This window comes from Sceloporus undulatus, chromosome 3 (assembly GCF_019175285.1).
Source record: "Sceloporus undulatus isolate JIND9_A2432 ecotype Alabama chromosome 3, SceUnd_v1.1, whole genome shotgun sequence".
NCBI classification, from domain to species: Eukaryota; Metazoa; Chordata; class Lepidosauria; order Squamata; family Phrynosomatidae; genus Sceloporus; species Sceloporus undulatus.
The window spans coordinates 165,031,388-165,165,979 of NC_056524.1; the positions used below are offsets into that span (position 1 = coordinate 165,031,388).

General features: G+C 40.9%; 1 protein-coding gene and 1 long non-coding RNA gene across 3 annotated transcripts; one reads left to right on the plus strand and one right to left on the minus strand.

The window, feature by feature from the left end:
* Positions 1–33,054: 33,054 nt before the first annotated feature.
* LOC121926310 lies at positions 33,055–62,333 on the plus strand. Its single transcript, XR_006102997.1, has 3 exons — positions 33,055–33,279; positions 60,751–60,816; positions 61,682–62,333. It is a non-coding gene; the product is annotated as an uncharacterized LOC121926310 (long non-coding RNA).
* Positions 62,334–65,382: 3,049 nt separating this feature from the next.
* On the minus strand, positions 65,383–98,287 carry TMEM26 (transmembrane protein 26). Of its 2 annotated transcripts, XM_042459180.1 has the most exons (6): positions 97,908–98,287; positions 82,095–82,173; positions 75,120–75,209; positions 72,186–72,406; positions 69,422–69,498; positions 65,383–67,473 (listed from the first exon to the last, which is right to left on the minus strand). In XM_042459180.1, exons 1-6 carry the CDS (start codon positions 98,096–98,098, stop codon positions 67,061–67,063), a joined length of 1,071 nt encoding a protein of 356 aa, XP_042315114.1. In that variant the 5' UTR covers positions 98,099–98,287; the 3' UTR covers positions 65,383–67,060. The 2 variants fall into 2 exon arrangements, with proteins under 2 accessions (XP_042315114.1, XP_042315115.1); XM_042459181.1 differs by lacking the exon at positions 75,120–75,209.
* Positions 98,288–134,592: the final 36,305 nt, after the last annotated feature.

The window sequence follows — 134,592 nt, forward strand, 5'->3', positions numbered from 1 at the left end:
AGGTCCCCCGGATCCAGAAACAGATGCAGCTGGCGTATCAGCTGAAGCTGATAACAAGCACTCCTGACCGTCACATTTACCTGATTTGTCATCTGGAGCAACGAGTCAAGGAAGACCCCCAGACTGCAAACACAGTGCTTAGAGGGGAGTGTGACCCTATCCAGGACTGGTGGTTGTATCGCAATACCTGGATTAGGGGCCCCTACTGTGAGTACCTCCATTTTGTCTGGATTTAGTTTTAATTTGTTTTTCCTCATATAGACCATTACTGCTTCGATTAGCGAGAGAGTTGCTGCAGACACCTGCTGGAACTGCTGTGCCATGTTTGTCTTCCTGTCAGAGGATACAGTTAGCTATGCCTGCTCCAAGTTGAAGTTGGTAGCCCTGTTGGAAGAGAAGGTCCAGCAGCTTGAGGCCTGGGTATGTACACTTCGGGACATTAGGAAGCAAGAGGTTTCCTGGGCAGAGAGGAATGGACTGTCCTGGAAGGGGCACACACAGAGGAATTTTCTGGAGAGGAGGACATTTTTCATACACCGGAGGTAAACACTTTCACAAATTTGACACACTGAAGTAGCAAGACCAGGGATCTGCTTGTGAGCCTGCAGCTATAGAATTTATTTGAAGCTCTCTCCCTTATCAGTGATGTCCAGAAGATGATGACCAAAATGTGAAAGGTCTGGAAACCATGCCTTATGAGGAGTGACTGTGGTAGCTGGGTATGTTTATCCTGGAGATAAACTAGCCCTGTTTAAAAGGATGCCATACTGAAGACGTTTGTTTTCTGCTGTTCCAGAGAATAGGACACGGTGCAATGGATACAAACTACAGGAAAACAGATTCTACCTTGACATTAGGAAGAATGCCCTGATAGAAGAGCTATTCAATTGTGGAATTGTTGTCTGGGAATGTGGTGGAGTCTCCTACTTTGGAGTTTTTAAAACAGAGGCTGGATGGCCATTTGTCAGGGGTGCTCTGAGTGTGTATTCCTGCATGGCAAGAAGTTTGACTTGGTGGCCACTGAGGTTTCTTTCAACTCTATGATTTTATGATGAGAAGAGCAGCCGGTCCAATCTTCAGGGAATATGGAGACCTTGATAAAATTGGCAGAAGGAATGACCATTGCCAAGCATGGAAGGTGGTGCATGGCAGTGGTGGTGGTGGACTTTCTGAAGGGTACAGAAGCAGTGGTTTGTAGGCCTGAGAAAATGTCTCGGGAAGTGTGTTGTCTCCCTGGGGCAAAGATCCATGATGTGACAGAGAGGCTGACAAGACTTGTCAAGCCTACTGACCATTACCTCTTCCTTTTGGTCCATGTGGGAACCAATGGTACTGCAAGACACAGCCTTCAGAAGGGATTGTGAGGCTCTGGGTAGGAAGCTGAAAAAGCTGGATGCACAGATAATCCGTTGAAGGGCATGATCCAGGAAAGGAAAGCAAAATAGGGAAGGGAATAACTGGCTCCGCAGATGATGCCACGGAGAACAATTTTGATCCCTGGACCATGGCCTGCAGTTTCAGACATGGGGACTTCTGGCAAGGGATGGGTTGCACCTCACAACGGTTACCAGAAATGTTTGTGCCAACCGTCTCAAAAATGTGATTAGGAGGACTTTAAACTGAGTTACGAGGGGAACAGAGACAGTATTCTGGAGGACGCAAGTTCATCAAGAGATAACAGTCAAAGTGTTATAGAGAGAACAAGGCAATAGTGCAAGGATCCAACAATGGGAGAGAAAATCTTTACACAGGCAGCTAAGGAGAAAGTTCTATGTTGCATTAGTCTCTAAACTAAGGCACAGAGCATGGGAGATAAATAAGGAGAACTTGAACTCCTAGCACAGCACAGCAAATGCGTTATAATAGCCCTCACTGAAGCCTTATGGAATTAGTCCCATGATTGGAATGTAGTAATAGAGAGGTGTAACGTTTTAAAAAGAAATAGGCCAAACTAAATGTTAGGAGGAGCAGCATTATATGTCAAGGATGTGAAGAGACCCAGGACTTAAATCCTGGAAGGCAAGTGGAGAGCTTCTGGATAAAAAAATTAGAAAGGGAAACAACAGGAATGTTACTGTGGAATTCCACAGTCTGAGGAACTGAATGATGCCTTTCTGGAACAGATGACCAAATACTGAAGGAACAATTTCAAACAGTTCCAATGAGAAGGAAAAAATTACAGGCATCTAAAGTAACCAGGATGGCTATCTAAAGAACTTTCACCTGAACTTTCAAATAGAAAAGGTGGGAAATCACCAAAGAGGAATTCAGACAAATAGCTAGCATGTGTCGGGGTAAAGTCAGAAAAGCGAAAGCGCGAAATGGAGCAAAAGACGCAATAGAGGAAATGCAGCACAGAAGAAGCAGAGAAGTAGTAGAGGAATACCTGGCTACTCAAAATGAATGCAAGTCTCCAGGGCTAGATGAACTCGAGTTATTAACATTAAAAGTATTCATATCAAAAGAATTAGTTTAAAAAGTATTAAAGGAATGGCAGAAGTAACCTCAGAGCGACTGTCAATAATCTTTGAGAATTTCTGGAGAACAGGAAAAGTCCCAGCAGAATGGAGGAGGGCAGATGTTGTCCCCATCTTCAAAAAGGATCCAGTTGCCGCCCAGTTAGCATGACATCAGGACCAAGAAAGATTTGGGAGCAGCTCATTGAACAGACTACCTGCAAGCATTTCAAAAGGAATGTCAACATGGATTTCTCAAATACAGGTCATGCCAGACCAGTCTTAGCTTTCTCTTTTTTGGATAAAATTACCAGCATAGTAGAAGAAAGGAATGCTGCGGATGTAGCCTATCTCGATTCCCCGCAATAATCTTTGAAACAAATTAGTAAAATGTGGGCTAGACAATACAACTTACATGGATTTGTAATTGGTTGACCAGCCAAATCCAAAGAGTGCTCAGCAATGGCTCCTATTCATCCAGGAGAGAAGTGACCAGTGGGATCCCACAGGGCTCTGTCCTGGGCCCAGTGCTATTCAACATCTTTATCTGCGACTTAGAAGATGGAATGCAGAGTATATGATTTGATAGCCCTGTTTAAATATTTGAAAGGATGCCACGTTGAAGATGGACTGAGTGTATTCTCCATAGCTCCAGAAAACAGGACCCAGGACAACGGATTTAGACTCCAGGAAAACATTAGGGAGAAGTTCCTGAGGGTGCTTTTTGTGTCTTCCTACATGGCAGGGAATTGGGTCTCTTCCCATTCAATGACTCTAAGGCTGGCCATGGCTCCTGGAGATGTCCTCTTTGCTGCATGGCCAGAGCATCCTCAGAAAACCAGAAGAAGGTGGCAGCCACAGAAATTCCTAAACATCCTGGTGGAGAAGAGCCCTGAAAGCAAGGGATTTGCCAACATGCCCAGCAGTGGGAACGGCCGGTTGCACCTCCTTGTCCTGCTTCACAAGGCTTGCTTTCTTTTGTCTTTGGATTGCAGCCAGGGGTTTCCTCTCATGTGGCCGTGGCCAGGGGAAGAGGCTGCCCTTCGTTCAGGTGGCATTGCTGAGCAAAGAGACCTTCAGCGGATCCCGCTCGCGTGTGCTGGCTCTGGGCGGCCAGCTTCTGCCCGTGTGGCTGGGTCAGTCCACCAAAGGACTCCAGGTTCCCCAAGGCTTGGCCTGGTCTGGGCTCCCAGAGGCGGAAGGCGCCCTCTTTCCCTGGGTGGCCAGAGGGTCCAGAAGAAGCTGGCAGCCAGAGAGGTTCCCAAACATCCTCCTGGAGAAGAGCCCTGAGAGCCCCTTTTTGGGGAGGAATGGAGGAAGGATTTACCCTCCTTGCCCTTGCTCAAAAGGCCTTTCTTTCTCTCTGTGGATGGGCCCGTGACTTCCTGGGCTCCGGCTGTGTCCGTGTTGCAGGGCTGTGGCCCAGCCCTCCTTCGAACCACCTGTGCTGCCCCTCTCAGGTCCACCTCTCCATGCTCCCGACGTCTGCCACACCTCTCCCTGGCCACCTTTCCCTTTCTCCTTATACTGTAACCTCTTCACCCCACCCTCCTCAGGCCTCGTCATTTCCTCCCCCTTCTGGTTGCTTTTTGGCTGTTTCCCTTCTTCTGGCTCTTTTCGTTAGCCCGTCCACACACTCCTCTTCATCTGGTCCTTCTTCCTCTCCTCCAGCAAGCCTCCCTGTCCTCCCCACCTGGTTACACTCTCCTTTTTGCCCCATACTCACTGGAGATCCCTCCCTCATAGTTGTGGCCCTCATTCAGGTGCGCCAAAGACTCTCAGGAATGGCAGATATCTTGATGTTTGGCAGATATCATCCATGTGTATTGGCTTTGGGATGGCTTGCTTTTGTCTGTGTGTCCCTCCACTAATTTATACTCAAATATTTGTTTATGGAAATATTAAAATTACATTATTACTTTATTGTTTTGTTGCATATCCTCTGACAAGATTGTAATAAATTTGCAGTAAAAACAGTTCTTGTTCTAATGCAAGGCTACCTGATTGATAAGTGTATCACAGTAACTAAGTTCAAAGTATTCCTACATGTGTTTGTGTTCTGGCCCTAGAGTCACACAGATGTGGGGAAAACCCACCATGGATCAAATGGCATTGAAGGAACGTCTCTCAGGGGCCATGTTGCTCATACCCATAACCTACCAGGAGGGAGGGAGTCATTGCCCAGATGGATCTTCTGTTTCCAATGACCTCATCCACCCAAATCCTTTTACTATTTACTATTATAGAGGGCATTTTTCATCCATGCTCCCCTCCCTGAGTGCCTCTCCATTCTGTTCTGAAGTGAGCGCCCCAGCTATCCATGCCTCAGAGGAAGACTGTGACTCCCAGAAATCCCTGCGCCATGCTCGTTAGAGTCCATCCATGTGTTTAGCCTGATGACAAGAAGGTCTAGAGGGGACATGATCTAAAGAGATGTCATGTCAAAGAGGGAAGAGGCTTGTTTCCCACAGCTCCAGAGACTAGGACAAGGAGCAACAGATACAAACTACAGGAGAAATTATTCCACCGAAATCTCAGGGGACTTCCTGATGGTCAGAGCTGTTCGAAGTTGGAGGACACAGCCTCGGAGGGCGACAGAGTCCCCTTCTTTAGAGGTTTTTAAACAGAGGCTGAATGGCCATCTTTTGTTGGTGCTTTGATTCTGTGTTCTTGCACAGCACAAAGGGGGTGGGTTGGATGGCCCTTGAGGTCTCTTCCAACGCTAGGATTCTAACATCACAGGGCCACAGGACCCTCTTGCCCCAGATTCGCACATGCAGAGCAGGCAACACTGCTGGCAGACCTGGCATGCCTCCCTACCCCCCGAGAACCTGGAGGCTCAGCTTGGCCTCTAGCCCACTCACCCTCAATGGCGATGTGGCCAGCCAAAGGCTACAAATGGGCAGTCTGGGCTGCCCATTTGTAGACTAGCCCTGGTGTCACAGTGGCACTGCAGCCATTGACAGCCACAAAGTTGTGTGAGTTTGATCCCAGGGACTCGAAGGTCATAGAATCATAGAATCCTAGCACATTATCACACGGAAGTTTAAAGTGGGGACAAGGCAGTGCCATCCAGGGCTTAGGGACAAATTCGCAGCTGCTTTTCACATGACGCTGCAGACAATCAGAAGAGTTCCATACTCAAACCTCTATAACATGATAATTTGCCTAATATGTGTAATTCACTACTTGATACATAATTTTGTGAGCATTTCTGGTTCAGAGAAATGCACTGAAAAATTTGAAGAACTGTGACTACCAAAGGAGAACTGCATTCTGATCTGCATATTGTCTCAATACCAATTTGTACCAATTTTCCAACCAAAGTTATTTGCCATCTCTGAATATCACACAACAGACTCCCATGATACAATTTCAGTGTTGGAATGACCAGTTTACATAGAAGGTGATATTGTATCTTATCTCAGGGGGAGTCCCTGAATTCACACATGGATATCATGCCTTTGCTAACTAGACCAGAGATCATGGAAAAGTTTGTTCTTTGGACAACAACTAGATCCCCTAGTCAATTCTGGGAGTTGTAGTCAAAACATAATTTTGTGGAAAAAAATGTGCTGCGCCTGGGTCACAGTGCTTAAATGTCACATAGTGCTCCTAATAACCAGTGGAGCATCCTATATATTTTGATATAAAATGCATTTTCCTCCCCAAGCCATGAAATACACAAGTATGGAAACATTTTCAGTAATTAGGGTTCAGTCATCCAGTCTGACTCTTCAAGAAATAAAATCAGTGGGGAGCTGACCTCTTTCTTATCTTCACCTTTGTTACTCAGTCAGCCTCTGTACATTTTCAACACTATTTTCAAAAGATTTCATAAACTTGGTGCAAAGGTGGAAGGATGAATGGGCTAAATGATAGTTTTTCATTCTGCAGGAGTCCACATGAAGATTTACTGCTGGCATCTTAGAGGGATCTGTCAGGTTGTTATTTCCATGAGAAAATCGTTTGCCACTTGCCAAATATAAAAGTAAAACATGTCAATGTGACAGTGATATGGAGCATGGTTTTGAAAGATTGGCAGACTCAAGAAGAGGATCACAGAGACACAAGTCATTTATCTTCTCGGGAATTGACTTGCTTCAGTACTTTGGCATTACAAACCAGATAAGGGCAGAGAAGACTCTGAATCCAAAGAGATTTGAAATCCAGAAGAAAAAGCTAGCATGGTGCCAGAAGAAAATGTCCAAGGGTGTCAAGGCTCATGAGCCAGCCAGGTTGTAGGTGGTGCAACTGATAATGGATGAAAGCAAAGGACAGAAGAGGAAGAGGCTCATGAAGGGTCAAGTCGAAGCAAAGTAAAAGCATTTCAGCAAGCTAGAAGCACAAACAGATGATTTAGAACAGAAATGGTTTCCAGAACATTAGTTGTCTCTTCCTCCTCTGAGGATTATGAAGGAGAGCAGTGACACCAAGGGGAAGGGGGGGGCAGTAAAAGTGTGGTTTGGGTTGAGGAAGAAGTAGGAGGGATGAGAAAGCAAATCAGAAAACTACAAATGAAAGGGCTTGTTGCTAGTAAAACACAATTTTAAGCATTTGTTTTGCTCAGAGTTCCATAAGTGTATTGCTAACCAACAAGGCATTTTAACAAAGTTCATCAGAAAAAAACAGCTGAGGACATAATATCATATAGTATATGTAATATAGGTATAAATAAGCCATATAAATTGCATTTATATTTATATAAGTGTTTTTAGCTGTTTATTTTCTAATGTCCTACATTTTTCTTGAATGTTCTACATTTTGTAGTGTCTAGTCCTCCTTTGCAGTTATGACATCTGGTCACTTTGTGCCATGGCAACATTCTGTGGAATTCTGTCAACTACAATTCTGTAGTTTAGTGAGGCCCAAGAGTTCTTTGGATGAAAATTCTAAATGTCCCTCCATAAATGCTGAACTGTAACTCTTTAATTCCCAGCTTGCCCAGGAAACCCACTGGGTGGCCTTGGGCAAGTTCCACACTCACAGCCCAGAAACCCCGTAATTGGTTCCACCTTAGGTTGTCATAAGTCGGAAATGACTTCAAGGTACACACCACCACCACCACTACCACCACCACCAAAAACAACTGCATATCCCAGGATCCCACAGGATGTTGCCATGACAGTTAAAGTGGAATACAGCACTGTAGCAGTGTAGTGTGATAAGGATCTTAAAGAATCACTGAGCGATTGACATTTGCAGCATTTTGTTTGTAATACTCTTCATTTAGAAATGTATGAGGTAACTCAGAAGTTATAGGGCTGTGATCTCATCACTTAATGGCACTGAAACAATCACTGCTCCAAAAAGGAATTATTTGATGGAGATTTTCTGCTCAGCCAATGTCCAGAAAAATCATATTCCTTATGCCCATACTACCAAATTCACTGTCAAGCAGGAATTGATTATTCTAATAATGCGGATTTGAACGATGACACTAACTGATTGAGTAATTGATTTCTGCCCTTCTCTGCAGCCCCAAAGGGCTCTTGGAACAATTTTTCTACAAAATTAATTATTTGAAATAACATCTCTCCATATTTAAAATATATGAAATAAGAATATGTTAGAACTGGGATAGACGTTAAAACCAAACGCTGCCAAATATGACTAAAACAAAGCACATAACAACAGCTTGAAATGTATGACTGATATAGCAGAATGTAACCCTCCAGTTATGTGTTGTGGCCTGACAGAGTGTGGATAGAGTTTGAGAAGTATAGTTTTGGACTACAATGTCCAAGCCAGCATAGCCAGTTTCTTTTTTTTAATTTCTTTTTTTAAATTAAATATAGCCACTTTCCTAAAAAAGAGAGAGAAAAGACCTTTTCTCAATTCTGATGAAAAATATAATCTACAGGTATTAGATTCCAGTTTGAAACAGAAACAGAATATTATTTAATGGAATAGATCACAATTCCAGAGTGGAAGATATGACTATCCCTTCACCACATCAGAGGAATCCATATTGGAGCAGCAGGTAGGCACAATATAGTTGTGAATGGCCTGGACATAGGAGCCAGTGTGGCGTAAAGATTTAAGCACTGGATTACGACTCTGGCGGCCAGGGTTCAAATACCTGCTCAGCTATGGAAACCCACTTGGTGATCTTGGGCATGTCACACACTCTGGTGTGAAATGGGAGGAGGCCAATGGTGTGTGTGTGTGTGTGTGTGTGTGTGTGTGTGTGTGAGAGAGAGAGAGAGAGAGAGAGACACTATGAGTTACTGCACTGGGTGATACCAACCCTAGCGATGCCACTGCTAACACCCCCTGAAAGAAGCAAGTCTGATAGTTTTGTTTTTTGTGCATTTCTCAAAATCCCATCACCATTCTTCTCCTGTCTAAGTTTCATACTGAGTTACAATATTTCCCTGCCCACATAGAAATTCACCTATATTTTAATATACACTTCCCACCATACCAATTTTAAAATGTATGCATTTTTACACATTTTCCTTATTGGCTATGTAAGTTTATATACATTTATTAAATATATTACTTTTTGTGTTGTGTGCCTTTACTTGCTTATAATTTTAAAAAACCATGCACATGTTTCTTCTGATAACAAGAGACCAAACAATGTGTGAACATTTTTGTTAAAAGATTAATAGACTATCAACTTGATAGTCTAAATAAAAATTCTTTCCCATCTCTAAGAGCTAAAGTTTCATTGAGAATTTCAGCCATGAGTAGTAGGGCAAAGTGCAGAAGCTTTTCCTGAGAAATGTGACTCATCAAGAGTTAAAGGAAGGATGGAAGATGTGGTCATGACTCATCACATGGGAAGACAAACTGTGATTATGTCTGCCTTGTGGGAAGAAAGATCCCCACTCATCAGCTCTGGGATAAGAGAGCAATTGGTGACCTTGCAGCCTTCAGAGAAAATCCTTGGCTAAGAGCTTTATCATGTTTTTCAGTCTCAGCTGCCAAGAGACACATTTTATAAACTCAGCTTACCCTATAGTAAACATATCTTCTTCACAGTCTAGTATATGGACCATCTGTAGCCATCAGTGTGTCTGTGTGGGAAACACATGTTCAATTATTACAAACCACAGCGTGGAGCCAAATTAGGTTTATTCTGGTGTCCTCACTTAAATGTATTCCTCCACCTTTGCCACACTACATTTCTTCCAGTTTTTAATTTATTGTGGACTATCGGTCCCCAATGACCAGGTCGCCTCTTGTTTTTGCTGACTCTTGTGATCCACCTGCTCTGAATGGTTCCTGAATGCCAGGAAACCAAGACATCATGGTTTGAGGAGACTGAAATGATCCAAAGAGTGTATTCTTAGATGGGAAAAGAATCCATTGTCTAGGATCAATGGAGTTTCACATCCAAAGAATTGACTCTTCCAGTGGGGAAAAAGGATGAAAGGTCATTGATATATCAGAGCTCACAGAGTCTAAGCATCAGGCTTTCTTGGCAACTGGGAATGATAGCATCATCTGCCACCTCTGCTCCAAAGGCAGCTTAGCCTCAACAGTTGAGGAAAAATATGTTTTCACAGCAACAGGGTATTATGAAAAACTCCTCTTGTTATGCAAATTATTTTAGGATTATCAGTATTCAAAGGGATTTTGTAGCACGTTTGAGACTAACTGCGCAAAAGAAATTGTATCACAAGCTTTCGTAGATGCATCTTATTTGCATACCGATATTCCAGGCTGACATGGTTATGTCTCTGTATTTTCGGATTAGTTGGTCTTGATGGGCAATCCAGGCCTATTAGCTCTCTCACACTTGGAAGAGATGGAAACATGTAGCTATCTGGATTTTTCTATTTTCCTTTGGGGCCTAGTTATGGGAATTGTCAAGAGGAGTGCCTGCACTTAAAAAATCACTGTTATACCACTGCTTGGGGTTAAACATGTGCTGTTGAGTCTGCTTCAGAGGACAGATATTCCTCAAGGCCCCTCTGCTTTTGTGGAAAGGATTGTGGAATAGCAGGAAGGGCTAGGTCATTTGGAGCTGTCTCAAGTGATTTTTCTTCTTGAGTTGGAACAACCCCTCCACAAAAACACACACACACACCTACCAAACCACAGTACTGTGCACCCAAAACAAGCCAAATCACTTTGCTTCCTAAGGGGGAAATTACATTCTTCAAATGCTTCTCTCTGAGACTTTCAATCCAATAATAATCAATCAAACAACTGCTGCCCTTTCATGTCACACAAAACCAACTGTTTGTGGTTTGTGAGCATCTCACCCTGTCTAATGGTCATGGGCAGCTAGGAGCTATTCAAGGCACTGAACCTATTTTGGCAAATCACTCTCTTCTCTGGCCTTCCTAAATGATGGCCCTGCTTACTGTGTCAAAGCAGCGCTTTACAATGCCTCTCATCTTTCTCACACTCTAGTACACTTTGAAAGTTCATCTCAGTACTTTGGTCAGAATATTTTGTAGTCTGCATAGAATGCAGAATAAGAGAGGGGCAAGGGGAGAGCTGGGATGACTCTTCTTTATTATCATTTAACCAGAATCCTCAAACCTTCTTGGAAGTGATGAGCCTTGCTAATGCTACGGATTTTTAAAAGTAATTTCCAAAGCACTACTATACATATTAAGAATTAAATGCTTCAGCTGAATTTTACTGCTTTGAGGTTTATGACATTTTCTGCATGATGTAAGGGTCAATGTCCTTTCACTTAGAAAGGGAGAGTGTGTTAATGCCCTGATATTAAAACCATCTGTACCTAAAGTATGGAGAGGGGGATTATATTAGTGCAATAACTTATCCACAATGTTTTAGTAATCTATGGAAAAGCTGACTGTTCTCTTTTCATTAGTAATACTAATAATAACAAAACTGTATTTAAACTTGCTTGTTCTATCAAAGGGTTGTCCAGATGTGCCTCCATGGTGGTTTCCAACTCATCACTGAAAATTAAAGTAGATTTACTGTATTTTAGCTGAGAATTCTCATTATATCAAGATTCCTTGAGCTAGGCCTTAAGAGCCAGGAGATTTCCTGTGGAGCCACCACTGTTTCCTTTCTCAGATCATTCCCTGCCAGAGAAAAAGAGGAAACACATGTCTTCATCCACAGGTTTGTGTACTGATATCAATAATGAGATTTCAAAGAAAGGGGCCATGAATAGTAACAAATCATGGTGCATCATGGTTGGTGTCAGGATTCAGCAGAGTTGGGCATTTGATGGGGTCTGTGCACAGTTTTATGGGGCCCATCTACCCAGAGACAGGCCCACAATAGTGGTCTAATCTGCACTGCATAAATAATGCAGTTTGGCACTGCTTTAACGGTCATGGCTCCATCCTAGAGAATCCTGGGATTTGTAGTTTGTTGTGGCACCAGACTGCTCTGACAGAGAAGACTGAACTTCTCACAAAACTACAAATCCCAGAATTCCATAGCATTGGGCCATGGCAGTTAAATCAGTGTCATACAGCATTTTATTTTATTTCTGCAGTGCAGAATAAACCACTGATTCTTACCTGGTATGAGAATCAGTGAGGGGATCTGGTCACACTGAATGGAGCTGACATTATCTTTGATTTGAACAAATCAGATCTCCTCACATAGTGCTTTGCAATGACATTTCACATAGGCACTGCTGCATCAGATCAGGTCAGAGCTTGGCCTGTGTAGCTCTTCAGAAAGTAATTTGTTCGAAATAGAGTTTCAAGGCCCTCCAAGTAATTATCTACCACTGCTGTCATCCCAAGCGCCTGGTGGGTGCCAGGTTTTGGATAATCAGACAAACGTGGGGTTGTTTGATTTCGCAGATCCTGACCTCATGCTTGGTGCCAACCCTTACCAATTGCTTGCTAATAAAGTTGTGGCCTTTCTTCCAACTTGTTGTTGTGTGGTTATTTGCAGCAGCATCTGAGGCAATATTTATTTTTATGCTTTACCTAGGTTAGTTTTTTTATTTTATTGTTTGTTAATTTGCCAGATTTTAGACTGAGGCTGAGATCTTGTTGGCTTTACTCGTGGTCGAACTATTACTTGTATCGGAGGAGGCAAAGTAGTTGTAGGGAGAGAGAAGACTACAGCGAAGGAAGGAGAAGATAGGAGACAGTGATAAGAGAAGGCTTCTAGCTTTATGTTGACTCTTTCCTGAAGGCCTGGCAAAAGTGATTATTCAAGCCAGCCCTTCTATTTTTAGTTACTTTGAAAAATCATCAGAATAGTGTGAGGCAAAACCAGACAAAATGGCTCTGGAACCATCTCCTACTGTCAAACAGATATCCTGCTGTTCCAATGGGATCCCCTTATGTTAAGTTTCACTTTGGGTCTTCAATAGCTCAAGTGGAAGCTAAGACATGTTAAGAATCTTGGGAAATTGCCTTTTCCCATGTCAGAGGACTGTCTTACTAGTCCAATATTGTTTATTTTGTCTGGCAGTTGCTTTATTCCATGGTCTCAGGCAAATATTCCTTTACACTGTTTGTTACTAGAGCCTTTTAACGGGTAGTGTCAGGAATAGAACCTGAGACATTTTTAACTCCGGGCTCCCCAATTCATGAAAATCAATGATTTTTTTTTTGCGGGGGGAGATTTCACTTGATGGCCCCCCTGATTTAAAATCTTTGAGGTCTGCTCACTACTGGAGGCCTCCAGGAGCATCAGTTTTGTGTTACAACAGGGTGAAGGGACTCCCAAACACCTGAAAGTAAAAGCAGAACAAACGCAGGAATTGGTTTCTGGCAACATGCTTGTTAATTTGATATTATTTGAGAGTATTTCTGGGTGCTGTGCAGGCACCTCATATAAATATTGTTAAATCTTTAAGTATGGCGGGATACAGACAGGCAGGGGAAGACGTCTTGGAGGTGTATTCTGCTGAATACGGAGCCTCCAGACCGCCCGCCCCGGGGGCGTGGCTAAGGTGTATGGGGCTTCCACATGGGGGGCAGTGAAGACGCCTCACCGGGGGCCGTTTCTGACCCGTAGCTTCCATACCGCCGCCTCGCAGGACGCTGCAAAGAGAGAGGCAGCTTCCTCATGGGCAGCCAAAAACGGGGCTTTTTTTTTTCTTTTGCCGGCTGGCGGATGCGCAGCTGCACAGCTGCGGCGCTCAGCACCGGCAGCAGAAAGCATATGTGCACATTTAAAGCGCCCAAGCCTCTTTAAACTTTCCCCCCCACCCTGCCCAAGAACAATGGTGGTCTCCTGTCAGCTGGTGATCAGCTGGTGTTGGCATCCTTGTCCGCTTGCATGTTGCCAGTGTCACCAGCATCATGGATGCCTCCTCTCCTTTGGTCCCCGCGCTCTTGCTGAATCTGCAATGCACAGCCACAGCTGTCACTGCTGCCACCGCTGTCCCCCTGCCATCTCCCATCACCTCCCTTGTACATATGTAAATATTTAAAGTTTTAGTGGTTTTTTTATTGTTAGGTGAAAATGGCGCAGGAATGTGTGTAGGGGTTCACTTTAAATTCCAAACTTTCCACGATTCTAGCAGCGCATGCGTACATGCAGCTCTAGGGTTAGGGTTAGGGTTACGAGTCTTAAAATGCGCTGCAGCTGTGCCGCAGCTTCCACACCTGCATGGCATCTGACGCTGCAATTAAAGCCTGACTGCAAACTGTGCATGTTCCAGGACCCCGACTCATTATGCGACGCAGCAGACACGGAGCTTTTAAATGGGCAACTTAAATTAGCGGTGTCGCAATTCTGGCGTACCGGTGCAGCAGCTTATAGACGGAGATGCGCAGCTGCGCACTATATAGAAAAGAAGCGGGGGGAAAGCGGCACCTTTTTAATGCCACTTCTTCCCGCTTGGGGCGTGCGGGCGGCGTGTTCATGGCGGCATTCAGGTAAGGGCCGTCTGAAGCTATACCTTCATGACGTCATGAACACACCCCTTTTTGCCCGTCTGTATCCCGCCTATATTTACTTTTACATTAAGACATACCAACAAATTTTGCATTTCCATGGTTATTCATACAGTTCATAAAGGTCCTTCTTGGATATCAAGTTACTCAATGTATCTGAGGAAGTAGACCAAATCTAGAAAAGTTCATACTATAACATCTTTCATGCAGTTAGTCTCAAAGATACTGCAAGATCCCTTTCCATACAAACAAACAATAGTTTTCCCCAGCCTACATACCGAGTGACTAAGTTTTTAAAATTCAGTCCAAAATAGAAATGGTATTTATTTCACTTTCCCATTTCATGCAGACAGCTGCGTAAGCATTTGAAGAATGTAGGTGAAATAATCCACAATCCATGTAACTAATATAAAACCTGCTATTTCTTGACTGAGCAAAGGTAGACTTGCAGCAATACAAATCAAGAATGCCAATATGGAGGTGGAGTAAAGCTCTTCGTGACAAAGTTTTGCTTGCTTGTGCATTGGAAATGGATCGTCTTATCTTTTTTTAAAAAAAAACTGTCTCAGCGCCTGACATGCATGTAAAGGAAAATCATTTTCAAAGGATTAACACTGACTTAAAATTTGGTTAGCTGCATTCCAGCAAAAAACTCTTTCAGTTCTTTCGCTTTTACAAGGAGGTTCATGTTCCAAAGGAGATTTCAAGCAGTCTAACAGTGTATTCTATTTCAATGTTGACTTTTTATATATATACAGTATTGTAATTATATTATCATCATTTTAATTTGTAAGCCATCTTGAGTCCCAGTCTAAGGAAAATGGCAGGATGATGATGATGATGATGATGATAATTTGGTTGCTATATTACTGATGGTTTTCACCTGTGGAGGTTTCAAATGATTGAAATGTCACTCAGCAGGACCTCAGCCTATTTGTAACCAGTCTGTGTTCTCACTTCTGCAATCCAAGAAAAAAGCCTTTTCTTCCAAAATAGTTTTGAGAGAAAACCTATCTCCACAGGGTGGAGGCTCAAACTGAAGGCTAAGGCAAGCGCTGCCTGATGCCTCCAATTTTCCTTATGGACAGCCATGGGGGTGCCACTTGGGGGTGTCATTTTTCTCCCTAGCAGGTTTCTAATAGGTGTGGGATGGGGTGGCAGGAAAGGAAAGGAAGGTTCTTTTAAAAGGATGCTAGATCTGAACATTAGTTAAAAGGGAAGCCAAAAGGGGAGAGGTGAAAGCTTACTCAGGGAAGCTGAGCATTTTCACACTATACAATTATGATTCTACTTGAGCTGCTATAGGTACATACTATAAAACCCTAAGATTTGTAGTTTGGTCAGGCACTGGGACAATCTCCCTTAATTGCAAATCCCAGGATCCCATAGGATAGAACTGTGGCAAGTAAAATGGAATAATAGCTCTATAACCAGTGCAGTGTAATGGTTTGAGTGTTGGACTATGATTCTGGAGATGAGGGTTCAATTTCCAGATTGGCTATGAAACCCACTGGGAGACCTTGGGCAGGTCACATGCTCTCAGCTTCAGAGGAAGGCAATGGCAAACCTCTTCTGAACAAATCTTGCCAAGAGAACCATGTGGTAGGTTTGCCTTAGGGTTGTCATAGGTTAGAAATGACTTGAAAAGGCGCACAACAACAACAACTCTGTAAAAGTGTGAAAAGGCCCTTGAGGAGTTTATCACACGGGCTAATTTCGGCATTAAAGAGAGAATAAAGTGCATTTAAAGCATCCCGCAAATAAAGTGAAAATGGCGAGTAATTGTGTGAATGATTATGACACACAATTTTGCAAATAAAGTAATATTGGAAATGCAATGTCATTGAAATCCCGAAAGTAAAAAGATGTGCGTTAATGGTTCTTTGGCAGGTTACAGATCGCCAAAAAGCGGCGGCCTGCACCCGCCCCTTTCCCTGCTGGATCGGGGGCCCAGTGTCCAGAGCAGCAGCCGCTGAGGCCCCAATCCGCTGCTTTCCAGGATGCTTCCCCACGGCCTGGAAAGGTGTGTCCTTGGGGCTTCAAGCCCCAAGGACACCCCACGAGGGCGAGGAGGAGGAGTTGCCGTCTGAAGGCTGCGCCCAGTGACGCAAAGCCAGGAAGGAGCTCCATTTCGGAGCTCCTTCCGGGGCCGCGGAAAGGGCGCCCTAGGCACCCTGGCGCGGCCCCACTACGTCACAACCGCGCTGCCTCGTTTGGAGGCGGCACGGTCGTGATGTAGTGATGGCGGCGGCCATGTGGAACGGCCACCGCCATTTTCTACGTGCGGAGTGCGTACTAGGGTTAGGGGCGTCCAGAAAGGATGCCCCTTTCTAACCCTAGTATGCGCTCATTGCGTACTTTAAGGCCCGTTTGTAACGGGCCTTTGTGACCATTTTAATGGCGGGTTTTGTGTGACGTCATGTGGAATCGTATCACGTAATTATGCAATTTCCCCAGGATATTCATGGGATAAACTCCTGATCTCCTTCGTATGATAAACTCCTAAGTGAGCTCCTGGAATGGGTTGGGTAAACAGCTTGTGGAGTGTGCAGGAAACTTTCCTATAATGGTCCTGCTGGCTTCTTTGTGACATAGAGGGGGGCACACTTTGTGACACAAGCACTTGCCATGTTGAATAGTGGGAAGTTTTGTTCCCAGCCATCATCCCAATTTTTTATAGCAAACTTTTGATACTGATTTTTAAAATACAGGCTTTCCATCTCAATTTTTTTCCCAACGGGCTAGCTCTGTTATTCTTCAGCAGCAAAACTAGACAGACTAACTGATGAGACCTTCTCTGAAACCTTAGGTTATCTTTACCACTTATCCAAAGATGGCCCCATGTCACTGACACTTTCCTTGCTTTTACCCAGCAACTCTGTCACACTAGCCAACTGATTATAGCATATCATTTTCTTGGACTACAGTCAAGTGCAGTCAGCTCCAGCTGATCAAGCTGACTCCTACTCCAGATGACCTTATGCCATAATACCTTTAGTCTTTATGGTACTGCAAGTCCCATGTGCTAAGGAAAAGACCTTGAATCTAACATATATACATATTGATATGCATGTGGAGACATACATTCAAAATTTTACACACGTGAATAATTTTTCTTTGCCATAGTTACTGAATTCTTCAAACAAGAGCTGGATAATATTACCAGAGTAAAAGATGTACACAGGACATTAAAAAGGGCTTAAACCAGTGGAGGATGCTAGTGAAATGACAGTCCCGTTTTTTATAAGAGCAAAATCTGAGCCAAATGGCTTCAAGTGAAAGAGTTACAATGACTGTAGTCAACAGACATCAGTGCCATCTTGTGGTTGTTATTACTGGACAAAGAAGAACCAGAAAGTACACAAATGCCACACTGTTTAGAATATATAATAGTTATCTCAAACATGGATGCTGCAGCTAATACACAGAACATCCTGTGAAAGCTTACATTTTTTATGATGAAAGAGAGAAGTGACAGATTTTTTAGCTCAGGCTGTCCATGCCTTCCCACAGAATAAGAGATGCCTGTCTCCTGGATTGACAGCGCAAGTAAACTGATTCTAGTTATTCAAACATTTTAATAAAACCTCCTTAGTTCAAAAAATATTAACATATTCATAGAGTGCTATTTCTCTTTTTGTATGTTTAATTTTTTTTTTAGCATGAGTGAGTTTTGTTTTTATAGACTCTCCTTCCTGAGAACAACAGCCTGTTACTTTGTATAAATTTCAGGGAGTCAGCAGCTTGATTTTCCTAATCTTTTCACTTTTATGTGAACCTTGCATTGGCAGTTTTTCTGGCTTTGTTTTAACAGAATTCTTTAAACATTAAATTCTTTAAAACCATTCTTGCCTGCTTGAATGCTTATCGCTTAATTATTTTATTTCGTGTTTAATTTGATAGACTTTTGCCCTGATCTATCAATAGCATATTAACAAGTGCAAGAACATTTACACACACACACACACACGCACACACACAGTTAGACTGGGATGGGATGCTGCATGTAGAATCATAAGACCTTATCACACGTGGTCCAAATGTCATCAAAACGTTCCAGAAACATTGCAGAAGCACCAGGATATGATCATCCGTGGGGCTTCTAAAGTGTAATTGAGGCTTCCCTCTATGTTCCTGTCATGGAATTGTTCACAGGGAAGCCCTTATATGAATAACGGGATATCCCATTATTCAGAAAATGGCTCCTCCTGGCTTCCCTGCAAATGATTCAGTGATGGGAACATAGTGAAAAGCCTCAATTACACAGAAGCTCCAAGGACGATAACATCCCTGGCGCTTCTGCAAAGTTTCCATGATGTTTGGATGACGTTTCGCCCTGCATGTGATAAGATCCACAGAGCTGGAAGAAACTACAAGGGCCATACAGTCTCAAACCACCACAATCAAAGCACTCCCAGTCCCAACAGACAGCCATTCAGTCTCTGTTTAACAGAATCAAAGAATCATATGGCTGAAAGAGACCATAAGGCCCATCCTTGTGTGTGGAGCTGCTTCAGAGCTGAATCTCTACCACAATAATTTGGACTTGTATGGGGAGAACATGCCATTCATTTGAGAACCATGAGCAGTTGCACAATGAGGCAACCACTGTGCATCCCGTGTAACAAAAAGACAGATTAGCCTGGGATAGCAACAGTCAATCACAAGCCAGCTGATCAATCAATAGGATGATGGCTGGGGAAGGTTGAAAATTTCATTGTGGCTGTTGGAATTTCAGTTAGGGTTTAGACTCCAGAGAGATAGGGTTCTGCTGAGTCCAGAGAAGGACGTAGGTTTTAGGAGTTCCAGAAGGGAACTGTGGTTAAGGTCAAGAGTGAGGGACTTTTAACCAATTAGTTACCCCAAGTGAGAAAGTTAAAATAGTCAGCCTGAGTGGCAATACAATTAGCTTGTAGGCTAGTAATATAAGCAGGAAAGGACAGTGTGAGTGTCCTTGAGAATTAATAACATTGATACTCTGTGGAGTGTTGAAGGTTTGTAACAAAGGGGAGATACAGACTGGCAGAAAGGGGCGGCGAGATGCCCAAATGAAGACTGTGCCAACCAAATGGAGTGGCCTCCGGGAAGCCTAAAAAGAACCTGCTCATAGCCGGTTCTTTTTAAGTCACACACAGCGCACCATTGGCACGCTTGCTTGCGATCATGACATCCATGTGGTGCACTGCTGTTTGGGCGCTTTGCCGTGTGGGCATCATCATCACACACCCCGTGTGTCTCCAGTTTAAATAACGTCCATATTACCATCATTATACAGTATTTTAAAACAAAGAGTTTAAAAGGGTCTGCTTCAGTTTGGGGACCCAATGTCACATTATTATTTTGGTGGCAGTCATATTAAGGAGAGGGTGCATTTCACATCTATGTGACACCAGCACTGTCCTGCTAGTTTCCCTGTCCTTGGTGTTGAGGATGACAGTAGAAGGCCTGGCTGGCTGGCTAGTTTACCCACTGGTAATAGCACTGGATTTGGATGGGAACACCTTGAGTGGCTGGTTGACTCCTACTAGAGTTGGTTATGCACCATTCTTATGCCTTACAATGCAACTCCTAATACCAGTTTTACCCATCTTGACACTGGCTGGACTAGAATTACTGTGTTGAATGACAATGTTCAGAATTTCCCCAGTCAGCATAGGATGTGGGATGCAAAAACTGGAATCACATTGGACAAATGCTGCCACTGGATCAACTAGTCATCCAGACCTGAGGAGGAAGAGGAGAGGAGGCTGGCAGCAGCATGGAAGACAACAGAGGCTACTAGTGAGAAGAAGGTGGTGGCCAGCCCATCAGCAATAGCGTATCGAGCACCCACCCAAATCTGGCATCAGCTGTGATCATGGCGTAGTGATGAAAGGGGATTATCAGCAGTGTTGATTTTGGTACAGCCTACTATTCATTTGAATAGGGAAGAGAAGAGTTAGTCTAATTTGGACTTTTCATTTCCGCACAGTTGGTGGTATCAAAAGAGATAACACCAGCCATCTATTTTTATACAAATATGGACAGATACTGCTACATGCATATATTTCTCAACCAGAATGCACTTGCACAACATGTTGTCAATGGAGACAGACAAAAGAATGCCAATTCCACTTCAGAAGTGTCTCATCTAATGCACTATTAGTCTGCTGCATTGTGCTACCTAATTAAACAGAGAAGATCCTTCCATCATTTCCTTTGTTATACCATTGGTTTCTGCATCTGGAACATATTTGCTTCTCACAACTCTCCTCTGATAGTTCTGCTATTGACTAGTCCCCAGATATTTTCTAAATATGCAAATATTTGCTGAATACTTGATATCTGTACTTGATATTCCATGACATTTGCATCCAGTTTCTGACAGCTGATATTTCACAATATTCTGAAGTTGACATTTAATGCTATTCACTCAGTATTTGACAGTTTTCAATAATTGTATGCAGTAGTGTTTAATCTCTGACAGCATCCGATAAACATGCCATTCTATTTACTATTTGACAGCATATGAAATTTCCTGCCAGGAAATGCCATGAGTTCTACAGCACCTACATTCCAAGGGAAAGTTTTACATGGGAAATTGTGAATTTTAAATTGCATAATCAAAATTTGAATAGCAAAACTGGAAATGCTGGTGAATTTAAAATAGTCATGACAATTTCCATCAACTTGTTGTGTGTACCTTCTCTATTAATTTTCCCTGAGATCATTCTGAAACATTGCACATTGTGGGAGAAATTATGGCTTTTTATTTTGTTTTTAATTTTTAGAGTTCCCATCTATATTTTTTAGAGGTCTAGTATTTGGTGTACAAGACACCCTCCCTTCTTCCTATACAGAAGACTTCAGCAATGTACATGCATAAACAAGTTATGTGAAGTTTACATTGCTTTCTTTTTAAAACAGCTCCTAAGACATGGGAATATCAGGGCCAAGTCAAGATATTCTGGTGCCTAAAAAAAAGAAACAAAAACACTTTCTCCAGTAATGTTGAATCTGAGGTCATTCCAGTTATTTCGGATAAAACAATAGAGAAGACAATAAATTTGCTGTCTCTTCGTGTAATTCAATTCCTTCAATTTCTGGATTCACATACACATACATGTTTTGCACCTGTCATTTTTGTTGAATTAAAGCAGTTCCTCTCCCTCCCTCTTAATTTGACATTTGGGAAGGTGGTGTATTAGACTCCAGTTTTCTTAGAGGTTCCAATAACTTCCACACAAAGCCAGAACTCTGAAAAATTATTATTTTTTAACTGCAACTTCCAGAATCCTGCAGCCACTCTACTCAGAGTTGTTTAAAAAGTTACTTTTTAAAGCTCTGAAGAGGATTGTCCCATGCCCTAAAAACACAAGAGTACAGTCTAATACAGCCTGAGGTTATTTATCTTGGACTATACTTTTCTGAAAGTAAAATAGGGCTGTGCATAGATTCACCATTGCAAAAGGAGGATGGGAGCACAAAAAAAAATGTAAGCACATAAAATGGAATATTCCCTATGGCTTCCCTGAAGCATCTCCCCTTTGCAAATGCAGAAAGGTAGTCAGAACACCAGAGGTCTCGCTCGGTGCATCGCTGATCATAGCAATTGCTGTCTATGAATATAAATATTGAAAGATGTTGCAAAAGAAGATTGCCAGCTTCCATTTTTCTTGGAAATATATAAAACCTCGGCTGGAATTAATACACAGTCAGGTTATAAAAATTGCTTGTACATGGAGGGACTGAAATGGAATGGAAAATTGCAAGCAAAGCTTCTCAATGCAGCCATGATTTTTCAATCATGTTAATACACAGCTCTACAAGTGAATAATGGGAAGGACAATGGGAGTTGAAAAAAACATATGTGAGAAAATAAACACATGGCAAAGGGACCCTCTCTCTCTTCCAACAGTGGTGCGGTCCAAAAGATTCAGCTATGGGAAAAGTATTAGGAGATAGCTTAAAGTATCTAAACAGAACCAAGCTCACTGATGTAATATAGCAGGCAGATGCAGATAGCAAAGACCAAGGTTCAAATTCTAATCAGCCATGTTTCTGGCCAGATTAATAAGGGCCAACTGCTTTCTCTTGGTTTAGCTGTAACCCACCTGTGAGAATAACATGTATACAGCCCTCAGCTTCTTAGGGGAAAGGCAAGTCATGGATGTGACAAATGAGGTTACTACATGGTCCTGCCACCTTCTGGCTATTCAGTACTGGATTTATACATCAGCTAATTAAGATAATGTTTTGGGCAAGCTTAGAAGGTAGTGGGTTTCTAATCTGAGGACCCTCCAGGGGCTCCAATTAAACTGGGAGCGATCAGAAGTTTATTTATTTCTTTATTCCCAACAATATTTATATTACTAATAACAGGACAACATATTTTTTGGGGGGTGGGGTGGACGAGAAAGACAGTTGAAGAAGGTGTGAATAGCCCAGATATTCAGCTTGTTGATATCACTATTAGGAAATATTTCTCCAAGTCCACACACACACACACACACACGCACACACACACACACACACACACACACACATTTTAGAATAAAAATAGCGACACCATTGTTCCAAGAAAGATCCAGGAAGTTGTGGAGTGTAAATGTGAATCACACAGTGACAGTATGCCTGTCTGGCCTGTCTGATTTTTCGGAGAGAAGCGTTTTTTCTTAGTGTGCTGGACTAGTTTATTCTTTGTATTTTACTATTTGTACCTGAAGTCTTGATTCTTCCTGTATAAAAACATAGTGTGGGTCCCATGATGCCCAGTAATTGGGACTGGGGACTGACTCCCAAGAGAGCTCAAGTCCAGGGGAGGCAGAGAGAGACAAAGAGAGAAAACACAAAGGATTCACTCACATATGTTTTGAGATAATTGTTCATGTTTAAAGCGAGTCCATTGGGGGTAGCAAAGGGGACTGATGGAGAGGCTCCACAACTGCATCCACATCTTCACTGTATTTAGTTTAGCGCTCAGTAGCTTTGGGTTTTTTGTGGATACAGAGAGGGAGGCGGTGTGGGGAGGATGAAAGGAGAATGCTTAGATAGGTCAGCTTAAAAAAGACAAAAAGTCATTTCTTTTAAAAAAATCAGAAAGAGAAACTATTTCTGATTTTTAAAAAACTGTCTTTTTTGGTTTTGTTTGGCTGAAGTAAGGTGTGTAGGGCACAATTTGTTGTAAAGTAAAATTGCAACTCCCAATTTTATTCAAAAGGTTCTCCAGTTTTATTCAAAACAAGCAAAAAATAAAATGAAATAAAATAGGTGGAACATACCCTGCTCTGGGGCAATAGGGGTTGCTTTGGGGACAGACACAAATTCCATGGGCTACATGATTCTGAACCTTTCCTCATTTAGTGTCCCATGAGGGGACACTAAATATCATCATGATCATCATTGTCAGCATCCTTGTTGCAACAACAATAGAGTAAACCTATTGAATCAACAGATGAATGGCAAGCGAAACAGTTATGTAAACCCCATTGAGTCATTGGGTCTATTCCAACTGGGCATTAGCAACTGAATTTAGGCCAAAATGATGAAATTTCAAATTGTATGTAATGTTATGCATTCTCTTAAACCTGATATAGACTGCTCTTCTCTCCCCTGCATAACTTATGTCACAAAATCACCCTCCATTTGGCATTCTATGTGGCAGCTGCCTAAGGCAGTTTCTTTTGGGTTTCATAGAAGCAAATTGTCATTTAATGTATTTTTACTGGAAGATATAGGGGAAAGCACTTGTGGGGATTTATTTATTTATTTAGGCCTCAGGTATCATAATAACTTGGCCTTCCTTGATCATTATGCACCTTGACTTGTAAGTAGAGGAAAACATTAACAGCTTTGCCTTAGGCAGCAAAATATCTTGAGCCATCCCTGATCCTGTCCCATCACCCCATAATGGAGAAGTATGAGTCTAAACTGGTCATTCTGGTCTTAGCCATTAGAAATTACTGGCAATTCAAAATGAAACTTCTCAATTTGTCACAAGCAGATATGATAAACACTGTAATTTTCTGTAAACATATGCCTCAGTCTAATTGAAAGTTCATTATAATGCTTATTCCATTCTCCTAGAATGCTTTTCATCGTGTGCTGGTAAATGTGTAAATTAAAAACCCAGAGGTAATTTTTGTGCTTTATCTGGATGTTAAGAAGATTGCAAAATTATCATCTCTTTCATAGTTAAATAACTTTAACCTGCACACCGACCTTTTAATATGCAAATAGCTCAGCTTTGTGGAAGGAAATGCATTTGGTTAATTGTGAAAATGATAAGTGGAGGAAATCTGAAGGAAACAGGAATTCACTTTGAAGTAACCCCAGCTGAAAGCTGATGTGATAAGGAACAAGGAATATATATATATGGGTAGACTCCACAGAGCAATTGTCTACTGCTGTTCAAATTGGAGACTCTGCAGCTGTAATGAAAACCAGCAGGAGAGTTTCGAACTTACAACACTAGCAGCAAATTTGGTGGATGCATAATGCATGCCTAGAGAGTTGAAGAATTTCAATAGGTCCTTTGGGAGCCATTTTTATCCCTTCTTTTAAGAAGTGTTGAGAAGACTAAATGCTGTGACACCTGGAAGATTCTAACTGAATATTCTCTAGAAGTCCAAAACATATTTGTTTCCATGAATAAATGAGAATGTCAATGAAGGTAATACATATCTAGGAAAAATTAACATGCATTTGGTATGGTCCTGGCAACATGTATTATTTTTGTGTTACATATGATGATGTTATTTGTACACGAGAAATCACAGAACTACAGTAATGTTATCAACAATGGACCCTTTTTAAGCAAAACAATTTGTTCCTTTGGCATATGTATTGGTGAGTAGGTTCATACAAATGTTCCAAACAATAGGCTAAGTGCCAAAATACTTAGACTTTCGAAATTTGAAATCAGCAATCTTGCTTGTTTTATTTGAGTAGACATGATTTGGTAGAGGATTGGATTACTGTGCCATTATTCTGACCTACATCAGTGTCAGGGTATTGCCCAATCCACACTTCAGAGAGAAGTCTTCAGAGGAAGCAGGTTGGGATTCTATGGCAAAGCCCACTCCAAAGAAAATGTGAGGTAATATAAGGAGTACCGTCATAGGGATGTCTCACCTGCCTCTCCTAAATCCTCATATGGTTTTCTCTCATCCAGGGCCCCACTATGGTTCGCCATGATTTGCCAGGATATGAGAGCAGGGGTAGGCAACCCTTTTGAGCCGGGGGCCGGGTTGCTGTCCCTCAGACAACTGGGGGGCCGAAGCCAAAAAATAAATAATTAAATAATTTTAAAAAATTAATGAAATAAATGAACCAGGGCAAATGGAGGACAAAATTTTCAAATGGAGGACACTTTTTTAAATAAAAAATGGAGGTCATGCGAAAAAATTTGCTGATTTTTAAAAAAATGTTAAGATAAATGCATGTTTCTGAGGCTTCTATAGACAATTGCCCCACCATGCCCCTTGCACGAGACGCCAAAGGCCCCGGTGGCAATCGGCGGCAGGACCGGGCTGGGGCCAGTCCCAAGGCCTCGCCGGACCGCATCCGGCCCGCGGGCCGCAGGTTGCCTACCCCTGTATGAGAGAGTGGGATTGGACCTGGTGAGAAACTAGAGAAATGGAGCCACCATTTTGCCTAAAACAAAAATATACTTTGAATCAGGGAAAGACCCAGCTGCAAACAAAAATGATGTAGACATTACTGTAATCACTGACGCAGGAAGAAATGTACTTGGCAACAGGCATATAGGTCTTCATCTTTTTACAGACCTTTGCAGGATCAATAGCTTCCTTCAAGCCTATCGCTTCAGCTCCTTGTTCTCGTACATCACCAGCCCAGCTCCTGCTGCAAGTATGGTTTTGACTCTAGTTCTGAGCTACCATGGGCAGCCTGAGGATTTGGATAGAATCCTTGGAGAGGTGAGAGCCACCATATGTATATTAGACTCTTGCCTTCCTGGCTAATTAAAGAGGTTTGAGGAGGACTGGCTGAGTGGGTAAGGGAAGTTATTAATGACTCTTTACCACAAGGCAGGGTTCCAGCGTGAAGGAGGCTGTGATAATACCACTTCTGAAAAAATCCTCCTACAGATCCTACTATACTATAAGCCAGTCTCCAACCTTCCATTTTTGGGTCACTGTGTAGTGACTTCTCAACTCCAGGGGTTCCTGGATGAAGCAGATTATCTAGATCCATTTCAATCTGGTTTCATGCCTGGTTGTGGGATGCAGCCAGCTTTGGTCACCTTGGTGGATGATCTATGAAGGAAATTGGAAATTGTCTGTGGCGAGTTACAAACCGCCATTAAAGTACGGACTCAGTCTGTACTAGGGTTAGGAAGGTGTGGTTGCTTCCGCACCCCCCTAACCCTAGTACGGACTGAGTCATACAAATGGTGGCTCCCTTCCACAAGGGGGCCGCCAGACGACGTCACACGTGCCGCCTCTATACGGGGCGGCGCGGACGTGACATCGTCGGTCGCGCCAGGGGCGCCTAGGGTGCCCTTCTGCGGACCAGAAGGAGCTCCGTTTCGGAGCTCCTTCCTGGTTTGCGGCGGCGCTTTGCTTCGCTCAGCCTTCAGACGGCTGCACCCAGCGAAGCAATGGAGAAAGGGGCCAAGCGGCCCCTTTCTCCTTCTCCCCGCTGCTGCGGGGTGTCCTTGGGGCTTGAAGCCCCAAGGACACCCCTTTTCAGGCTGCGGGGAAGCGGCGTTTTGCTGCTTCCCCGCAGCCTGAAAAGCGGCGGATCGGGGCCTCAGCGGCTGCCGTTCTAGCAGCTGAGGCCCCGATACACCGGGGAAAGGGACGGGTGCAGCCCGCCCCAAATGGGCGGTCTATAACCTGCCTGAGGTATCCATCTGAGTCGCCTCTCTGGGATGGGACTTGGAGGTAAAGTTCTGCAGTGACTCTGTTTTTTTGCTGGAGGGGCACACTCAGAAAGTGGTACTGGGGGATTCCTGTTTGACTCCTTGAACGTTGGGCTGTGAAGTTCCTCAGGGTTCAGTCTTCTATGCTATTTAACATCAACATGAAACTGCTGAGAGAGGTTGTCGAGAGTTTGGGGGTCAGATGTCACCAGTATGTTGATGATACCCAGCTCAACAAACTGAATTAATCCAGACAAGAGAGAGATGCTCGTGGTCAGTTGAAAGAGAAAGAGGGAAATACTGATTCAGCCTGTGAAGTTTATCACACAGCCCCTGGGGAGGTGATGGAGGCGTGATGAAAGGGAGTGGGATGAGAACTGGATTTACCACACAGGAGAATGCCACCACCAGTCATTCCCATTGCGTTGCACATCCATCCCAGAGGGGACACCTTTAAACAGTTATCAAAAATTGCCCCCTCTGGAACAGATGTGAAACACAGTGGAAATGTCTGGTGACAACGGCGGCAGCATTCTCCTATGCGGTAAAATGCATTCTTCGCCCCTTCTGGTTCCCATCCCGCTCCCTTTTGTCACACCCCCATCACATGTTCGGGGGCTGTGAGATAAACTATTGAGTTTGATGGGGTTATGTTCCCCCTGAAAACACAGATTTGCAGTTTGATCCATAAAGCCTCCTACAATTTGGACTCAGGTTATTTGAAGAATTGTATCTCCCTTCATGAACTCATTAGAGCGCCATGATTGTCTGGAGAAGCTCTTCTCTCTGTCACACCACCTTCTCAGTTTCTTTGGTGAGAACAGGGGAATAGCTTTCTTGGTGGCTACTCCCAAACTTTGAAACTCACTTCCTAGAAAGGCCAGAATGGCTCCATGTTTACTCTCCTTCTGTTGGCAAATCAAGATTTTTTTGTGCTGTCAGGCTTTTACAAACCAAATAGGATTGGGCTTTTAATGCTATGTAGTGCTGTTTTAAAGTTTGCATCTTGTCTTTTAATGGATTTTAATATTTTTAATATTTAATGTTTTAACCTTATAAATACTTATCTTATTTTTTATAAATAAAAATAATAAAAATAATAAAATAATATTTTTAAATGTATATGCCATCTCCCCCGCAGGATCGAGATGGCTTACAATAACAGATAAAATACAGTATAAAATACAACATATATTAAAATACATTCCCTCAATTCCCACCTCTCCCAACTACACTTATAATAAAATAACAAGAACAATTAAAGCAATTAAAACAAATAAACATCATGCCAGTCAGAGACAAAGGGATGGGCAATCTTGGGTGTTCTCTGTCATAGTTTACTTTTTGTATTTTGTATTTTTTCATTTGTATTGTTTAAAATAAATTGTTAGCTGCCTTGAGTCCCATTATTGGGAGGTAGGCAGGAAATAAATGAATTAAATAAATGTGAAGTCATGTGCAATCAGTCTCACTTCAAGCTGCTATCTGTCCATTAATGAAAGCATATAGGTACACATATTTTGCCCAGAGCTTGGAATGTTAGGTTTGAAAATTAATTTGATAATAGTAAATGCTTAAAATTGGAACAGTAACTCACTATCATAAACACTGATAATGAAAGACATTTAATTAGCTAAATTATTGTTAATTAATTCATTAACTGAAAAATTCCTGTTGGACTAAACCATGGGATTTACAGAGAATGATATGGAGATTGTCAGTGCTGACCTTAGGAAAGGACATTTCATTACTGGGGCGTTCAAAAGGCATCTTTTTAATCCTTTTAAAGTGCAGTGTTTCCCCACATGGACTACAAAGCCCATAATATATTGACTTCAAATGAGAACTGTCAGATTGGGGGAAATTGTCCCAAAGCATAGGATAGCATCTTACAACCTTTTATGTCTAGTTTGTTACTCATTTGCATCTCTTTTTTTCTTTGCATCCCCATCAACAGGTATATTTCATTCATTCTTCATATATGTTGTTTGTTAAAAGATAATAAGGAATAATTCATTTCATTTAGAGAACACTGATTCACTGTGAGTATAGCAACAGGCTGATAGCTTTGGAGTTATTCAGTGAATCAAGAATAGAGAATTCTTAATCTGGCATTTTAAAGATTCTTTCAGCATTTGAAGAATATTTTTGCACTACTGAATCACTTTTTTGCCTCCTCACTCCCAATCAAGAAGTGTCACCTGCAAAAATCAGTGGTAGAGCACATGTTTTGTATGCAGGAGGCAATGATCCCACATTGAGTGGAGGAGAAAAAGAGAAGGAGGAAGAAGAAAAGGACAGAAAGGAGGCAGAAGAGGAGGAGTAGGGGTGAGGTGTCAGAATGGAAAGGAGATGTACATAAAAAAAGAGATAGCGAGGGAATGGCCAAGAGGGAAAGAAATGGGAAGTGAGGGTTAAGGCAAACATTTCACTTAATTATCTAACTTCATAGAATTGTATGAGCTATATTAGAAAGTATTCATTGCATCTCACCCCAAATAGTATTATACAATATTGTACACTATGGGATAATATACAGTAGAAGCCAGTGCAGAATATAATCAATAGAAGAGGAGAATTTAGTGAAAAGAGTCACGATATATCTTCTAGTGGCTAAATAAATAAATAAATAAATAAATAAATAAATATAAAATCCAGACACTTTTCTTCCATACGTGAGCATGGTGGGAAGACACCTGTCTTCCAGGCCCATAGGTTCTAGCATTCTGATAGGGACCTGGATGCTTGAGAACTTTAGTGTCCTGTAAAGCAAACAAATTACTCCCTACACCCCACCCTTATTCCATTGAAAGGCTTACTTTTGTTCCTTTTCCCCATTTTTTCCTCTTCTTTCTCCAATTCTGCTCTTCTTCTGCATCTCAGTCCTTCTGCTCTGACCTGAAGGAAGTTCTCTTTCTCCCTTACCTCTCTGCATTCACAAAGAAAACACATAGATTAGCCTGCTTAACAACAGAACATTGTGATGTGTTTCCTACACTTCTAATATGACTTTTCCTGAAGCAGCAGACTTCTGTTATAGAGGCACCCACCCTAATAAATTCTAATGATCAGTGTCCAAAGGTTCTGCAGAACAGATTACCTTATTTTATTTGTGGGTTTTTCGGGCTATGGGGCCATGTTCTAGCAGAGTTTCTTCCTGTCTAGCATTTGACAGGCAAGTCACCATTTGAAGCCAAAATAAGTATATAGTGGACATGTCTATTCAGAACCAGGAGAAGTTAACTTTTCCAAACACTATCACTATTCCATCCTTAAGTGTTTGGCTTAATATTTTCTGCTTACACTAGATATGATGTGTGATCATCCTCAACAGAAAAAATAACAGTAAAGCCTTCAGAAAGTAAAACACAGAAATAGTTATCTGAAGCATTGTCTATATCCTAGAGATATCCTTGCAAGATTCACTGTAGCACAGCCATTTATTGTTCAAGCAATGTTTTACAATCTTCCAGCTTCCTGACAGATACATACAATTGTTCATGTGACAGAATGGTAAGAAAACATATTAGCCTAATGCAGCAGGGGGTCTATTAAAAATGAGAATGGAGTTCTCTAGGAATATCATGCAGAGACAAGAATGCTGCCAGTACCATATGTTTATGTAATAAAATCAGGGTCCAAGTTTGCCAAGATATTATATAACAATGGCGGGCTGCCATTACCTCTTCAGTGTCCTCCCCTTCTCTCTCTTCCTTTACTAGATAATCAACTCTAACAAATATTGACCAGAATTTCTGGAGCTAAGTGAGGCTTCAGCTTCACTATAAATTATATATGCACTGTCAATGTTCTTTCTGAATACAGAAAACAGCACTACCTGCATGAGTCATGAACCTGTTAGAAGACAGACCAACATCTGGCTTTAAAGGAACAAAAAACTAAAATGAACACAGTTGTACTGACCTTCAAGGAGGAATTGCAGGGCCCAATTACAGTTCCATAGTCAGCAACTTTCCCTTTCCTAATATATCAGGGTAAGAACTAGAAGCTAGGTATTAGGTCACTGTGATGCCTTAGAAGCAGATATTTCGGATCCAGACTAGGTTAAATCCATTAGATTTGTCTCCCCCCCTCCCATTGATATCTATATTGTTCCAATACAAAAAATAATTGATACCCCCCCCCCCCCCCCATTTTTTGCGCGAAGCTGCCCAAAATTTTGATTTTTAGTTTTTTTCCTTATTGGACAGTTTTAAATTTTGATGTTTAATCTCTTTTTATGGGGTCATTACTGTTTTTATGTTTGGGGGGAGGGTTGGGGTTATGGAGTTTTTAAATTGTAATTTTTAATTGTTTGATGTTTTAATCATACTGTTGGAATCCGCTTTGATTCCTAGTGAAAAAGCGAAATACAAATAATTATTATTATTAGTAGTATTATTAATATTAGCATGGTCCTCAGGATGTCAGAAAAGCAAGGCAGGCAAGGATTGGGTGGGAGGTTGGAGCTGCTCCTAGGTCAACTGAGTTATGCTAAAGATAAGACAGGCAATAAGAACTGAATAAAAATGCACACATTGAAGCTGTTCTGTGCCATCCTGAGTAGCTTAATTTAGAAAAAAACTACAATAGTTAACTTGAAAGAGACATCTTGATGACCAAATTGTTACACTAACATGTGATTATTTCTTCCTTATTGCTGACAAATGTGTGAGTTTCTGTGAGCAGAAGGGCCCACTCACCATGTTGTCAGCTGTGGGTTTTTTTTTAAATGGAATATCTCAGCTGAGAAGAATGTTCAGATCTAGAAAATAAAGTGCCTGAAAGAGATTTTCTAAAATATAAATGAATTACAAAAGTTCACGTTGCTCTGCAATTTTTCATAACCAAACTTTAAAATAATGGTAATTTTAAAAGATTCAGCAGCACACAGCATGAATTGCAAACACAGAGTCCACATTGCCCTGTGGACTCCCATGACTAGAAATATCTGGATGTAGGAGCAGTATCAGCAGAAGGTTGCCACCATCTCTCAGCTCCTCACAATTGACAGCTTCTGGATTTGGACAGGCCAAGATACATGCAGCCCATGGGAGATGTAGTTTGCTTTCTGTTTGAGGGCCCTGTCAATTTTTTTTTTATTTTAAAAATCCAGATAGACAACAAAGGTGTATTATTTGGTTTACTGGGCTGCAGTTTTGCTGGCCTAGATTAGGTGTAACCCATGGACTGTATGTCATGCCTGACGCATATACAGAATTACTTTGCAGTAGCTCCAGCCCAATAGTTTTGTTATTGGAGGTCCATTAACAAATAAAAGCTTCATTTGAAGCAAAGGGGCCTAATCCTTACGCCTGGACAAATTATTTTGACACAGGAGGCAGAAAATTCCACAATTTCTTCTCCCTCCTACCTTGGGAGTTAATTGTTAAGATACTGAATTTAATAACAAATTCATTTATTTAATGATTAATTAAATATCTAGCCATTTGCTGCACCTTCATGACACCCAAAGGCTGCTTAAGGCTGCATAATGTTATATGCCAACCCTATTATTTAACATCAGATTTTGCTGGAAGTTTCCAAATCTCATGAGGATGGTATTCAGGTGTGATGGCAGCCTTGTTTTATTATTCATTTTGCAAAGGTTCTGGAACAACAGCTCTCTCAAAAGGAGCAAAAAATGAAACCATTCACTTTTGTCCATACATTCTTAAAAGCTCACCATTTGTCCTACCTCCCAGCAATAATTTGATGTAAAAAAATAAAAGCTGCAGAATCATTAGGCATGTAAATCTGTGACTTATTTCTTTCAGCTTCAAAAATATCTAAAGCTGACACTGGTCATTGTGTTGTAAGGTGATTATGGCAACAGCTACTATGGCAACAACAGAGAACACAGCAAAGCATTATTAGGTAAGAGAGCCAGCCATCTCAGGGAGTAGATACTGGAGGCAGGGAGTGGCAATATGGTGCCAGTAGACAGGATGTTGTGTGAGGGTACAGGAGCAGATGCATCCCATTGGGGTACTCAACTGCCAGTGGAATTAGTACATGGAATCTAGAATACATAGGAATCAGTTTATGGGAATCGAGGTGCCATTTTGTCCTTCACCTCCTCCATCAAAATGTCTTGCTTTGCCCCGGACACAGAGAAAAATAATTTAATTTACTACAGAATACTGTAAGTACAACAAAACTTACTCCTAGCTGAACTAAGGACCTGTTTTATAGCATGAAAATCTGGCCCTGCCTGGACTGATTCTTTACTATTTCTTTTTGCTTGGCTTCTACTTCTTCTAATGTAATGCAATCTCTAATGAAATCTTTCCCAAAAACAGGAATACCAAAACATTCTGTACAATTTCTTCTCCCTACCATATATATTGCAGAGTAAAATGAATCCCAGCAGTGAAGCAAATGGTGTCACACTAGCTGTATCTGTTTTTCAGGTAACTAAAATACTGTCCTATCTAATCGTGCTATTTTATGACTGGCTGGCACATCATCGTCTACTACAGGAAATGTTGGATTTCATGGTGTTTTCTGGGGTTCCTTGAGTGTTTTTAAAAAATGTTTCTACTCAGATATGGCTATATTGGAAAACATGCTGTTGCCATTTCAAAAAGACTGTTTCTCAATTATTCCCTGAAGAAGACCCACATCAATGAATTGATTAAATATGGTGCCACTGCTATGCATGGGGATAAGATGAATCAAGTTAAATATGCACCCTTCTTTCAGACAGCAGTTCTATCTACTGTTCCAGCTTGGGTAACCAGATATTTTCCTTTCTTGATGGATTATCCTCAGTATCTTGGTGGAATTCTGTGGTACTCCTTAACTTGGCTTTCTGCAACAATTGCAAAGTTTTGGTGGGTGATTCTTTTGGTAGCCGGCCAAAATATTTTGATGACTGAGGCAGAACACATTGCCCAAAGCTAGCCACATTGATTTTGCACCTGAAACGAAAAATCCCAAAAGCAGCTTGCCTCATCCCTAACAGTAAAAATACATTAAGAGTGAATTACATAAGAGTGAATTACTTTTATGAGACTCAATCTGTCTATTGCATAATACAGCAGGTGTCTCACATAAATGCATTACAAGGCAATTTTTAAGAAAGAGTTATGTGTTCAAATGGATACACAGTGGAGACAAATGAACACATACAATTTAAAGATATTCAGATTAGGAGCTACACCAAGTGATGAGTAATGTGTGTACAGTGGACCCTTGTTATACGCTGGGGTTTGGTTCCAAAATCCGTGTATGCTCAAGTCCCATTAAATATAATGACATAGCAAAATGGTGTCCCTTATAAAAAATGAAAAATCAAGGTAAATGTATACTTTTTTGGGACATTTTCAAACCGTGTATGCTTGAATCCGTGTATAAAAAATCCGTGTATAAGAAGGGCCGACTGTAATTGTATTTAGAGTGCTGTATTTACTATTTTTTAGGAAACATTTTCACCTCACTCCGAATGCAAGGATTATATGTAACAGAGAGGCTTCCACTACCAAACAATTTGGATGAGAAAATGAGCACCTAGTAGCAACTACTTCAAAATGTCTTGCTTCGTGGTAGGCTGAATACCCCAAAATCAGATATCAAATGAATCAACCCTTGTATCTGCTAGTCATAAAGACTGCTAGTCAAAAACAGCCATTGTGAGAAATCACAACAATCATTGCATCAGCTCCTTGTAGTATAGATGTCTTTATAGGGGGGTCTTCCCATGTTCATAATTTCACATGTTTCTGTGAATCACTGTAGCTTTGCCCATTTCTGGTTGGCACCCAGATACAAGAATCCTCTTAGATCCAAGGTTCAAATGTAAAAGTGTGACTGGATAGTATGAACACATTCATAGTCGTGGGAAATGACCAATACAAATTAATTTCCTGAAAGCATGTAATGTGTAGCTGTGTCTCTAAGAAGCTGCCACCTGCCATATGAAATTCTGAGGGGTATATGCTAAGTCTGAGAGTACATATGAGACTGATGGAGAGACAAGCATAAAAATGGTGGGTGGCATCTTGATATTCATACCCTCATACATAACTGAAGGTTTGGCCTGCATATTGAACTTTGATGGTTGTGGAGAGGGAAACTGACTACCTCCCACATGGAACAATCAAAAACTTGTAGGATTCACCTTCTTCCTGCAGAATCCCCCTCCACAGCCATTTAGATGCCGATGGAGATCATGAGGCATTATAGTAGAGTCTGGGTATGTCCCTATAGCCAACCACAAAATGACAAAGGAGATTATTGCATTACCTTTGCTCCTGGCATAGACGCAGGATGTAACTTTAAGAAGGCAGATTTTATCGCACTCACCTGTCGCCAGGCAGCAGGCAGCCCAGTTGCAACCGGGGCTTCCCTGGGCTTCTCTCGCATCTTTTCAATGAATGGGATTTTCCTGTTATTGAGAAATTGTAGCAGAAGGGTTCCAAATGGGCTGCCTGCTGCCGGAGATGGGTGATTGTGATAAGATCTGCCTTTGCTTTTTGTCCAGTCTACCAGTGTTTTTATGATGCTTCTTTTTTTGTCTTGGGTGATGGTTGGAGTGCTTGTGTAGATATCTGTCCATGTGTGTAGGTTTTCTGTATACTGCGTTGCCAAATGTTGATTCAGTTTGTGGATGAACAGGGCATCCAAGAATGGCAATGTTCCTTCCTTTTCTTTTTCCATTGTGAATTGGATGTTTGGGTGAATGTTGTTCAAATGGTTCAGAAACACGGTCAGATCTTCTTCTCCATGGCTCCAAATGATGACAGTGTCATCCACATATTGGAACCATGTTGTGGGCTTTTTGGGTGCTGTTTCCAGGCCTCCCTTTTCAAAGTGTTCCATGTACAGTGGTACCCCGGGATACGAAAGCACCGCGTTACGAAATTTCCGGGATACGAAAAAATTCCATAGGAAAAAACTGTTCCGGGTTACGTTTTTTTTTTCGGCTTACGAAAAAAAAAATTTGGTGCTTTTCGGCGCTTTTTCGCACGAAATCGTGGCTTCCAGCGCTAGCGCCTATGGCTTTTTCGGGTTGCGAAAGATTTCGGGTTACGAAGGGCGCCGCGGAACGAATTAATTTCGTAACCCGGGGTACCACTGTAAAAGTTTGCTCTCATGGGGCTCAGAGGGCTTCCCATGGCTACCTCATCTCTCTGCTCATAGAATCCATTGTCCCACTGGAAGTAGCTTAACCTCCAGCTCAGACATCAGAAGAGTTGTGAGACCCAGAAAAACCCATAGGAGTGAAGACAAACAACCATTGAAAGGGAAGGTATTTTTGCTATACATCAAAGGAGTCGCAGACAGAATAGGAAAACTGGTGAGGAAACACAACCTCCAAATGATCTACAAACTGACCAAGAAAATCCAGCAAATGCTGTGCTCAGCAAAGGACAGGAAAGACCCTCTCATGGACACACGTTTACTACATAGCATGCAGATGCGGACAAGTCTACATTGGGACTACCAAATGCAGTGTTGAAACACGAATCAAGGAACATGAGACACACTTCAGGCTGGTTCAGCCAGAAAAATCAGCAGTAGCAGAACACATTATAAACCACCCTGGGCATAAAATTCTATTTCAAAACACTGAAATTCTGGACCATGCCAACAACTATCAAGTCAAAATGCACAAGGAAGCCACTGAAATCCACAAACAGCTAGACAACTCCCACAGGAAAAAAGAAACCCTTAAAGTAAACAAAGTTTTGCTACCAGTTCTGAAAACACCAAAATCAAGACCCAACCCATGCAAATGAAAACCACCGAGGGTGGGGGTGGGGGTTCTCAGCAAACAATGGATCACTAACTAAATAGACACCCTGAGGCCTTGGCAGTCAACAGCAGACCAATACAGAAATTAACTTGTAAATCACTTTCTCTCAACCAAGGGTCACACAGTATATATACCCCACTCACCTCTATGCCAGCATTCTCTGAAGATGCCAGCCACAGATGCTGGCAAAACATCAGGAATAAACTCTTTCAGAACATGGCCACATAGCCTGAAAAACCCACAAAAAAACCCCTGTAGACTACATTATTATTAAATCCTATTATTATTATTATTATTATTACATTGGGTGGGTGAGAATTACAGAGAATTAGGGCTTGGAAAACTTATTCTTCTCCCTTTGTCTACAAGTCTCAGAAAACTGGGAGTTTGGATAAAACAGAACAAAGAACATCCATAATTCTGTTAGTGACTGTTTGGGTATGAATATCACCAGTAGTTTAGTTTCTATGGATATACAGTGGGCCCTGTATGTTTGCGGGGGCCCAGGCCCACAGGGCCCCCATGAAAGTGGAAAAACCACAAATAGAAAAACACCTTTTCTTTCTTGAAAGAATCTTTCTTGAAATCTCTAGGTCCTCCAGTCCAGTTCTGTGGTCAACATCCAGTGGAAGGTGACCACAGAATCACACTGGAGGACCTACAAATGCCTGGAGAATCTCTAGGTCCTTTGTGTAACTTTTATGATCACCATCTAGCAGAGTCACATTAGAGGACCAAGAGAAAACATTATTCAAATCCATGAATAATCAAATCTGCAAAACTCAAAGCCGCAGATGTGGAGGGCTAACTGTAGTGAGATTTAATAAAGATTATGTAATCTGTACCTCTACCCAAGACACCGTCAGTCCACAATTCAGGCCTCCAGAACTGCAGTAGTTTTAGGTGATACAGAAAAACTATGGTGAAATCTGAATCTGATGGTGAGCAGGAGAGAAGCAGGGGGAGTATGACTCCAAAATATAGCTGTAATCCATAGGGGTCCATCAACCAGCAGACAACCCCCTCCATTAAATTCTGTACTCTTCCCCAGAGGCAAAGATATCAGAATAGCCACTTGTAATAGCTATTTTCGTTGATTTCTTTTGCACACTGTGAAGATGATTTAGAAACCCAAAGGAAGACCAAATATATTCCAAGCTATCAGCACTGATGACAATGACTGACATCCTGCAGTGTATTTTTTCCCTTTAGTAGAGTAAAGCCATTTTTGGTTCAACAAACCATATTTTTCACTTCAGTATCAATTGTTTGGATCGAATACTCTCTGATTGCCCTGTGTGTACTGCATTGGTAAGTGCACTGCCTTTTTGATGCATTATTGCCTTTTACATGTTAAACCAATTTATTTTATTTGCTTTATTTTTATTTCATGTTGTTACAGTTGAAGAAACCACAGCATTAACTACAGCAGGATTGTTACACACACTGACCAGATAGTAAGCCCCGCTGAATAATGAAAGGCTTTCTTTTGACAAACATTCACCAATGTGTGCTGTAAGAATGCTGCCCATTGCATGTTTGCTCTATTGTCTTCCATGGCATTAATTCTTTGGTCAGTGTGCATTGGGTTGCATTCTACGTCTTAAATTCAACTGCTAGTCCTAACAAGAGTGGATCTAATGAATCAATTTCTGAATACAGGCATACCTCAGTTAACAAAGCCTCTGAAAAAGAAATTCTTTTTTTACAAAGTATTTTTATCTCCACAGTTTTTCCATCTTGTCCTCTATCTAGCTGGAGGTCTGTTAGCAGCATTAGCACTGACGGATGAAAAAGGGCTACAAAAAACAAAGACTTTTGTGTCAGGTTACAGCAGTGTGTCTGCAGTAAACATTGCAGTAAAGTTTGATGGGGGAAAGAAGTGGATTCTGCTCTAGCTGATCCTACTGTACCCATTTGCACCTACTGACAACAAAGTGAATAGCAGCGGCCTCCAGAATTCCTTACTAAGCATGTGTGAATAACAAAACAGAAAAAAGGGAACAGCAGATAAACTTATTACACCAGCTCCCCCCCCCCCCCCATTCCATTTTATAAAAAGAATAGGTCTAGAAAGTTTGGCCACCAAATGAGAAATCATAAGAAAAGTGGGAGTTGGTGATTTTTTTTAAAAAAAATTACTCCTTAATTACTTTCAAGTGGTTTATTCTGGACTTATGGTGTAGCTCTCACCCAAACGCCATCACAAGAGTTTTCTAGGTGCTGTGGGTTATGATTGAATGCATGTAAGGTTACCCAGTGGGTTGTCCATGGCCAAGCCGGGAAAAACTGGAACTCTTGGTCTCCAGAGTCGTAGTCAACTTACTCAAAAAAACCCTGTAGTTTTGGATATTAAAAAAGTTTGTTCTGAAACATGTTAGGAATTGGTAATATATGCAAATCTTACTGTTTCATCTTATACAGTATATCTGAGCAAATAATAGTAATAGTTTGGGGAGCAAACACAGATTAATCTCAGAGAAAATGCACTAAAATGTCCTATTCAGTATGAGTAATTAGGCTTGCCATATCCCGCCTGGGGAGGGACTTTCCGGTTGGGGCAGGCCGCACGGTCATGGCCCGGTTTGTCCCCGCCCCTGGGATTGCCCCGCTCCCCGGCGAGATATAGCAAGCTGAGGGAGGCTTTCCCTTGCCGCTTGGGCCCAGGCCTGCAGGGAAAGCCTCTCCTGAAGGGGAGGGTCCCTCTCTGCCTGGGCTCCGCCCCTGCCGAGGGCAGGGCCCAGGCCCCCCCCGCAAGTCCCCTCCCCCCCCCCCCCCACCAGAGGAAAGCCTCCCTTGAAGGGCAGGAGTCCCTCTTTGCTTGCGCCGCCCCCGCCAGGGCGGGGCCAGGCCCAGAGGGAAAGCCTCCTGAAGGGAAGAGTCCCTCTCTGCGTGGGCTCGCCGCCCCGCGAGGGCAGGGCCCAGGCCCAGAGGGAAAGCTCGGAGGCTCCTATTCAAATGTAGGACACAAAAAAGTGTCCTACATTTGAACTTTGTCCTACATTTGTCCGGCGGTTTGGAGGTACTGATGAATGGCAACCCTATGAGTAATGCAATGCTATCAATCCATGTAGCTGCCACAGTGAACTTATACTTGCATTCACTTCCACATCCCATATATGCTAAGAGCAAGTTTTAGAAGCCTACTTTGTAGGACTCCAACATGGCCAGTGGTCATGCTAGCTGAGAGTTAGTAGTCTAGAAAAGTAAGCTCTGTTGCAAGAGCACACATAAACAGTACCACATACTTTTATCTCAAAAAGAAATTTCCCCTTACTATTTTCAGATTATTTGTACTTCTGAACATTCTGGGGTTTTGGACATGCCACTGAAGCATGCAGCAGACATTCATACTCTGTACAAAGTATTATGTGTCTGTTGAAATATTTCTGTAGGTGCAAATGTCAGCAAATGCATTATCTCAAACTGTTGCAAGGGAAACTAACTTTCTGTATATTTTGTATTGCTCGAAATGTTGCTGGTTTAACTTCTTTTTTAGAATAGGGCCTCTACTACTCTTTTGTCTCCTTTACTGTTTTGTGCCTTCTCCTCTGGTTTCCATGAGAGCTTCTTAACTCACTAAAAATGAACCAAGTTGTACAGTACCATCATTGTCATGACTGTGCTCAGTTCCACATAGGGAAGTGTGTGTATGTGCAGATCCAACCCTCAGTGATGGGATGGAAGCTCATCTTTATCAAGCCATAGGTAACCATGTGTACCTGAGGTGGACTTAACTAGAATTTCTTTAATAGAAACCTGGCAAGCATTTCATGCCATGTGGCCTCTAACCTCCATGAATTCCATTCATCTTTTCTTCTGAGCTGGCTGAACTGCCTTTGTTTCTTCAACCTAGTAGCTCCACTCAAAGTGTGTGTCAGATTAAGCTCCTGAAACGAGCTATATCTGTGTTCCTTTTGTATTACTCCAGTGTTGATGTATGTAAGAGTACTGAGCAAGGCATCCCTCCTCCAAGATGTTGGGGTCAACAACTCATACCAAAGTAATCAATACTGAGGTGACAAAGAGCTGTATTTTTCAGCATCTAGATGAACTCATGACCCACAGCATGGAAAATCTCTTATTCACCCATGATTATAGAGGGAGTCATAAATTCCACGTGTAACAAGTATAATGCAAGAATGTTCCAGAGGGGTTGAAGACAAAAAACCTTGTAGCATGATCTTTTGACAGTATCTTAATTTGAGCTTATAGTCCACAAAACATGGCCCTGATTGGATATTGGTGTTGCTTGCTGTTATCACAATGACCACTCGTGAAGAAATATCCAAAGGCTTTTGTGAGTTTTGGATGCCAGAAAACTGTAACAATGGCGTTGGGTACAGACTCCCCTCAATGGGGCCTCCTGGTGCCTGTTTTTTCCGCCGGAGGGAAGCCGCAGCCACAAACCGCATGGCTTCCACTGGCAGAGAAAAGAACTGCAGGAAAAGGCCATGGTGGGCAGTGTAACAAGTAGGCCACATGGTGCATTGGTTACATAAGCGCTGCATGGCACGCGTGCTGATTCCGCGTGGTGCTTATGTAACAATGGCGGTGCCTATGTATTACAGGGCGCCACGATTGTTAGCCCTCATCATGTGCTAGGGTTGTGGGTACTCCACCCCGCAGGCAATCCTAGCACATGAACGAGGGTGTCACAAAGGGCCCGTATGTACGGGCCAATGATTATAAAAAACTTTTTTTTAAGAGATTCAAAATATTGAAAAAAAAAAAAAAAAAAGTGGATTACAAGCTTCCACCTCCCATCCCATGGTTAGGGAGTTCTGAGAAAATTAAGGGCTGAAGCAGACAGGCAGGAAGGAGCAGTCAGAAGCTGTTCCCAAGGGTGCCTCCCACAGTGGTCCCAAATAGGAGCAGAAAAAGATCTGCTCTTTTTCAGGCTGGATTTGGGCTCCATTGGTGGCCCTGGTGCAGCCCAGGGTGGCTTCTGAGCACTCTGGGGGCTAGAAGCCCCCCTCATTGCCTGTCTGTCTCAGGCCATAGTTCAAAATAAGTGTTTTTTTTAAAAACTCAGGAGAGGGGATAGAAGAGCAATACTTTTAACAAATGACTGTTCGAATTTCTAGATCTCATGTTGGTTATTGGATAGGAAGTCTTGATTCTGTATTGATATTTTACTTATTTGAAAATGCAGCGTTTTCTTGAAGACTTTGGAGATGATGAGATTTGGAAACCTTGCCCAAAGGTTAGCTGTTTGGTCACACAATACCTGCTCTGAGTTTCATGAAAGGAAAAAACAATTGTAGTTATTAAATAAAGGAAAGAGTCCAACCTGTTGCTGTAATGATGAGATCCAATTGGAAAAATGTGTCTTGTAAACTTTTATTAAAGAAGCATGATGCAGCAAATTATCTATTGTTGGCAGGTGGTCTGACTCTACTCTATCTACTTTACTCTACTCACAAACCAATTAGTACAATGCTGTTCAGTTTTAACAGTAGTTTCTGTACAAATGATTATTTCCATTCTCCCACGTGCATTTTTGTGCCACTCGATTGACCACTTCCTAATTATTTACTATTTGTCTACCTGAGTTCTTTTGGAAGTTCAAGCACAATTTACATTTTAAAAAATATATTAAATAATAATAATAAAACACAGCAGCAGTTTGAGTGACACACTAAGAAGGCACATGTCTGACTGTGCCAAAATGATAGCTGTCACCCGGATGCTTCAGTCAAACGCACAACAACAGAACATCAGGCAGTTAAAGTTGCAGCATCTCCACTTTCTTACAAGAACAAGTGCTTTTTTTTCCCATGAGGGAGGGGAGATGGAGCAGCCAAAGTAGACAACTGAATGGCTTTACTGGGTGTAGCTATGTTGTGCTTTGTTTGTACGTGGTACCCCGGGATACGAAATACCCAGGTTACGAAATTTCCGGGATACGAAAAAATCCCATAGGAAATAATTGTTCGGGTTACGAATGTTTTTTCGGGTTTACGAAAAAATTTTTGGTGCTTTTTTCGGCTTTTCGCACGAAAATCGCGGCTTTTTCCCCATTTAGCGGGCCTGATGGCATTTCGGCTTGGAAGCTTTTCGGGGTACGAAAGCGGCGGCGGAACGAATTAATTTCGTAACCCGAGGCACCACTGTATTGTTACTGCCCTCGGGTTGACTTCATAGCAGCCCCTGAAAAGACACCTCCAAGACGCCCTAACTTCAATCTCTGCTGCTCAGGTTTCTGCAGATTCAGGGCTGTGGCCTCCTTGATTGAGTCCATCCATCTGGTATGCCAGCTTTGAATTTCTAGACAGAGTTAACAGTGGAGATTATGACATGCAAGATAAGGATGGGAGCAAAGTGGATGATTCCCGTTCTTATCCCGTCCATCATGTGGACCGAAGCAAAGATTATCACACACCATTGATTATCCCATTCTTCTCTCATCCGTGAGGTGTAATGGCCTGTCCTTTGGTAATTTATCAGGTCCATTACATTCACAGATGGAAGAAAAAAGGAAAATCTGTGGTGTGTGATAACTTTCCCCGATTGGTGCAAATAGGATGGCCATAAGACAGGAGCAATCCGCTTTGGCTCCCATTCTTATGCCTGTGTGATATATACTCCCATAGACACAGTAAATTTAAGCATGGGTAACCTCCCCGCTAGATTATTGTAATGTGCTCTATGTGGTATTGTCTTTGAAGAACATTCAGAAAGCTGCAAGCTTGTGCAAAATGCAGCAACTGAAATATAATATAGGGAGAATTACCAGAATGTGGGTAAAAAGTGTGCTAACTGGTAGTATTGCAACCAAGAGGCAGGTATAGGGAGCAAGAGCATTTTATCAGTGATTAGGACACATGGCAAATCTAGCTGCAGTACCTGCACCAGTTGCCCTCATTTCACACTAGGACTTGGCATTATTGTGGGCTTCCCTAAACCAGACATGATACACACAGAAGTTTTTTCTTTTGTTTTTTAAGGCCCTATGTTACTGCTGGAGGCTTGTGGAAGGCTCACTGCAAGCAACCAGGGATCCCCCAGGGCCTTATGCCATTGCAACAGGATTTTTTTGATAAGACAACATGCAACTGCTCTCTTCAATGGCACGATAGGCCATGGTGTGTCGACACACTCATAGCTCTCTCAAACTGGCACGATAACGGCAGGTGTGTGCACTCATAGGCTCTCTTCTCCATTCTTTCCCCTGTCTTTGCTCCTGGCATTTTTGAGTGTGCTGACATTGACGAGAACTGTACCACATCGCATTCTCACTCATGTGATGTCAAAGGCATGATAGTCAGTCTCGGAATGGTGAGATAAAAGTCCTAAGCTTTAAGCTATCAGGTTGACACAGAGAAACATGATTATACACAGACATTGTGTCTCTCGATGTGCTGCTCAATGTGAAATATCATTGTAGCGTCATAGCACAGAGAATACAGTTTACAGGATCATGGTTTCACCCGATGTGCTGCTTCAGATGTGAGAGTCCTGCAAAGAAAAAGGGGGAACCGGGGCAGAAAAAGTGAAAAAAAAAAAAATCATGTGTGGTCCCATTACATACGATGTGCTTTAGTGAAGAGGCATTCTTCTAAAGAATGACAAATATCAGCTTTTCTTTTTGTAATGTATACATATTTTTATATTATTCAAGCTGTGGGATGGTGTTGAATCCTATGAATAAGGAATCTGTGGATATGGAAGGCTATCTGTTATCACAATTTTCTGAAAGTTCAGCTCTGTTCTTACACAAGGATGGGCAACTATCTTGGGCCCTCCATAGAGATCCAGAGAGAATGTAGTAATTTCCGGGGAAAATTCAGATTGTGCCTCCAGTGCCACTGGTTCTACAACCATAAAGAGAGTGGAAAGTTTAATTCCCCGAAACAGGGAGTGGGATAGTGGTGGGGAGCTTCATGCATGTTTCCTTTTAGCTAGATAAGAATCAAAGGGGAGGAAACAACAAGGATGTTAGCAGTGGGAGTCTACTATAGACCCCCAAGTCGACTGAGGAATTGGATGATATCTTTCTAGAACAGATGACCACAACAGTCAGAAAAAGAAAGATGTAGTAGTGATGGGCGACTTCACTATCCTGATATTTGCTGGAAGTCAAACTCAGCAAAATCTTAGGCCTAGCAATTCCTCACTTGCCTGGAGACAAATTACATGGTCCAAAAAGGTGGAAAGAGGCAACAAGGGGGTCAGCTATTTTAGATCTGATCCTAACCAACAAGGATGACTTGGTTTAATGGGGTGCAAGTAGTGGGATCATTTAGGTGGAAGTGACCATGTTCTCTGGAGTTTGTAATACAGTTGGAAAAGGAGAAGCCAGGCATAGTCAGACACGCATCCTAGGACTTTAGGAGAGCGGATTTCAGTAAACTTAGAGAAGTATTGAGGGCGATTCCATGGTCAGAAACACTAAAGATAAAGGGAGTTCAGGACGGATGGGAGTTTCTCAAAAGAGAGATACTGAAAGGCACAATTTCAAAAGTTCCAGTGAGAAAGAAAACGGGAGGTTGTCTGAAGAAACCAGGATGGGATGACTAAGGAACGTTCAACCGAGCTAAGTTGTTGAACGGAAGATGTAGAAGAATGGAAAAAAGGGGGGAAATCACAAAAAGGAATTCAAAGAATATCAGGCATGTGTAGGGGTAAAGTCAGAAAAGCTAAAGAGCAGAATGAACTCAGGCTTGTGCTAGATGAGGTTAAGAACAATAAAAAGGGGTTTTTTGGATATGTCGCAGCAAAGGAAGGAAGAAGGAAACGGTTAGGGCCACTGCGTGGAGAAGATGGCAAAATGCTAAAAGAAGACAGAGAAAAGGCAGAATTACTCAACACCTTCTTTGCCTCAGTCTTCTCAGAAAAGGCAAAGGGTGCTCAACCTGGAGTATATGGAGCAGGTGACAGGATAGGGGCAATTTTCAGTACAGAATAAGTAAAGAGATAGTAGAGGAACACCTTATTAATCTAAATGAATTTAAGTCTCCGGGACAGATGAAACTCCATCCAAGGGTATTAAAAAGACTGGCAAATGTTAATATCGGAGCCATTGGCAATAATCTTTGAAAAACTCTGGAAACAGGAGAGATCCAGCAGAACTGGAGGAGGGCAAACGTTTGTCCCCATCTTCAAAAAAGGGGAAAAAAAAAAGGAGGATCCCAACAATTATCGTCCAGTTAGTCTGACATCATGTACTAGGAAAGATTCTGGAGCGATCATTAAACAGAGAGTCTGTGAACATCTAGAAGGCAATGCCATAATCACAAAAGTCAAACATGGGTTTCAGAGAAACAAGTCATGCCAGACAAAACCTAATCTCTTTCTTTGATAAAATTACCAGCTTGGTAGATGAAGGGATGCTGTGGATATAGTATATCTGATTTCACTTAAAGCCTTTGACAAGGTTTCCCATGACAACTTGCAAACAAGCTGGTAAAATGTGGGCTATAGCAAAGGAAACTGTTACATGGATCTGTAATTGGTTGACCGGCCGAACCCAAAGGGTGCTCAACAATGGCTCTTTCATCCTGGAGAGAAGTGACCAGTGGGGTCCCACAGGGCTCGTCCTGGGGCCCAGTGCTATTCAACATCTTTATCAATGACCTGTATGACAGATTGGGAGCATACTTATCAAATTTGCAGATGACACCAAATTAGGGGGAATAGCTAATACTCAGAGGACAGGATCAAGATTCAAAATGACCTGAATGAATAGACTAGAAAGCTGGGCAAAGCTAACAAAATGAATATCAACACGGAGAAATGTAAGGTAGTGCACTTAGGCGGAAAAGAAATGGCACAGATTAGGATGGGTGACACCTGGCTGAATGAAACGACGTGTGAAAGGATCTAGGAGTCCAAGTAGACCACAGTTGAACATGAGTGAACAGTGTGATGCGGCAGCTAAAAAGGCCAATGCTATTTTAGGCTGCATCAATAGAAGTATAGTGTCTAGATCAAGAGAAGTAATAGTGCCACTGTATTCTGCTCTGGTCAGCCCCACCTAGAATATTGTGTCCGTTCTGGGCACCACAATCGAAAGGACATTGAGAAACTGGAGCGTGTCCAAAGGAGGGCAACAAAAATGGTGAAGGGTCTGGAAACCATGCCCGATAGGAACGACTTAGGGAGCTGGGGATGTTAGCCTGGAGAAAAGAAGGTTAAGAGGTGATATGATAGCCCTGTTTAAATATTTGAAAGGATGTCATATTGAAGAGGGAGCAAGCTTGTTTCTGCTGCTCCAGAGAAGGACCCGGAACAATGGATGCAAGCTACAGGAAAAGAGATTCCCCCTGAAACATTAGGAGGAACTCCTGACAGTAAGGGCTGTTCGACAGTGAATGCACTCCCTCGGGGGTTTTGATAGAGTCTCCTTCCTTGGAGGTCTTTAAACAGAGGCTGGATGGCCATCTGTCAGGGATGCTTTGATTTGGATTTCCTGCATGGCAGGGGGTTGGACTGGATGGCCCTAGTGGTCTCTTCCAACTCTACGATTCTATGATTCTATCCTGAAAGAAACAGGTGTTTTCCCTCAGCTAATAATGCCAAAAAAGCAGTCATCTTTCCTGTGCTGACATCTCTGGGAGTGTCTGTACTCTTAAGCTTTTCCTTACACTTAATAATGGAAGGCTTTGAACAAGGAATTGCATGTAATACTATGCAAAGGACTTCATTTATTAAATTAACTAACTGGGAAAAAAAGGCACATAACGATTTCAGTTAGAAGGGCTTATAGTTTCAGTTCCCAGATCTTTCATAACTCCTTTGTCATATTTCTTTGTAAGTATTTTGTTAGCTTAGTACAGTGTGACAGTAACCTTTGCCAGTGTAACTCCATGATTTCCCCATCCTTGCTTTGCACAGCCTTAGATGTTACATGTTTAGCTATCATCCTCATTTTCTTTTTAACCACGCTGCACAATTACTGCTTTATTTCCCAGTCCACCAAAATATTTGACTACATCTATTTCTCTTTGATATCCATTTTTACCCCCTTTAACCTCTAGTTCTGTGAGCATTTCAAAGCCTTTGGGCCTATATCAAATAATTCTTTTGAACCTCAGTGTAGTTATTTTCTTTGTTATCATTTCAAAGGACCCACTCTCCCCCCTGAGTTTTTGGAAATACAGTTTTATTACTGTCCATGCTGCACTAGATTTTTTTCCAGTCCAGAAAATGCTAACATTTCTTAACTGCCTGGTTTGGGGGAGAATATTTGAGAGAGAGTCAGGTTTGCCAGTTGACTGGAGCAGAGTAGCTTGATCTTGTATATTTAACTGCAGCTGTGGAGCTATAACAATCAGCAGATTGGATTTTTCATACAATTAAGGTAAAAATACTATTTGCAAATTAAGAGCTCTTGAATGATAGCTATGGCTGCTGGTTAAAAGTTGGCAAGCCTACCACAAACCAGAGGGGGTTGGATTGTGCTATCAAAACACATTCCAAATACTTTAGGGGTTTGTCTTGACTGAATGTTTTGATTTAACATGGAAACCATTTCGGAGCTCCTTCTTGCGCCGCGGAAAGGGCACGCGACGGTGTCACTACCGCGCCGCCTCGTTTGGAGGCGGCGCGGTGGTGACGTTGTAATGGCGGCCCCCATGTGGAACGGGCACCGCCATTTTGTATGGACTGGGTCTGTACTAGGGTTAGGGGCATCAAGAAGTGACCCAGTCCGTACTATTACGCCGGTTTGTAACGGGCCAAAGAAACATAAATACACATCTTTTTACTTTTGGGATTTCAGTGACAATGCATTTCCGATATCATTTTATTTCCACAATTGCGTGTGATAACCAATTATTCTCCATTTTTGCTTTATTTGCGGGATGCTTTAAATGTGCTTTAATGCTGAAATTAGCCCCAGTGTGATAAACTCCAATGAGAATTTGAAACATGTCTTTGATAAAAAAAATGACCCTCTGGACTGGAAGCCATGACCTATTCCCTTATTCTCTATATAACCACATATCTTCTTCAACCATAGCCTTTTTCTCAGACCACATATTACATCCATAGCACCTTAGCTACTGAGGATTACACAGCAGGGTGGGGAGCGTAGCTTTCTTTTATGGATGTACTGCACTGTACCACAGCCACCTCATAATGTCAAAATTGCCATAGTAACGACTCATTTCTTATTGACTAGATGGATAAAAATTCACATAAGACAGAAACGCAGTGACTTTCAGGCACATAGCTGCAGGCTACCCCCATGGCACCTTTTATATATGCTGTCCCCACCTGGCAACCCCACTCCCCCCCCCCCCCAGAACGGAGGAATGGTTTTGTTAAGTGACCTGCCACCTAATTTGGAACTTGATTGGCTCATGTTACATTCAAAAAAAGTGGCTAAAATGATTTGTGAAATTTGTTTTTCTGTCCATTGAACAAATCCCTCATTCTTCATTTGGAACCAAAATGGAGATCAAGGACAGAGGACTCAGTAAGCAAGCAACTGTTCCATCATTTCTGTTTTCATGGACTTTTTCTCCTGTCAAGATAAAAGATGAAAGAAGTGGTGGGAAAATGCAAGGAGAGTTACATGTGGAAGATGGCCACATCTCTGGAGAAGGGATGGGAAAAGCCGTCAGTTTTGTTTACTCCCACATCCAAATGTTGTAAATGTTCTTTTTCTCCTGAATGTATTATTTGTGAATTGTGGCAACTTCTTGGAAAACTAACTGAAACAAATCCCCTCTGTTTTATTGTGGAACCAGATGTAATTTCAGGACTCTCTGGTCCAGAACACCCTGCAGAAACAATCCCGTTTGAGACAGCTTTAACTGCCCTGGCTCAATGCTAGGGAATTCTGGGAACTGTAATTTTATGATGCATTTAAGGTTTCTCTGTTAGAGAGCTATGGTGCCACAAGCGATCTCAAACTGCATGATTTCTGCGGTGTGCTTTGGACCCCTGAAACTTCATTTGGTGCTGAACACTGATGCATGTTATAGCTATAAGCTTTATTGGTGATAAATGATGAAAGTGGGTAGTATCCGGCAGACTAATATTCCAGCCCTTTTGCTGATAGGGCCCATCACCCCCTCACAGCCAATGGTAGAATTGGGCCCCTAAACATTTCTACACAGGCTATCCCTGACCAGCAACCCAATTCCCCATGGCTGGCTATGGGGCTGGAGTACTGCCTCATTCAAAGCAAGGCCAATGGAAGATGGACTCCCAAAGGCTATATAAAGAAGAAGCAAACAAAGGAAATCAAAGTGTGCTAGTATGACTTATCTCTCCCCTCCATAGGTGTGAAAACATGTTAATAACAGAGGAAGATTCAGTCTCCCAGTCTGTCCCCAGCCTTGATATCTTTTCCCAGTCTCAAACAGCCACGCTAATGTTAAAAATAAATAAATAAATAAATGTCAAACTCATTCATACTAATTAATCTATACCACTGGCCATAATGCTAACAAGACTCCAAAGTCCATCTACCTAGTGGCAGAAGCCCAACTCACTACACACAGAGAGGCAATTTGTACTGGCCAAATTCAGGAGTAGTACTATTCTCAGCATGTACCTGTTGTGATGGGGAAAAGATTGTGTATTTGCTCTCTGACCCTTGCTGTTCCCACCTCCCTTGATCCATTACCAGCTCTAAGAGCTTCCACTAAGGAGCCACTGCTACTTCTTTGTGGAATGAAGGTGTTGGTGCTGCCTTTCCTACTGTTCATGAGGGTTTCTACCCTGGAAGTGGCTTTTCTCCATCTTGTCTCTCCTGGTGCTCTGCTGCTTAGAGACAGGAAGGGATTAGGCATGGGGATTAGGAACCCTAGTGAAAAGCCGGACCCTTTCTACTGTGGCTGTTGAAATACCTCGTGGTTGTTCCATTTATCTTTCCCTTATCACATGGCAGAGGAAAGTGTTGTCCTCCCATGCTTAATTCATTTTATTAGCATGAATGGGGGGAAGATTATAACACCCCTGCATGCTTATCCTGTTCTTCTATCATCTATAAACAGTAATGGACCTGTCATTGGGTATTATCATGGATGTGAGAACTGGACAGTGAAGAAAGCCGATAAGAAGAAAATAAGTGCATTTGAGATTTGGTGCTGGAGAAGAGAGCTGAGGATAACACGGGCGGGTTACAGACGGGCAAAAAGGGGTGTGTTCATGACGTCATGAAGGTGTAGCCGTTAGACGGCCCTTACCTGAATGCCGTCATGAACGCGCTGCCTGCATGCCCCAAGTGGGAAGAAGTGGCATTAAAAAGGTGCCGCTTTTTTCCGCTTCTTTTTGATAAGCGGCGTACGTGCGCATCTCTGTATATAAGCTGCTGCACCGGTATGCCAGAATTGTTACGCCGCTAATTTAAGTTGCCAATTTAAAAGCTCCGTGTCTGCTGCGTTGCATAATGAGTCGGGGTCCTGGAACATGCGCAGTTTGCACCGAGGCTCTAATTAGAGCGTCAGATGCCATGCAGATGTGGAAGCTGCAGCACAGCTGCACTCTATTTTAATGCTCGTAACCCTAACCCTAGAGCAACATGTATGCATGCGCTGCTAGAATTGTGGAAAGTTTGGAATTTAAAGTGAACCCCTACAAACATTCCTGCACCATTTTCACCTAACAATAAAAAAACGCTAAAACTTTAAATATTTACATATATAAAAGGGAGGTGATGGGGGATGGCAGGGGGACAGCAGTGGCAGCGGTGGTAGCGGCGACAGCTGTGGCTGTGCATTGCAGATTCAGCAAGAGCACAGGGACCAAAGGAGAGGAGGCATCCATGATGCCGGTGAGACTGGCAATGTGCAAGTGGACAAGGATGCCAACACCAGCTGATCACCAGCTGGCAGGAGGCCACCTTTGTTCTTGGGTAGGGCAGGGGAAAAAGTTTAAAGGGGCCTGGGCACTTTAAATGTGCCCATACGCTTTCTGCCGCCGGTGCTGGCCGGCAAAAGAAAAAAAAGCCGCATTTTTGGCTGCCCGTGCGGAAGCTGCCTCTCTCTTTGCAGCGTCCTGCAAGGCGGTGGTATGGAAGCTGCGGGTAAGAAACGGCCCCAGGTGAGGCGTCTTCACTACCCCCAGTGTGGAAGCCCCATCCACCTTAGCCATGCCCCCAGGGTGGGCGGTCTGGAGGCTCCGTATTCAGGGGAAGACACCTTCAAGACGTCTTCCCCTGCCCATCTGTAACCCGCCCTGGTGAGCCAAAAAAAAAGACAAACCAATGAATCCTTGAACAGAGCAAGCTGAGCGCTCCCTGGAAGAAAGATTACCAAACTGAGGCTGTCATACTTTGGCCATGTCATGAGAAGACATGACTCATTAGAAAAGACAATAATGCTAGGAAAGGTAGAGGGCAGTAGAAAGAAAGGAAGGCTGCATACTAGATGGATCAAGTCAATCAGAGAGGTCATGGGCATGAATTTGCATGACCTAAGAAGAGCAGTGGAGGATAGGGGTTCTTGGAAGTGTGTCATCCACAGAGTTGCCATGAGTCGGGGATGACATGAGGACTGCTAACAACAACAACAACAACAACAAGCTGTTCCAGCAGTGACTGATGGGGAACACCTTGGGAGGACAACATGAGTCTTACCAGGTGGATTTGAGTGTCAACCTCTCCAGTAAATTTGGCCTGGTTAGTTCACCCGTCAAGCTAGCTAATATCCTGACTGGTTTTCTGGCAGCCCCTGCTTTTCTACAATCCTTGAAAAAGCCCAGGTCAGATACGGAGAGGCAAGGGAGACTGGTGATGGGGACATATGAGAACCACAGTGAGAATGAGCCTTAATTCCCCCCCCCCCCCCGAAGCAGTCATATGGCCAGAAGGAGGTGGGGCCGGCCTGCACAGATGTCTTTCCAACAACACCTGAACTGAGAATAGCAACATCTTCAAAATGCAAGCTTTTGACTAACATCATCATTTTTGATCTCCTGTATAATTTCTAACATCATTTCTAACACCTTTGCCTGAATAATAATCCAGGGGAGCTTCAAAAGCTTGCAACATGTATTTTGTGCATTTTGGTTGGCCAATAAAGGTAGCACTGTTTTGCGGATTTTTGATGTTTTTGTACCTGACCTGGGTATACAACTAATTTTTAACTGTTCTTTCAACTGGAATCAGCAACATGTCCATACTGTTGAAATAGGTGTTTCCCGCCAGATTATTCTACTCTTGGATACTTGCCCACATTAAAATGTAATTATTGTTACTGCATTTGTTCATTTTTGGAGTGACTTTGAGCCCACTTTATAATAATCATGGACTTATCAGCAGCTTGTCTGGTGTGACTCATGGAAACAACCTAAGCACATACTCCAGCTTACAATGCCAACTGGGCTGTGTAAATTGATCCTTCTGCCATCAAGGCTGTGGTGTAGACACCTTTCTAAATTACATTAGAGGTATTTAGGATTTCACTGAGTCATAGAGCAGGTATAGTAGAACTCTTTGCTTTTTTTTCCTTCAAAAAACTAAAAGGCACAATGTGCTCAACCTTTTGTACAAAATACATTTCAGCAATGCAAGGTATCTCTGGATTGGTCTGCAGAAACACAGCAACTAATCTTACTAAAGTGTCAGAAGAAGGCAGCTCATACAAAAATAACCAATTAAACTGCAACCTTTTATACATACTTCCTCCATGAACATTATCTTTAACTGAGGCAAAAACCAAGTATTTTATTGATTCCTGTGCTTTCTTTTGAAATATGGCTTTATAGCACTTAGTGGAACATTATGAAATAGTCCTAAAGCAAAAGTCATGTGGTGGATGTGGAGGAATACAAAGTACTTTCATGCATGTTGAAAGAAAAGGATTGCTTTGTTCTTAAACCCCCCTTCCCATTTTTCAAAGTGTTACTTTTTACAGAATTGGCTGTAAAAGGAAGAACGCTATCCCTGAACAATTTAAGTCAATAGTATAGGAATCCAGAAATTATACAAAAAAAGTGTAAATCATGTAAAAGTTGTATTCTGTGTGTTGATGTTTTAAAAAAATTTCACCAGCTATAACAAGATAGCAGTCAAAGACAAAATTACTGAGGTTTTTTTTTAAAGAGAGAAATTATCTGTCTAGAAAGCCGTGTCAGCTACACCTTGATCTCAAACAAGCACTGCAAACATACGCTCTCGTCACTCTGGCTCCTTGCACAGATCATGTCAAAAGGCTGGTAGTATCTGGATTCTGCCCAACTCAGACCATGGTGGGGGGGGGGGGGGGGTTGAGATGTTGCAGAAGTACCACCCTACTTCTTTAGAAGACCTCACAGAACCTGCAGCACATCAAATGCACCCCACAGAGCTCAGTTGCAGTCGTGCCATGTAATGAGCTCTCAAATGATCTGATTGACTCTATCCTGAAACCTGTCTAAATCCTAGCAATCATCCTCATCACATGGATCTTCAGCAGGAAACTAAGAAATGCTGGAAGACAGCATGCTTGACAACCTTGGCCCCATTCAGAAAACACAGATAAAGCTCCATTATTCCACTTTAACTGCTCTGGTTCCATCCTGGGATTGGCAGGCTAAGGAAGGGCATTTAGAAATCTCACCTAGGGCACTCTTTGTGCCTCACCAGATTATCAGTCCCAGGATTCCATAGAATGGACTTGTTGTTGTTAATCGCTTCAAGTGGATCCCAGCTCATGGCAACCCTGTGATCGAGACATCTCCAACACTCCCTATCCTCCACTGCTCTGCTTAAGTCCTGTAAATTCATACCTATGACCTCCCTAGTAGAGTTTATCCATCAAGTGTGCAGTATTTCTCTCTTTCTACATTCCTCCATCTTCCTAACATTGTTGTCTTTCCCAATGAGTCATGCCTTCTCATGATTTGGCCAAAGTATGAAAGTCAAAGTACGACTGATCATCCTGGCTTCTAGGGAGATTTCAGGCTTGATCTGTTCAAGAAACCATCTGTTTGTCCTTTGGGTTGTCCATGGTATTCTCAGCACACTTCTTCAGCACTACATCTCAAATGAATTGATTTTCCTCTTACCCACTTTCTTCACTGTCCAACTCTCACATCCGTACATGCTATGGGGAATAGAGTGGCTAGTACAGTTCTGACTTTAGTGCTCAGATGTATATCTTTACTCTTTAGGATCTTTTCTAATTCTCCCATACAATGCTATAATTGTGTACAGTCCGTCCTCGCCTTACTCTGGGGATCCGTTCCAGATCCCTCCGCGTAAGGCGAATTCCGCCTATGCTCGAGCCCCATTGAAAACAATGGGGCTCGTGCATGTCGGCGCGGCGGCGTGCGGGGCACAATGGGCACGTGCGCCCATTCAATTGAATGGGACGCGCCACCTCTTCCGCCCCGCGCACGCCCCGCGGCTTGAGCGCGTATGCTCAAGGCCGCGTAAGGCACGCCCGCATATGGTGCGGGTGCGCTGTAGTATAATGGGCCACAGGAGTCTTTATTGCCAGGGTTCTACTTAGGAGGAGACAGATTCTCAGGACACAAGATCTACTTGAGAGGTGGCAAAAGACTACAAATTGGAAGCAACAAAAAAACCTGGAAGAAGAGGTTCAAACTGTATCTATAAAGCCTTCATGAAAAGGAGAAAGGGAGTTGGAGGGGGGAAATCTAGCTGTACTTTTTGTTTGTTCACTGAAAACAAATTCTTCAGACAACCTAAGAGACAGGTATATACATGGATGTCACCCAATAGGCAACAGAGAAATCAAATAAACTACAAAATCAGAAAACCTTCATTCTTTCTGCAGAAACAAGACCAGGATCAGACTGTGGCACAGACCATCAACTGATGATATTAAAATTGAGAGTAAAGCTAAAGAAGAACACTAAATCAATCACTGTACTAAAACACAAGCTGAAGAACATCCCTGTAGAAAGATAATGTAAATATAGACAAGATGGGGACAATACTCCAAAGAACTACTGTATTGTATATACTCATGTATATGTCTAGAAATTTAGGTTAAAAAATCGACCCCAAAAACCTAAGTCGACTTATCCATGGGTCAATGTAAGTACTGTTATTTAATTCACACACACACACACACACACCCATCCATCCATCCATCCATCCATCCATCCATCCATCCATCCATCCATCCCTGGTGAAAGGCAAGAATATAATCTGTCCTCGAAGCACTGATCCCCATTACTCTCTCATCCATTCAGCCTTAAGAGTGAGCTACTGTGATTTTGTAGATTCTTTGACATTGTTTTCTTTTGCTTCATCTTTTAGATCCTTTGTTGCATGCCCCTAAGTTTTACCCTCGACTTATCCATGGGTCATACCAAAATCCATAACTTCCCCCCAATGCACTGTCCAAAAGACAAATAAATGGATATTAGAGCAAATCAAGCTCTCCCTAGAAGCCAAGATGCTTAAACTGAGATGGTCATACTTTGGACATGTCATCAGAGGACACAAACCACTAGGAAGATAATAATGCTTGGTAAAGTACAGGCAGTAGGAATAGAGTAAGACTAATTGATTTCTATTTTAGCATGAATATTCATGGATACTTTCATGGATACCAGTCTACTTCTTCAGATGCAATACAGAGTGATATTAAAGCCTTGGGTTATTAAGCATATTAATAAAGTTGTATGTGTGGGATAGAACATAATAGGATTCAGAAAGATGCAAGTAATGACCCTTGTCTTAAAGGTTCAAAGGGCTGTGTGAGTTGATATAGGTCTTTCAGATCTTTGCAGTGGTCAGTTAGAACTGACATGGGAAACAAACAGATAGGCTTACAAGAAGTCAATTCATTTGAGGTCAGACTCAAAATTGTTTTTGAGGTTCCTTCTTTGAGGTCCCATTCCAACCCTTTTTGTACAGCTCCTTATCACTCCTCAGTATTTGACAAGCGTGGAGAACTAGCAGTGTTTCTTTATATAAAGTAAACTTATTTCACTAACTCATTTTTCTGGGACCAAGCTTCCTTTCTCTCTCATTCTTTTAAATTGATCATTGCCTTAATAGAGCATAAATCCATTGACTTAAGTGCAATTATTTTGTATTTGCACTGGCATGCTCAAACTCTGGTTCTGACCATGCATTAATTAATGGAGCTACAAGTGAAAAAAGTTGATAATGTCATTGACGCATTAGCAAACAGTGTTGTCCAACATTTTATTTGCAAAGTATATACACAAAAGGATTAAAATAATTGCCAATTTTTTCTCACCTGATAGCAGTAATGAGGCCAGGTGTTTGGAGCAACATAGGAGGTTTAGAATGGGAACAGAAACGGGGCTATGCAACTCTTAACATGTTGCATGTGTAGGGTGGCCAGACATCCTCCTTTTCCAGGACATGTCCTACATTTCGTTATTTTGTCCAGGTGGAATTCCAAAATGTCCTCCATTTTGAGCATGCCTAGGAAGCATGAGTTTATATTTCTCTGAGTGTTTTTAGCTTTTATTTTGTAACGTTCTACATTTTTATTGAATGTCCTACGTTTTGTGGTGCCTTGTCCTCCTTTGTGGTTATGACATCTGGTCATCCAGTGTGTGTGCCAAATCCTCACCCTTCTTTCTTCAGTAAAATGAAGGATGATTGTGAATAAACAGATCTGTATGATCAGGAACACTTCTCTAATCACTAGAGATGTAATATTTTTGGAGAGTTTAAAACCTTGTGGGAGATTTTTTCCCCTCACTGTTTCCAGAAAAAAAAAAATAACTAGTAATTTTCAGGAAAAGGAGGAGGATCTATGTTAGAACCTTTTATAAATTTAAAGTCATGCTGTTGTTGTAGAAACATATATATGCTTGGTTTGGCACTATTGCCATGTTTGGTATATTAAAAGTCTAGTTTTTTTCAGACACTAATTTCTAATTACTATAGTATCAAACAGATGTGAAGCGCTTGTTTCCATTTTAAATAAATGAGAAAAAGAAAGTAAGACCAGGAATTGCAATGATCTGATAATGTACATAGTCTTACATAAAAGTCTTCCTGTTGCATAGTTTTTAGAAATAATTTTGAAGCAATCAGGACATGATCAACTTGTCTTAAATATTTTATGCATCATTCTAAAAGGAGAGAAATTCATAATATTTCCCCCAATTTTTCCAGGGGGGAAAAAGTCTTAGGGGAATTAAAAAAAAGGGGGGGGGGGTTTTTTCCTGGGGTTTTCCCAATTTTTTTTTGGGGGGGGCCTTCACATTTCTAGAGAGCTATCATGATGTAGTGGTTTGAACATTGTAATATGACTCAAACAGCTTGGAGTGGCCTCTGGACACTACAGCCCCAATGGAGACATGACTAGTGTGGCATTGCAGCAACTGTACGCCACACTCCTGAAGCCAGTTGCTCCCACAGTCTGAAAGGGACTGCAGGCAATGAGCATTTTTTCCCATTCCTTTTGCAGCTGGGTTTGGGCCATGTTAGCTGGCCTCGGCGTGGCTTCAGGTTGATCTGGGGACGTACGTCATCTGCACGCCACACCCCTGGATTGGCCTGAAGGTAGTGCGTTTTGCCCTTCTGTTTCGGGCCTCTGTAAACCAGGATCTGACTACCTGCTCAGCCATGGAAATCCACTGGGTGACCTTGGGCAGGTCACACTCTCCCAGTCTCTGAGGAAGGCAAAAGCAACCTTTTGTTCCTCTGAGCAAATCTTGCCAACAAAACCTTATGGTAGGGTCGCCATAAGCTGGAAACGACTTGGAAGCACACAACAACAACAACAACTTCACATTTCTAATTGGGGCCCCAATTTTATCAAGGTCCCAAGCAGCAAGGAATATTTTATTGACTCAAACTATGCTGAAGGCAGGGAAAGCCCCTATTTAGATTTCACCATCCCATATACCAGGAATGGAGAATGAAAAGCTGTCTCTAGGAGTACACAGAGACATGGGGAGAGTGGGGCCAGCATTCTCATCTCCTTCTCTGTTCCCAAATTCTGCTCTCATTCTTCTGAAAGCCTGAAGAGGTTGAGGGTTCAGAACAAGACATCAAAAGCAGCATTACTATACCCAATAGGCATAACTTTTCAAAGCTGAAGGATACTACCTTTTCCTATGTGTCACGTTTGTAAGGAAGAAGGGATAAAAAGTTGAAAGGAAATAAAGTTTCCTTGAAATTTTCACCTAAAATAATTTTTAAAGTCAACACAGGGCATTCTCAGGCAAACAATCTGAAAAAAGATCAAGAGTCTTTGTAAATGTAATTATTTTCTTAGAAAGTTTTCTGAGTGTCCATAATTGAACAAGGAGTATATTATGGAGATGGAGAGGAAAGGATAGATGGATTGTTGCTAATGGACAGGTAACCTGGGAAAATACAGTTGGGCAAAGTTCCTATACTGGCCAGAAAACACAGAAGTCCATGCCACTGGCAATGTAGAACAGTTGCCTTGGGCATTCGATTTATGAAACAACAGTAAACTATAAATTAACAATTAATTAATTTGTATTATATTTTTATTGGGAGTAAGGAGACCCTGGTGGATTTCCTATAACGGGCCTTGAGGACCATGCACCTTAATTTTGAGGAGATAGTAGAGTGAAGTGTTAATTTTTATGTTGTTGGAGGTAGCAAAATGTCTGGGGGCCCCAGGCTAGGGAGCTTTTCAAAATGTGTATTTCAAATTACTGACTTTCTGCAAGACAGTACAGAGATTTCCTAGAATAAAACTGTACTACACATCACTTTCTGACAGGACTGCTGATTCATGGGATGAGTCGAAAAATATCTGCCTGAAGGAGATCTGATAAATCCAGCACAGGAGACTTGATAGGAGGACCTATTTATTTGTCTTTTTAGCAGTCCACAGTATCTGTACAAATCTTATCCAGCACTACATTTCAAATGAGTTCATTCTCTTCCTATCAGCTTTCTTCACTATCCAGCTTTCGCAACCGTACAGCATAGACAATCCTGGCTTGTGGTATACTTTTCCTCGCAGACTAAACTTGGTGTGTTTTACACAGAAAGCATGTGGTCTACCACTGAACTACATGGCCCTGGATCATTCTGCAACTTTAGACAGAGAAACACCACAAAATGACCTTGCTCTCAGAGGAAACAGATTGGAGGGAAGCCTGTCTAGAAGGGCCAGCCCTCTTGTTTGGTAAAATGAAGCAGCTGATGGTGTTAAAGAGAGGGAATAGCAGTGATGGTTTGGGAGACAAGGCTGTATGTGTGCCAGCCTGCTGTCCTAAGGTACAACAATGGATGCTGTTCCATCACCAATTGTAAAAACAGATATGATTTCTAGTCCTATAGGTTTCTATAAATGGAATGGAAGGGGGAATTGTCATCTTGTCTGTTGCCTCAGGCTGCAGCCCCTGGCACCCAGGACTTCACCAAAGCCCACAATGATTTAATTAAGGTATTCAGGACATAGTCTTCCCACTCAAGTAACCCTAATGCACTTCAGCACAACAGTAATGACTACATTTTCCAGGGTTGGCCTTAGGCATTTTGCTGTCTGAGACAGGACCAAATGGCACCCCTACACACACACACACACACACACACACACACACACACACACACACACGTATATGCACATATGTCAAGATGGCTAGGACAGCCAAGTTATCTTGGCACTTGAGGCAGAAAATCTTACAAATGTCTCTCCACCTTCCTGGCAGTAAAATCACAATCACAATGTTAGGTAGCTAAGTTTCATGTTGCCCCAAATATGCTGCCTGAGGCAACTGTCTCACCTTGCCTAGTAGTAGGATTGGCCCTAGCCTTATATCACACACACACACACACACACACGTCACACTGTTTAGCCAAATCATTGTTCTTATTTCCACAGGAATCAAGGCTGCAAGAGCAGCCACTTACTTAGTGCCACCCAGTGATTTCATGATATGATGTCCTACTTCACAAACACAATTCTCTTTACCATCTCTCATCCATCCTTCTTTTTTCTTCTCTACAATGTCTTTTTTCCCTCTTAGGGCAAAGGACAGATATTATCTTCCAGTCAAAATTCTTATAAGGAAACATGTTCAAGCTTAGCAATTGTGAGTTGACACTGAAATACAGTTGACATGAATTTTCTCTACCAAATGTTGGGATATTGCCAAGTGTTAATAGTACCATTCTGGCTCAATAATGAAAACCTTAAGCTGCTATTTTCCTGCTAGTTCCTTTGTTTATAATTTTAATCTCCTTGTATGTGTGATTTCTGTGGGATGCAAGATTATATTAATGTTATATTATATTAAGAAGCTAGATATAGCATTAACTGGTAAATAATCAGAGCTTGGAAAAGTTGCTTTTTTAGACTACAGTTTCCAGAATCACTTAGCCTGCTAGTGGGGGGATTCTGGGATTGTAGTCCAAAACTGGAACTTTCCTTAGCTCTATGATAATATTGGATTCTCAGTTCTTCTGTTTGATTCCACAATGAAATATAACAGAGGTGTTTAACACAAGGAGGGTGTTCCCATGCAGAAATGGGATTTAAAACAGGGAAATCCCTCAAAAGTGGGATCATTTTCATATGATGTTGCACATGACGTTGCATTTTAATATGTACATAAAGTGGAAAAATCCCACAAAAGTGGGATCGTTTTCACATGACGTCGTGGGCATTGAGCATTAATACAAAAATAAACCATACATAATAATAAATGTGCTTTTTACTTTCGGGATTCATGTCAGGGTAAACACAGGACTGGGAATCAACATGTTAACTGTTGAAAAGTTTAACTCTGACAAGAGAAAAAAACAAATAACAGGCCAGAGCAGGACCCTTCAAATGTTGTTGAACTTCAACCCCCATAAGGCTTGTCTTCACTGGCAAGAATGCTCCAGGCTGCTCCTGGTATATTCTGTCCCAGAATTCCCAACAAATTCCCCCCATTAGTTGTGCTCTCTCCACAGTGTCAATAGGCGTCTGCCTTACCATGCAATCCCAGTTCATCATCCCGCACCGCCACTGAAGTCACAATGAGGTCATGCTATCGATACTGGGCACCTTGGTCTGACCTCAGGTGGTCTGCGGGGACCACATGGGAAGGCAGCTGCCTGCCACCACTACAGAAAAAGCTGAACACCTGGAGCAAAAGGTAAAATTTTTAAATATGGGTTAAGGGGAGGAAAAGTTGAATTAGGTGCAACTGTCATATAGACAGTCTGTGCCCGATTCTGGGGTTTGGCTCTGCATCATGTAAACAGCACAAAGCAAGCCTGGGAGGAATTCAGAGTGTTGACAAGCCCTTATTCTTGGTCAGAGTAGGAATCATGCAAAATGCAGCCCAGCAACACTTTGAGATGCTTGGGAAACATTATTTCCCACTCCTGCTGTATTGTATCAGTTCTTTTGCTTGTTTTGTTTTTAGTTTACCATGATTTGGGATTTTGCCTCCATACCGTTTTATAGAATTTATTCATTGGCCAGTTAAATCCATGCTGCTTCCTTTGGCATGCTGGCTTTGGGGATATGTAGCCTCCAAAGTAGCTTTTCCATGCACTCCCTGAGCTGGCACATGGAAACAGATACTTCCTTGTTATTGGCTGGGAATTTTGCAAATTGTAGTCCATAAAGGGTTTATTTCCCAAACTATATTGGCAGAGGTGGTGATGTTATTAGCAAGTAAAGGGCAGATCTAGATCAACTTAAATCTATTCAGAGGTCTCGTACCCCCATATATTTGATCTTATTGCATCCTTGCGGCTCACCTCTGCAACTGCCCTTTCTCTTCCCCATAATTGGGACTGAACATCATCATTGGGGAGCCGATTCTACTTAACAGGCTCTCTGCACAGTTTTAAACTTCAGAAAGTGGAGGTTTGAAATGGAGTGGACAATCTGTTGGTCTTTTCTTGTCCTACATTCAACTTGCTTCACACTCAAGTTTTTAGCTGTCTATGAAATAATTCACACATTTTGATGGGTTTTTTAGATTTGCACTGCATGAAATCCTACCATCTGTACTGGAGAAATTTAATTGGTATAGTTATTTCCAGTATGGAAAGGATTGGTTATATTTGCCTGCCCTGCAGTTCTCAACAGAGGTGGCAGCCTAATTCAGCACCACAAATGTGGCTACTATATAGGGATTCAAACCAGAGTTTTGAAAGACATAAGGACCCAAATCCCCTGCTTGGGTAGGTGAATATGTCAGTTTTGCTTTTTCTAACACTGAGCTATTTTTGAATCTCTCATCTTTTCCACTGCTTTATGAATGTCAGCATTGTGAATTCTGAAACATTATTCAAAAAAGAGAGAACAAAATGAACAATTTCCACCTGTTCCTCATTCTAAATTATTTACGTCACCACAGCAGAGAAGGTCACTGAAGTAGAGCTTGGACAAGATATTCTATGGACTGTGACTCCAGAATGTCCCACTAAAAATGGCGCAAAGAGATTTGGGACTTAACAGTACAAACCAGCTACAAGAAAAGAGATTCCAGCTCAACTTAGGAGGAACTTCCTATAGTAAGAGCTGTTTGACAGTGGAACGCACCCCTCAGAGTGTAGTGGATTTCCTCCTTGGAGGTCTTTAAGGCAAGGCTGGATGGCCATCTGTCAGGAATGCTTTGATGTGAGTTCCTGCATGCAGGGGGTTGGACTGGGTGGCCAGTGGTCTCTTCCAACTCTATGATTCTATGATCTTTTTGAGTTGTAGTGCCCAGAATGGACACAGTAATCCAGATGGGGTCTGACCAAAGCAGAATAGAGTGGTACTGTTACTTCCCTTGATCTAGACACTATACTTCTGTTGATGCAAACTAGAATTGCACTGGCCTTTTTAGCTGCTGCATTGCACTGTTGACTTGTGTTCAACCTGTGGTCTAGTAGGATTCCTAGATTACTTTCACATGCACTGTGTCAAGCCAGGTGCCCCCATCCATAATCTAGCATTTTATTTTATTTTATTTTTGCTTAAGTGAGTACATTTCCCCTGTTGGGTTGTTAAAGACTGCCAAAATAAAGCGCTTCGGGTCTCTTTGGAGGTATGCTATTTAAATGATGCATGGGTCCTAAGAGTCCAGAGGTCGCGCACAAAGCCACACTCCATTCCTAAGCACTGGAGTGCAGCTTGGTGCAGCTTCCAGATCTTAGATGCATGCATCATTTAAACAGCATACCTCCAAAGAGACCCGAAGCGCTTTATTTTGGCAGTCGTAACAGGCCTTAGTTAGTTTTGGCTGAGCTTTCTAATCCATTAAGTCATTTTGAATTTTGATACTCTTCTGGGTGTATACTCCTTCTAATTGGTGTCACTGCAGATTTGATAAGAATGGTCTCTTTCTTTTCATCCAAGTTGTTAATTAAGATTTGAATAGCACGGGGCCCAGGACAGAACCCGTGGGACCCCACTGGTCACTTCTCTCCTCCGGATGAAAAGGAGCCATTGTTGAGGACCCTTTGGGTTCAGCTGGTGAACCAATTACAAATCCACTTAACAGTTGCATTATCTAGCCCATATTTTACTAGCTTGTTGGCAAGAATGTCATGAGGGACCTTATTAAAGACCTTACTGAAATCAAGATATGTTATATCCACAGGATTCCTTTCATTTACCAAGCTGGTAATTTGATCAAAAAAAGAGATCACATTGGTCTGGCATAACTTGTTTCTCAGAAACCCATGCTGACATTTTGTGATTATGGCATTCCCTTCTAAAATGTCCACAGTCTGTTTAATTATCTGCTCTAAAATCTTTCCTGGTATTGATGTCAGACTAACTGGGCAATAGTTGTTGGGATCCTCTTTTTTTCCCTTTTTGAAGATGGGGACAATGTTTGCCTTCCTCCAGTCTGCTGGGACTTCTCCTGTTTTCCAGGAATTCTCGATGATTACTGCCAGTGGCTCTGAGATTACTTCTGCCAGTTCTTTTAATACCCTTGGATGTAGTTCATCTGGTCTTGGAGATTAAATTCATTTAGATCAGTGGTTCTCAGCCTTTGGGCCTCCAGATGTATTGGACTTCAATTCCCAGAAGTCCCAGTCAGTATACTCATTGTTCAGGAATTGTTGGAGTTGAAGTCTCAAAAATCTAGAGGACCAAAGGTTGAGGACCACCGATTTAGATTAACCAGGTATTCTTGTACTATCTCTTTATTTATTCTGTACTGCATTTCCCCTTTTGTATCTTCTGCTTTATTTTCCTCCGGTTGAGTACCCTTTTCCTTTTCTAGAAGACTGAGGCAAAGAATGTGTTGAGTCGTTCTGCCTTTTTTCTGTTCCCCATTAGCATTTTGCCCTTTTCTCAATGCAGTGGCCCTACCATTTTCTTCCTCTTCCATTTGCTATGGACATAATCAAAAAAGTACTTTCGATTGTTCTTATCCTCTCCTTCAGATCATATCAGACTTCTCACAGAGCCAAATCTCTCTTGGGAATAAGGATCCCATATCTAGATGTCTCCTGCACAATCTGTACCATCAAGAGGAGGAGCAACTATTAAAGACAAGAGTGGATTCACTATTTCCACAGCACAAATCCACCAGCCACTGATGTTCCTGAAGTCATTTTAAGCCATCTCCTTCCAATTTAGAAGCAACCCTGAAAAGAGATACAGGTAGGCTGCAGATTGGTGACATGAAAAGCTACAGATGAACATGGGAGATGCTTAACACATGTATGTCTTTATTTACTACATTTATATCTCACCTTTCCTCATGAGCTCAAGGCAGCATATGTGGCTTTCCTTTGTTTCCATTGCATCCTCACAACAACCCTGTGAGGTAGGCTAAGCTGGGAGTATGTGACTGGCCCAAGGTCACACAGTGAATTTCATGAGACAGCGATGGTTAAAATCTGGTTCTCCCAAAATCCAGAACAATATTGTAAGCATGATATCACCTGGCTCTCATTTTCCATATATTTCTCCTTTGTAAATATAAACACACCATGCACACATATATTCACATTATCAAAACAAATGTAGGTTAAGGAATATATCAAGAGGGAATGTCCAGTTTCCTTGGGACAGGTGAGTTTCACCTTAGAGCTCTACTGACAGACTCAAAGGACTGGTCTCTGCTCACTAGCAATGTAAGGTGAAGGCTATTGAATTCAGTTTCCTTTTTTTGAAGAAAACTGAAAACCTTTGATTATAGCCTGAATGAGTCACTACTCACTGTAAAGGTTTCATTGACTTTCATGAGAGCAGAGTTTTATGCTACATACATTTTCATTTTATTTATATTTTAATATGAAAATTGTTGAAAAAAACAGGGTAGGTTTCTTCTTTGCATTTTTTTAAAAAAATATTACAAATATGCAACCCTTATATGTAATAGTGATGGTGATGATAATAGTGGATACCTTTTCATTCATTCAATCTGATGGTCAGACATCATTCTGATAGTCCATTTGCTAACATGCTTCTTTGCACAATCTTTAATTATGTGATGTCAAAAAACTTTAGTTATTGATCAAGTCCAAGGGAAAGTAGTGTTGGATTGCAACTCCCATCAGCTCTAACCAATGGAGAAGAATGCTGGGAGTTACAATCAGCATAATCTAGACAGAGACACTTTTGCCACCCTTGGGGATCACATATTATTGCCTTTTCTTGAGTGTGCAGTAAATGGAAACCATACTAAGCAAATTCCTAAATTTGCAACTATTAAAAGGACAAATGCTTCTGTGAAAATTCTTTGGTAAAGTGAATTGTGATAGGCTCAAATCAAACATGATACTGATGTAGTGTCAATATCAAGCGAGATCTGAGATAAAATGTATTTGATTGTACCTGGAAGAAAGAATTACATGATGTTCTGAAATTCTTCCATCAGCTCAACACTATTATTATCAGTCCAGCCAAGAGAGACGTAATTGTAAACCAGTTGCCTTGGCATTCACTGAATATGAAATCTCCATTGTCAGATTGGCAGAAAGAATTCATTCTTTGCATTCACTTGCACTTTGGAGCAGTTGTCACATTTAAAATTGTTCTCCAGAGAGGTTATTTGCTACGGAGCTAAGCTTGAACTCCAGGGAAATATTCTGCTAGCACCTATAGTCAATAACCAGGTATGGTAATCCATCACATTAAAAAAATAGTTGTAGAAAACTGTTTCTACTTAATCCCATTGGATAAATACACTATAGATTTAGTGTCAGCCCATCTAAGTCAGTATGACTGAAATGTTTCCATTCAGGCAACATTTCCTCCTGGTTGTTAGAATCAAACATTCAGCATGTAGTGGATAGGAAACATGTCAGAACTAAATGGGCCATTTGATAATGCCAGTCCCTTCAAAAACGGTCAAAGGAGGAAATGACTGAACATCAAGATCTTCATCACAAGCATTCAGCTGTGATTGAATCCTCCAGAGGAATGGAAGCACACTCCTTTTCATCAGTATCACAACTGTTGGGTGGAAGGCTGATACTGTTAGGCTCACATGGGCAACAGGCAACTCCTCCTTTCCGGCTGTTTGACTGATTTCGCAGGGAGGCATGAAAGTCTAGTGACAACACAATGAGACGATACAGTTGTAACATCACACTTAAGATATTCTTAGCCGTGAAAAACACCAGCATCTGGGTAATAACATTAAAATAACCCATCAGGATCAAACGCACAATAAGAAATGGCCCATCTTGTATGAATAAGCTGATCCCAATGTTCCACAGGTCCGCACTGTGTCTGCAGAGGAGCAAACGGAAGACTTTCTTAGAGGAGATGGACGGACCACACTCAACATGTTGCACTGCAAATAAAGATGGATATTTTTGTTTAAATATGTTTGCTTGTTTTTAATACTATAAACCAAGCAAAGGAGATCCTGAACTGAAAAGCATAACAAGGTGTAGAGGAGAAGAATTTGTTACTCATCAGATTCAGCCTGTATTTTTGTTTTATTTTATTTTCATGCGAACTTTCTCCTGAAGTGGGACTCAAGGTAGCCCACAGAAAAAATAGGTTAAAAACTTAACAGTATTAAGCTGTATTTGTGTCTTAAAAATGCAAACATGGTTAGCTCTGCATGTTGTCTCTACCCAGTCAAGCTCCTGTCAACTGGCATTTCTTGGGGGCAATGTAGCAAACCTCTATTTTCCCAGGTATTTTCACTCCTTGATGGTGCCATCCCTAAGACTGTGAAATAAGCTTGAGAAACTGTTAAACATTCCCCACTTGTCTGTCTTTGTCACTGGGCCCCAAACCAAAATGGGCAATGCCAGCAGGCCATGGCCAACCCAAGACATTCATCTGCCCGAATCAAGACATTCATCTGCCACTGCTCTCCTGACACCTTCTGCATGAGGCATTCTACTTAATGGTAGGATCAGCTGTGAAGCAGAATTATTGTTGCTTCTCATTCAGTGGACCCTATCACATGAGGTTAAGAGTGGCTTACCTTTACTGAATTCAGAGTTAATTCAGAAGGCAGAAGGTTCCTATCATATATAAATCAGTGGTGAATCATTGGCCAGGTCTGTCCTGGATGCAGCCAGGGTCATCTAAGCCACTTCCACAGCCATTTTTAGTAGTTGGAAGCTTCTGACTTCTAAAAATGGCCGCAGAAGCAGCTTGGATGACCCTGGCTGCATCTGGGATGGACCCGGCTGCCAATTCGGTGGTGACTTAGGCGTGATAGAAACCGGCTGCCTCCCGAATAAACACTGAATTCAGTAAAGGTAAGCCATTCTTTAAACCCATGTGATAGGGTCCTTTGTCTTTACTTCAGGAAGCAACCTATGATTAAAATGGTGATGGTTTATGGATGCCTTCATTAAAATACTGTAAAAGACTGGACACTAGGCAAAGAAGGCTGAAGCATTATAGTTAGGTAAGGGATGAAAACTTCTCAAAGTGAGAAACACTGAAGTCCCCAAAGTTACACTGAGTCACTGGATATTTGGATAGGGTCCAATTCACTTTCAGTGCTTGTTAGAAGGTGGCACCAAAGTTCATATTACAGTTAATCCCTTCACAGATACCCATATATCACAAATATCCTACTGCCAAAGAGTAATGAAAACTATTCAAGATAGAACTCCCTGGAATTGCCTAGAGCAATTGACACTGTGAGTCCTGGCTCCACTTATAAACAGTGGCCTCAGGCCTTGAGCCTGTTCATCTTCATGCCATATGTTTGTTTTGTAGCATTCAGAATGCCATACATCTCTGTAAGAAAAATAGTTCTTATAGCTTGAATTGCCAAATAAGGCTTTGACAGAGTGCTTGGCTCTCATTTGGAGCCACCTGGATTTAAAACACTTTAAAATGAGCAGGGAACATCTTAATACTCTTTGGTAAAGTTTTCAAAGAGACAGCCCTGTTAGTCTCTTCCACGTTACCTGACATATATGAGTGAACTGACAGTACTGTGACTTGGCATTTTCCATATATATGTTGGTTCTCATCGTAGGCTGTATCCACATTGCAGAATTAATGCAGTTTGACACTGCTCTAACTGTCATGGCTCTATCCTTTGGAATCCTGCGAATTGTAGTTTTTTTGGCACCAGAGCTCTCTAGGAGAGAAGGCTAAGTATCTCACAAAACAACCAATCCCAGGATTCCTTAGCATTGAACCATGACATTTATAATGGTGTGAAACTGCATTGATTCTGCAGCATAGATGCAGCCTTAGTCTTTTCCCCATGACTTTTTTACTTGTTGGTTAAATCCTAAGAAATAGTGTACATTACTAACCTGCAAGATCTAGAGGAAACTGCAGCATGCTCCAAGTCCACACTGCTAGAATCGCATAGACAAGAACATGTTTGTTTCTGAAACAGAGAAAAATTAGTAACATTTATTTGGGAAAGCCATTATATTAAAAAAATATGAAATCCAGCAGGTAGGACCTACAGCTTCTTATATTTCAATATAATAATAGGAGGAAACAATCCCAAATTTAAATTTATGGAATCTAGGAGTGGACATAGTCTCAAGAACATTTCACAAGACCAAAGAACTGGTTTGCAATTTTTTTATGTTTTATTTTTTTAAAAGCTTGTGTGTATGTTAGGAAATCCTAGTAACAAAATCAGGCCCATGTGTTTGATAGGAATTTTGTAGTTACACTATATTATTGTATTCCTGAGTGGCAAATCAAAGGAATGTTTCCCAGATTTTGTGCTCAGACAGTAAAAAGGTAGGATGGCCAGCCAACATTGTTAGGGGTGCATTCAGTCTCTAGCGCAATTTTCCACCCTTTATCCCCCTACTAAACTTTTTTCAAGGAAAAGTGCTGGCCAGGAAACCTAGCTCATATCTGTAGTAAGAAAATATCTTGAAAGCTATAGAGATCAGGGTTTGGAACATTTTTATAAGCCATGTGACATAAGCCAAGGCAAAGGCTCACTGGCTGGCCGAGATTGTATGCTGATGTTCAATCTGCTCAAGTCGCAAAGTGGTCAGGAAGAAGCAGAAGAAAAGTTTTCCCCTCCAGCACCTCTGAGGGAAGGTTTGATGGATGGTGTAATGGTTAATGGTTCAATGTTCTAGTTGTAGTAGTAGTAGCAGCAGCAGTAGTAATAGTACACTGGACCCTTGATATCCGCTTGGGTTTGGTTCCAGGACTATCCATGGATACCAAAATCCATTGATCCTCAAATCCCTTTATAAATACAGTGGCATAGTATAATAGTGTCCCTTATATAAAATGGCAAAAACAAGGTTTGCTTTTGGGAATGTATACTTTTAAAAAAATATATTTTCAAGCCATGGATGCTTGAATCCTTAGATACAGAATCATTGGATACAGAGGGCTGGCTGTATTATTATTATTATTATTATTATTATTATTATTATTATTATTATTATTATTACAGTCAGTCCTTCTTATACACAGATTTTTTATACATGGATTCAAGCATCTGTGGTTTGAAAATGTTCCAAAAAAGTATAAATTACAAATATCAAACCTTGATTTTACATTTTTTATAAGGGACACCATTTTGCTATGTCATTATATTTAATGGGATTTGAGCATCCACAGATTTTGGAACCAAACCCCAACGTATAACAAGGGTCCACTGTATTATTATTATTATTATTATTATTATTATTACTGATGCTGTGGCAATAAAATATATTTAAGAACCACTGTTCTAGAATATTCTGACAGCCACAGTTCTATTGTGTAGAGACATGAATAGGTGCTAGGCAGATTTTACAACAAGCACGCTGCATTTGCACTGCAGATATAATCTAGGTTGACACCATTTTAACTGTCATGCCTCAATGCTATGGAACTGTAGAAATTGTAGTTTTGTGAAACATTTCACCTTCTCTGGCAGAGAGCTATGGTGCCACAATAAACTACAGTTCCCAGAATTCTATAACACTGAGTCATAGCAGTTAAAGTGGTGTCACCTGAATTATTTTGCAATACGGTGCAGCCTCAGGGAGAGAAAGATGGAGAGAGATGCCCTGTTCAAGTGTTCAAACTTCTACATGAGCATAGTAGTATTTATTTTTATACACAGGGCTTCATTTTAAACATGTGTGCTCTAGCCCTGTTTTGCCAGGAAGATCTGAAAATGAACTGTTAACAGTAAATGAAATTATAGTTATGACTTTATCCCACTGGGAAAAATCCAGTATTAGAAAGACATTTTCCCAGCAAAGTCACAGGATCACAGTGAAGAGTTTCAGATGATGTTGAGATTAGAGAGGATTTATCCTGGGAAGAAACAGGAACACTTCTGCAACAAACCATTCACCGGATTTCCCCATGAATGTTTTGTTGTTGTTGGAGTATTCCTGTTTCTTTCCAGGATAAGCCCTCTCTAATTATGATGAGTCTGAAAATCTTTGCTGTGATCTTGCAACTTTGCTGGGAAAATGCCTTTTTAATCCCATTTTAAATCCCCCCCCCCCGTGTGATAAAGTCCTAAAACAGGGCTTCCAGTTTCATGGAGCTCTGTACCCATGTTCACTTGAACACAGTTCCTTTTCAGATCTTTCCAAGCAACACAAGGATGTTGGGAGTAGAGGGTGCCACGCTGAAACATGTGCCCCTATCTATTTCTACTTGTAAGCAAAGAGGAATACCTGAACAGGGCTAGACAGAGAGATCCAGCATGTTTGTGATCCATTTCATGCAGTTGGTGAAGTAAGAATGACCTCTGAACTATGGCACAAAAAGTTTGTTTAGTCTATCAAAACCAAGGGTGGGAACCCACTGACACCAAAGGAACAAGCTAGTTGAGACGAACTTCAGTGTACCAAAGCTCTGGAAAAGGATTTAGGATGATGGATGTTAATTTATTCCTGTTTATTCAGCTTGATTGCTTTCATTTTCAACAAGCCTCTGTGACTATTGTTTAAATTCCCACTTGGACAAATATTGTCTCTTCCCATTTGGCCCAATGACTTAAGGGACATCTAAATGTTCCAAATGAAATTTTTCAGAGACTGGCATGGACTGAGATCTCTAGAATAACTGGTATATTCCTATATTACCTACCTTACATTCTCTATTTCCAATGTCTCGCTAGTGAATTCAAGTATATCTGCTGCAGTACCCACAAACATAAGAAGCAGCTGCGATAACTGGTCCCGAGTAATTTCACCGCCAATGGGAAGCAGCCATCTCCCAATGATTAAGAGCAGTAGAAAGGTCTGGTGGAGGCCTAATGTCCAGACTGACTCACACACTGTGGAGACAGTGTTAACAAGATCCCAGGCCTGTTTAAAATATATATATATATAAAAGCCAAACATCAGTATAGGAACTCTGAAGAAACAGTAAAGTAAAGTTAGAGGACAAAGGCTAGAATGTTTTCAAAACTTCAAGAATCAGGGTGCTGGGTTGATCTGAACATTTCAGTGAAAACTCACCAAAGGAAACTTGCAAGTCCTCTGCCATTTAAAGTCAGTTCACATGACAGCTCAGTTGTAACAGAGGACAACATTAATCTATGCTATGCTGACATCTCATGATGGCCACATAAAGCCTGGGAGATTCTGGGAATTGTAAACCAAGTAACTTTTCCAAGCTGTGGATTTTACACAAAGTAAAGCTGACAGTGATTGACTTTTTTAATGAAAAATATACAGATAATAAACATCCACCACAGGGCACTCACAATATGAAACTACATTGTGTGTATATACACCCTCAAGTTGCCTCTAAATTTATGGTGGCCAACTCTTGAGGATTTTCTTAGGAAAGAGATACTCAAGAGACAGTTTTGCCAGTTTCTTCCTCTGACATATAGCCTACAGCACCAATTGGTGGTCTTCCATCCAAGTACTAACTAGGGCTGACTCTGCTTAGCTTTCAAGATTAGTCAGGATCTGGTGCTTTTAGGGTATTTAGGACCTGGGATTGCACTTCTAACTGCCCTCCCTTCCTCCCAAGGCACCCCTGGGGTAATCCAAAGTATAATATTCCTGCAAGTCTTTTCAAAAGTTTAGATGTCTCTGCTTCACCTTTAAAGTAAAATTTAAAACCAAAATGTATTGCCTTTCCAATCCAGTTAATACACAAAGCACTGTGCACCTATTAGTAAATGTACAGTGTTCTGTACAGCTTAAAATGTGAAATGCCTGGTTTTGCATCATCTTTTCCTAGGAAATGTCAATAAATACATTTGCAATAAGAACATAGTACTTGCTATTTAGAATGAGCTGAAAGTTTCCCATTTCTCTATTTTTTCTGAGGCAACAGCCCTGCTTATCCATTTGAACACTAGATTCATAGACGGCATGCAGTGATAGGTTCTGCTCTCTGAAGGGTATATCTACAGCATGGTGTCCAAGTATGCAAGCATGCACTAGTGGAGAGGGGTTTTTTTAGGAACAGAAACCCCGGAGCAGATCTTAACTTTTCTGTGCTAAAGCAGACATTGAATCTGGAAGGTCCCAGCATCATTAGCTGGGCATCAAATCCCAACATCTCCAAATAGTGTTGAGACAAATCCATGTATAGTGCTGCCGCCAAGCAGTGACAGCAGCATTGGAGTTTATCACACGGGAGGAATTTCTCTTAATTTCGAATGAAAAGAAAGTGGGGCCAGAATGCATTCATGTGAATTTGCTAGCTCAGCGAATTTACATGAATTCGAATTGCGTTCGAACTGACTTCCCATTGCCCGAAAATAGCTTGCCATTGCTCGAAATTGCGTATGGTAGTCTATCACGCAATGACGTGAAACCCCATGATTACGTTCGGACTGACTTCCCATTGCCTGAAATTGCGTGTGGTAGTCTATCATGCAATAACGTTAAACCCCATGATTGCATTCAGATTACCATTCCAGTTTCCCTTGTCTGATAAACTCCATTGCCCTAGACAAAACAATTGCCTTTGCAAAAAGCAGCTTTTATGTTTCCAGTCCAGATAATCAACCCTTATGGAGCACTGCCTATGTCACCATCTCTAGCTGCATTACCTGAATCTGATGGGAGATGCAGTCAAAACATCAGGAGTCTAAGACTAGGTCTTACCCATCAGATACTCTAAGTGCCATGATATCTCAATCAGACAGTACTGTATAGTAATTTAGTATTGGGATATCTGATATGGAGGGTCTGGAAATTATTATTTGCCATAATGTCAGGAGCTGACACTAAATTTGTGGCCATTGGGTACAACTGTTTCTTTCTCTGCTGGAAATTTGCCAAAAACCAGCAGTCAATGACTAAGGGACTAACATCAGTCCAGGGACCACCATTGAGTGACACTGCCATAAAGGACTAAAACTGTGTTCAGGCCTTTGTTTTGTGCACCTCTGATTAGAACTGGGAATGAGAATATGAGCACTCATGTAAGCCCCAGATATCCAATATTCTTGATCGCCAAGAAATAAGTTAGACCATTGCATGATTAAACACAAAGCTCTAAAGAATGCATTGTAACCATGTTCTGCTGAACACCATTATAACGTTGCCAGGAAAAGGAACATCTATGCAGGAGCTTCATAACTTCAGTAGTTACTGAGTCCTCTTGACTGCATGGGAACATTGGAGGCATGTTTACATGCCACACATGTTCCTGTCTCTAGTTTTAGCCTTGAGTATCATCTGGCAAATGTATGTATGGGTTCATTCTGCACTTACCATGGATGAAGCAGACCAGCAAAGTGAGAAGAGTCCTACAATTAGCAGGCCAGAGCCTGACAGAACTTGGATGCAACTGACAAAATCTGGAAGAAGCTCGTACTTGATCTGTGTGAATTTGTAGTGATACTACATGGTTATGGTGGTGGACTCTTCCCCACTGTCTCCTCCCAGATATACTTATGTGGTTTGTATGTAGCCATACCCCACGTGAGAGCAAAATCTAATTTGCAGCAACAGAATTCAAGTAGTTTCATAAATTCTCTGATATTTCAAGGATTAAGTAATTATTTCATGAGACAGAAGTTTAAGAGTAAGAAGAAGAAACACACCTCACCTTTTCTAGTATGTGGTTGTCTCTGGTTTCATGTCTACTGAGATGCTGGATTTTTTCAATGATGCTCTGTTCTGATTTGTTAGAGCAAAACTGAAATAAGAATATAATCCATGAAAAATAAATAGTCTGATTCCCCATTGATGCTGCTAAGTGCCTGCAAGTCATTTCAAGTTTATGGCAATCCTAAGGAAACCCTGTCATGTTTTTTTCTTGGAACAATGTATTCAGAGTAGATTGTCATTCTTTTCTTCTAAGTCCATGTTACTCACCCAAGGTCCCTCAGTGGGTTTCCATGGCTGAGGGAGGATTCAGACCCTAGTCTCCCTGAATTCTGTTCTAATACTCAAACCACTACACCATGTTGGCACACTCTGATTCTTCATAGGCTTTAATTAAAATAACTCATTCTGCCAACATAATTTGATTACTTCACACAAGAGCTACATTTTCTGCCATCGAATCATGTGTGAATAACAGTTTGGTGGTTGTTTGGAAACATGATATGAATGGGGAAACATATCCATGTATATTCCCATTCATATCCCACCATGTATCCAAACAGTTCAATGTGGACTGGATGAGTAATTTACTAGATACAAATATGGAAGTTTCTCTGATTCCATATAGATCAGGATCTATTGCTGGATGAAATGGCTGGGCTCTGACTTTGAACTTAGAAGCCATCTAAAAATTATCTGCCAAGTCACAAATACTACTAAAGGTTATGTGGCATTCCGTCTCACAACATGGATAAATCTGTCACTTTCAATTTCGCCTATATTCAAATTTTTAAAAATCTAAAATATTTTTCTTCTTGTTTTTGTTATGGGAATTGTCATAAAGTGGCAACTTAATGCATTGTTCAGAAGCCCCATGCCACTTAGGGAGAAGCCTTGTTTCAGAAGGGACTTGGCACACAAGAAAACTGGGAATCTCTTTTCTCTCTCTCTCTCTTTCTATGTCAGAGAGAGGGAGGGAGGGAGACAGATAGAAGAAAAATTCACACACAAACTGTGAGAAAAGACAGTGAATAAGGAATGTAACACAGCCTTGGTGTACGGATAAAAACTATGTGGTTAAAAATGATGTTGACTCTTACTGACTTGTTTATGATTTTCTTAGAGGTGAACGTAAAAATCTAAAGTGGAAAACTGGGTGTGGTTTTCCTAATTTGACTTCATAGCAATCTCTCACTTCACCCCATTAAGAGAGACATCTCCAGAATTTTGACAGTATTGTAAGCAACAGAAGGATTCTGTTCCATCCATGTGTCTTCCATAGAAGAACAGATGGTCTGCAAGCCTCTCTCACACTTTTAATGCTTGTATGCAATACACTTTCAGAAGTGGCAAATGTCAAAAGCAAAGAAACCTGGGTAGCATGTATTCACTTATCTGAGAAGAAGTCTCAAGGAATTTATTTGGTCTTACTTTTGAGTAGACATATATTGTTATTGTTATGTCCCTCAAGTTGCCACTAATTTTATGGCAACCTGATCATTGGATTTTCTTGCTAAGATTTATTCAGAGGAGATTTACCACTGTCTTCCCAAGCCCTCCCTCCAGTCCATCTGCCTTGGTCCAGGCCTCGGAGGTTGAGAGGAACTGCTGGACCTCTTACCCTTTCCCGTCACCACTCCCTTCTCCTTCTGTGTCATGTCTTTTTAGATTGTAAGCCTGAGGGCAGGGAACCGTCTAACTAAAAAGATTGCATGTACAGCGCTGTGTAAATTTACAGCACTTCATAAATAAAGGTTAATAATAATAATAATAATAACAACAACAACAACAACAACAACAACAACAACTATTTGGCTGCAAGGTTGTACACACCCACTTGGCAGGAAGCACCACTGAATACATTGCAACCTACTTTGGATGGAAGAGGCATAGGATTCCACTGTCAAGCTATAACCAAAAACTCTCCAATCCAAATATTGCCTCTGCCACAGACTGACCAGAGTAGCCCAGTACAGTGGACCCTTGTTATACGCTGGGGTTTGGTTCCAAGATCCCACATATATAGCAAAATCTGTGTATGTTCAAGTCCCATTAAATATAGTAACATAGCAAAATGTTGCCCCTTATAAAAAATGGAAAATCAAGGTTTGATATTTGAAATTTATCCTTTTCAAACCGCGTATACTTGAATCTGTGAATAAAAAATTCGTGTATAAGAAGGGCTGACTGTATTTCTGAGCCTCAGTTTCCCAATAGCAAAATGGGATGACTAATATTGGTCTGTCTTATAGAGTTGTAAAGATTAACGTACATGCAGGCATTTGACCACTGAAGTGCTATATACATGATATATATACCACTAAAACACCCACCACGTGTCATTGAAAACTCCCAGCTGAATTAAAATCCACTACTATTAGGTCAAGAGCCAACATGGTGCAGTGGCTTGAGTGTTGAGACTATGACTTTGGAGACCAGGACTCAAATCTCTGTCTGGCCATGGAAACACATTGGGTAAGCTTGGGCAAGTTGCACTTTCTCAGCCTCAGAGGAAAGCAAAGACAAACCCTATCAGAACAAATCTTGCCAAGAAAAACCCATGATAGGATCCCCTTAGGGTAACCATAAGTCAAAAATGACTTGAAGGTACTCAACAACAACTGTTAGGTCCACTGCTTAGACCACTTAACTTAATGCAAGTTAGAGTCTAACTATGGCCCAGTACACACTGGGGGTGAAATGCCACTCCTCTTTGCTGCGCAGCATTGCTGCAGCAACCAAACAGCACGGGAAAGCTGTGCAGCAAAAAAGGAGCTGCCTAGAGCAGTTCCTTTTTGCGGCATCCTAAGGGCTGTGATGCAGCCCTATGATGCCGCTTCCTCTAAGAGATGTGTGGGCGCTCAGATGCCCACACATCATCCACACGCCCCCTGTGTGGGCAGTGCCGCTCAATAATGGTGCCGCCCACATGTCATAGGCCCCACTCATACTGGCCTAAAAGACATGGAGGGAACTGGGATGATCCGGATGCCCCTCCCCCGAATCGCTCCGTTAGCAAGTGCCCACTACAAATTTGAAATCGAATGCATTTTGACAGAAATCGAATGCATTCTGTGTCTGCTGGCGAGGTGGCCGCTGCCAATCAAGCTATCGTCATGGTGACGTTTGCAGGGCATCGGGGGAAGTGTCCTCCCTTTTTAAAGAGCCAGGCACAGGGGTTTCAGCGGCTGAAGCAGGGAGAGAGATGCCTCTCTCTCTCTCTCTCTCTTTTTTTATAAACCTGTGGGCTTTTGGGTCAGATCTGCCCCTGTCCCAGGCAAAGGATGGGATTGCCATGCTTTTTTTTTTTTTGCTTTTAAAAGCAACATTAGCTTTCCCTTTGATTCCCTTGCTGTATCTGCTCAAGAAGACAAATCATTCGCATATTTGCTCAAAAAAAAATTGTTAAAAATGTAACATTGATTGTTTGCAACATTTGTAGCTTCTCCCTCTGCAGAAAGCAAGGAGATCCAAAGATATCCAAGTGCAAGCCTGGCTCCATCTGCCTCTGGAATATAAACCATGCGCATGTTCGCTCAAAAAAAATTGTTAAAAATGTAACATTGATTGTTTGCAACATTCTGGAATATAAACAATGCGCATGTTCGCTCAAAAAAAATTGTTTGAATTTGAAAAGGGGGGGGTTGCCTGACATGAGCTCCGTTCATGACCTGATTTTTTCCTCCTGCAAGGGAAGGAATGCCCAGCGACAGAGGGCTTTGGGCAGGGGATGCAGGGAAAAGAGGCTCCTAAAGAATGCCTTCCCTTGCTCCCTTCTTCCCAGGGCTCTTTCCTCCTCCCCCTCCCCTCCAATGAGGGGAGGAAATGCCTTGCCCTTTGCCCACCCTCTGACCTAAATCCCTCCCTCAATTTGCCTCGATCGTGATCGAGGCCAAGTTCTCATTCCCAGGACCCGGGGTTTTTTAAAAAGAAACGGTATTTGCGCCGATTTCAAAAGACCCGCGCTAGGGGCCATTTAACACAGAACAGGTGTGCAAGCCCCGGATTCGCTTGTGTGAGATTCGGGGTGAGTAAGAACTTCACATGATTGAATCGGTTTCAGAACCGATTTTTTTTGTAGTGTGAATGGGCCCATAGTGCTCAGAGTATGTGGTTGGTGCATGCTCCCGAGCCGTACTATCACCGCCAGGACGCTGCTTCCTAGCGGTGTGTATCGCGCCAAAATATTCTAAACTAGCATGAATATTCTAAACTACACTTGATGAGTATAGGTTAGACACTAAACTAAAATGTGTATATGTTTGTGTGTGTATTCAAATTCCTGCAAATACATTAATATATGCATATATGTGTAGTCACAACAACAACAACAACAATGTGTATGTATAAATCTCTACCTACAGGTATATCTCAGTTAATGAAGCAGATGTGTTCCTGGGCTTTATTTCTTTAACTGAAAATTTGGTACTACAGGCAGAAATAACACAGAAAGAGTAGGGTTAGTTTCCTACAGGAAAATAAACAACAACAAAAAAAGAAGCAGAAGAAGAGCAGTTCAACATGAAAAAATAAAACAACTAATGCTGATGTCACATTGCAAAAGTAATGCAGGTTGACACCACTTTAACATTCATGGTTCCATCCTATCGAACCCTGGGATTTGTAGTTTATTATGGCGTCTGACACAGTAGGCTAATATCTCACAAAACTACAAATCCCAGCATTCTGTGGCATTGCTTCCTGCAGGTGTTCTCTACATCTTAGGACAGGCAGTTGTCCTAAGATGTACAGTGGGCTCTTGCTTTACGCATCTGGATACTACTGCACACATTTTTGCCACCAACACCACCAGGCAGGTGCATCTCAGGTAACATCTGGCTAGAATTTGAGTTCAACCAGTCTTTTTTCAAATCTGGGAGCTTCCTGGCTTTGCAAATCGGCCAGCTGAGCTTAGATTCTAACTGGATGTTACCTGGGATGCACCTGCCCAGCGGCTGCTGCTGAAAAAATACATGCCATAGTATCCAGATGTATCCTGAATGCAAATTGAATTCGGCAGCAGTAAATTGCATTTTTTAGCTGTGCACAAATCACCTGGGTGTAAGATACCTGGGCTTTCTCTTGGTCTTACCACTGTCACAGGCTTACTTGGTTAGGACATGAAAGAGAGCATTCTCAGCGGCTACTCCCACCCTCTGAAATGCCCTTTCACAGGAGGCTATGGTGGCACCCTCCCTGCTCTCCTTTTGCTAGCAGGGAAAGACTTTTTAAAAAGCTTTTAATATATAATCATTCACAGGGAGGTGGCTTATTGTGGTGTGTGCTTTTGTATGCCTTTTAAATAATTCTATATGATGATTATAATTGTTTATACAATTTTATTGTCATGTTTTAATTGATTTATATTGTGAATCACTTAGGGTCCCATTCCTGAAGAAAGGCTGCATATAAATGAAATAAATAAATAAATAAATTGGAATAAGTGAGAGTTGCTCCTGAATAAACATGTATAGGATACATGTATATTAAAGTATATTACAGTCACTAACTGATTGTTAATCCTGTACATATTTACCTGGGAAAAAGCCCCACTGAGCATAGTGAAACCTGTTCCTGAATAAACAACCAATGGATAGTGCTGCAATTTTTCTGTTTGTGTGTCTTTGGTGTATCGATCCAAACATTAACGTAATGTCACCCAATTATGTACTACAATTTGACTGCAGCACTGAATGTAAAGTGTAAATGAGCCGTGACAATGAGCAAGGGAAATGACATTAATGTAATCATAGCTGGCTGAGTGTAATAAAACAGGAAAAGAAGAAATGTAAATGAAACACAAATTGCCATTTTTAATGGGATTCTAACAAGTGATGGTGTATGAAAATTTCCTAGTGAAGTCTAGCATGCTGTTGTGAGATGGATTACAGTTTCAATGACATGGTACAATTTAGGCACAAATGTCTTTCCAGTTTGATAAACATTTTAATTTATCCTGCGTGAAGCAGAAGGTCTGTTCCTGCAGTCAGTGACTGGTGGAGGTTTCTGACCACATATAGAGCCTTGTTGCATGAAAAAAAACAAAGTGGAAATGGAGAGTAGCAACTTTCTTTGTGCTTACCGCTTGATGTCATAGCACTTCACTTCTCTTCCTGTGCGAGATGGTTGTAAAAAGTGTGTCTTTTTTCTAACTGGAAAAATTCATGCGACAGGAGATACATTTTCACAACCATCTCCTGTGGGAAGAGAAATGAAGTGCTATCATGTGGTAAGACTTGGAGAATGCCACTAGTCTTTGGCTTCATTTCCACTTTGTTTTCTCATCTCATAAGGCTCATAGTCAACCTTAGTGGAAAGATAACAGAAATGTTATCAATATGTTTTGTCATTTTGAAAGGGAAAATAAGCCATCAACTACAGAATAATACACACACACACACACACACCTCTCTTCCATGCCAGCATTCTCTGAAGATGCCAGCCACAGATGCTGGTGAAACATCAAGAATAAACTCTTCTAGAACATGGCCACATAGCCCCAAAAAACTCACAAAAAACTATGGAAAATAAGTTCTTACTTATGACCATTAGGGCCTCTAATAATACAAACTAAAGTGTCAGATTCCATCACCTAGAATACTGTGTTAATAAGAACTAGACCCCCCCCCCATACACATCACACAAATTGAGTAAATCTGCATAATTTCTCTTACTTTGAATCACTTGTTCAGTAATGCATCTATTTTATAAGTTTTACTACTTGCATATTTTATTCTTGGTTTCTTAAAGACAAGTCAGCCAATAAAAATGTTCTGTAACTAGAGCTGATCCAAAAAAGTTGATGCCTCTGGTTAAAAATCTAAGTGACATCCTTCCTTGGGAATTAAAATTCAACAATCGACCAATTTTTATTTGCTGCTTGAAGCCATTTGGGTAAAATCAGCCCTGTCCATATCCAACCAAATTCTTCATTACGTTGTAAAAAGGAGAAAACAGGGGGAAAGGAAAAAAATACCTGAATCTCAGGATGAAGCTCCAGAAGCCACAGTGATGGTACTATGCTAATCAGATAGATGAATATTGCTGGTGAAAACCTGGAAAGGAACACAAAGAGAGTTTACCAGTTTCTTATTAACACATAGCAAAAACCACTTCACTCATCAATTTGCTCTGTCAAAACACAGGAAAAATAAATTAGTGTTGGCTTATTTATATTCTGCCTTTCTATCACTGAGTTCAAGGCAGTGAACATGGCTCTTCTCCTCCCCACTTTATTTTCGTAACAACCTTATGAGGTAGTTCAGGATGAGAGAGAGGGAAAGAAGACTGACCCTATGGTTACCCAAGGAGTTTCATGGGTCATTGGAGACTTGACTCAGACTCTCTCAAGTTCTCAGTCCAGTACACAAAGCACTAAACTACATTAAGCTGCATTGGAAAATGAATAAACAAGAACGTAAAGATTGTATTCCACTTCCGTTTTGATAATTCCATATACATTTTCCATTTGTTTCAATCAAGGCTATTCTGATGATCACAATGCTGTTCTCTGATATCAGAGCTTCCAACTGTCTTGATTTAGCAGGAACATAGCCAATTAATAATCTGTCATCCCATTTGTCAGCTGCTTTTAAAATGTCTCAGTTTCTCTTTCTCTTTCCCCTCTTTTCCCCTTTGTCATCTTATTTCACCTGCTGCAAAATGAGTTCAAAGAGCTCTGCATCCAATTAATTCAACAGTGGGGAGAGGAGGGTGCAGAATCTTACCTTCCCAGTAGGCTGAGCCAAAAGTAAACCACTGCAACATCTCCAAGCTTGTATGTTCTCCCCTGTTAGTAACCTTTGCCATATTGACACCCTCTAATGTTATTTGGCTACAGATGTCCTGCTTTTCTCTGTGAAATGTTGGGTGGTACGTGATGCGTACAGAGAGCCATAGTGATGTAGAGGTTTGAGCTTTGCACTATGCCTTTGGAAACCAGGGTTCAAATTCTCACTCAGCCATGCAAACTGACATATTCTCTCAGCTTCAGAGGAAGGCAAAAGCAAATCCCCTCTGAACAAATCTTGCCAAGAAAACCCCATGATAGGCTCAGTTTAGGATTGCCATAAGTTAGAAATGATTTGAAAGCACACAACAACAACATGTGACATGTACATGGGGATTTTGTCTCTACGTTTTTGTAGCAGTGGCTTGTGAGGGATCTTCAGGAGCAAAACTCTTTAAAAACCAGTATCTGTGCCACAGCAGCAGTAACACAGCTTTTTTCTCGGTGTACTGGTTGCCATTTTCTTCACCCCTGCCCAAATATTTGTGAGACAGCATAACATTTTGGAAGAGGGCAAAACCATATCAGTTGTTGCCATATAAAACACATTTTGCACAATTATAGCACTTCAGTACCACTTTTCTGCCATGCCTAAACTTTTTGTCAACCAGGGATTTATAGTCCTATAAGGAAGTCATAATTTTCTGCCAGAAGGTTCCAGGGCAGCGTTTCTCAGTTTTTGGCACTCCAGATATTTTGGACTTCAGCTCCCAGAATCCCTGACCACTGGCCACGTTGGCTGGGATTTCCTAGAGTTGAAGTCCAAAGCACTTGGAGGGCCAATATGTCAAAACCAAAGTTCTGGGGCTTCTTCTCAAGTAAAAATCCCAATATTCTGTAGGAGACACACTGCTGGCCACTTCCCTGACTCAGGCTTCTTGGAACCTGTCAGACCTTCAAGAGGTGTTGGCCTATGTAGTACCCAGCCAAGCTAAGGAAAGACCGAAACTGCTTCCTGGAGGGCAGCTTACTGAGTACAATTTTCCATAGCAAATTTCCATTTTCTTAGGCACAAGGCCGACTGGTGACACCCAAAAACTGTGTGAAGGTTGAATAATCCTCATATCTAACATGTCCTGCACCACCTTCTCTGTAGCCTGCTTCCCTGAGAGAGACACTCAGCATGGCTTGTTTGTATCTGCATGTCAGAGAAGATTACAGGCGCAGCTACATGTTGAGGGTCTGTCGTAAAGACTGAAATAGGTGAAAACAGGGCAGTAAACTTGGATGTCAGTAGGGGAAACTGTTTGTGCTATGTGGGTTTAACCTTGGAGGGAGTGTAACATCTTTCAGGCTACCACTCTCTGTTTGATCATAAAAAGCACCTAAAGGCCACTTATCATCGTCAGCTCCCAGCACTGATAGAGATGTCTGGGTGTATCATAGAAGGGCTTTAGTGAATTCACATTACACACTTTCAGCTTAGTACTAGATTTTGAACACTAGGGGTAATTCACAGTCCCTGTGTGCTGCTCAAACACTGCACCTGGCCACTCCCAGGCACTTTCTATCTTGCTAAAACAGATTGCTTTCAGGACTTTCAGATGATCCTGTGGCACACTGGTCATACCAGGCTTTGTGGTCTTGCTTGGCCTGTTGGAGGGAAAAGAAATGTTCCCATTTCTGAGAACAGAAACAGAAACAGAAATGCCACCCGTGCCTCCCTGAGCATATTCTGCAGTTGATAACAAAATCAACCACATGAGTCTCTGACAAAAGCCACACACACAGTCTTTGCATCAGCTGCAATTCCCCTTTCACATCACAGCCATCAACCAACTCAAAGGATGAGTAACCCAGGCTTGAGTGTGGAGGGACCAATAGGCTAACAAAAGCTGCTGTAGGACCAAGTCCCAATCATTTGAGTGTTTGTTCATTAACTTATGTTTCATAGTTCCCAAGGTTGCAGCAAAGCACCAGCCCATTAGTACGATAGTGCACTCCATTTGTTTCTAGTAGAAGTTGCATTACTTTGAACCTGAAATGTGTTCCTACATCCATCAGTATTTCTAAATGCTATTGCATCCTTACAATAATATCTATCAGAGCTTGGGTGTGGCTTTTGCTGAGATTCCACACAGAGGGGTGACTTCTGGACAACAAGTGCAAAAGCAAAAGTTTGATTCACCTTTAAGGGGAGGTGGTAATTATCATGTTTTACAGAAGAGGAAATAGAGGATCAAAGAGGAAATCCCAGCTTAGTCCAAAATACCTAAGGTGGTTTCAGTGCAGTACAAGGCTTAGTTTGGGAACAGAAACTGCCTTGGTCTCCCTGTGGGCTTGATTACTTGTGCCAAAAGAGAGGCAGGAATAGTGCCAGCTTATTTTATTCTTCTGGATTTCTCAGGAGCTTTGGATGCACCTCTTGGATAGGTTGTCTGGATTTAAATGTTGCATCCCTGTACTGCAAGAGAGATTACTGTTCTTCCTCCTGGCAGTGGTGGCCTCAGATTTCCCAACTCCCTGTTATAATCTCATGCTTTTCAACAAATATGTGAAAACAATGGGTCAGCTGCACACAACGTTCTGCTTCACTTTTTCATTTAATGCATGTGAGGCACTTGGTGATCCAAACCAGTGCTTGGGCAGGATAATGGTCTAGAAGGCCAATGAATGGAAACTCAGTCCAGACAACACAGATATACTATTTGTGGGTTGCCTGTCTGCCTGATTATGGAGCTATTCACTTTGTTTTGAAGCTCCACTCTTCCCTAAAACATCAGGCTCATAGTTTGGGAGTTTTCTTGGACTGATCATTGTTGTTGGATATACAAGCAGCTTTGTGCTTCAAAGATTGTTTTATCGGGTCAGGCTTAAATACCAGTTATGGCTCTAGATGGAGAAAGAGGGCCTTTGGGCAGTTAGTCATACTCTGTGGTAAATTCACATTTAGATTATTACAACACAATACATGAGAAGCTGCTTTTGAAATCAGTGAGATTTACATTAGTCACAGCTAATCTAAATATGACTAAGTCTGGACCTAGTATTGTATTCTAAGATTGGCTTCTATCATAGATGGGCAAGCTCCATGGGTCTGGGGGCTAATTTTGCCCCTTGAAGATGGACCTTACCCTTTCCTCAGATGCAGTATTTTTTTCCAGACAAATAGCCTGAAGTGACCAGAAGTTCACTTGTGGTTTTGGGGGTGGGGGGTGGGGATAAAAACACAGGATATTTTACAGACATACCCACACGAATGTAAGGCCTCCCAAGAGAAGACTGAGCCTGTAAAAATAATCTTTGAGGGTCCATTCAGAGCTTAGCCAGTGCGAATCCCACCACTGATTTATATTTATTTGGACTTATTTCAACAAAGGATTATTATTATTATTATTATTATTATTATTATTATTTCATTTACTTATAAAGCGTTGTAAAGTTTGCACAGCACTTTACATGACAGAGATCAAGATAGAATAAAATAGTAAAAAAACCTGCCGGCGTACAATCTAAAATATCAACATTATTGTACGCCCTAATACCATACGGCATACAATCTAAAATATCAACATTACAAACCAAAAGCATCTCTAAAATGGTACAACAAAAGTAAATTGACCATATAGGCATCATAATGGATTAAAGCAACCAGTGATATGGAATGCTTCCCTAAACAAAATTGTCTTCACCTTGGTCTTAAAACTGGACAAGGAAGTGTTAGTCCTTAATTAGGTATGGAAGAGATTCCAAGCATTGGGAGCAGCATGAGAGAAGGGACGAATTCAAGCAGGAGAGGAGGAGAACCTTGGCTGAGTCAGAAGATTGGGATCATAAAATCTTAATATTTGAGGAGGGTGATAGGGAGAAATGAGCACTGACAAATAGGAGGGAGCTAGTGGATGAAGAGCTTTAAAAGTTAACAGAAGGAGTTTGTGTGGATTCTGAAAGGAATGGGGAATCAAAGTGGATCACAACAGTAAAATGACACAGCATACAATTAAAATTAAATTTAAAAAACAGATAGGAATAATGGGGTGATATGATCAAAATGATGAGCAAAGAAAATGATCCTGGCCACGGAGCATTGTACAGAAACTAAAGGGTCAAGGTGGGAAAGAGGAAGACCCACTAGAAGTGAGTTACAATAGTCCATGCGTGAAACCACCAGCACATGCACTTAAGTCTTGGCCATCAAAACAAAGAAAAAGTTTAATTCTGGCAAGATTGTAAAGAAAAAATCTACATGACTTGGCAGTGGTGTGATCTGTGGAAGAAATGATAGAGAGGAATCAAACAGAACACCCAAACTCATTAATGGGTTGAACAGAAATGCCATCTACTGTAATTGAAAAAGGATAATGGAGAGATGGCTTGGGTGGGAAAACAAGTATCTCTCTTTTGGCCTTGTTGAGTTTTAAATGCCAGTGAGTCATCCACACAGAAACAGCAGCAAGACATGATGACAACTGCTGCTCAACATCTGGGGAGTACTCAGGAGTTGAAAAATACAGCTGGATGTCATTGGTGTAAAGATTATATTGATAGTCATACTAGCTATTAAGATTTCCTAAGGACAAAGTATATAGGGAAAACAATAGGGGACCCAAGACAGAACCCTGGGGGACTCCAACAGATATAGAGATAAGGTTGAAAACTAGATTTCTAGTAACCACCACAAAGGATCTGTCTGAAAGATTTAAAGCAGTTTAAAACTGAATCCATGAAACCCAGATCTTGTAGTAAGTCCCCTCGGAGACCACAGTCAATGATATTAAATGCAGCAGAAAGATCCAGGAGAACTAGAACAGAATAGTAACCTTTGGACTTAGCCATTAGAAAATCATCGGTCATCTTAGTGAGATCAGTCTCGGTTGAATGCAGTAGGCAGAAGCCAGACTGAAAGGGATCCAGAAGAGAATTAGCAGTAAGGAATTCAAGAAAACAAGAGTAAATGGTGCACTCAAAAACCTTAGATAGAAAAGGAAGAAGTGATATGGGATGATAGCTCGAGAGAGAAGATGGATCAAGAGTAGTCTTTTTCAAGATAGGAGATAGTAAAGCATGCTTAAATACAGATGGGAAGAAGCCAGTAGAAAGAGAAAGGTTAATAATATAAAGGAGAGAATGTAAGATACAGGGAGCAACAGAAATCAAAAGACGAGAAGAAAGTGGGTCAAGAGAACAAGTCATCAGCTTAGAAGAGGTCACAAGCTTTGATAATTCACCCAGAGAAACAGGAGAAAAAGTAGAGAAAGTTACAGTTATGGGTGATTGAGTTGCTGGCATAAAAGACGAACAAAGAGAGTAAAATTAAGATGGATTGTTTCAATCTTGGAAGTAAAATAATGTGCAAGACCATAGTTTTTTGTGGTTTTTTTGGGCTATGTGGCCATGTTCTAGAAGAGTTTCTTCCTGACATTTCGCCAGCATCTGTTGCTGGCATCTTCAAAGAATGCTTGCCTGGAAAAAAATGTGTGTGTGTGTATACACACACACATGGTGTGAGCCTGGGAATGCAGGAGTGATTTGCATGTGTATTGTTCTGTTGCTGATGGCAGGCCTCAGGCTGGGAGGCTAATGCAAAAGAGGATTAGTGTCTGCTAATCGGTGATCATTATCTGCTGGGAAAGTCCCTGACTTTGAGTGGTTTCCCATTTGCTGAGTCCTCATTTTGCTATTCTTCAAAATCGTTGGGTGAGACTGAATGAGGAGCTGGTGGAACAGGAGGTTTTAGCAAAGAATTAAAAGTGGAGAAAAGACACTGTAGCTGCCATTAGTTAGCGCTGATCATGGATTTATGATAATTCTGTTTTTTCAGGGAAATGGTGCATGAGAAGCATAAAACAAATTTATAATGAATAAAGTTGGCCCATTCCCTGGCCTTTCCCCACAAACATTCAGTAGCTTGAGAGCATGAATGGAAAAACCAAACAATGGGAGCAAGCTAGGGCTGTGGCTTATTAAGAGAGTTCACACCCACTGTTAAAGGGGAGAAACTATCTACAGTTGCAGATAAAGTAGAGTTGATTAGAGAAACTGCTGGATCCACACAGTCTCTAAGATCTAGGGAGGAGTCCAGAGCCTGGCCAAAACTCTCAGGATTAATAGAGTGAAGATTGAGAAAATGGCGTTGGAGTGTTTGTCAAGGAGGTGGATTATAGACAATAATAAAAGAAATAAGATGGTGACCAGACAGCTGATACTCAACAGCCACATAGTCAGAGGTTACACACTTTTGATAAGAACAATATCAAGACAATGACCAGATGCATGGGTAGGTGAGTTTGAATAGGAAGCAAGAAACTCTCCAAAAGGTGTTAGGCTACAGCATCCAACATCCAGCATTCCTCACCATGGTCTACACTGGCTAGTGCTACTGGGAAGTGCTACCTAGAGATATTTCAAGGACTCCATGTTTCCCACCCCTCACGGCACCTCAACCCATTCTCTGTGTCATGAGCTCTCCATCCATTCCCCACATTTATTACCTTCCACCCCTTCTAGTTAAAACTTCCAAACTTGGGACTGATACACATTGCAAAAATAAAACAGTTTGACACCACTTCAACTGTCATGTCTCAATGCTATGGAATTATGGGATCTGTAGTTTCACAACACAGTTAGTCTTCTGTGTCCAAGAGCTCTGGTGCCACAACAAACTACAAATCCACCTACACTTGCCCGGCTCCCCATTCTTCCTTGTCCTGTGTCTAGCTGGAGGGGTTGGTTTTTTTTTTTTTTTTTTTTTTTTTTAGCAATGCCAGGATTTGAAGAATGGTGAAGGAGGAATGGAGAAACATAGACTTTTGGTGCTGACTTGCAGCAGTGTGTCTGTGGAGTAAACAATGCAATAAAGCTTAAGCTAGGAAAGAATGAGGTTCTACTCTAGCTGATCCTATTGTAGCTGTGTGTGCCTGCCTACAACAAACATGGTAAAGAGCAGAAGTCTCCAGACTCCCTTAGTGAGCATGTGTGAAGAGCAAAACAGAAAGAAAAGGGGACAGCAGATTAGCCTGCTTTACCAGCCACCCCAACAAATTAAAAAAGTATAGACCTGTAAGTGTGGCCAGTGAAATGGCAATCACAAGAAAAGTGGAGACTGGTGAAAGAAAGAAACAGTCCAGGATAGATTTTAGAAGAAGTTTGCAAATAGTTTGTAGGTTTGAATGCTTTTGTTTTATTTACTTAAGGCTTACCTTACTTGGTTGTTTTACTTCACATGTGAATACACTCGTCCTTCCACACTTGTGGCTTTGTCTTTTGCTGATTTGATTAATATACTCTCTCCCCCTAGGAATCTCTAGGTCCTCCAGAGAAAGTCTTCTGGAAGTTGACCATAGAGTTGCACAGGAGGACCTAAAGATTCCTAGAGAAAACACTTCTCTAGGCATTTGTAGGTCCTGCAACATGATTCTATGCTCAAATTCTGGCAGATGTTGATCACAAGAGTTCTCCTGGAGGATCTAGAATTTCCTAAGGAGGCGTTCGCTCAGGTTAAACAATTATTGTTTATTTATTTGTGTTTTTTTTCCACTTTTACAGGGGTCCTGTGCCCCTAACCCTAGCGTATGTGGAGGGAGAAGTGTACTGTTGGTTCTAAAAAATGTTTGGTGGCTAGCCCATCTTTGTGGTGCAGGAAACTATCTCTATTCTTCCCATGTTATTTCTGCCTCTGCTATCAATTTTCTGTTAAAGAAGTAACGGCCCAAGAATACATCTAATTTGTCAACCGAGGTATACCTGCATATGTATAACTTCTCTCACACACAGGGTTAGAATGGTAACATTCAGATGCCAACTGCACAAGTCCTTTATGCAATCCCTCTCCTGTGTTTGCTGTCATGACAGAGTCCAGGTATGTTAAGGTGGAGAATGCTAGATGAAAAGATGGAGTATAAAGTAGGTGAGGGAAACTTTTTTTATCTTATCTGTCTGAAAGATTGAAAGCACAGTGCTGATTTCCAGACTGGATCCTTAGAGTGGGACCTGGTAAGAAAGTTTGGAGTTTCATGTGTTAAAGTAACCAAACACTTTCAGGCTGCATCTACACTGTGGAATTAAGGCAGTTTGACAGCACTTGAACTGCCATAGCTCAGTGCTATGAAATTCTGGGAGGGGGAATAAATGCTGAGCACTTTTTATCTCTATGTACATCTGGATTTTCCCTTCTAGCCTTTCAGTGAGGGAGCAATCAAACACGCCTCTATTGGGTTGCTGGAATATAACGCAGGTGTACAGACTGAGAAACTCTCATAGCAGAGAATACATATTTTGCAAGCTCAGCTAGAGACATTGTGCTGGATGACTATCTTCCCACTAGGATTTCAGCATTTGCACAGTTCTTCCAGCTGGCCTGTTCCTGAGGGTGATCTAACGAAGCTGTCTTTAGCCAACTGACTTTGGCTTTTGCTGCCTCTTCAAGAAGAGGCGTCTTGAGAAAACATTCTTGGCCAACCCCACTACATTCCTTCCTCCCAGTGACTACCATTAAAAGCTAATACATCACCATCTTTCCAAGCTTTTGAGCAAGGAAACAATAGGAAAGAAAGGCATGTATCTTTATTCGTGACTAACAAAAAGGGCTGCCATTTTCATGCATGGGGATAAATCAAGAAGACCCATATATTGCAGGAACACAGAAATTAGAGTTAAAGAAAGCTACCTTTTTACACTGTAACTCTCAGAATCTTTCCAATGAGCATGGGCAGCTGGCTGGCTGGGGTGGATTTTAGAAGATATAGACCAAAAAAGTAACATTCCCAAGCACTCTGAGGCCCCATTCTCACTAGCCCATTTGCACTGGATAGAATTGGGTAGATTCAGTTGCCCCCATACCGAATCACCCAGTTACAAGCGCCCACTACCCTTTACCTCGATCGGGGCAATTTGCCCCTCTGAAGTTGACATTTGCAGTACCACTTTAAAATGGAGCCTCCGTTGTTGTCAATCAAATTCACTTCCGTTTTCATCAAAGGTGACATATCCTACAGTCATTGGCCAACGGAATGGGTGCTTTCCCCCCTCCTTAAAAAAAAAACTGGCGGCAGTGTGCGCATATTCTGTCAACTTGTCAAATTTAAAAACCTCCAGGTGTGTGTGTGTGTGTGTGTGTGTTGTGTGTATTACCCTAAAATGACCCCATCCTGGGGTTTTCTTGGCAAGATTGGTTCCGAGGAGATTTGCCATTGCCTTTGCCCTGAGGCTGAGAGAGTGTGACTCCCCCAAAGTCATAGGTTTCCACAGCCTTCCCTCTGAATGCCAGCCTTTAGCTTCCCCTTTGCTTCCAGCCCAGCATTTCCTCCTCTTTGGAACTTCTTCCCTTCCCTTCCAGCCCAAAGCATTCACATAATCTATCACAACAACAACAACAATAATAACAATAATAACAAATGTCACTTGCAGGAGAGGCCACCTGAATGCCATCTCTGCATCTACTTTCCCTCTGATTGCCACCCCAGAATGCCACCTCTCCTTACATACACACAAGTAGCACAAGCATTCACACATTCATTCATTCACACATTCATTCTCTGAAGATGCCAGCCAGATGGCTGCATTTACAGGCATTTAACCACTGCACCACCAGGGCTCTGGTTTGGGTATGTAAAACCCTAGTTCTGATGTGTTTCAACCAGTGCCAATGGGAACTTCCAATTTTTAATCCAGGTTACAATTCGGTACAAAAGGTAGTCTGAATGCCCCCTCAGAGACATATTTCTCCCTTCACTTCTGCTCATACGGGGTCCCTCTCAGTGTCATCTAAGTTACCAGGATCAGTGATAGTAGATAGTGGAGTTTACCACACAAAGGAGATTGGGAGAATATCCTGTAAAAAATGCATAACTATGCAAAACAATTTCACATAACATCACACAAAACCTAGCCTTAAAGTAGTCACAAAGAAGCATTAACGCACATCTTTTTACTTTTGAGATTTCAGCAACAATGCATTTCTGATATAATTTTATATGTGCAATTGCATGTGATAATCATCTGTGCAATTACTTGCCATTTTTGCTTTATTTGTGGGATGCTTTAAATGCGCTTTAATCTCTCTTTAATGCCAAAATTAGCCTCAGTGTGATAAACTCCTGAGCAAGGATTTTCAGACACATCGCAATTAGAGAGGACTTATCCCAAGAAGAAACAGAAATGTTCAAGCAACAAACCATTCACAGGGAAATCTCATGAATGGTTTGTTGGTGGAGCATTCCTATTTCTTCCCAAGATAAGTCCTCTCTAATCGCGACGTCATCTGAAAATCTTCACTGTGATCTCATGACTTTACCAGGAAAATGCCTTTTTAATATCAGCTTTTCCAGGCTTTTCCCCAGTGTGATAAAGTCCTTAGATTAGTTAAGATTTATAAAGGTGAACTCAGAAGTATAGTTGGAGGTTCTCAGCCGTTTACTTTGCTTACTCAGGTTTCTTGAACAGGATGGGTTGCATCATCTTTCTCCTCATTTTATGACAGAGAACTTGTATTTGGATATTAAGCGCAAACTTCCTGGTCTATCCCCACCCTGAGTGCCATTTCTTGATCACACCACAGCAGGGATACATGAGTGCATCAGTCCAGGAGCCACAAATGAACAGGTATGTGCATGAACTTACATTCACCCAAACACTGGAGGCTCAAGATTTTAGAAACATCTAAAATTACTCTACACCAGCAATCTTGCTCAACACCACTGGGGTCAGGAACCTCTACCCCATGAAACTATAAGCTTCAGAGGGTGGACTTAGGGCTCGAACAGATAGGCCAAAATAAAGCTGCTTTGGGTCACTTTGGAGGTATGCTGTTTAAATGCTGCATAAGTCCTAAGAGTCCGAAAGCCGCACCAAAGCTACGCTCCAGTCCTTAGGACTGGAGTGCAGCTTTGGTGCAGCTTCTGACCTCTTAAGATATGAGTGTCATTTAAACAGCATACCTTTCATTTTTGGGGACTGAAGATGTACATTTCACTATGACTTCAGAAAGTACAAGTGATTGTGTCACACGTGCTAGGTATTCTTTCCTTTCGAACATGAAGGAACAAAACTTTGGAAAGTGAGATTTCTGCTCCCAGTCATTACTCCCAGCTCAGCACTCCTTTGGGGTAGGGATGATGGTACTTTAGCTTTTCAACTATAGCTAGGAACCCCAGTCAGGACCATTGCTTATGAACTGCCATTAGCAATACAGACATAGTTATCCCCACTGCTTTAATTGGGAGGGCTGATTGAATAGCAGGAGGCCATGATAACTATGAATGTGGTAGTGGTTGTTGTTGTTGTTATTATTATTATTATTATTATTATTATTATTATTATTATTATTATTTCTTACCCACCATTCCCCAAGGCTCGAGGTGGGGTACAACATAGTTTAAAACACATCAAACCATTTAAACATCTAAGCGAAAACATATTAAAATTATCCTATATATAACAATATTGGTGATCTAATGTAAATATATGTCTATATGTTTAATGTTGGCTTTATTTTTAAGTCTACTGGAATCATAGGGTTTTTTTCTGCCTCTCTTTTCCCCCCCTTTAGGTTAGTTTTTTTAATGTTATTATATGTGGTTATATGGTATCTTACTTTCTTTATATGTTGTTATACTTTATTCTAAATAAAATTTATTAAAAAAAATAAAAATAAAATTATCATATATAAAACTATGAACATACCAGTTTCAAATTCATAATCTGTGGGCTGCATGAAAGTCCACCGATTAAAACCTGAGAGCTACTGCACTAGAGTGTGACACTAATAGGTGACAAAAAATGAAATCTAGGAAATGATGTGTGCCTATCTATTTGTCTCATTTTCTCTGTGTGTATACGCATGAATGCAACTGAAATGATGTTTATCCTTTGGTAAACAAGTTTCTTTAAGATTTGGTAGATTTGGCTGCAATCCAGGGAATGTTATGCCAAATCAAAATTGCTTCTCTGCTTTTCTGCAGCAGACTAACAAAGCTTAATCCCTTAAAAGAGAATCGAATGTAAGTTTGAGCACTGCTCAAATCACTTGGAAACATAAATGCCACTGGTGTCAAAAAAGAAAGAAAGAAAGATATTGTTTTAAAACAGTAATCCAGTGTTTTTCAGTGCTTTTGCTCAAGTGAAGCCTTCCAGAAAGTTCTGGACTGAAAGTCACACCAGTCCTAGTCGGCATAGGCAATGCTGAGTGATATAACCCAATGATATAAAGAGGCCTGCATTTTGCCCACCCATGACTAGTTAGGCTATATTTTCCTCTTCACCAAGAAGTTCCATAGTACATCTGTCCAGTGAAGAAGATTCTCAAAAATGGTTTAATGTGCATTCAAGCAAGCAGTCCACCATCCATTTTCCTCTACCCCATGGAGCTAATAGCTTCAGAAGGTAGTTTTAGATTGAGAAAAGAACAAAACCTGAAAAGATTACCCAACTCCTCCACAATCCTTTCCTCCTAGCCCAGCTCCAAAGATTTCCACAATCCATTATGAATATTTAAATTCTTCACAGGGCCATATCCAGTGGATTGAAAGTGGCCAAAAAAACCCAGCTTGTTGTATTGGACAACTTATGATGCATGTGATAGGTCTGGGCCTACTTTCCAGATGTGCACCCAAGAACTATTTTCATTTTTGAGGAGTCATATAAAATTCACTATATGAATTTGGTGTCAGAAATACATGTGCTAGGTGTTCTTTCTCTCCAAGTATGAAGAAACAAAACTTTATGGGCAGTGAGATTCCAGCTTGGTTAGATCAGTAGTCATGATATTTTTGTCCAATTTTACCCTTAATCTTAATCTGATTTCTTTTTTTATGTGTATGTCTCCTGCTTCTCTTTCTCCCTACCTCCATTTTGTTTTTGTCTCTTTCTGGTCTTGTTCAACTAGCCCAACTAGCAACTGCAAACATTACACGCATGTAGCATAAACTTTGTGTTTGTGAATTAGTCATCACATACATTAAAGAAAACCTATTGTCTTTTCGTATCAGAATGCAATGGACTTTTTTTGTGTGAATTAGCCATCACTCACAATAAAAGAATACATATAGTCTTTTCATATCAAAATACACTGTATTTTGCACAAAATATCCCTTTGCCAAAAATAAGTCTTTGCAGAAAACATACCTTTACATGAAATGTAAAGTTTTGTGCAAAATGTGTGTTTTATGCAAATATTGTTTTGTCTTTGTGAAATTTTTGCAAGAAAGTCTCAAAACAGAAAATAATAATAATAAATGTGTAAAAAAATCCTTGCATTCTTTTAAAAATGTTTCATTCTTACATATGTAAATAAAATATAAACAAGCTGCTGTGATAGGTTTAGACATGCAAATATTCTGGCTGATTCATTGTACTGATGAATCACATTGGACACAGACGGAAGTCAAGTCACATGCGGGCTTTCTCTTGCTTAGGAGAACTGAACTTTTAGCAAACTTTCTTCCTCTGATGGAAGACCTTCTGCTAATTCCATAGTTCTCTGGGATAAAAATAAGAACATACTAGCCATCAACCCATTGTCATGTCATTGTTTCTTCAACTTTTTAATAGCGAATAACACCTCCCTTTAGAACTTAGCTGCCTTGAATCCATTCTTGGCAGAAAGATGGAATACTAATTCAATAAAGAAATAATACTGTTCTGGCAGTTATAACCATTTCTGTTGACCAAATAGCATTGGCATTCATGTATCATGAGGGTGGGGGTGTCATAATCTGTGTATTATTTGAATGAAGAAACAGACAGAGGATGTTCAGTGCCATTGCACTAGATCATATATAGTGTGGCAATTAAAAATATGCAGTAAGCACTAGAATTTAGTATGACTCATTCATTCATTCATTCATTCACTCACTCAATTGCACTCATTCATTGGTGTTTTCTAAAGGATGCCAACTCTCTTGTGTCAATTGTACATCACTCAAAACACTAAAGATGCATAGAGCTGTGGAGAGGCCATTTATATATTCTGCTGACAACACATTTTTTCCTATGAGTTCTCATGGCTCTTTGTTGCACTCAGGCAGTGTCATAAATGAGTCCCAGGGAAACAATAGCCATTAGCTATTCTGGCACCAATCTCATTTTATACCAAACCCCACCAATCTACTATGTAGCCAAAATTTTACATATCAAATTCACAATCTGACTAGTTGTTGCTCAGGCAAGCACAAGCTCCCTAAGTGGCCTTGGCTTCCAGGGAAGTTACTTATTTGAATTAATGCACTGAGCTCTAGCATTCGCCTATCTTTGAGATGGCATTTCTCTTGTGCCCGGTCTTTTTGGTCATTTTAATCTACAAACTTTCATGCAGGCCATGGTGGCAAAGTCATAATGGGAACCCCAGCTGTGCAGTCCTACCATCACCAAGTCTTTCTGGCAAGGGCTACCAAACAGATTCCTGCCTGAGCACAAAAGTCCGACAATCGTTCCCACTGTTCTTCCAGTTCTAAGTTCTAAACTTTTCCCACTTTTTCAAAGGAAAGAAATAATCTGGACCTGGACAGGCTGAAGCACAGTGAATGCAGCAGGAGAGAGGGAGAGATCTGAAAATGCAGCGCTTTTTGTGTTTTTTTGGGGCTATGTGGCCATGTTCTAGAAGAGTTTATTCTTGATGTTTCGCCTGCATCTGTGGCTGCCATCTTCAGAGAATGCATTGTTTGAAGATGCCAACCACAGATGCAGGCAAAACATCAAGAATAAACTCTTCTAGAACATGGCCACATAGCCCCAAAAACCCCACAAAAAACTATGGATGCTGGTCATGAAAATCTTTGACTTCACTTTGTAGAGTTTCTTTTCTATATTGCAACTTCCAGCATTCCCCTCCAGCATGTCTATGTGCTGGTGAAGGATTCTGTGAACAGTAGTAGCAAAACAATACATATAACCCTCTCTTACCAAGTATCTAAGTTCTGCACAAAACACAAAGGGAAAAGAGTAGTTGAAGACTGCAAGCAGGAATGAGACTTCAACTCTGAGGTGTTGTTAGGGAACAGCTATAAAGAGCCAGAGAGAGTGGAGAGGGGGAAGAGAGAAGAGAGAGAAGGGGGGCTATATGCTCACCATTTGTAGCCTCTGCCTTGCTTAAACTTGAGAGTGAGTGCTGTTTCCAAGCAAAGGAGGAGGTTAAGCAATGCCAGGAGCCAGTATTTGGGTTCCTTCTTCACTACAGTCACTCTCCAGACTGCAAGCAGGGAATGCAAGACAAAGAGCAACCGAGTCACCAGGGCATTGAACAGCACCCGCAGTTCCATCCTGCCCTGGCCTCCCTCCCCTCTTCCTCCTCCCCTTCTCCAGCCTCTCTCTGTCTGTACAGAGGACCAGTGTGACTCCAAGCTATGAGAAGCTAAGAGGAAGAGCCACTGGATGCTCTAGCCCGGCAGACCTTTCCTCCTGTTCCATCTCCCCAAAGGGGCCCATGATAACAGAAAAAAGAAACTGCCTTTTCCCCTCCCCTAAACTTCCTGAAAACTCTGGTGGAGAAGAGAGAAAAATAAAAATGAAAAGCCAGGGCAGTGAGTTCACAAAAACTGTGACTGGCTAACGTCAGAGGGACACCGTCACAACTTTTTTAAAAAACTTGCTCTTTTCCTGATGCCTTCCTATCAGTGCTGCATGTGGCCATTTATAGTTGAGAGAGGGGAGTATTTTAAGGGGGGGGGCAAAATGCCTGCTGGATTGTTTCTGAATTCCCACTTTAACAGTAGGATGGGGCAAAGTTTGTATCTTATTTCAATAGACTTACAGTAATTCAAGAACACCATAGCCTCACAGAACCTAATGGATAGTTCTTATGAAAACTTAATGTATGGTTCTTAATAACATCTCTTTGGAGAGTTCCTTATTCATTGTCCACATTAAACTCTCTTATCTATGCACTCATGCATCCCTTTCTTCTTTCTCCTCTTTAATATAACGCCTGTCCTAGATTGCTGGCCTTGGATACAAAGGCATGGATTTGAATCTCCATTTTGCCAAGGGACCCTGATGAATGGTCAGAGTGAGGTTATTACAGGTTTCATGCAAACAGTAAACCTTCAGTAGGTGTGCAAGGACTTGTCAAGCTTACTTGTAGATTCAAGATTTCAGTTGTTTTAATCAATGGCAAAGCTCTTTGTTATACTTGTTGCAACCTTCTCCGAAAGATCTCCAGATGGAATTTTATATTTGCACAAAGCCTGTGAGACAGCTCAGGTTGAGAGACAAAGGATTGCCCAAAGCTGCATAGTCACCTTCACAGTTGAGTAGGGCTCAGACACTGGGTTGCACACAGCCATGAAGCCCACCGTTCTAGCCACTACATCACTTTGGCTTGGTTTCACATGTGGAATACAGGGTCATCCCTATATAATGTAGTATCAGTTCATGACTTGTGTGCATAAATCTGTGAATGCTCAAATGGATGTGTGTGATGTACAATCTGTAGGAGAAATCAGATCAAAGATCCGTCATAACTAAGAGGGGGGAAACAGCACAGCTGCAGGAAATGAGGAGTGGATACTCATCTTGCTGAAACTGGGATCACTGACCTACATGGTACACCTGGGACAGTTAGAATAACTTCCTTCCTCTTTCTCTACCATGGCCCTGATGTAAAATAAGCTTTATAGTATTGTAGTCCAAAAGGTAACTACCAATATTCTATCATTAGCTCCAATCCAAGATTGGCAATTTGATAATTACCCAAATGTAATGAGAGAAGGGAGCCAGTTTGCTGTCGTTGTGTAATAGCAGGTACAAATCAGCAGAATGATTGAACTGTCTAGATCAGTGATTCTCAAAATCCGGTCCTATAGGTATTTTGGACTCCGAGAAGCTCCAGCCATAATATTCAGGGATTCTAATACATGGAGTCTAATACATCCAGAGGGCTAAAGAATGAGAACTACTGGTCTAGATCACAGGCCAGTCCACAAACTCTCTGCTCAGAACAGTGAGGCATCAAATAAGCTAGATAATAGTGTCTTCCAAGGACAGATAATTGTGAGTCTTCTCACAACTTGAAAAAGTTGCTTCTTTGGACTACGGTTCATAGAATCCCCCCCTCACTATGGCCACTGGGAGCTGCAATTCCAAACCAATAAAGTAGGTAAATCTCTGCTTCTCTGTGAGGCACAAGTTGAGCCCTCTTCCTGCTCTAAATGTACATCTTTCATGTGAAATGTTTTTATGTCCCTGCCATTTTAATTTAGAAGATTGGGAAATGCTATCTTAAGTGCCCACTATGGAGTTTGGATTGGGGAATCTACAACCAAGATTTCCCAACGATTAAAATTCAGGATCAAGAAAGTTGTTTGAACTCCTACAGTTTCTCTTCCATTTGTAGCTGAGTTAATAACATATGTTCCTGGAGGATTACAGTCAATGATTAAGAAAATTAGGTTTTGTTTGAATTTAATTTAGTTATATAAAACTGCTACAATAATTTACAGCTTTGATATTTAATATTTAATAACCTGGTTCTTCAAAGAATTCTCCCAGTAATTGTGTCATTACATATTGAAATATTATCCCCATAAGTCATTTATATTTGCTAGCTGAGAAGAATGTTCATCAACTTGATTGGTTCAACACAAACTATCTGGTGAAGGCAACACAACGTTATGGGTTGGGGGGCCATTCCCTTTCCTGATACTCAATATGTCATAAGTCACTTGAGAGGAACTGCGCAGCAAAACATTTATTGCAGTAAGATGCTGCTGCTCTACGGTTTTCCTTTAATTTCTTTTAATTATGGCCCTATTTTCTGTGAGTAACAGAAAGTCTTGTTCTTTTCTTTCCATTAGGTTATTTTCTTCCTCTTTATCCTCAGCAAATGCAATCAGAACAAATCTAGCAACTATTGTTGTTGATGTGTGCCTTCTGACTTATGACAGGGTTTTCTTTTCTGACTTATGGCTGGATTTTATGGGGACAGTGTGGGTTTCCATGCTAAGCAGGGAGTCGAACCTTGACCTCCAGAGTCATAGTCCAATGCTTAAACCACTACTCCATACTGCTCTCCTAGCAACTATACTTGCTTTCTTTGTCTTTGCTCTAGGGTGATGGGACTGGTTGACACTTACAATAGCATTCCAGGCATTTGTATGCCTCCACCCAGTATGTACTAATTTCTTTGTCCCCCCCCCCCCCCCCGCTTAGATTTACTGTAATGGTGTGAATTCCTCCAGCTGCAACTATGCGAGCATCCATATTGTAGAAATAATGCACTTTGACACCACTTTAACTGCCTTGATTCCCTCCTACATAATCCTGGAATTTGTAGTTTTGTGAGGCACCAGTATTCTTTGGCAGAGAAGGCTAAAGACCTTTTAAAACCACAAATCCTAGGATTCTGTAGGATGGTGCTACAGAGCCTAAAGTGGTATCAAACTACATTATTTCTAAAGCTTAGATGCATCTTATAGCCCAGAGTTTTAAAAGGTTGCTTTAGGAGTGACAACCCCCAGTTTGCCTAAAGAGATTTCCCTAGGTGGACTCTGACAGTTGTTGTCCCAAAAGGTAAAATTTCCAACCTCTGGTACAAATCCCATACATGGAGACTCTAATTCTCCCACATAGCAGTTACACATCATTGCTGTTCTGCTTTGACTTTTTCTTTCCTGCCCACAATCCAGAGTTGCTTAACAGCAGTGAAGGTGGTGCTGGAAGTGTGGTCCAGCCCCTTGCCCAAATAAGTTCCATTTCATTTCATGATGCAGCTACCAAAGGGATTTTGTTTGCATAGTGAATTGGCTTGTTGTATCTCCAACTCATTATCCTGGTGAATGAAAAGGAGCTGCAAAAAGTGGCTCCTTTTTGCACCCTCAAAAGGGTGCTATAGCCATGGTGGTGCAGCTACATGGCGCTCCTTCAGAGCTACATCTTATGGACGCAGCGCTGGAGGAGTGCCATGATGTTGCACACTGTGTAGAGTGGCAGACAGCATTGTGGCACCCTGAGGGTGGAGTCGGGGCATGCGTCATCTGGATGCGACGCCCGGACTCCACTCCCAAGCCAGCCTTTCAGGCTGGCCTGAAAAGGGCCTAAGTTGTGGAAAATACTTCAGGACCCACAAAAATTTCAAAAGCATCAAGCATTGAGTTTTCCGACTTTGAAAAGCAGCTTGCTAAGCACTCCTGGGAGGTGCATCCAGGCTGTATTTGGCTGGTGGACTGAGTGGCGAATTACATGCGATAGAACCCAGCTGCCTCCCGAATTAGAATTCAACTCAGGAGAGGTAAGCCAGGGTTTTTTTAGCAGTGCAATAAATGCCTAAGAATCATATGTTTGTGAAGATGTTATTAGATTGCAAGTCCCAGCAGCCATAGCCAACATACTAGTTTATCACACAGGGTGAAATGGGGGGGGGGGAGTCGGGGGTTTAAACAGTGATTATCTCATGAAAATTGTGTGGTCGTGATTAAGATTTTCACACACATCACGATTAAAGCATCATTATCCTGGGAATAACCAGGGAATAACCAACAACAAATCATTCCCGGGATTTCCCTGGGAATGATTTGTTGCTGGTTATTCCCTGGTTATTCCTGGGATAATGATGCTTTAATCGCGATGTGGGTGAAAATCTTAATCGCGATCACACAATTTTCATGGGATAATCACTGTTTAAACCCCTGATTTCTTCCCAATTTTCCTATGTGATGAAGTTGCTAGTCAGTGGTGAGGACTGCTAAGAGTTTCATTCCAACTACATCTGAAGGGCCACATGTCTCCTCCTTCTGTTAGGAGTGACTGGTAGAGCCAATAAAGGCCCAAATTCCTTTTCCTCAATTTGGCCATTTCTTTTTCTTTTTACTTGTATATCTTCTGAATCACTTTTCTGCTTGGCTGTTATTATGCATCTGGATAGCATTCCATGCTATTCAAATTACAGAAATTGCTTCCATTTGACATACCTTCCAACATTTCACAGATGAAAACTAGGACACATGTGGGCAAGCAACAAGAGAGTATGGTCAGGATTGCAAAAATCACTTTTGCACTTTGGACTCAGTTTGTAGCAACTGAAATAAGCGGGGGAGATGTGGGATGAGGAGGGAGAAACTGGGACATTTTTAAAGCAATTCAAAAAGTGGGATGACAAAGGATTAATTGGGACGGTCCCTGCCAAATTGGGGCTGTTGAAGGGTATCCATTTGAGGATTTCCTTATGTCTCTGAAGCAGCCATTAGTTAATCATAAGTAGTAAGTAGTTGATTCCAACATATTTCTTCATTTGATTCCATACAGCCAAATGAAGTGGTGGATAGATGTTTCTAAAATACATATAAATACATCCTTCATCCTCAGAAGGATGTGCTACTATGGCGCCAGAGGAAGAAACTACAGGATACCAGCACCATAGCACAGACAGAAACCTCTTAGTTTTTGAAACCAGGAAAGAACAAATCATATCACTTCTCTATTGCGAATTGCCCGGTTCTGCTGTGCTTGTGTCATAGGGAACTTTATTTATTACTAAGGACAGCCATCCAGTGGTGTAGTTGAACATATTTAAGAGTGGGCAGTCATTATGTCAGTCTTCACAGCTACAATGCTAAAAAAAGGAAAATGCAGGCAGATATATTCGTACATATCAAAAAAACAGTGCTGCACCAGAGCTGATTCTCTTGTAAAGCTTGTTAGTACAGTGGGCCCTTGGTATCCACTGGGGTTTGGTTTCAAGATTCCCCATGGATACTAAAATCCGTGGATCCTCAAGTCCCTTTAAATACAATGGCATAGTGAAATGGTGTCCCTTATGTAAAATGGCTATATCGTGGTTTGCTTGGGGGAATTTTATATATTTTAAAAATATTTTCAAGACATGGATGGTTAAATTTGTGGATAAGGAATCTGTGGATGTGGGAGCCAACTAAGACTGTTATATTTTCAGAAGACATGGCTCAATAGAAAAGACAATGCTTAGCAAAGTAGAAGACAGTAGTAAAAGAGGAAGACCACATTCCAGATGCATAGACTCAGTCGATTTATGGTGACCCTATGAATGAGAGTCCTCCAAATTATCCTGGCCTCCACAGCCCTGCTCAGATCTTGTAGACTGAGAGCCATGGCTTCCTTGATTGAGTACATCCATCTTAAACGTTGTTTTCTTTTTTTCCTACTGCCCTACACCTTGTCAAGCATTATTGTCTTTTCTAGTGGGTCATGCCTTCTCATGATATAGGCAAAGTACGACAGCTTCAGTTTAGTCAACTTGGCTTCCAGGCAGAAGTCGAGCCTGATTTGCTCTAGGACCCAGTTATTTGTCTTTTTAGCAGTCCACCATATCCATAGAACTCTTCACCACCACCACACCTCAAAGGTTTAGTCAGATTCATTTTAATATTTAATAACCAAAAGAGTAGAAGCTTAGACTCAGCTGTAATTGGTATAAACAAAATGTGAACTCCACACCGTCCAATATTTCACAGGTGAAAACTAAAGCACCTGTGACCAAGCAATGTCAGAGTGTGATCAAGTTGGCAAAAGATATTAATGAGGAAGAACAGAAAAGCCAGGAGAGGCTGCAGCAGTTTACTTTGCCTGAGTCTACTGGGAAGGGCAAGATCCTGCCCCATCTCTCCTCACTATAGAGTTAACTGAGTGCAAACTACTTTTGCACTTAGAACCTGGTTTGAAGCAATTGAAGTAAGCTGAGGACAAAGGGGGAAAGTAGGATGACAAAGTCAAATTTGATGGAGATGTTTGCTTCTTTGGCTGTTTGCCCTGAAGAAAAGGGTAAGACCGGTGGATAGGTCAGAGCCTACTAAATGAGTCCTATTGCTGCCCTTCCAGTTGTCATTAAGCATTTGTTGGTCATCTGTGGCCCATTCTAAAAGTGTATTGTCAATATGCTGCTAGCTAGTGGCAGCAGAAGCTGTAGCAGAATCAATTTTGGAACTGCTGGCCAGTTAACTATTGCTGCCAAGAAAGTGGTTTCAGGCTCTTCACCCTGCCCAGCATCATCACTGGGCCTATTGAAGCATTTGCTGGGGACCATGTACCTTGGTTTTGGCTACTGGGTCCCACCTTCCAGCATCCACAACTCCATTTCCCTCCCATGACAGTGGTGGTTGGCAAAATGGCAGTATTCCCCTTACTCAGCAGCATCAGTGGTCCATCATAATATTACGGTCAGTCAACAACATCAAGAAGCAAGGAATAGGTCTAGGAGGATGTTCATAGTTAGCCCAGCCTTCTCACCAGGATTTGCTTCAGTTCCCAAAAGTCTAGAATGGTGACTGATCTTTTATCTGTTGGAACTAGAACTAGAAGACATACCTTCTAAGTTCTAGTTCCAGCTTTTGAAATATGAATATCTCATTTCTCTAGCTAAACAGTATGTAAAGGAGAAAGGAAAAGGTAATGGTTTGATCTGGGAAGAATAAGATGCAACCATCTAGATTCCTAGTAGTTTTCTTCTTATACTGTACATAGAGATTTAATATTATTCACTTTTACCATCCTGTGGTTCAAGGCAGCTGTGGATGAGAAATTCATTTCAACTCATTTATGATAAGACTTTCCAGCTATTGTTTCTTCTTTGGTTGGAAAAAGGTTCAGATTTAAAAATAAAAAGTGAGAAAAGCCGAAAGTGGCAGGTTTATCCTTTCAGGTCCAAGGCTTTGAGTTTTTAACTCTTAAAAGTTGGTGTTTCAATCTTTGTGCATTCAGACATCTCACTTTTTTCTGACAGGTCTCTCACCTTTGATATCTGTATATTTATTTATTTAGGTATTTATATCCCGCCCTTCAGCCCTAATGACTCTCAGATATAGCAGATGGATACAGACTATCATCTTTGTTATACAAAGAAATGTGTTATAGTGCAAATGAGAGAGATTTTGTTTCAGGTCAGAAGCATTTTGTTTTAATTATAAATTTCTTTATAAGCACAACTAACTGGAGGGATCTTGAAGTTTACAAGCTCCGAAAGCAGAAAAAAGTTTCCTATTCACAAGCCAAGGTGCTAGATTCATTCTTTACAAGCCTACTGCAAACATGATCAGGATCAACCAAGTTGTGTTTCTTATCTTTGGTGCCCAACAATTTCTATGGAAACCACTTGGTGCCATGATTTATGCCCATCACTCACACAATCTTCATCAGTGAAATGAATGATTTTATAACATCTAAAGCAAACACATTCTGCACTGTAGACACTTCCTGACACAGGATATCTGGGATGTAGATACTACTTTTTACTGACATTTGGTGACGTTTCCAGGGATTTAATACAATGAAAATAGCATTTTAATAGAAAAGAAAAACATTTGTTAATGTGATGCAGTTCTTGCCCCCTGTGGCTAAGTGTTATATATTTCATTGTAAAAGAAAAAAAATAGTTGAGTGGGAGGATGATACACGGTTAAACAGTATGAGCATAAACACTCTCTTGGAGTGTAGTGGGATCTCCTTCTTTGGAGGTCTTTAAACAGAGGCTGGATGGCCGTCTGTCAGGGATGCTTTGATTGTGAGTTCCTACATGGCAGGGGGTTGGACTGGGTGGCCCTTGTGGTCTCTTCCAACTCTATGATTCTATGATTCTGATTCACCTGTTAAAAGTATTTAAACATTTCTGCCCATCAATTTTATAAGGATGTACAGTGAAATTATAGTATGAAAATATGATGAGGACTGAATCCTCTGTGTGTCATATGTGTATATAACCTTAGGTTATGCCTGTACATGTCTTTTTAATTTAGTTGCAGGAGGAAATATCCAGTATGATGATGATTATGATATTGCTGCTGCTGTAACTGGGTGCCTTCAAGTCATTTCCAACTTATGTCAGTACTAAGAATACCCTTGCACAATGTGTCCCTCAGAGTAAGCTGCCTCAAATGGCAAACACATACATCCTCAGCCACATGATGACAATCCCTACCTATTTAGTACCCAGAGAGGGAGAGGGTAGCCATTTAGTGGCCAGGGAAGGACACTGAGTGTCTAGGCAGCTTACAAGTACAGCCCAGAAGATCAGTGGCTCAGTAGTTTCGACAGCTCATTTTAAATTCAAATTAAAATCCAGAGTATATTCATTGTCCCAGTGACATGGAGTTTATCAAACAGGACGGGAGGCTCTCAATTTCAAAAGAGAAGATAGCGAGGTCAATTCAAAAAATCATGCAATTACGTGATTACTTATCACAGCTTAAATTCACTGTAATGGCCTCCCGAATGCGACCCAGAGTAAGCCATCACATTGGTGGGTTCTTAATTGCAAATTGGTACCCTTGCACATGCTCAGTGAGACTCCAGATGACTGGAGCATAGCATATTTAGGCAAGTGAGAGAGAGGAAGCCCACAATTTACAAAAGAGGGGGAGCGGGAAGAATGGTTGAAAGAACATGCTCTATTCACGTTAAAATGAACATATATTCACTCTTATCACATTAAAACATGAATATAATGGTTATTCAATAGCTCTGGGTCCATGCTTCTTAATTAGCAGGCAGCACTCCCTCCCCCCCAGCAATGCTGAAAGTCAAGCGGAAACAAAATTGAAGCGGAATTGCAGTTTGGATTTATGGGAACCACCCCCCCTTCCAGATGGAGGGGGACCAGAACCAAAGGAGACATGCACATCACACCAAACAACAGCACAATGAGTGAGAAGTTTCCTAGGAACAGGGTTTGTGACTTCACTAGTTCACTGAATTTACTTAACTGTTGATTGATGCGTGTTTGCATTCGGAGTGCACTCGGACTGCTAGCGATCGCGTGTGGTAACCTTTCACGCAATAACATGAATATGCATGATTGCATCCAGGATGACACTGGAAGACACCAATTGCCACCCAAAGAATGACAAAATAACACAGTTTTGATGGCTTGTTGGAAATTTAACAAGAAGAGAGCCAGCACAATTTACCTTAGGAGGGAGTTCTACAATTGAGGTGGTACTGCAGAAAAAAATTAACTTAACCAATCCAACCCCCTGCAACAGGTAAGAGATAGTTCTGCCATAGATAGAACATTTTAAGGTATCTCTTTCTTCTTTTCTTTTTTCTCTTTTTAGCTAGCAAAACAAAAGTCTCAAATGGACAGGATGGAACCTAACATTTTGCTAGAGCCAGCGCAGCATCTCACTTGAAGGCACCACAATGCTATTGTGCAACCCAGATTTACAGCAGTATTTTTGCAATTATTTTCTGTACAGAAATCATGATTAATGGAATTTTGTTGCCATTGTAGTAGTAGTGGTGGTAGTTTTACTTGTGAATACATACAGCATAGATTTTCTTTCTAAAGGAGCCTACAAGAACATTTTGTAGGGTAGGCTTTCAGAATCAGTGTACCTTCTTTGCAAGGTTCTGAGCATGAAAACTGTTCTTTAAAGATCAGACACACCATTTAAGAATGGGAAACCAGTCTGCTGTACTGTTGCCTCATTTTTCAGTGCCTTATCACAAAATTATTTTTCTTCAAACTCTAAAGCCTTTAGACAAGTTTAGTTTTCTGTCTCTACTGAGGGTGGCATAATGCTGTGGATCAGGAATGTTTGCAGGTATATTCCTCCTCCTCATCTTCTCTTTAACCATCTCCCACTTTCCCCCAAAATTGGGACTCAAGGTGGCCTAAAAATTATAGTAATTTAAAAATATACTTTGCAATCAGACTTTAGTAAGATAAATATGGAATTATAATCTTACTGAAAAGCATTTATCTTCCCAAACTCTACTGATCCCCATTACAATATCATGTAAGCTATATAAAAGCATATGCAATTGTTCAGAGTGCACGCTCTCTCTCTCTCTCTATATATATATATATATACATTGCCATATCTAATAACTTAAAATGCAAGTCTTTTTACTAAGAAGCCAGTGATATGAATGTGCAGTGCAGTATCCTGGAAAGCTACTCTGCCTCATACCAGTTCTAAAATGAGGCTTGCAGTTGACTGTGTTTGCATAGTTCCAGTGCAGTTCAATAGCCTACAAAATCCAAAGCATGAATCCTTCCTGTGCCATAAATTCAAAAAACTCACAGTATTGAAATAAAATTAACTCTGCATTTCTCTTCTTCTCCACAACCTGTTTACCTTATTTCAACAGGTTTTTCCCCTTTTTGGCTTGGTTCTTTTTCCTCATCCCTTTGCAATGGGGAAATATCAATCTACGTACACATTGTAGGTGTACAGCAGAATAACACTTTACATCTGGCTATCCAGCACAGATGTTATCTAGCAGGACTAGATAACCTTCCAGTTCCCTTCCAACTCTTTTTGTTCTATGTGGGTGGTATCAGTTGCCAACTATGTACCTCTGAAGTGGGGTATGCAGTTTTGTAACTTCAGTTGTATAGACCTCGTGCTTCTATTCTGATGAGCTAACCAACCCAGGAATTAGATCTACCATTCTGTTCCTGACACCCATCCACCCCAAAGGCAGTGGAAAAGCTACAACTAACCAGATCACAGGATACAAGAACAGAACAACATAAGTTGTTTCTTAAAGATCTGGCCTTTAATAACTGCAGTTTTGGGCATTCTGAAACTTCAGTGAACATGGCAAGACCTTTAAAAACCTGTTAAACCTGCTGTTGTCAAATGAATTTATTTGGAAATGCATTTCAGTTTGCCTCCCTGGGGTTCAAACAGGTCACAGACACAATTGACTTCAGTACACAAGGCTGTCAAAGTAGAATTAAAGCAAGATAATAGCTTCTGTTACCATACCTTATCACACAAAGCTGTGTCTGTCCTGTCGCTCCTTCATCTATCTGTTCCTGGAGTATGCCTTTTCATTGATGGGCAAAACTTGTCAATGCCTCCCAATAGTGCTGCTTTTCCACTTTTGATTCACGAGTGATAAGTTCCCCCTGCTGCTGTTCCAATATGCAGGCAGTTATGTGTTGCAAGTGGATGGATTATGCTCCTTTCCCCCTGTCCCCCTTGCTATTCCCAAGCAGTTTCTTTTCAGTTTCTTTTCAGTTTTTTTTAGGTATTTTTCTTCTTTTTTTATTTTACTTAATCAATTGCTATGATTGCACAATTGAAAATAAAAAAATATAGATTGAAAGGCAGGCTGGGAAGGGCATAGGGCAGAAAGGCATGGTTATGAAGCTGGCCTGCAGAAGATAAATGATGCCTGTAAAGCTCCATGTAGATCTATGGCGCTATATCAATAAACATTGATAATAATGATGATAATAACAATATCCTAAGACATCACACTCATACCGTTCTTCTCCCATGAATGAAGTGGAATGGTCCCATAACATTTTATTCATAGGAAACTGCCATTAATAAAAAGTTACGGTACCATTCCACTTCATTCATGGGAGAAAGATAAGTTGAGTGTGACGTTGCGGGAAGTTGTCTGATAATCTTCTCCAAATCATGTGATAAGGATAGGAGCATGCTGTTTCTCTCCCATCTTTTTTCTCTGTTTGATAATCTCCAAAGTCCAACATTCACTTGTAATCTCCTGGCTGTTGCTTTTCCTTTTGAGAGACTGAGGCTGCCCTTCCTTTGCCTCCTCAATAATGTAATGCACTCCACCCTAAGTCTCTTGCTGGAAAGTGTAGGTTACAAATGGGATAGGCAAATAAACTGAATTTCTTGTGGTTTAAATTGAAGGGGGTGGACTCAAATAAGTAAAGCACATAGGAAAGTGATGAATGCTCTAGGCAAATCAATTGTGAATTCTAAAGGACTAGAGAGGCATGAGCAAGCTGATGGAGCAATGCCATATTTGGGGAAACAGCCAATATCTGAGTCAGAATAATACTACAATGTCGATGGACTAATATAATGAAATTATTTTGCTTTGCTTAAAAAAAATTAGTAGAAGTATTTTTCCTTCATTACCAAAGACATAAATCAGTTACAAGGGGGGAAAAGGGGGAAGGGAAGACTGACCCATTTGGCTGCATTATTTCCAATTTAAGAATTTCAGATTCCTTGGAAAGAGGTGTGTCCCTTTAAAAAGAATAATGGAGAGAGACAGAGTTCATATCAGTAAAACTAAATATAATGTCTCAGCAGACAAGGGATCTCTCCCCCCTCCCACTATTAATATCCATCCTGAATATACAGGATGGGAGAAATATTAGTTCCCTATTGTTTAGTGCAAAATGAGCACTTTAAAGAATTGGAGATATAAATCAATGCCATAAAAAGGGTCTCTGTGTGAAAGAAAGAGAAATTAAATCTGACATCTAACTTGCAAAACAAAACAAAATGGAAACTGTGAGACAGCTCGGCTACTGAAATCTTTGACATATTGTTATTGCTGTTTTGGTGGATGGTCTCGAGGAAACAGTTTTTGAATCAGATTTGTATCTCTATAGCTTGTTCTCTATATGTATTTCAATCTTCCCTTGGTTCCCTGTAACCTTTTCCTCCTATTTTTATTCATCTTCTGCGTATTTTGTCAGAGATAAAATAGTAATTCTGTGGATGTCATGTACAAAATGAAAGGGCAAAGTTTCAAATCTGCTAGCTTCCCAAAATGGCAATCATTACAGCGAGAGTTGAAAGAAACTATATTATAAGCGATTATAACATTTATCTATTATTTATTATTTGTTTGTGTTGCCACACTGATATGACAAAGTTAAAGATTACTCTGGCATTTCCCACAATTGACGAGCTTTATATTTTTCCAGGGTGTAAGCACTCAGTCAATGGATAAAATAAATGAATATGATTTCTAAGGCGATGTTCTAGTGTACATTTGCCAAATGCTTTTTCTCTTATAAAATTATACATTAATAATTTATGGAAATATTGATTAGCAACATATCTATCTGAAAGATTTTTATTATAAAGAATACAGTAAGTTACAAGCCAATAAAATCCATAATACTGGCCCACCTATTATGAAAAAGCACAGTGGAGGTTACTCATTAAGGCTTGGCCTAATGTCATAATTTTTATTTAATCAGGGGCTGAGGAAACATCAGCATTGATGTTTAGACACAAAATTAACCAAGCAGGCAAATGAGTTCTTAGCCAAATGCACCCCAATGTGAAAGTGCACTATCAAAAATTCTCTCCTTGATTTCCTCCCAGAATGGGAAATTGATTTCAGGGACAGCTATCTGTCTGGCATCCAAGAGCCACATACTCCACCTATGGAATGTCAGAAGGTCACACTCATTCCACTCCCCATCCATATTAATGTTGTTAGCTGCCTTTGAGTTGACCTCAACTCATGGTGACACTGTGAATGAGATGTCTCCAACCCCCACTATCCTCCATTGCTCTGCTCAAGTCCTGTAGGCTCAGGCTTGTGGTCTCTCTGCCTGGGTCTATCCATCTGAGTCTATCCATCAGTCTATCCATTTGGTCTTCCTCTCTTTCTACTGCCCTCCATCTTCCCCAGCGTCATTGTTTTTTCTAGTGAGTCGTGCCTTCTCATGATGTGGCTGAAGTACAACAGCCTCAGTTTAGTCATCCTGGCTTTGGAGTCTGTTTATTAAGTATTTAAACAATAATATTTATGTATAATGGAATGTTATAAAAATGATAAAATTGTGATGAGGAAACTGACACATATAATTAGGGGAAAGTCCATACATAGTTTCTTAGAATCATAGAATCATAGAGTTGGAAGAGACCACAAGGGCCTTCCAGTCCACACCTCTGCCATGCAGGAGCTCACAATCAAAGCAAAAGTCAAAAGCATTCAAAATATTATTTTCCCCCCAAAATAATTGGGGATGAGAAGCCCTTAGAGATCTTTAAAACAGCCTTAGGAGCAACTTATATGGCCTGAAGCACACACTTCCCCACCTTTCTGCCTTCTGGGAAAAGTTCTGCAGCAGAGTGGAACAAACATGCCATGGTCAATGTCAGGATAAATATGTGTGACACTTTTTTGCTTCCTTAAAGGCAATCTGAATAATAATAATAAAGTCACTTTGACTCAACTCCCCTTCATGGAAAGCTCTGAAGGAAGGTCTCGGGCTCACTTTCTGTGATGTCTTTATTTTGAGGTAAGAACTTTGTCACTGTATGCAGCTTGCCCAAATTCCTGGTGCAGTCCCTCAGAGTTAAGGTGGGCAAATACATCTGGAACGGGGGGCATTTTTTCACTTGCTAGCCGGCAAGTTGCATCAGCACATTTCAGTGCACTGAAAATGACATGATGTTTTGGTAAATTTTGGGCTGATTTTTATTTATTTTTTAATGTAATTTTTTTAGTGTGTGTGTGCATGCAAGCGTGTATGTGACAGTGTCTGTGTATGTTGGAGAGGACTGGGGGGTTTTGGAGGCTCAGTGGAAGCAAGCCACTGTCATCTGGGCACCTTTGGGTAGTTTTGGGACCAAAAATTGCCTGAAAACCAGATTGATTTTTTTTAAAAAATTAGTCTGGGGTCTTTGGAAACATTCTGGGAAGTTTCAGAGGCCACACATAGTGGTCCAAAGGGCTCCATGTGGCCCATAGGCTGCACTTTACCCACTCCTGCCTTAGAGCCACCTCAGACCTCTTTAGTTCTCCATGTCAAAAGAAAACAATTAAAATTGGCCAGTTGAACCCCCAGAAACCTTTAAGAGGTACAACTCACTATTCTAAGGCTATCCTCTTAACTGTTTTAGGCCTGAAATGGCTTTTAATCAAAGTCTGGTCACTTCCAGTCTTAAAATAGGCATTGGATGAGGTCAAGAGAGATAAAATGGAGAAGGTGCAGCCTCGTAACACATGACCCCCCTTAATAAGGTAGAGGCTGTGTCTGCACTACAGAAATAATCCAAGTTGATATCACTTTAACTATCAAGGCTCCATGGTATGGAATTCTGGAAATTGTAGTTTGTTGTGGCACCAGAACTCTCTGTCAAAGAAGGCTAAATGTCTCACAAAACTACACTTCCTAGAATTCCATAGAATTGACCAATGCCAGTTAAAGTCATTTCAACCTGGATTATGTCTGCAGCCAGGCTTGCCCAACAGCATCAGTGGATTCAGTCAGAGTGCTACACATAAGGGCAAGTCTGGAATCATCCACTATAATCCTTTATATGTCTCCTAATTTCACCAGTTGTCCTTTAATAATTTAGCAAAATTTCGGTAAAAATAAACTAATTTTCTGCTTCTGCATATTGCTACTATAGTTCACCCAAGGCTGCAATTATATATCCTTTCGATTTTGTACTTACCGTAATTTAATTTAGTGATTCAGTTTTTCCTGTAAAGACATACAAAACTACTTATTAAAATGCCTCTTTTATGCTGAAATGCATATAAAAATGTTATGCACTAATATGCATTGACATGCATATAAAATTGATATTTTATAGCAAAATGCAGATAAATTTTCATGTGAACTTTTTTTAATAAATGCAAGACAGTGTAGAAGTAGGACAAAATGGATTTATGAATGAACATGAATGAAGCAGTGATTTAAATTAAGGGAGTTAAAGTCCCACTTACTGGTGTCTCAAAGGAGTCCAGTAACTGATGCATTCCATGGTGGGACAAAGTATGTCAAAGCCTTGGTTGACGTTTATAATTGAACAAGGGCAATGTCTGCGCTGATGGGAAAACATGGCTTACAGTTGGAGCCTCCAGATCTGTCAGGGAACAAGCTGTCTGCACAACCGGCATCTAGAACAGGACAATATCAGAAGCACTGTATGCACACTCCACCCTACTCTCTTGTGCCTGGTCCTGTTAAAATGCAGTATGGGCTGGAGGAACCAAGCAAACTTAAAAGTGATAGTCCTGTGGTGGGAGCTGGAATTTCCTGACAGAAAGAGATCAGTGGCTCACCCAACCCAAAGTGCCTCCTGACACCTCTTACATCCACTTGCCAACCCTCCTCCCCTGAACTCTACACTGCCATGCAGTCCGCACAATCAGGGGATTCTCCAGTGTTTTCCAGCCTGATTTGGAGCAAACTGAAACCCTTTTTACTGTGGAGAATCATCCTGGAGCATGGATTGGACTCATGTTTCACACATTTTGTGTATGTCATCTGAACAGTTCGGTGTGGGAAGAGGACAGAAATGTTTCTTTTCCTCCCTGCAGACATGGCCATAGTGGAGTTTGCAGAGCTATTAATCTCAAGCCATTTTTCTTCGGGTATTTGTCTGCCTGTAATAGTGCTACAAATGGTACCACCCACTCTTCCAAATCAAGGTGCTACAATTAAAGATATTTTTAATAACAATAACAACATATTTATTTATCCTCTTCTCATAGATCAAGGCAGAGGACAAGTAGCGAACAACATCAGTTAAAACACATTGGTTAAAACATGCATCAGTTAAAAGGGACAAATAAGATGTGCTCATATTAAAACAATCCACATCTAAAATTCATCATTTAAAATTCACAATTTAAAAATCACCTGGATAAGACTGCCAGAAGAAACTAGTTTTCAATGTTCTTTTAAATTAAGACAGGATATGCAGCTGTTGAGTTTCTTATGGCTGGTCATTCTACAGTCTAGGGGCAAGTGAAGAAAAAGTCCTCTGGCTGATAGTTGCCAACCTAGTCCTGGCTGAGTGCAGTAAATATCCACCAGAAGACCTGAGCATAGTGGGGGGGGGTGTTATATGGTAGGAGGTGATCCTGTATGTAACTTGGACCCAAACTATGTAGGGATTTAAAGTTAATAACTAGCACTTTGTGCCTTGCCCAGAAACTAATTGGCAGCCAGTGGAGTAATTTTAATACTGCTGTAATGTGATCATTCCTGGATGTCCCAGGAATCAATCTGACTGCCATGTTTTGAACTAACTTAAGTTCCAAACTTGGTACAGATGTAGCCCAATGTACAGTGCATTGCAGAACTCCAGCCCTGAGTTTACCAGCACGTGTACTGCCATCTTTAGGTCCTCCAGCTCTAGATATGGGCACAACTGGAATAATAGCTGAAGCTGATAGTAAGCAGGCCTGGTCATTACATCTTTCTGAGCTGTCATTTGGAGCTATGGATCCAGAAGCACCACAAAGCTATGAACACAGTCTTTCAGGGGGAGTGTAATTCCATCCAGGACTGGTTGACTCACCTCCAAACCCAGTGATATGACATACTGGGAGAATATGAGAAACCAGTAAGAGGAGCCAGTCTGGCAATAGCATGCCAATATAATACAATGGAAATTGTATGCATGTCTCCCTGCCCTTTGCTATAGTTCTTCAAGATATAGCTAGCAACCTTGTTATTGTCAGTCTGACAAGAGATGCAAAGAAAGGAATGCAGAGAGTAGGGGAGAGGAGCAAAACTAAAGGCCTAAGTGGAAAACAAAATAGATAACAGGCACCATTGCTTAGACAATGCCTGGTACAACTTGGATGCTTTCCAGGGTTGTACAGAGATCCTGAACCCTGGATGTCTTCTTGACACAATAAGCCCTAAAACATACCTCCCTGCCAAAAGATACCCTCCATAATTTCTGAGTTGCTAAGAAGTGCAGGGACATCATGGGATGGTAGTAAGTGACCTGTTTAGTATGCATGCTCATGAAATGTGACCTGCAAATTAGTGACATTATGGCTGTATAGAGATGCTGTGTGATTATCACATGAAAAAGTACACATGCATGAATGTCTGTTCCTTTCCTTTGTGTTAGGTTATTTTGAGGGATCATGAAACCACTGATACCTATTCTCTGCAACAAATAAAACTATAAATTCTCCTTCCCCCTGTGTGGAGATTGGTTTAATTGCATCTAGGCAACGAATTCCTATTTTTATGGATATCAGCAGGTTAGGACCTTTGACAGTAAGCACCTCTGTCTTGTCTGGATTCAGCTTCAATTTGTTTTTCCTCATCCAGCCCATTACTTCTTCCGAGCATTCATTCACTATCCTTAGCTGAGACTGCATTTGAAATGTGGAGAAAATCTGTCAAGCAGAAAATTCTGAGTACCTCACCAAACTAGAAATCCCAGGATTACATAGGACTGAGCCATTAATGCCAGCACTATCAAACTATCTGTATAGCACAGATACACTAAGAGGGTAGAATTTTGGGAGGTGGTGGTGGAAGGTAGTGGCACTTCTCAGGCTTCTGGTGGCAGGAGAGCCCAGGACATTGCTGCATTTTGATGCTTGAAGTGGCAAGGCAAATCAGCAAGCAGGCAAGAGCAGCTACGTTTTTCTGGCAGCTGTGGTGAAAAAAGCCCAGTAAAAATATGGCCACAATAAATTCAATTATTGTTATAATACTTTATTTATATAGCACTGTAGATTTACACAGCGCTGTACATACAAACAGTAAAATTGATAAAATTGAAACCTGCCAATGGCATACATTCTACAAAATACAGATAAAACAACAGATAAAACCAGCATGTTTACTAGTGTTTTGTGGTACATCAAATCCACTTTCTGAATTAGCACCAGTGTAATGGGAAAAGAGAACATGAGAAGTCGAATGTACTTGCTGGGAGCTGATTTAGGCCAAACTTCCTTTTGGTGGTTGGATCTATTTCTGGGGAAATAACGTAGGGGTAACAGATTTGATGCCTGATACGAATATATCCTGTTTGCCTCTACTTGCATATTCATTTTAAAACCCAGATATTTTAATATACCAGATCTCAAGGCCTCCAGGTCATGCTATTTCTGGGATGTATCATTACTCTGGAAAGTCTGGGATGTGCAACACTGTTTTCTTTCATACTGGCCTGGAGATCTGTTCCAGCTTTACTTCTAAGAGTCCTGTCAAGGGGAAAACAAACACACCAAAGAGACCGAAACAAGGCGGCTCAGGAATTAATAGCCAGTGGGACTATATCAAGTCCAAACACAACATGATTTTTAGCCTTCTTCCAGTAATTGTGCACACAAACCTCATCCCTTATCTCCCTCATGTAGGTCAGGTCACAAATAGCTATAGGTCATGGGCTGGAATCATCTGGCCTTTCAGATACTGTGCAACTGCAATTCATAATTTCACTCACTGTTGGCTATATTGCCTAAGGCTGATGGGAGTTGTGGTCCAACCACATCTGGGAAACTGCATGATTCCCATCTCTGAGCAGGAACTCCACTGAGATACAGTGATTCCTCACCCAAACCATTTCCCTCTCCCCAATTCACCCATCAGTTCATTATAATTCTTATTCCAGGAGTGGTAACATAACACTTCTAATGACACTCTTAGTATTTATAGAGCACATGTTCAATGTTCAAAGTGCTATCTATGTGTAGCAACCCCTGTGACCATTCCTTCAAGGTAGTTCCCCATTATTATTACCATATTGTAGATGGAGGCCAAAGTGACATTTGAATCCACAACTCATCCTTTGAACCACCATGCCAGCTGTTCCCCCAGAAGAGATGCTTTCCAGATGTGTTGAACAACTACTGCCTTCAACCTCAGCCAGGTGGTGAGAGTTACAGAGCATCTTCATATGTAGGGAGTGTCCTATCCAAAGCTGGACAGTTTGGAACACTTTGGAAAATGTTCTGTCCAAAGTGTCCAAAGTTGCACTGTGATATCCTGTTTAAATGTTTCTGTTATGAAACTCTTATTGCAAATGTCTTCTTTTTACAGACCATAGGGGACACCTTTGGTTGCAAACCTAAACAGTCAAGTAAGGGGTCAGGTGCAGCCAAAGATATTTTGCTGCCTGCTGCAAAAGACAAGAAAGTGCCACTCCTTTGCATGTACAGATGCTGACAGGATTGACAGATGAAACTTAGTACAACACAGGATCCTATACCAATCCTAGGATAAGCAGGCAAACCACAGGGCTGTTTCAATAGAAGGAAAGGGTTCAGGAGGAGGAAAAGCTGAAGGCTGTCTTATCCAATCTTAGCATCTGTGGACTAAGGCACTCTGCCTAGTGGTAGGACTAGCCCTGTAAGGGAATAGGCCCCATTGAACATGGGGTGGGGATTATTCATAAGGAAACATGCAATGTTTGAACTGCACCTCCCACAGTTCATTGTGCAAAATATCTTCATTTCCAGCCCATGGAAATTTGTTTTTGTTTTTTACTTCAGACAGATATTTTTGTTGTGAATAAATTGGGAATATGGGCCCATAATTTACATCAGCTTCTTAGGTAAGTATAGTTTACTATGTAAGCACTCCAGGCCAGTGGCATCACTGTGTCACCCGGCTCAGTAACTCATGGTGTCACCTCCCTCACTGACCTCCTCCCATACCACACCATGCAGAATCCTTAGGAATGTTTTTTTGTACTAATTTACTCATAAATCATAATCCCCACATATCACTGAATGTAATCGTAATAGTTGTGACATAAGCAACTAGCAAAATTAAAATTATACCTTTAAATTACAATATCATACATACAGAATAAATGTGCTTACATATACAGTACATAATTTCATGTGGTAAAAGTGAACATGTGGCAAAATTAGATGTTTTTGCAAGTAGTTGCAAAATCAATCTATCGAATTTTTGATCAATTTTATTATATTATTATTATTATTTTAAAAAAATACAAAAGGCAGCACTGAGGGGGGGGGGAAATGGTGGATCTGTCAAAAATGGAGGAAGGATGGTAAACACCCCTCTGCCATTTCATAGGGAACAAGCCCTAGATTAAATGCTACTTATTCTTTCTAGATTAGTTAGGAAGAATAAAATCCTTTCATTTCACCTTGATCTGGGAGCAGCTGTTTTAGTTAAGATTTCTATCTTAATTTCCAAACAGGAAAATATTGATATAGCATACTGGTAGAAAATGGTAAACCAGTAAGAGAAACCAGTATGAAAGATCAGTAGAAAATTGTATGCCAGTAGAATAGAACAGAATGGAATGGAATGGAAAATGTGTGCTTGTCTCTCCCTGCCTTTTGCTATAGTTCTTCAAGAGATAGCAAGCATGTGGTAATGTCAACTTGACAGAAAAGCTGAGTATGGAATGCAGCAAGGGGGATGATAGAGACAAAACTACAAGGCCTAATGCAAACATGGTTTATAAAGGGGCACCTAGCTATGCCTAGTTAGGGCTGATTCCTGCAAAGCTTGGATGGTTCCCACAGCTATACAGATTTCCTGAACTCTGGGTGCTTTATTGGTGTCACAAGCTCTAAAACACACCTCTGCCAAAATATACCCTTCTCAATTTCTGAGTTGCTAGGCAGTGCAGGATCATTATGGGACAGTAGTATGTGACCTGTTTAGTACTTATGCTCTAGAAATACGACCTGCAAATTAGTGACATGATGGCTATGTAGAGAGAGAATACTGTGTGATTATCATATGGGAAAGTATATATGCATGAATGTCTATTTCCTTCCTTTGTGTCAGTCTTTTGGGTCATGAGACCACTGATACCTATTCTCTATAGTAAATCAAACTATAAATTCTCTTTCCCCCTGTGTGGACATTGGCTTATTTGCATCAGGGCAATGAACTCCTATTTTTTATGAATATCAGTATTCTCTGTGTGTGTGTGTGTGTGGGGGGTCTGGCTTTGATGACAAGCTGTGCACAATTGTGGTTAGTGCTTCATCAACAACACTTAACGTTATCACCAGGGACCAACCCCAAGTGCTCAGTTTTTGGTCTGAGGCATATCTGAGCTGACAACTCTATTTTGCACTCAAATAATTGATCAGGGGAGAAAGGAAAAGAATCTTGTCCTTCCCTGTAAACTAAGGCAAAAGCAAACTGCTGCAGTCTCACCTGGCTTGTGTATTCTTTCTAATTAAAAACTTTTGCCATTTTGTCCACTCTCTGTGTAATGTTGGTGGTTATGGGGTGGCAGTTTGCAATAGAAAAGGGCTTCAGGGTCCTAATCCAGATGAAGAAAACATTCCAAACTAAGACCTGACAGTTCTATGATAAAAGCAGTAAGGTCAAACTCACTTTTTAAAATGAATGAGTGAATGTCATCAGTGATAATGTGCAGCTAGGCCTAGTAATAACCACCGATCAGAACCAAGTTTTCTTCCAACCCCCCCACCTCAAAACCCCAAATAAGCATGACCTTAGCTCCTATCCCCACTAATTAAAATTGCCTTCCTTTGCAATATTGCTGAACAAATGCTTACATTGATTAATTGAGCAAATTAAACCAATGACATTTTGCAGCCATATTTTTAATGGGTTTAGATTGCATAATGTGTGTCTTTTTTGCAAGCTTTAATTGGCAGACAAGATTTCTCCATTAGCCTCCTTTGCACTGAAGGTTTCCATATCCAATGAATTTCATATGCTGTAATAGATGTGTGGAACTGAGAGGAAAGAGCACAAAGATAAGGTCTTTATATATATTCTGTGCAAAATATTGACTCTGGTCTCTTGTATTATTTGGGGAAAGGTCCTAAAATTAGGAATGAACTTAATTCACTTAGTTCTACATGTAAATGAAGAGTTACTGGGTACGTTTAATGAAAATATAATATTAGTAGAATAGGTCTGAGCATTTTTATAGCTGTTCTAGACAATATTCTGTGGAAAGTATATTCTCAGTGAGTCAGTAACGAGTTATCCATACAGAAAGGATCATTTTGAAATGTAGTTTTAAATGTCATTATCCTCTATGTGAATAAGAATAATTCTATAACTGGGTAGAGGTGGGTGTCTGAGGATGGCCTTCAAGACTTTCATTCTCTCCAGCCATTGGGGAGAATCGCTCAATTTGGCTTCTTTTTATATCTTTTAAAAATCTGGTACACCACCCAAAAGTTATCCTGTCACTTGATGCTATGCTATAAAACCTGCTGTATTTTTCTATGCATTGGTCTCTGCCTGCTGAAGAACCTGTTTTTCTACTAAGATACCTTCTAGACTCTAATCTGTTTACATTTGTGAGCAATTCCTTTAGTCCAGGAGTGACAGAAGTTTGACCCATGAGCTGCATGCAACCCCCCAGGACTCCTAGGGGGATTGTCCCCAAATGTAGGGCACGGATGAAATTTCACCATATTTATGCACATCCCTGTCCATTTTAGGTCCAAAGGTGTCCTTTCTTTAACAGGAAGTGAACCAGAAGGGCATTTGGGGACCAAAAAGTGATTTTGTGAAGAAGGTGGTGTGGGGCGATGTTCCAAGATTTCCCAGAAAATGTTTTCCCCTATCTCTTGACAGCTGTGTATCCTCTATTCCAATTTGGCAGGGACAGTCCCAATCAATCCTCTACCATCCCACTATTCAAATGTTTTTAACATGTTCTCGATCCTCTCACTTTCCCCCTTTGTCCTTGGCTTACATCAATTGCTGTGCACAAAATTCAAAGTGCAAAAGTAGTTTACACTCAATTAACCCACTGAAGGGAGAGGAGAGGAAGGGAAGGAATTTTGCCCTTCCAAGGAGGCTTAGGCAAAAGCAATCTGCTGAACTGTCTTCTAGCTTGTCTGTTCTTCCTCATCTCTTGATTGCAGTCTCTGTTCTGATCAGCATTTGATCCAAGGTATGGAAAATCTTTAACTATTTCGATCTTCTCATTATTTAGAGTGAATTTATGTAGCTATTCCATGGACATTATTTTTGTCTTTATGTTCAGCAGTAAGGCTCCCTTCACACTTTCATCTTTTACCCCAGATTGCATCTTCTCTGCTAGCTTCCATGAACTGCCTGGGCCATGTATGTGGTAGTAGTCCCACCATGAATTTTCCCTCTCCAACCCAGCACATGGGATTGTGCTGTCATTCCCTAAATACCTAGTTAGGGATTGTATGTTTATAGTACCAGATGGAAACCAGACACACTCTGGCATTCTTCCACTCCAGTTAAAAGCCTTAATTAGATCATGGTAACTGCAAGAAAAAGTAATTTTTTAGAAGTCAAACATATAACCAGGGCTTTACAAATTGCTATAAAATTGTAGAGGTAGAATGATTTCTATAAAAGAGGAGAAGGGGAATGATTTCTAGGACTCTGCAATTAGGAGATGTGTGATTAGTGAACTTGGGAAGTGTCTGCAATGAATCACTATGCCTTCACATAGCCAGTGCAAAGACTGAATAGTATGAATCTGAGAAGAGTGATTTATTAGGAGTGACAAACTGCTGACTTGCTCCATTATTACCATTACATTTTAGAAATAAGTGTCTATTATAAGTTTTTATGAATGCATAAATTATACTAATGCACTGACTGTCAGTGGTTATTTGGTCTTATTGAGGGGTAACTATGCTGCTGACCTCAGTTACACAGACCAACTCACAAGGGATGAACAAGCTGGAGGGGAAGATCACTTAAATCAATATATATATTTTAATAAACAAATAAACAGCACTCTAGTTATTCACTATAGGCCTTGTGCTGTACAGCGACACCAGTGAAGTGCAACTTCCAATTAGCTGTGTAAACAGTGTTCCCATGATAGAAGACTTGCCATCTCTTTCTAATAAAAGCAGGCTTCCCAGAGGAGATAAGGGTAATGCCCACTTCTATGCTACTTTACTTGGAAGCAAGTTGACTGAACCTTTGGCCAAGAACCTACATTGAGGAGACAGAGTGTAAATTTATGTGCACCATGTTATATGGTGTTTATGCAAAAGCATCTTGTTAGCAAATTGTGATGCGAAATGTACATTGTATGCTCAATGTGTATCCATGCGTAGCAGTGCACAACATCCAATGTGCTTTGTGTGTCCATGTGTAATAATACCATGTGCAAAACTCTGCAAACATAAACTGAATGTGTTGTTTTGCATTGGTCAAAAACATCAACTGCTTCAGGGACGTAGCAAGGATTTTGGGAAGGGGGGGTCCAGAGTAAGTACCACCATTATAATGGGGCTTGGGTGTGACAGCACAGCATCATGCACCATTCATTGTATATAATGGAAGGGGGGTCCAGACCCCACAGACTCCTCCCCCCCGGCTACGTCCCTGACTGCTTCCATAGGAGGATTTAATCGCATGTAATATAAACAGGATTGCAGCCATCACTGAGTATTCTTAAACATGTGTACAAATGAACATGTGTGCAGCTTATAGCCTGGTCTTGTATACATGTTCTTGAACATAAAACGCCAGTTAGTGGATTTAGGTTACAGTCTCGCAAAATGATATTTGAGAATCACAGTGGCCCTTCAAACTGTGGAATCCAGCAGGAAACAAAACCATCCCTAACATTAGGCACTTACTCCATGCAGCAGATGTTGGGTGTGATGAAAGAACAGCAAATTGTCATTAGTTTACTTGGTTGTTTTTGTCTTTATTGCCAGAGCTGGGAAAACAACGGTCATGGGATATCCTGTGTCTCAGGCACCAAAGGAACTTGCTGGCTGTAGATATTATGAATTTTGCAGTGGGTGCGGTGGGGGTTGAATTTTTTGTTCTGCCGCAGGCATCAAAACATCTTGAATTGGTCTTGCAGAAAGGGTGACTTTCTGAACAGATAAACTGTAGTAGTGTCTCTCCTGAATATTCCCTCAAAAAGATAAAAGCATAGGAGGAGTGACAGAAATGTTATCCCGCAGCAAAATATGAATATTTCTGAAAGTAAAGAACTACACAACAGTAAGTGAAATAGCTGCAAAAATATAATCAGAGAAGCAAAGAGGGAGCCAGGAGGTCAGATGTCCTTGCCCGTTCTGAAAATGCTAGCAATGATGTAATGGACTGCAAAAGTTAAAGCACTGAAACTAATATCCTGAGGGTGCCCTCATGGAATGTACACACTGACGTAAAACGTAAATATTTGCAGAGTCGCTCTCTGAACCAAGGGAAAGCCTTTCTTTTTTCTGATATTATAGTTAAGTGCTGCCACTAAGTATGCTATTATGTTAGGAAAAAGAAGGCTATTCTAAAAAAATATTCTACTGTATGCAGCTGAAGAGAGTAGTACTGTACATCATATAATGACTAAGCCACAGAAAAACTAAGCTTACTGATCTCCAGTCAACTGAATAAATCAGAGAAGTCCCTTTTTCTTTATAGCAAATAATGTTGTGTAGTTTTATTTAGTAATTCTGAGTACCATATGTACTCATGTATAAGTCGACCTCATGTATAAGTCAAGGGCATGTTTTTTGGGGCCAAAATTGTGGATTTTGATATGGATAAGTCAAGGGTAGGGCATGTAACCTGGGTTGTAAAGGATAAAGCAAAGAAAAACAATGTCAAAGAAAATTCTGTCAAGCATAATTGTTTGTGCTTATCCTAAAGGCTTGATAGTAACTATGATCAATGGTGGTTATGGGATGTGTGCAGGAGGCGACCAGATGTGAGCAGGGCTAAGAAAATATACATATTTCAAAAGGGATATAAAGGTAAGAGTTAAGGTACCATGTTAACTGGTATAAGCGTTGTAATCCACCTTGATTCCCTCGGGAAAAGGTGGAATATCCAGAAGTGGCACCATGGCAGAGAGAGAAGAAAGGGTCTCTTTAGCTTCTCCTGGGAGAGATTAAGCTCTTACCTTTTGCCATTCTACTCTGAGAAGGAGGTGACCCCCCTTTTTTTATAAGAGTTACAGTACAGTGTTTATATTGTCATTGGGTAAGCTGACCTGGTGTTGAGGAGTCAATTGTTTTACTAAAATGTTTAAACTTATGCATGAGTATATACAGTAGTTCCTCAGCCTTCAAGCAATGTGCCTACAAATGGTTGCCAAAACCTGCATGCAGCTCAAGAGCCAATTGACATGATATGAGGCTCTAAAACTTATATCATTTCAGACAGATGGTGGGAGATCGGATGCATATTCTGACTATTAGCCCATATCAATATGTCCCTGCCTCCTTAAAGATAAGTGTGCCAGGTGGGGAGATTGTGTGATCCTAGCTTGCTTACAAACATGATGTCTTTCTATTTAGTGGATTTTAAAAAAAATTCTGCAAACCAAGGCTGACACCAAAATGGAGCACATCCCATGAAATTCCAACCCCCATCACCAAACAATTCCATTTGCTCTTTGTGACCTGATCACAGAGCCAAATTTTATCAGAATTTGGAAAGTTACTTTTTAAATAGAATTTGTTACATGGCTCAATACAAATTTCCACTCATCATTCATTATTGCTCACAACAGCCACATACAAATTCACAGTATTAGTTTTTACTTCTCTGTTATTTAAATAGATCAGGTGGCTGCAAAACAGAAATAGTGTTGGATCAGTAGTGAACTGATTCTATAAAAATCAGCAAACAAGCATGAAAACACAGTTTTTAAAATAGAACCCCCTCCCAACAGTCCCCTTTTACACCAAAAAGATTGGCTGAAGAACATTCAGCTCAGTGATCTTTTCAAACCTGAGTCCCAGGATTTGTGTATTATATGATTTATCCGCATATGACAATCAGCTTTCAGATGTAGGATTGTCCTAGTTGTCTGGGCAACCTAAAGTGTGGGCTATGGTTTGCCTTCCACATTCTCTTTAGTTAATCCTCTTTATTAGAAACAACACTGTGCACCTGCCTCATCCTTCCTCCTCTCTTCCTGTTGGAAGGACTTGAAGGTACAGTGGGCCCTTGTTATCCACAAAGGTTTGGTTCCAGGACTCCTCCCCTCATGGATTAAAAAATAAACCTGGCAGATATATTTAAATTTTAAATGTACCTATGATTGATGGCAGCCAGGCTCAGAAGCAGGAGCTTATCACATGAACTTTAAAACTGGCTCCAGCCTCCTGGGCTGGAGCTGGGAAGCAGGATGGGGGCAGGGATTATTGCATGCTAAATCACAGCCTTATTGCAACCTACCATCAGTCTGGGTCCAAGCCAGATCCCAGCCATGTTCTGCCAGCATTTTTTCGAAGTCGGAAAGTGCTGGTGGAGTGCGGCTGGGAGTCGACTTGGACCCAGGCTGATGGTGAGTGGTGATTAGGTGGCGATTTAGCATGTGATAATCCCCGCCTCAATCTCAAATGGAGCTGGTTTAAAAGTTCATGCGATAAATTCTGCAGTCTCAGGGCAGTAAGGGAGGCTTGCGGGGAAGCTCCAGGCAGCAGGGAGACATTGTTCGTGCTTCCGCTGCAGGAAGAAGGGAGGCATGGTGCTCCTCTTTCCTACTCGCTTTGATTGAAACCAATCCCAGGAAGGAATTAACTAAGGCAGGCAGGACAGCAGCAGCGAGTGCCAGAATCTCGGAACTTGGATTTCCCCGATGCTGCCATTCTTTCATCCCATGTCTCATTGAAATCAATCCCAGGCAGGAGTTAGCTAAGGCAAGTAGAATCAATGGGGGAGTGTAAGGCAGCCACAGCAAACCCAGTCTCTGAGATTCTGGCACTTGCTGCTTCTGCCTGCCTAGGGCTGATTTCAATGAGACACATGGTGAAAGAGTGGGAGAATAGAAGGAAGCATGGGGAAGCCCAATCTCCAAGATTCTGGCACTTGCTAGTTAACTCATGCCTGGATTGATTTCAATGAGACACAAGGTGAAAGTGTGGGGGAATGGGAAGCAGCATCAGCAAACTCAACTTCTGAAATTCTCACACTTGTTGTTCCTGCTTGACTTAGTTAACTCCTTCCCAGGATGGATTTCAATCAGCGAGGAGGGAAGGGGAGGCAAGCCCTGCCCAGCACCATGCCTCACTTCTTCCTGCAGCGGAAGCAGGAACAATGTCTCCCTGCTGCCTGGAGCTTCCCACCCAAGCCTCCCTTATTGCCTTGAGGCTGCTTCTCAGCCTGGCTGTCGTCAATCTCAATTTTTTAAAACATTAAATGCTTCTTCATTTCAATCAGTGGATGCTGAAATTCACCAATACAAAACTCATAGATAGCAAGGGCCCACCATATTCGCCGTTTTGAATATGGAGAATTATTTTAAAAATGTTGTCTGTGTACCTCACTGTGAAAATGAATGAACACTTTCCTTCATTTTTGTAGCCCAATCATACATACACACAAACACAGAGGGAGAAGCATGATTTTCTCAGTTTGAAAATACGTTCACAAAGCCCAAATCCCTCCTTTTTGTTTAACCCCATGTGAATCCATGGAAAACGTGAGCCAAATCTATTCCCCCTGATTACATTCTTTCTACAGCAGCCTCACTGCCTTTTATCTACTTGTGCAGCTCCATTCATCTCTGATTAGGCTGTGATATAAAAACAGGCATGTTATTGCCATCTGCAATCCACTTAAATGCCTCACAGAAAAGTCACATTGCTAAGAAATGTGTCCCGTGTTCCCGGCCACAATTGATTAATCAAATGACTCACTGAGTGCTTATGTAACGGTAATATATAGTGTGCATTGCACCCCATTATGATACCCATTCCTTTCAATTGTAGCACATAAAGCAATTACAAGACATTTCATTTAAATTATTATTTTTTTCATCAGAAGCTTTAGAGTTTAAGGTTTAGACTAAAGCCAGTTAAAGTTGGTTATGATTATGATACATGGCTTAGTTAATGGTCAAGGGCAAAGGGATACTCAGCAGTTTTTAAAGTAAAGATAACTTGTAGAACACCGAGTACTGCAATAGCCACTAATAGCTTTCTCAAGTCACACATCCACTACAAAATGCCTGCTTAATGAGATGGTATATAAATCGGAGGGTTTAGGAAAGTGAAACAGTATGTGATATCAGCAAGCCAGGACAGAAATTTAGCATAGTTTTTTTTAAATAGACTTTCAAAGTCAAAGGGACTGATATAGTGTAGGGCAGTGTAGTGGCCTATGACTAGTGTTCATATACAAACTATTGGATGTGGCAAATTTGCCTATGGCAAATTTTCAGGAAAGAAAGAAACAGATGTAGTCGGTGGGGACAGATATGATGCCAGTCCTATTGGGAGAAAAGCCCTACCCATCCTCCACATCACATAGTTTAAGGAGCGCTGATTTAATGCTCAGGTTTGCAAATATACACCAGGTGAGAATTTTGCACCCTCCAAATGTTGTAGGACTGCAGTTTTCATCCTGGCTGTGTGCCGTAATAAATTTGATTTGCAGTTTTCATCATCCCAGCCAGCATAGCCAATGGTAATGCAGGGAGCTGCAGATCAACAACATCTGGATTCCCACCAGTGGCATCTGTAGGGGAATGAGGAGGGTGCAGATGGCACCAAGTGATACCCTAAGAGGGGGTGACACCACCGCTCCTCAAACATCTGTGGCATTCACATGTGTCCCATTAAAATGCTGAAGAGATGGCATGAGTGAATTGAGGGTCAGTGAGAAGAGAAAGGAGAGGATGCATGTTTTAAATTTTTCTTTAAGAACATCACATTTTACCAAATTTTCACTTTAAGCACATGAATTTATGTATATGTAAATACATTTAGGTTGTGTGTATGATATTGTAATTTAAAACTATAATTTTACTTGTGCTAGTTGTTTATGTTACAACTATTACCATTATGTTCAGTGATATATGGGAATTACAATTTATGAGTAACATTAGTACAAAAGACATGACTACGGATTCTATATGGTGTTGTATGAGAGGAGGTCAAGGGTGTGTGTGACATCATGAGTTAGCACACCTGGTGACACCAACCCTAGTGATGCCACTGATTCCCATTCCTGCTATTCACATTGACCTGGGACAGGAATAAGTTTACATGAGTGAACATGCATAGGATTGCAATTTAAGAAACGGAGAGATTAACCAGCCCCTAGTTTGAATATGGAGAGAATTTAAGCTCAGTAATTTTATAATGCAAGTCAAGCCAATTCTACATAAAGTTCTTGGAATACGCTAGTGGACTATATATGAGTGCAAATTGTTATTGCAGTAAAAACTTTGGGCTTTTGCCCAGCTGTTTCTCTTCAAATGTATTCATCCTTCATCCCTATGTGCCACACCTCCCCATTGACCTCTTTCTTCACTGGAACCACACCTCAAATCACATGTCTCTAGAATTTGCTCCTTGGATCTGAAACAGCTTCCAACATCATTGGAACACTGTTTAGATGTATATGTAAGATACAGTTTGGTGAGCAGTCAATGCCACACGAGTGGTGGTTTCCCATTCAGATCTGTCCTTTGCAGGCCAATTGTTTGCTGGCTTTAGGTAAACAGGCAACCTCAGAACCTACATTGTCAATACAGACATAATCATACTATCTAGCATACTGTATTGTCCCAGTTTCTGAGAGAAAGTGCAGGACACATCCAAGGACTCTGAAATGCTACCTGGGGCCTGGCAAGTTAAACATGCTGTAGGTATTCATGCTGGAAACATACTGTGGACCATGCTGCCTGGACCAGTCTTGGAGCAGTAGTCCAAAAAGCAACTTTATCCAGTTATGCCATGGGGGCTGGTTGATTCTGGAAGTCACAATCTAACTTTTCCATGCTGTACCAAGCTGTCTGGGGCATTCTGGGAAGTATAGTCCAAAGTAATTTTTCCAAGTTGTGCCATTTCATGTGGGGGATTCTGGGAGTTTTTAGGGCCCGAACTAGGGTTGCGGCCTACTGTATGCCCCAGACGCTATCTTAGTGTGCACCTGTACAGATGGCATGCGCCATGATGATGTCACTCATGTGCAGTGCCTAAATGACACTGAGTATGAGGAGCATCATAAGGGTGCACCATGGCCCTTATGGTGCCCCTGTAACACTGGGAAAATAAGCCCCTTTTCAGAGCTTCTTTTTACAGCGAGTTGGTGGCATGGGATGCGGCTGCCATGTCCCCAACTCAACCCATTCAGGGGTGGCATAGAGCTGCCTCTGAATGAGCTGTTTGTACAACCCCTTAGTCCCCAAAAGTAAGGGGAGACCAGGGATCTTCAGGGAGACCAGGGATTTTGAAATTGAACATCCAGAGTTGAATATCCACATTTAGCACCTGGACAGTAGACTGGAAGGCACACAACTAATCTGGAAACATTCTTCCTCACTATGGGTGTATCTCCACTGTAGAAATAATGGAGTCTGCCGCCACTTTAACTGCCATGGCTCCATCCTACAGAATTCTGTAATTTGTAGTTTTGTGAGGCACCAGTACTCTTTGTCAGAGAAGGCTAAAGACCTTGTAAAACTACTAATCCCAGGATTCCATAGGATGGAGGTACAGCTCTTAAAGTAGTATCAAATTATATTATTTGTACAGTGTTGATATACTCTATATTTCTATTTAAATTAAAAGGATAATAACTGTGTTTACATGTGTAGGTATATATACACCCACACAAATTAGCATGCATAAATTTTATGCAAATCTACTTCTTCCGTTCTCCTCTTTAGTGGTGATGCTTTTTTATTATTTTTTTGTTTTGATGATGCATAAGTGACCAGCCTGCTTTCGCTGTATACATCTGTTCTTTCCATCTTGTGCATTTATAGGTAGAAAACCAAGTGCAAGGAAGAGAATACAATTGGTCTGTCAAGTGTTAATCAGTTCTGAATTGTGCTCCCCTTGGCACCAAGTCAGAACTCCAGTTAGAAAGGACCTAAGCTCAACATTAAGAGGTCTGTGTATAAATGGAGCTTTAAGACTTCCTATGACAGGAAACAGAAAGAAGGAAACAAGCTCATACATGTGGTACTTCTGCATTATAAAAATAGCAATAAGTTAGATATTGAAAAAATGTTTCAAAGGCAGCTTAACAAGAAAGGCTTCTGGAAACGTAATGATGGAAAACAGAACATTTTGCTGATAGAGAACAAATTTAATTCTTCAAGCTTCATATGCTACTTTTTCTTGCTTTGTGCTCCTACCCAATCCCGTTTACTCTTAAATTCAGTAATTCCCAGATTGTTCTTTAACAGCACTACTGGAAATAAAATGAGAAAATATGAATGGCTCCAATGAGCCTAAAATACCTAGTACTGCATCCCAGTATGGTTCCCATCAGTTTCCAGTGAGAATTCCACATATCTGCAAGGTTTGATTGGATAAAACAGTTATTTCCAATACAAGGATGGGACAGAATTATCCAGCCTCACAAAACACAAAACCAACAGAAACTGGGTTTCTTTTAGGTGGGTAATTCACACCAGACAAAACTAGAGGAGACAGAATCTACTGTAACTAAAATCTGTCAACAAATATGGAAAAATTAAAGAATGATCCACAGATTGAAAACAGTCAATATACAGTCCAGTCGTGAGAAAAGAAGACACCAGGGACTGCAGTAAGCACAGAACCGCTGCATTAATTTCCTATGCAAAGAATTTCAAAAGAAAATCAGCCTGTACTTTATAGAGTATTGGAAAGCTTGTGATGATATAGATCATGAAAAACTATGGCGGGGTACAAACCGCCGCTTTGCGGCGCTCCCCGCGCCGCCGCCTTTGCTCGTGCGGGAGCCGCGCAGCAGCCAACCGTGCGCTCCCGCGCGGAGCAAAAAAGAAGCTCCATTTCGGAGCTTCTTCTTGCGGCGCCGCTATGAAGTCGCGAGGCGCCTGCGCCAGACTCGCGACGTCATAGGCGCTGCGACATGTCTGGACGCTATGCGTCCAGTACGTAAAGATGGCGGCGCCCATGTAGAAGGGGCGCCGCTATCTTGTACGTATAGGATACTAGGTAGGGTTAGGGGGGTGCGGAAGCAACCGCCCCTTCCTAACCCTAGTAACGTATCCTATACGTACTATATGGCGGTTTGTATCCCGCATATGGATTGCTCTTAAAGAAATGAGCATGCTACATATTTGATTGTCCTGATGCAAGGGCCATTGTTAGGACAGAATATGAAGAAAAGGAATGGCTTCCAATTGACAAGTTGGGTCAGGAAAGACTGTATTTTTATCACCCTATTGATTATGTTAAGCTGAATGTACCATACTAAAGCAGTACAAACCATAGGAAGGAGGAATGCAAATAGGAGGAAGGAACATCACAATTTTAAAATGCAGCGTGGAACAATGACTGAAGAAAGTGGCAAAGGCGGCCTTAGGGTTGGACATTAAAAAAAAAAATAAATGCTCAAAGATGATGTAGAGAAATCAAGCCTGAATTTTCCCTAAAAGCCAAGATGACTAAGCTGAGACTGTTGTACTTTCGCCAATATCAGGAGAAGAGTGACACTGACTCACTAGAAAAAACAATAATGCTTGGTAAAGTAGAAGGCAACAGGAAAAGAGGAAGACACATCCAGTTGGAATAGAGTCAGTTAAAGAAGTCATGGTCTTGAGTTTGCCAGGCCTGAGCAGGACTGTTTGATAACTGGTTGATTTCAAGTTTCTCATTCTTGGGTGGGCTAAGTCAAAGACAGTTTGATGACAGTTAAGAACACTAATAAAACAATTCTCACAGGCTAGCTCTAGCCTGAGGATTACTGCATTGTTTCCGTCAAGGGCACCCTCTCCATACCCATGGGCTCTTCAGGATTAGACAGGTACATTGACATAAGTGGCCAAAATCTAAAACATTAATGATACTGCCCCCTGGCTGACATCAGCAGGCACCATTTTAAATGTCCTACAATACCTTGGAGCATCTGAAAGCACATTGATGTCAGGGCACTGTGGAAAACCAAAAGGCAGCTTGTAGCCACCTGTCCCAAGTGAAGAGGGACTCCAGTGAAGGTATCAGGGGAAATGTCACTTGGATCTAAGGGCTTCAGATGTAGGGCAAAAAAAAAAAAACACAAAAAAAAAAAAAAAATACAAAATAAAAAAACAAAAAAAAAATACAAAATAAAATATATAAAAAGAAAAAAAAAAAAAAAAAAAAAAAAATAAAAAAAACAAACAAAAAACAATAAGAAAAAAACAACAGAAAAGAATAAAAAAAAAACAAAAAAAAAAAAAAAAAAAAATAAAAACAAAAAAAAAAAACAAAAACAAAAAAAAAAGAAAAAAAAAATAAGACAAAAAAAAAATGAAAGTACAAAAAAAAAGAATAAAAAAAAAAAAAAAAATTAAAAAAAAAGTAAAAAAATTTAAAAAAAAAAAATAACAAACATACAAAAAAAAAAAAATAAACAAAACAAAAAAAATTAAAAAAAACAAAATATAAAAACAAATAAAAAATAACATCAAACAAACAAAACAATAAGAAAAAAAAAAAATAATTAAAAAAATTAAAAATCAAGAAAAAGAAAAAAAAACAAAAGTAAAAAAAAAAATTATAAAATAAAAAAAAAAATAAAGCAACAAAGCAAAAAAAAATATATAAAAAAAAAAATAAAAAAAAAAAATAATAAAAAAAAAATATCAATAAAAGAAAAATTACAAATAAAAATAGCAAAAATTAAAAAAAAATAAAAAAAAAAAATTGAAAAAACAATTAAAAAAAATTAAAAAATAAGAAAACAAAAAAATAAAAAAACAAAAAAAATAAACAAAACTAAATTAAAAAAAACATAAAACAAAAAAAAAAAAAATACAAAAAAAAAAAAATAAACAAACAATATATAAATAACAACATATAAAAATTAAAAAAAAAAAAAAAAAAAAAATATTAAAAAATGAAATAAAAAAAAAAAAATAAAAAAATAACAAAGATATAATAGAATTAAAAAATAAAACAATATTAAAAAATAAAAATAATAAAAAAAAAAAACAAAAAAAAATAAAATAAATTTAAATAAATAAACATAAAAAAAAAATAAACGCAAAAAAATTAATAAAAAAAAAAAAAAAAAAAAAACAAGTAAAAAACTAATAAATAAAAAAAATAAAATAAAATACATAAAAAAAAACAAAAAGTTAATAAAAAAAAAAATTGGGAAAAAAAAAAAATAAACAAAAAAAAAATAAAAAAAAAAAAAATTATATAACAATAAAAAAATTCTAAAACGAAAAAAAACAAAAAAAAAAAAAAAAAAAAAAACATAAAAAAAAATAACAAAATAAAAAGAATAAAAAAATAACAAATAAAAATGTAAATTGGGGGTAAATAACAAAAAAAAAAATAAAAAAACAAAAAAAAAATAAGTTAAAAATATGAAAAAAATAAAAAAAAAAAAGCACATATAATAAAAAATAAAAAAAAAACAAATAAAAATTATACAAATAAAAAAAAGAAATTATATAAAACAATAAAAAAAAAAAAACCCCCACAAAAAAAAAAAAAA

Excerpts from the sequence above, each read along its gene's own strand:
- TMEM26 (XM_042459180.1), bottom strand. The coding sequence starts at position 98,098 with ATGGAACTGCGGGTGCTGTTCAATGCCCTGGTGACTCGGTTGCTCTTT. Across the intron at positions 75,210-82,094 it reads AGCTTCATCCTGAGATTCAG|TTTTGCTCTAACAAATCAGA; the intron begins GTATTTTTTTCC and ends TTCTTATTTCAG. Across the intron at positions 69,499-72,185 it reads TTGGAAATAGAGAATGTAAG|AAACAAACATGTTCTTGTCT; the intron begins GTAGGTAATATA and ends TCTCTGTTTCAG.